Below are 144,179 nucleotides of genomic sequence, written 5' to 3' on the forward strand. Positions count from 1 at the left end.
TGGACTATCTCTGATTTCGTAGCTCTACATTAATTTTCAGCCATATTAGATGATGGACAGCTCCAAAATGCTAAGAAGCAATAGATCTGGCAGTTTCAAACTGGAAACAGGTCTAAATTCATGTTTGAATATATAAGAAGCCTAGAAGCCAAAAAAGCTTTATCTCAGCGAAAGAAGTGAAAAATGGACTATCTCTGATTTCGTAGCTCTACATTAATTTTCAGCCATATTAGATGATGGACAGCTCCAAAATGCTAAGAAGCAATAGATCTGGCAGTTTCAAACTGGAAACAGGTCTAAATCTCATGTTTGAAAATATAAGAAGCCTAGAAGCCAAAAAAGCATTATCTCAGCGAAAGAAGTGAAAAATGGACTATCTCTGATTTCGTAGCTCTACATTAAATTTTCAGCCATATTAGATGATGGACAGCTCCAAAATGCTAAGAAGCAATAGATCTGGCAGTTTCAAACTGGAAACAGGTCTAAATTCATGTTTGAAATATAAGAAGCCTAGAAGCCAAAAAAGCATTATCTCAGCGAAAGAAGTGAAAAATGGACTATCTCTGATTTCGTAGCTCTACATTTAATTTTCAGCCATATTAGATGATGGACAGCTCCAAAATGCTAAGAAGCAATAGATCTGGCAGTTTCAAACTGGAAACAGGTCTAAATCTCATGTTTGAAAATATAAGAAGCCTAGAAGCCAAAAAAGCTTTATCTCAGCGAAAGAAGTGAAAAATGGACTATCTCTGATTTCGTAGCTCTACATTAAATTTTCAGCCATATTAGATGATGGACAGCTCCAAAATGCTAAGAAGCAATAGATCTGGCAGTTTCAAACTGGAAACAGGTCTAAATATAAGAAGCCTAGAAGCCAAAAAAGCTTTATCTCAGCGAAAGAAGTGAAAAATGGACTATCTCTGATTTCGTAGCTCTACATTAAATTTTCAGCCATATTAGATGATGGACAGCTCCAAAATGCTAAGAAGCAATAGATCTGGCAGTTTCAAACTGGAAACAGGTCTAAATCTCATGTTTGAAAATATAAGAAGCCTAGAAGCCAAAAAAGCTTTATCTCAGCGAAAGAAGTGAAAAATGGACTATCTCTGATTTCGTAGCTCTACATTAATTTTCAGCCATATTAGATGATGGACAGCTCCAAAATGCTAAGAAGCAATAGATCTGGCAGTTTCAAACTGGAAACAGGTCTAAATCTCATGTTTGAAAATATAAGAAGCCTAGAAGCCAAAAAAGCTTATCTCAGCGAAAGAAGTGAAAAATGGACTATCTCTGATTTCGTAGCTCTACATTAAATTTTCAGCCATATTAGATGATGGACAGCTCCAAAATGCTAAGAAGCAATAGATCTGGCAGTTTCAAACTGGAAACAGGTCTAAATATCATGTTTTAAAATATAAGAAGCCTAGAAGCCAAAAAAGCTTTATCTCAGCGAAAGAAGTGAAAAATGGACTATCTCTGATTTCGTAGCTCTACATTAATTTTCAGCCATATTAGATGATGGACAGCTCCAAAATGCTAAGAAGCAATAGATCTGGCAGTTTCAAACTGGAAACAGGTCTAAATTCATGTTTGAAATATAAGTAGCCTAGAAGCCAAAAAAGCTTTATCTCAGCGAAAGAAGTGAAAAATGGACTATCTCTGATTTCGTAGCTCTACATTAATTTTTCAGCCATATTAGATGATGGACAGCTCCAAAATGCTAAGAAGCAATAGATCTGGCAGTTTCAAACTGGAAACAGGTCTAAATCTCATGTTTGAAATATAAGAAGCCTAGAAGCCAAAAAAGCTTATCTCAGCGAAAGAAGTGAAAAATGGACTATCTCTGATTTCGTAGCTCTACATTAATTTTCAGCCATATTAGATGATGGACAGCTCCAAAATGCTAAGAAGCAATAGATCTGGCAGTTTCAAACTGGAAACAGGTCTAAATTCATGTTTGAAATATAAGAAGCCTAGAAGCCAAAAAAGCTTTATCTCAGCGAAAGAAGTGAAAAATGGACTATCTCTGATTTCGTAGCTCTATTTTCAGCCATATTAGATGATGGACAGCTCCAAAATGCTAAGAAGCAATAGATCTGGCAGTTTCAAACTGGAAACAGGTCTAAATTCATGTTTGAAATATAAGAAGCCTAGAAGCCAAAAAAGCTTTATCTCAGCGAAAGAAGTGAAAAATGGACTATCTCTGATTTCGTAGCTCTACATTAAATTTTCAGCCATATTAGATGATGGACAGCTCCAAAATGCTAAGAAGCAATAGATCTGGCAGTTTCAAACTGGAAACAGGTTTTGACATATAAGAAGCCTAGAAGCCAAAAAAGCTTTATCTCAGCGAAAGAAGTGAAAAATGGACTATCTCTGATTTCGTAGCTCTACATTAATTTTCAGCCATATTAGATGATGGACAGCTCCAAAATGCTAAGAAGCAATAGATCTGGCAGTTTCAAACTGGAAACAGGTCTAAATTCATGTTTGAAATATAAGAAGTCTAGAAGCCAAAAAAGCTTTATCTCAGCGAAAGAAGTGAAAAATGGACTATCTCTGATTTCGTAGCTCTACATTAATTTTTCAGCCATATTAGATGCTGGACAGCTCCAACATGCTAAAAAGCAATAAATCTGGCAGTTTCAAACTGGAAACAGGTCTAAATCTCATGTTTGAAATATAAGAAGCCTAGAAGCCAAAAAAGCTTATCTCAGCGAAAGAAGTGAAAAATGGACTATCTCTGATTTCGTAGCTCTACATTAATTTTCAGCCATATTAGATGATGGACAGCTCCAAAATGCTAAGAAGCAATAGATCTGGCAGTTTCAAACTGGAAACAGGTCTAAATTCATGTTTGAAATATAAGAAGCCTAGAAGCCAAAAAAGCTTTATCTCAGCGAAAGAAGTGAAAAATGGACTATCTCTGATTTCGTAGCTCTACATTAATTTTCAGCCATATTAGATGATGGACAGCTCCAAAATGCTAAGAAGCAATAGATCTGGCAGTTTCAAACTGGAAACAGGTCTAAATTCATGTTTGAAATATAAGAAGCCTAGAAGCCAAAAAAGCTTTATCTCAGCGAAAGAAGTGAAAAATGGACTATCTCTGATTTCGTAGCTCTACATTAATTTTCAGCCATATTAGATGATGGACAGCTCCAAAATGCTAAGAAGCAATAGATCTGGCAGTTTCAAACTGGAAACAGGTCTAAATTCATGTTTGAAATATAAGAAGCCTAGAAGCCAAAAAAGCTTATCTCAGCGAAAGAAGTGAAAAATGGACTATCTCTGATTTCGTAGCACTACATAAATTTTCATCCATATTAGATGATGGACAGCTCCAAAATGCTAAGAAGCAATAGATCTGGCAGTTTCAAATGGGAAAAGGGCTAAATTTTCTGGTTGGAAAAATAAGAAGCCTAGAAGCCAAAAAAGCTTTATCTCAGCGAAAGAAGTGAAAAATGGACTATCTCTGATTTCGTAGCTCTACATTAATTTTCAGCCATATTAGATGATGGACAGCTCCAAAATGCTAAGAAGCAATAGATCTGGCAGTTTCAAACTGGAAACAGGTCTAAATCTCATGTTTGAAAATATAAGAAGCCTAGAAGCCAAAAAGCTTTATCTCAGTGAAAGAAGTGAAAAATGGACTATCTCTGATTTCGTAGCTCTACATTCAATTTTCAGCCATATTAGATGATGGACAGCTCCAAAATGCTAAGAAGCAATAGATCTGGCAGTTTCAAACTGGAAACAGGTCTAAATTTCATGTTTGAAAATATAAGAAGCCTAGAAGCCAAAAAAGCTTTATCTCAGCGAAAGAAGTGAAAAATGGACTATCTCTGATTTCGTAGCTCTACATTCAATTTTCAGCCATATTAGATGATGGACAGCTCCAAAATGCTAAGAAGCAATAGATCTGGCAGTTTCAAACTGGAAACAGGTCTAAATCTCATGTTTGAAAATATAAGAAGCCTAGAAGCCAAAAAAGCATTATCTCAGCGAAAGAAGTGAAAAATGGACTATCTCTGATTTCGTAGCTCTACATTCAATTTTCAGCCATATTAGATGATGGACAGCTCCAAAATGCTAAGAAGCAATAGATCTGGCAGTTTCAAACTGGAAACAGGTCTAAATCTCATGTTTTAATATATAAGAAGCCTAGAAGCCAAAAAAGCTTTATCTCAGCGAAAGAAGTGAAAAATTGACTATCTCTGATTTCGTAGCTCTACATTCAATTTTCAGCCATATTAGATGATGGACAGCTCCAAAATGCTAAGAAGCAATAGATCTGGCAGTTTCAAACTGGAAACAGGTCTAAATTTCATGTTTGAAGATATAAGAAGCCAAGAAGCCAAAAAAGCTTTATCTCAGCGAAATAAGTGAAAATTGGACTATTGCCGATTAAACCTAAATATTCATCAGTAAAATCTCATTCTTCATGGTGGCTGAAAAATTGTTATTTTGCTTGAATGGTGTGCAACGCTTCATCGTGTCCACTAGATGGCTCCTTTTCTCTGCACATCCATGGAGCGACGTCGAGTACACACTCCAACCGCTAAGGGGCAACGTAGGTCGTTACACCTTTTCCTCTCCCCAGAGCAAGATGAGCTTGCTGCGGCTTTTTTGGTTCAGTCTGTAGGCTAAAGAGTGAGAGCTCAACCAGGAGGTGGAGTAACGTTGCTTTTCTTCTCAGCGGGGCCAGACATCAGCTGCAATGTTGCGATTGAGCTGAAATAACACTATCTGTTGACTGTAATACATGACAGGTAACTTTTATTCATATTTTTGTTATAAACATGGTCTTGTTTTAGCAGTATATGTTAACCTAGCTGAAACTACAGTTGCTCCTCTTGCTAACGTTCGTGGTTAGCTACACGTCATCTGTGGCTAATATACATCTTAACAAAATGCAGCATGTCGACGCCGTGATAAACTTATAAAGAAAAGACTAGAGGATAATTGTTTAGGGCTTAAGTCTAACAAAGGTGTTCTTTTCGTATGAAGATATTTTGTATTTTCCTCGTAGCCTGAGTTGTTGAGCTAGCTAGCCTGCCGTTGCCTTGACAGACACCCAGCCAAAAGAAGCAGAAGGTGCAGGCTGCTGTCACTTTTCAGCCTTATTTCCCTCTTGAAGTAACATATTTTGAAAGACAGCGCTTCACGGCAGGAAAAGTCCACTGCAGATAAAGTGTTAAGTAACTTCCTGATTGAAAGCCAAGCTAACTGCACTTCAGTGACTCTGAAGAAATGTGTAGGTGCACCACAAAACTCGTAAAAATTCATTTTACCTTTAGAGATTCATTTTTGTGCTGGTTTTAGATAAACTGGCATCAGTTACATTGAGTACAAACTTTGGTCAGATACGTTTTAGTATAGATCTCAGTGTTGCATAACAGTTTGATTACCTTATTATATAGAGACCACACTTACTTCTAGAGAATTCCTTCCTGTTGGTTTAGTTGTTGACTTCATTATAACATACAAATCGATATTTCATTGAAATTTGGAACCATTATATTAAAGCTTCATTTAGTCCAACTCTCTCAAAAGTTGTCTTCAAACTGGAACTAATTACAACTGTTCTGTTTTGGAATACATATTTTTAAATGTCAAATGCATATATATTTATTTCTGTTTGGTTTATTTTCTTTATACAGCCCCTTGTATCTACTTCTTTTAGTGAGCAATGCCGTATGATTACCTGTTTTTTCTCTCTTTTTAATCTAACAATTGTGAGAGTTACTTGAAACCCCTAATAGCTTGTATTTTTATGTCTGATCAATTAACCTTTTTTTGCTCCCATTTTGTGGAGATCTTACATGCCATTAAATTAATTTGCATCCAGTAAATAGAAACTTTGTATTACACCTTATTCTCTTTATTTTATTATATTCACCACTTTGGCCATTTGACAAATTAGAACATCTTATCCCACCGAAAGAATTTGAGTAGAACTTCTGCTGTGTATAAAAATATATTGGAGACATATTGCCACATTTCCATGCAGCTGGTTATAAAACATGCTTTACATTCTGGTTGTCAAAATAGGCACAAAATACCTTGTCATTTCAAAATGTCTTGTGGTAAATTACATCATTTTGTACCAAAAAAAAAAAAAAAAAGTCAAGTACAACAAGACCAAAACTGCTAAGGTGTGAAGAGGAAAAATAAACCCTGATAACATGTTTGAGTTGCTTAGTATATGCTGAAACGTATTTTTAACTCTACTATTGTCACGATTTACACAAGACTCTCCTTTTTCCGACAGCTCTCAGCAAACATGGAGCTTCACAAATCTGTGACCTTTTGGATATTTTGTTTGTGCCTAATTGGAGAGAGTGCTTCTGAAAAGCAAAGTTTATTTTCACCAGAGACTCAAAATGGTGAAAATGGCCTGTCAGGTGAGTGTGTATTCATCACGTTTTAATCTTTTGTAGCATTGGGAACAATACACTAGGCTGACACTCGCACACTATAGAGTGCTAGAGCATTACAGTTTGTGCTACATCTTTGTGATTGTGCAGGCACTAAATGTGGCTATGCTGAGAATAGTACAGCTGGCATTTGCCATTAAGCCCTGTCCTCCAGTGTAGAGCAAGGCACCAAGTCAAACCCAACAGAATTAAGCTCATGTAGACAAGATAAAACGGCATCAAAGCCATGCAAACTGATAGTGTAGCACAGTTTTTTACTCTGTAACCCAGGTTTATCTTTTATCTCTGAATGTGCCTGAGTCCATGAAGAAACTTTGTTTAAACAACAGAAACTCTTGATCTGTCAGCTGTAAAATATGATCTTTGTGTTGATTTGGGTTTTTAATGTGCTGACTTGTGCCTCTGGTACCCATTAGGATTTTGTACTACTTGTTTGCACACATGGCTAACTCCTTTTGTTGTGGTCTTTTTCACTGTTGCTGAGCAGACGGTTAGAGTGAGAAATGCTCTGACTTTTCATTCACATCACTTGCACACCAGCTGAAGCATATCTAAAGACATGTTACTGATTGTCTCACCAGGCTTATTGTGAGAAAATTTGTTCTTGATTTGAAAAGGTTAAAGCATCCTAAATGTATCTTGAGTGCCTGTTGTCGACGGTAGCTGTCGCCATTATTAGGTGGCAAACAGTGTGCTGTTCGCCATGCAGGCACACTGAATAGTTTACGCAACTTGAGCTCTTACAAAAAAAAGCTGGCCAACTGGTATGTAAATACCTTATCTAGTGTCTCTGGATGTTTGCAAGCCAAATGAGAAGAAAGACCTGGTTACGTGTGTGAGACTTTTGCAGGTGGTGGCCTTTTTTTATATTTGTGCTTTCAGTCTCTGTTAAACACGGAGAGAGAGAGAATGTCTTTTCCTCTGCGGTATGTGGCTTTGCAGGTTTACTGAGGCTGAAAAGCTTGCATGCGGTGGCTCAAAAATTCACTTTTCACTACACAGAAGTTCACTTCTTTGTTCTGGTTTAGCGGTTTCACTTAAGGCACAATTTAACGATAAGAACATGTAGTTGGTCCTGTTTCCCAGCGTGTTCTTAGTGGAATAGTCACATTTTAGACTGTTTGCTCTCTGTTCAGATTTTGTCAAAACATGTTGATTCCAAAGACATAAAACTTTGTTTTACATAATTTGACCAGTGTTTATTCAAATCAGAAGCTTTTTATGCAGAATTATGAGAAACAAAAACTTACAAACAACCAGGATTAGGGACTTTTTGGAACTCTTGTCTCAGGCAAATTTAAACATAAGGGGAAGTTTGTTTTATTTTGAGCAAGGTGACGACATAATGTTGCAAGGTTCTTTCAAAAGATTTTAAAAGTGACTATTATCAGGGAAGATTTTGTGTTCAAACCCAAACAATAGCATAGACGACCCCAAATTGTACAAAAGAAGAATTATGTAATATCATAAAACTGCAGTATTGCAATTAAGAAATCTAAAATGTTTTTTGCAGAAGCGTGTGGTCATGGCTGAAGCTGAATCTGTGCTGTGTGTGTATCTAAACCATCATTTCTCACTGACAAGACCGCTCTCCTCATTGGCCCTAACCTTCCCATCCTAGTTAACGGTTGTTTGGGAAATGCCGCCAACATTCTTCTTAAAAGTACAAATAAACATCCACTGAAGAATCAAACCTGAAAGCAGTCATTAGACATGACAAACCTGTATCATTATGTAAACTATATATAGTGTTATGAAAACGTTTTTGCTCGCTTACAGATTTTTAAGGTTTTCAGAATTCTCATCCCACTTAAATGTGTTGATCATCAAACTAATTTTAATGTACAGTGGTTTATTATATTTACAGTTTATTCACTTACTTTTTTTCAAGAGTCACCTGTTCACAAAGGGAAACCTTTATAAGTAACAGACTAACCTGGTTCTAAATGAAAAAGCATTTTCCCCCTTGACCAATAGAGGTGTGCCGATCGATTGGTCACCGATCATAATCGGCCGATTTTCGTGAAAAAGTGCATGATCGGTGATCATTGGCTCTTGTTGCCGATACCGATCACCTGCATCTCATTTCGCAGCCTGCCTGTGCAGCTGGTCTCCTTTCCTTCACACTGCGCAAACGCGCAGCAACAAATCCTAAGCGATGTGGAACTATAACGCACTGAGTGAAAGGGGACGTTTGCGTGTTACGGTGGAACATTGAAGCACGTCAAAATGCATCAACACGACGAAGCTAATACGACATAAAAACAATGCCATACTTGACGGAGTTTGGCTACATCGAGGCTCACTGCAGTAAAAAAGACATACGGAGGATCAGATAGCAGGTAAAGCAGCGCACAGCTATAAACACTCACCCGGATTAGCATGACGGTCAGAAAGCTAAACAAATAACCCGCAAAATTAAGTCTTCGAGCTGCGATGTAAGACGATGGTTCTGCTCTCGCTGTTACCCGCTGCTACGCGCTACAGATAGTAATATTTCACAGATGGAGCGCCACTTCTGCTCCACCTGGTAGTAAACTCTCAAACCGAACCTGTTTAAAGCTGCAGCAACTAACCAAAAAAATACATTTTACATGCGTATTAAAACTTTCGCTGTCCTAACATGAGACAGATAATCTCTAAAAAAAAAAAAAATCGATCTCCTCCCTGCTCTGCATAATTACTCGGCTCAGTCAGAAACAGCCACTCAGAACTAGCAGTAATCAGCTAGCCGCCATGCTATCAGGAAGTTTTCATTCAGTAACTCAGGATTGTTTATTGTAATGGATCCTGTATTTGCCTTTGAATGTTAAGTTTTATACTTTAATTTTTTTGGCAATGTTGAGAGGTTTTATTTTGGCTCTTTGCATTATTTAGCCTCTTCAGAGCCTTCATATGTTATCAGTCTGTTAAAGATAGTATTACTGATAGCAGTACAATTTGCAGAATGCCTGTTTTGTTTAGTTTTCTTCTTGGAAAAAGTTATTAAAAACAGGTTTTTGTCTAAATTAAGGTGAATTCATGGTTCCTTTTTCCACATAATGTAACCGGTAGTGTTTATGATAAAAAAAATAAAATAAATTATGTCATCGGTATCGGTGATCTGAGATTGATTCAAAACCTTCCACGATCGACGTATTATTGGACCTCTGCTCTAGCAAAGCACGAACAGTTCAGAAACAATATGAAATGAGGAAACAAAGCTATTTATTAACTGATTAAGTCGTGTTTTAGATTGTTCTTGAAAAACTAATCAGTCACTGCTGATTAGTGGGTGAACTCACAGCTGCACAGTGAACCTGTAGATTTTTTTTTTACAGCAGACAACCGCTCCCCTCTTGAGGGTACTGCGTACCCCCGCTAAATCTTTTAGGGGTACGCAGTACCCTGCCGTACCCCCTTACTTTCATCCCTGATTACTGATGGCAGTACAATTTGCACAATGCCTGTTTTGTTTAGTTTTCTTCTTGGAAAAAGTGATTAAAAACAATTTTTTGTCTAAAATAAGGTGAATTCATGGTTCCTTTTTCCACATAATGTAACCTGTAGTGTTTATGATAAAATAATAATAATGTGATCGGTATCGGTGATCAGTATCGGTGATTGGCCCTCATGGGTGATCGGTATCGGCAGGAAAAAACTTGATTGACACATCTCTAAAATTATTTTTGTTAATGTCTGTTTCTCTAAGCCAGGGTTGTCAAACTCCAGTCCTCAAGGGCCACTGTCCTGCAGTTTTTAGATGTGCCACAGGAACAAAACACTGGAATAAAATGGCTTAATTACCTCCTTCTTGTGTAGATATGTTCTCCAGAGCCTTGCTAATGACCTAATTATTCAGGTGTGGTGTAGCAGAGGCACATCTAAAAGTTGCAGGGCAGTAGCCCTCCAGGACTGGAATTTGACACCTGCGCTCTAAGCATACCCAGGCCTGATTCCTACCAGATGAGACCTTTAGACTCAATACATCTCTGAGATGGAATGTGTCTGTCAACATAAAGTTGGAAAAAATATCTCAAAAGTAGAACATCCTCTCCTGATCAAAACAAATTCAGCAACAGGTGAAAAACTACTATTGATAAATTGATCTCCAGTTAACCACAGTGAGAAAAAAAGTAAAGAAAATATGCAATAGTGGTGAACTTTTCCAAGTGTGGCCAGCCATGGACCTTACCACAGGGGCCGCGTTTCATTGGCTAATGCCCATTTTAGGTCACAGCGCAGCTACCACGTGCGTGACCGTCTCACAAACACAAGCTACAGTAGTAAACCGGCAGAAAGTTTTTGCGTCAGGACTCGAAAAAGAATGGTTCTCCACTGTCAGTGGGGTATCTGCACAGGCGATGTCAGGTATCCTGATCATATTTGTGGAACTGAAATTCACAGATTTCCAAAATCTGAAACGGATTGCCTTGCTTGGATCAAAGCTTGTGCACGACCGCATTTGCAGCTCAACCGTCGTAGGATCAATAAGAACAAAGGAGTGTCTGCTGGTGTAAGTATTATTGCTTTGCTTTCTTTGTATTTAGTGAATGAAAAACAGAGAGTCAATAATAAACACATCCATTATGAAAACCTTTTAGCCAAGTACAGCATAATGGCAGTACCGATACAACTTCTACACCTTGAAACCTGTCTGTTACAGTCTTACGTTAGCTGAACAGATCAATATGCAATGTGTACCGTATCTGACATACATTAAAGATTTTATTTTACCTGAAAAGGCTTTTTACTACACTGTAATCGTGTTAGCCATGCTAATCGTGTTAGCCTCCGAGTACCGTGTATCAGGCCTAGGTACATACGTACATTTGCCAACAGAAATCACCCTCAAAACCATGAATGCCCGACTTACCCAGCCTTGCATAAACAATAGGCATCAGTGATCTTGTCCACAGCTATATTTATGCTGAGGATCTGCTGTGTTCCTCATCGACCGGTAGCATTTAGCTGTGATGCGCACAATCTTGGAGGCATCGCGTGCCTCAAACACCTTGATGTCGTCCAAAAAAGATGACATGAACTTGTTGGTTCCCCTGGCCATTGTCGTGGCTGATATTTTTTGAAAATCCAGCAGAAATGCTACACTAATCGACTCAGAAATACTCTGCAGAGAGTCAGTCGAAATGAAATTACACATAGAAACTAAGCACCGCGAGGCTTTGTTTGTGAGACATGCAGTCACGTGAGACTTTCGAGGGGCGTTTCTGGGCGGAGTTTGGTAAGGTCCATTGCGAAACAGTTCCCCCTTAAGGAGAGAAAAACATATAAAATAATGCAGATTAGTGCTGCAGAGTTAGCATTGGCGCAGTAATACTGACTTTGCATCAACGTTAACAGAATAGATTGTAATGCAGTATAAACCAGCAATGCTATACACTCAGTCTAAGGATGCACGACGTGGCATAATATTTGTATCTCGATGTCTATTGTGATAGGTGGTTGTACCAGGGTGTGTGTGTGCATGTGCACGCTCACGCACATGAGTGTTTCACAGAACAACTCAGTGATAAGTGTCAATTAAAAAATATAGTGAGGGAGAAAGAAGTAGGTCAGCTATGCTAGCTTGACTTTGATAATCTTAACATGTAGGTGTGCTGTAGAACTCTTTCATGTCAGTAAAAAAAAAAAGGTGACCCACACACTAACTCTTGACAGATCATTAGTAGCACAGGTGTTTAAATTAGCTTATCAACCACTGTGTTCAGACAACCACTTATTAATAATCGTAAAATAAACATCAAGCTTGAGAACATAGCACTGTAACGGACTGAATGTTCTGTTTTTTGTGAGGGAAATGTTTGTGTGTTTTTGCTGCTGAATTCTAATATATAAGTGGAGCTGTTGTCAGTCAGTTTCTATAGCAACAGGTTTGAGAGTCAAAGGAAAAATGTTCAACAGTTTTTCTGCATTATTTTTCCCTTTGCTGCACTAAATTAATAATACCTACATGTCCAGGTTTCATTTTGTTAATTAAATTGTTCTGCCGCAGCAGTGTGGTTATGGATGCTGTGTAAAAGAACAGTCTCCTTATTAGTTTCCTTATGTAAACAATAACATGCAACGTGTCCACAGGGTCAGGTTAGTTTGGATAACTGTTATTTTCCTTCAGTAAATAAAATCACTATTTGGAAACAGCATTTTTGTATTTACTTAGGTTTTCTTTCACTAATGTTAAAAATTATTTGGTAACACTTTATTTGATAGGGTGTGCATAAGAGTGACATTACACTGTCATAAACATGACATAACATCTGTAATGAATATGAAGAAGACTTTATGAATGTTTATGACAGTTGTCATGAAGTGTCATTTGGTAAATAATGGATTGAATAATGGAGTTGGATTAAAAGTCCATTAAAAGTGCCAACTTTGCATGATTTTTTAAATAATGACAATTTAATGCAAAGTTTTAATGTTTTAATGGACTTTCAATGCAACTTTTAGAGCAACTTTGCATTAAAGGTTTCATTTTTTACAGAATGACACTTCATGACAACTGTCATAAATATTCATAAAGACTTTTTTATGTTTGTGACAGGTGTTATGTCGTGTTTTTGACAGTGTCGTGTCAGTCTTATGCACACCCCGTCAAATAAAGTGTTACCAATTATTTCATGTGAAGCATTTAAATAATCAAAAAATGTAAGAACAAAAGAAATCTCGAAGTGCTCTGCACTCTATAATGACGTTATGATAATGCAAAAATGTTATCCATAATTGAACACTTTGTAATATGCATTGCCATAATAACGACTCCCGAGAGTCTGTGGAAAGAGACAAAAATTTTTTTTTTTCTTTTCTTTCCTTCTCAGATCGATGGTTCAAGATTTCTAATAACACAGGAAGAACAACAAGGACTCAGAGGGTAGTGGGGCTAATAATAAAAGTCAACTATTTGAGAATTATCCAGCGATAATTCAAAACCCTCTGCCCACAGAAGCTTCACTTGATGCCTTTAACCTCTATTTTTATGGATAAACTTGATTATTAAAGTCCCAAACTTTCAAACAGCTATTTTAGATCTGACAGTGATTCGTTTGCAGCTATTTCTGGCCGATGCATTCAGACAATACTTGGGTTCTTTGTAACACAGAGACTTTGATTGAAATGCCTTGTATAAACAACACTTTCTCTGCAGCCAAAGAATTTAGTCCTTAGTTATTTTAACAGAACAGAGCCTCTTTGGGGAAGCTTCTGGCATTTTTCCAAAGTTAAAAGAAAATTAAAACTGGGAATTATGTATTGTTTTAAAACAACAAGCTGGGATACACTACAAATGGTGTTCAAAACTTGTTTTTATTTTCGGCTTGTCTGGATACTAATCTATAATTTAGAACAGTGTTTTTCAACCACTGTGCCGCGGCACACTAGTGTACCGTGACTGATCGTCAGGTGTGCCGTGGAAATTATCCAATTTCACCTTTCACCGGACTATAAGCTGCTACTTTTTTCCTGAGCTTTGAACCATGCTGCTTATAGCCCGGTGCGGCTTTTCTGTGGATTTTTCTTCAACCACTCTTTTGCAGGAAGTGAATCATTGGAAGTCAAAATTGGAAATCGAAGAACGCGCTAATTTTCATTTTGAACAAGCACATGCTAGCAGCAGGCATGACAGAGAAATGTTTTCAAACTCATATGATGCAGCTTCTAAGTTGAGTATCAATCTGGCAGTACAGGAGGGAAATGGAGCCGCTGCACATAAACTCTGTGTGAACAAAACCGGATTTGGAGACAGAGAACTGTGTCCTTAATATATCCAGCAGTTATTAGGACGCAGCCCTCTGCTTCCCTCTGCTGGGTCCTTATGGGAAACCAAGAGCGGCAGAGATACCAGCGGCCTGTAGCCCGGTGCGGCTGATATATGTTACGTTTCGGGGGGGGGGTTTCAAAAAATTTTAACGTGCGGTTTATAGTATGGTGCGCTCATAGTCCGGAAAATACGGTAATTGGTCTTAAAAGATTTTTTGAAAACAAATTATCTGCAAATAATGCCATCTTTGAGTGTCTCTGCTGTAGTAGTGACTAGCAGTGTAATCATGTAATTTTATTATCACTAGATGGCAGTAGGTACAGAGCATTTTACATTAAAACGAGAATTAGTGATGCATGAATGTTTCTACATTCATGCATCACACACGACAGTGTTGTGGCACTGTTCAGGTGTATTTTTGAAGTGAACATGTTAAGTGCAATTTGAAATAAGAAATGTAAAATATGATAAAAATAATTTTTTGTGTTTATTTGATTCCTATTCAAGACACTTTGATAAGAATGACTATATATATATAATATAGGTGGTTACAGAGTATCTTTGTTTACATTTTTGGTTGGTGGTGTGCCTCGAGATTTTTTCAATTAAAACAATGTACCTTGGCTCAAAAAAGGTTGAAAAACACTGATTTAGAATGTAATTTAAAATTCATTTATTTCATTACTTCTAGTCAGTGCCAAAAGTAAGTAAGAAAAAGTACATATGGATTCATCGCACATATTATTTGTTAATTTTGAGCTAATGGAAAGTTAATTGTTAGAAAAAACTGTGGAGAAAATAAAAGGTGCGCATGTAAATGAGATAACTAAAACCGTTTGAGGGTTTATAAAGAAAACCTGTTTAAGAGCCTTAAATGTTTTTTCTTTACCACTGTGGATGATGGCTGTTTCTGCAGAGCCTCTGCATGCAAGTGTGTATGGAACATGGAGTATTACTGTCACATTGCTTGCGTTAAGCTACTTCTGAACCAGATGCTCTACACACACCTGGCTGGCTGGATTGCTCCTCAGGGGTCAAATGTTCTCTTTTCAGATGAACGTATAGACCTCAGAGCCTGGAGGAAAAGTGCAACCCATTGTCCAGTGAGTCCAATGTTGAATCTTCTTTGTCTTTCAGATTTTTGTCGTATCGATGAACCACTATGCAAAGATAACAATGCCGTTCTCACCTATGAGGCCATCCGTAGTATCCATAAGCAGATGGATGATGATGCAAACGGCAACGTAGACGTAGTAGAGACTGATGGCGTAAGTACTTGATACACTGCAAAATCTTACCACTTTTTTTTTTTTTTTTGTCTAGCTTCTAGTGCAAATATCTTAGCACACTTAGAGTAAGTTAAATCTAACTTAGAATTAACTTTTCAGCAAGATTGTTTTTATTTGTAACAAGGGGGAAGATGTCTTATTTCACTTACAGTAAGTGAAATAAGCTCACTTATAATAATTGAGCTTATTATTAGTGAGTTTGAGCCTGGCTTGAACCTGGACTAGGCTCAAGCTCACTTATTATAAGTGAAATAATCTGCAAATGGAACCAATATTTTTTTTTAATCAATATTAAGGAAGCTGGATTTTAACAACAGGTTGTAGATCTTGATCATATTGCTCGAAGTTAATTTATTTTCTGTTGCACAATGATCTTACACAGTCACCACACAGTCATGAAATCTTCCTACCTCATTTTATCAAGAAGGAACAGCATCAGGGCTTATTACTGTCTTTCACCTCTGTTGACTTCACTGCAGTGGGAGTGCTATATGGGGCTCATTTTAAAAAGAGTGTCGGTGGTTCAGTGGGTGTACAGTCTAGTGAATGTTCATTAGTGAGGCTGTGGAGCCAGTCAGGTGGTAACTACCATTCTAGTGGGTTTTAAAGTGGTTGTGTTTATAAGTTGGTGAAATAAAATAATCAGTTTTAGATCCAATTTTCTTTGCAGAAAAACAATTTTTTGGGGTAAAATTGAAGTTATAGTAAAATGAACCTGAACATTAGATGACAGGATCAAAGTAAATCAAATAATGCTTTGAATTTTGTTTCTATATAAAGTAAAAACATATTAGCAGTAAATAAGTAACATACACTTTCTAGGCATCTTATTTAGTGCATTTTTCTTGTATTGAGTTTCTAACCGCATCAGAACGTGTTGGAAACATTCCTGAAATATTTTGGTCCACATTGTCATGATGGCACCATGCAGTTGCTGCAGATTTGTTTCCAGTGCCGTTATGATGGCAGCTTCCTGCTTCTCTGCATCCCCAAGAGTCTATGTTACATTGGTATCTGGTGGCTGCAGATACACTGGAGTACAGTCATCTTCAACAGTTAGTTTGAGATGATTGAGCAGTGTGACATTATGCATTCTAGTGAAATGTGTATCAGAAAACTGGAACACATTTGCAAGAAAACGGATGGACAGGAGAATGTCCCATACCATTACTCTAAGATTTCAGTTGTATTACATTTAAATGGTGCTTCAGAAAAAAAAACAACTGACTTACTTCTCTTCCGTTACCTAAAACTCACGACAATTGTGTTCATGGAGATTGTAATGCTAAATAGGAAATTATGGTTGGTAGTGCAAACTGCATGGCTGTCCTGCACGCATGTCGGTGCAATATGCAGAGAAGAAGAAAAAGGGAAACTTCTCTGATCAGTGCAGGATGCCATGAGACTGCAAGAAGAATGGTGTTGTTTTGTACAGAGGAAGACTAGGCTCAAGCTTCTTATTGTAGGCATGTATGATTGTTTTAGTCGTTGGGAAAAAGGTCGGGTGACAATAATAGAGATGCAGTAATAGAGGATTGTGGGGGTAATTTTCTCACATTTTTATATTGGTGCGACCCTGACTCTAATGCTTTTATTTCACTCAGTCTTAAGAGTGTGTTTACGTTGTGCTGTTTTACACTGTAAAATATCTTTTTGTAATGGCTACAAGAATCCTTGTCATCCTGCAGTTCCTTCGAGAAGATCTTAACTACCACGACCCCAAAGCCAAGCATAACAGTTTCCATGGCGATGACCAGTTCATCAGCGTGGAAGACTTGTGGAATGCCTGGAAAGGTTCTGAAGGTACTGCTTTAAGGCTGTGCTTCAAATGTTTTTTTTTTTTTTTTTTTAATGTTTTTGTTTTTGTTGCTGTTGTTCTTTGGAATTGCACTAAACTAAGAACCAAAACCATTCTTTAAGGCCTTGTTTACACGACAACGATTTCGGGGGAAAACGGAAGAGTTTTGTTGCGTTTGTAGTGTGCATTTACACGAAACCACCGAATGTTTTCTCTAACAACGGCACAGATTGAAAACGGGTTCCAGAGTGCGATGTTTCTGAAACGTACCGTTTTCAGTTGTCGTGTAAACCTAGAAAACGGATCTTTTCTTCCAGAGAATCCCCAGCTCATGCATAGTATGACGCAAAACATAGCTGCTTCCTACAATCCACAGAAGAAGAAGAAACTACTCACAATGCTGGTGTTACAGTTTCCCCATCAGATACGGTTCCCTCAGTGTCTCTTCACCGCTCCGCACCGCCCAGGTGGCAAAATACACGGCTGCTTGTTCAGCGCTCTTATCTAGAGAACTACGGACCAGCCCCAGCTCCAGATGAGTTTAACAGGGGGGTATCGACTTATTTTGGGGGGACAAAATGAATCTATGTAGCTGAACATACACAACAACATCAGTACCCTACAGGCTACTTGTTAACAAGCTTAACGTGCTGTATTGATATTAGCTAGTCATCTTTTAGCTATCATCACCTGCATCCAACAGCTTTACTCAACTCAGCAGCAGCAGGTCTCCTTCGCTGCCTCACAGGTATAAACCCAGCGCAAGCGTCTCAGCTTTCATGTTGCGTTTGAAGGCTGCTCGGAAAAACAAGTTACGACTTGTTAGCAACAGATTAAACTGTTTTAACTGCTGAAAAAGGTAACAGAGGACACGGATATGGGACGTGCGGGAACTCCTATTTTATCAAATTGGTATAGGAATAACAGACTGTTGGCCATTCCAAGGTAAAAACAATAAACAGCTTCCAGTCCGGGGCTCGCTACAGACACCGTGAAAGCTCAAACAAGGCGTTTCAGCAAAATTATCCCACTTTTTCCAACTGCATGAACCCTAATCAGACGCACACAATGCGTGTTTTCTCACGCAAATCCACATGCCTTCAAGTACAACTTTTTTTTAAACACATGCGCACTTTCAAAGTTTCAAAGAACCTAGCACCAACTAGGCGCAGCGAGAGCATTACACGTTTTCGATGTGTACTGTTACTGTGTAAACACAGATTGTAATTAGAACGTTATCGTGTAAACGATCCAACAAAAACTGAACAAAAGTGCCGTTTTTGTTGGATCGTTGTCGCGTAAACGCCCCCTAAGTGTTGTGTTCTTTTCCTCCTAGAATGCTCGCCGTTCACTTAGAATAATCCTCAGGACCAGCTGTCCTTAGATGAAACTTGTGTTTCATGATTCAGGATGGGGTCAGTGTATGGAAGAGAGACTGGGGGAAAAAAATCTGTTTTATTTATTATTGTTCTATGTGACCCTTAATACAGTTTTTTATTGGTACTTATGTTTCCATTGACCATAAAATTTCACAAATTTTAATTATGAAAATAAATTCACTTACCTGCCAATTTTCAGAAAGTTAGTATGGGGTAGAATATTTTAGCTTTATCAAAATTGGTGTGTTTTGCAAAACTGCCAAGGAAAGACTTTTTTCACATCACACTAATCAAACCAGTTTGTATCCAGAGCTCCACAGCTTTACACAATTTATCAAAAGTTGGGTTTGTCATTCGAAAGTTTTGAATCAATAGTTCATCTGTAAAATGCCTCACTACAATTTAATAAAAACGCCACTCCCAAGTATAAGGTACTTGTCACTACGTCTCACTAAGACACCTACATCTCTTCTGATGGCGCCATGGCTGGAATATGATTATATCTCATGTAATACTTTACATCCGTCACTACCATGATTTTTAATGAACAAACTTATTGATGTGTAATTTAATTGCATGTCTTATTTAATAGAAATACCGCAATTGCAAAATTGTGTTTCTTCAACATTAGCAGAGTATCGACTAAGTTTTGCATACATTTGTTGTAGAAACGCAGCTAAAGAAATTACATTTAGGAACGTTCCTTAACAACCTAACAGATTCAGAGCTAAGCTCACATACCCTGGTGAAGCATCTCACTCTCCTAATGAAGCAGCAGAGCAGTTGATTAGATTCATGTGGGCTAAGGAACGGTGGTCTTATCAGCTGCAGATAATGGCAGAGTGGACATCATTGACTCTGTCAGCACAAAATCCACTTCCGCTCTCTCCTCTTTGAAATGATCAGATTGGCTTCTCTGTCTGGTACAGAGAGCTCTGCTGTATCTTGTACTCATGTAGCTCAGAGCCCCATTTTTTTTGCTTGTTGTGCTCACTTAGATAGTGCTCTGGAGCTTTTGGGTTGGGTTTATTTTTTTTCCTTTAAATGTAATGTGTCAGCCTAGACAGCTGTGTTTTTGATTCTGTGTAGAAGTTGCAAGGGAAATTTGCCCTTTTTAAATTAGGTTATATTATCCTTATCATACATAATCATCCATAATATGTCTTTTTTTTCTTTGTTATCATAGTACTGCAAGGCTTCCATCTCAGACATCAATAAATATTTTCTTAGCTGAAGATTCTCTGTATGTCTTTTCAATTCTTGGTTGCAGGAATGTCTTTTGTCTTCACACTCTAATTTTGTAAAAGACAGGACCAGTTGAACAACTTCATCTGACTCACTGTTTTTCTTTTCAGTGTATAATTGGACAGTTGATGAAGTGGTGGAATGGCTCATCACCTATGTAGAATTACCTCAGTATGTGGATGCATTTCGCAAGCTGACTTTCAATGGAAGTGTTATGCCAAGGTAAGACTAGAGGAGGCCAGCTGAATCGAGCTTAAGTCACAAAGATTAGATTTCAGACTCAACACAGATTTGTGTCCTAAAGACTTGAAACTTGTCTTAGTCCCAGAAGTTCAACACTTTTATTTATTGATGGCTTGCCCTGGTCATTGTGATTTCATTTATACCTGAAATTTTAACATCTTAATTTTTTTAGAATCAACAACAAAGGTCTTATAATGTGAATTAAGAAAACGGTTTCAGTTACTGAAGTTTCTCAAGCTTAGAGTGAAGAGAAGAAAAGCTTCCAAACCATATTAAGTGCAACATATATATAATTGAGTGGAAATTATAAAGAATTTTTTTCTACTTTTTTTTTTTTTTGTCCCTATAGTGACTGTTTGGTTGATTCATTCAGAAATGAAACATTACCAAGTTTTAGCCTATTTCTACTGATTTTCTTTGAGGATAAATGCCTATTTATATTTCCAATTGGGTAAATATAACATTTTATCAGTTTTCAAAATATTAGAACAGAGCCTTTAGACGTTTTGGTGTTCATGTAGTTTTAGAAACCAAATGTACAGGTTTGGAATCTTAATTTGGAGCGATATGAGGTTAGAGGCACAGCAGTTGTTATGAATTTGATCCAAAAATGTTCATTTCAAATGTTAGCAACTCAAGACCAGACTTGTAAAAAATGACTTGTAAACCACTAATTACTTAACAATCATTGCTTTAAAAAAGGATGAGCTTGGAAGTAGTGTAGAATCACTTGACGCAGCTGAAAATGGATAACGACTTTTGCTTCCTTCTTCCTATTTCCTGTACAGTGAAGATGTGTCTGCTCTCTCTCAGGCTGGCTGTGAAGAACACCACTCTGACAGTCTCCATTCTGAAGATTCTGGACCGCAGCCATGTGCAGAAACTTCAGCTCAAAGCTTTGGACACGGTGCTTTTTGGACCACCCCTCAGTATGTAGTTGTTTTCTCATTGTCATTTGTTGTAATATTTTATCTACCGTACTTTTCGGACTATAAGCCGCTACATTTTCCCCACACTTTGAACCATGAGGCTTATAGCCCAGTGCAGCTTTTCTGTAGCTTTTTCTTCAACTGCCAGGGGCCTCTTTAGCAGGAAGTGAATCATTGGAAGTCAACATTGGAAATCAAAGAGGAAAGAGCTGATTTTCATTTAGAACAAGCACATGCTAGCAGCAGGCACGACGGAGAAATTTCTTCAAACTCATACCCCCTTATCATGGAAACCACACGAAGAAAAAGATAGCACTTTTAAGTTGAGGGCTATTGATCTGACAGTACATGGAGCCGATGCACGTAAGCTTGTCGTGAACAAGTCCATGGTTTTTCTTTGTAGACGGAGGGCTGCGTCCTTTATTCTTTTTCTTTTCAGATTTATTAAGTGTGAAAACTGAGAGCAGCGGAGATGCATGCGACTTATAACCCAGAGTGTGGATTCCGTTTCCAGTTTTTTATTTTTTTTATTTGTAGGTGCGACTTATGGTGAGGTGAGCTCTATAGTCTGGAAAATACGATAGTCAAAGATAATTTTTCAAATACTTTATTTGCTTCAACCATGTATTCATAAGCCATCCTTATCATTTATTCTCTTGCACCACCCATCTTTTAATATGTGATACCCTTTGTAGGAGTGTCAGGGTGTGATGAACCACACTGTGTCTGTGCTCCAGATGACTCTCATTGACAAACACAATTCTCATTCCCTTTCTCTTCCTCTCTGGTGTCACTCTGCTTCTGCATTCACAAACTAAAACAGTTCAGGTTGCTATTCCTTTTGAACAGGGCATGCTTCGAGCTATTATAGCTTAAAGCTATTATAGCTTAAAGCTATTATATGTATTATAATATAATAAAGACGGTAGATTTCCAGTGCAAGTTGGAAAATTATGTTTAACATCAGCAAAAAAATTATTTTTATAATGTTAAATGATTAAGCTAAGAAAAAGAAAGTGAAATATTATTTAGGACAGTATCTTTGGATTATATTATATGATTAGGGATTTAGATGAGCTCCAACAGGAGTTCATCTAATCCCTAATGAACTTTAAGAAGATTTAATGAGCCTTCCAAGAAAGCAAGCATCAGCCCTAGACAAAGCTTGAACAGGAACTCTGTGTGTAATGGTCTGTTTCTGGCATTTGTTATTGTGGTTGTGTTCCCACCCCCCTCCTACTCGCCTAACGCCTTAAGGAAGACATTAGCAAGGACTGTCTATCTTTGACAGCTAGTCAAAGCAAGTAACTTCCACAAATAGTCCATCTGACAGACTAACTATAGCGAGCAGCAGCATTATAAGACCTATTTTACAAAAGGTTGTGGCTAAAGGGGTGGACTGTTATGCAACTGTTAGGTAATGATTAATCCAAACAAATCTGGGGCTGGTTGTTTTCACTCGTGTTGCCAGTTAAGTATGATTTGTGCATTAATGGCCTTTTAGATGGGGTTTACATGTGTTGTCGATTGCATGTAAAGGCAGATTACTTAGATTAGACAGAGCAGTATGAACATCTGTCAAGGACATGTACCAGCTGAGAAACTGATTCAAGTCAGCCACAATGCTCCACCTCTGTACAGAATATCATCATTTAGTACTTACTCTTTTCCTCTCTGATGTGAGCAGGTTTGAGATTCATGTTGGGTACAGAAAGGGGGCAGGGAGGCATGGTTGTTGAAAGATGCTAGTTGATTAAAGTATCCAGCCCCTGTTACAGTTCATAAACGGACGATTTCTGTGGTGACTTTACCAGTGACATGAAGGAAGTCAAAGGGAGTGTTGCCTGACAAGCAGTAATGGTTGTCTTAGGTTACATTCACACAGCAGGTCTTCATGCTTAATTGTAATTTTTTTTTCTTTTTGCTGAAATCCGATGTTTTTTTGTTTTTTTTTTTTGCTTTTTTGTGATCATTCAGAGTACTAATTAAATGCAATCAGACTTCTGTGTGAAAGGTCTACGACTACGTGTTTGGTTATGGTTCTGGGGATAGAGCAGACCAAAACCAGAATACCTGATGGTCTAGAACAGTGTTTCTCAACTTTTTTTGGGCCAGCGCCCCCCTAACCTTTATCCAGGTCCCTCACTGCCCCCCACCAAAGAATTTGCAGGCTACTTTGCACTGACTATTATTTTATTATTAATATTACTATCACTATTATAGATGTTTTGATTTTTATGCTTGTTTCTGTATTTATCATCAAAAATAATTTCCCAGAGAACAAAAAAGCCATGGGAATAGAAATTATTTTCACAGGCGTCTACGAAAAATGCAACTAACATTCAAGTTAAAATTTGTAGGTCTAACAGCAGCCAATCAGAGTGGAAAAAATATTCTTATTCTTTGCCATTTTCTAGTTGTTAAATATTACACAAATTAGCAGATAAAAGATGTACAACATGCCAGTTTAAACTTTGAACTATTTGCAAACGACTGAGATCTGCAACATTAAAACATGGATAGAACTGTAACTACATTAATCATAGCTCTTCTTCTCTTCAGTGTTTGTCGGTTTCTGGTGGTGCAGCTCTGTGCTGCCTTCAGGAGAATGGGACATCAGAGTATCATCCATAAAATTTCAACCTCATGGCATTTATTGTGCAAACCAGAGCTTTCAGTGGAAAAACAAAAGTTCCAGGTCCTTTTAATGCCATACAAATATGAGACAGAAGCATGAATTATATCTTTATATAGACCTGTCTATTGATTTATAGATTAAAAGTTTTACTGGACAGAAATTACAAAGAACAAATCTGGTTCTTAATCAAATCCTAATGAGTCAAATTGAAAGTGCCATGGAGTCATCAGCCTCATGACATTAACACTGACATGAAAAATAATATTGAAGAAATAAATATATCAAATCTAATTAAAAACAAAAATAAGTGATCAGTTCTTTACTGTAATGGTCTGTAAGATATATCTATTCTCAGTACTAGATGTGGTCTCAACAAACCCATGGCACTTCAACAATATATTATTTTACCTTTTATCTGGAAATAGTGTCTGTTTATTCTTGCCATAGAGTCTCTGTATTAATTATTGCTCTAAAGGTCTTGCCTTATTATTCCTCTGTATTTACTTTAGTTTCTTAGTTTATTCTTGCATTTTGGTCTTTATTCATTTCCATTTAGTTTTATTTGATTAATATCCTCTCTTGGTTTATTGCTATGTCCACTTTAGTTTCTTTCCTGTTGCTAGATTTATTTTATAGTTTATTGACGCTCATCCTCAGTAATCTCATCACCTGCTGCGCCGCCTAATCGTCATGTGTTTCACATCATGTGTTGATTTTTCACTGTTCAGCGTTGGGTTCTCTGTTTTTATGCCATAATTCACATCTAGTTCGTCGCTCCGTTTTATGTCCCGCTACTCCTGTTTCAGAGTTTTGCGCAATGTGCGCGTCGTTTTTTTTAACCCCCCTGGTGCAGGGCGGTCAGGAAGCGTATCGATGGGGAAAAGGCAGACTGACATAAACCTTATAAAACAACGGAAACGATTTCTGCATTCTGATTATTGAAATTTAAAAGTGCTGTGTTGTTCTATCACCCCAGTTTCATACCGGACCACTTACAGCACTGTGTTAACGCTATAAAATGAACGCTCTCTATATCGTGGTATCACCCATGGAGGGATTTCTTTATTTAAATAGGTTCATTTTTCAGAGGGATACACAGTGAGGGTATCGTGATTTTAGCTACCAGTAGTAGAAGAACGGAGCTGCGCCAAGAAGCTAACAGAAGCTACAAACACTGAATAGAAGAAGAGCTGCCATCGATACAGTTGCAGCCAAGCATGATTTAATGTTACACAATACAGTTTTACCAAGTCGCTCAAAGTCTAAACTGGCCATTGTTGTGCATTTAAGGTGTAAAGTTTACCTTCGACCAAACGCCCCCCAAAGGCATCCCAGCGCCCCCCTTTTGTAAAAATGTCCGCCAGTGCCCCCTGTCGTCCTCTGAAAGCCCCCTGGGGGGCGGTAACGCCCACATTGAGAACCGCTAGTCTAGAGGGTTGATAAAACAACAACAGATCTTTATGTATTTTGGTGCTAAGCTATTCAGAGATTTATAAATGGACACATTTTAAAGTTCTCTGAGCTCCAGGGAGCAAGTGTAAATATTTTAGAACTTGGGTGATGTGCTCCATCTTCCTGGTTTTAGTCATAACGAGAGCAACAGCGTCCTGGATCAGATGGAGCTGCCTTATTGAGAATTTATTTAGGCAGACCTGTGAAGACATCGCTACAGTAATCAGTGTGATTAAATATAAACGTGTGGACGGGTTTTTCTCAATCTTGCTGGAACTTCAGTCCTGGGAAAGCTCTTTAGGTGATAGAAGGCTGACTTTATACTTATTGTATGCGTCTTTGAAGGTTCAGATCTGAGTCCATCACTACACCCAGATTTCAGGCCTGTTCACTAGTTTCCAGCTATAACAACTGAAGCTGCATGCTGACTCTCCATGGAAGGGAAATACAAGTAGTGATCCTATCTGACTGCGATTGCAGTTAAATATTATCTCCTTCATTTGGCTCAGACAGAGGAAATAAACAGTGGCAGCTGGACCTAATTACCGTGACTAAACATGCAGGAGATTCACTTGAAGAGGGCAGTTATTGATTCAACATTGTCTGGTGACATCTACAGATGCATTGTATTGGCAGTGGACTCATAAAAGGTAAAATCTATGTTTTGCACCATATATTGCAAATTAATGCTGCAATGGTGTACACAATATTTATATAATGAAGAACTACTTAGACTGCAGTCAGTGTTGGCTAATGATTTAAGTATTAGTATGTGTCCAGGCTTTTTGTTCCTGTTGTAATGATATTGTGGTGATGCTTAGGAGATGTTCTCTTAGAAATAAAAAACACTGCCAAATAAGCGTTTTCTTATGACATTACACATTTGTGCTCATGACACATATTAATGCATCGTAATCTATTTGTTCACTTCTTGCTGACGCTTTCTGTGGTAGCCTTGTCTTTAACTGTTGTCCTAATTCCTTGGGTTTAGGTTATGACTTTCCTTAATCTCAGATTGTAATTGATTCATAAACCTATACCTAAAGTGTCCCCAATGCAGTGACTCTTTTCATTGGATGAGATAAAAAGTCATCTTATTCACATGAGCTTGGTTGAGCTTCCACATTCTCTAACGATGATGATCCTGGCTGCATTTTGTACCTGGTACCTGGTGTTACCTGTACTTGGTAAGGTCAGTCATGTGCAATATCTTCCTGTTTTCTCTACCTGTTTGTTCGTAGAGAAATCAATCCACTTTTTGTTCAAAGACATAACAGGCTTTAAGATGATATAGTAGCACAAGCCCCATTGTCAAAAGGGGAAAGTCTGTACCTAGTTTAAGGCTATTAGATGTGAGGAATTTTATATCATTTTAAATTCATAAGCTTCTACCCTGGCCATTGCCTTCCTATGCAGTTCTGCTCAATTCTCATTTCCCTTCACTGCTCCATCTGGGATTTAACCCATTGACTTGGATTGCTCTGGTAGAATTTCAATCAGGCCAATCAGCAAACAGAAGACGTTGTGAATGATGAGGAAGATTTTTTTGCACTGTTTTATAACTGTAGTCTGCCTGCATTTGGGCAAAGGCAGTGGAGGAAGTGAACATTCAGCCAGTGTTTGATGTTGTTCCAAATATTGAAACGACATCAAACATTCAGCTCGGCACTTCTTCCTTCGCAATGGGGGATGATTGTTATCAGTGCACACAATTTTCATTAAGACTCATACCGTGGTCTAGCATAACGTTTGGCATCACACCCAAACGTTAGCGATTGGTTCAAGTTTTAAACTTCAACAGTGTCCATGCCTCCAGGAAGCAATCCTTTCTGAAGAGCAGAGACTCCAGACCCTTTTATGAAGTTTTTTACCAGGCTAATAAGCTCCTGCTCTCAGTTGCAGTGCACATTGTTATCTAGTCTCTAGAATTACAAGCAGGTAGAGATGTGCCAATCAGGTTTTTTCCTGCCAATACCGATTCCGATCACCCATGAGGGCCGATCACCGATACCGATCACATAATTATTATTATTATTATTTTTTAATCATAAACACTACCAGTTACATTATGTGGAAAAAGGAACCATGAATTCACCTTAATTTAGACAAAAAGAGATTATCTGTCTCATGTTAGGACAGCAAAAGTTTTAATACGTATGTAAAATGTATTTTTTTAAGTTAGATGCTGCAGCTTTAAGCTGAGGTTCGGTGTGAAAGTCACTACCAGGTGGAGCAGAAGCAGCGCTCAGTCTGTCAAATATTACTACCTGTTGCGCATAGCAGCGGTTCAACAGCTAGAACAGAACCACATCGTAGCTCAAAGACTTAAATAATTTTGCTGGTTATTTGTTTAGCTTTCTGACCGTCATGCTTATCCGGGTGAGTGTTTGTAGCTGTGCACTGCTTTACCTGCTATCTGATCGCTCTGTATGTCTTTTTTAATGCAGGGAGCTTCGATGTAGCCAAACTCAGTCAAGTATGGCATTGTTTTTATGCCATATTGTGCATTGTGACGTGCTTCAATTTTTCGCAGCAACACACAAACTTCCCCATTCACTCAGTGCGTTATAGTTCCACATCGCTTAGGATTTGTTGCTGCGCATTTGCGCAGTGTGAAGGAAAGAGGAAAGAGGCAGGCTGCGAAATGAGAAGCAGGTGATCGGTTTGTGTGATCGGCAACAAGAGACCGTGATCGGCGATCACCGATCATACACTTTTTCACGGAAATCGGCCAATTATGATCGGTGGCCGATCGATCGGCACACCTCTACAAGCAGGTATAAAAACATTGAGTCTCAGTTTCAAAGGTTTTGTTGCTTCATGTGGGACTTTAATGGACATTGATAGATTAACCTCCTAAACACTTTTGAGGAAGGGTCTTCTTTTTTAATTCACACGCAATACGATGTATATATTCACCTAAAACTATATGTTTCCTTGAGAGATCAAGCAAAAGTATGTTTCTCAATATCTCTTTTTATTCCGGCATTTACTTGTGGACTTTTCAAGTCTTTTGTGTTACTCCAGGAAGTAAAAATCATAATTTTGATGTACTTGCATGCCCTTAATCAGGTTTTACCAGGGGGGGAAGCTTGCCTCAACTTGTAACATTCAATAGACATTGTTTTTGTGGATGACTTTGTGACTGTTGCATTGGTGGGGATCTAACCAGGCACTTGCGTGTCCGGTAGAAGATTGATCTAAACTTAATTTGAAGCTTTTCACAAAAAGCAGCATTAATTTTTTAACCTGGCATTGGTTCTGATGGCTTTGGCTCTTTATATTAGCAGGATTATTACACTTTTCATTGATTAAATTAATTGTAGCTTTGACCCATAGCTCATTAAATATACCAACATAAGTTTTCTGTTGAATGCAAGCGTTGATTCCTGGACTTAAGTAGCCTGTGTTATCTGCATTTCACACTGCTGGATTTTTGTTTTTCTTTTTAATTTAGCCCCCGTCACCGCAACCTAAATGTGACGCTGACCCCATTTGTGTCAATCCACAACACTTGTTGCACTTTGACTTTGAAATGTTCTTTACACCACATCCTTGTGAAGCTTGCACATTGTTCAAAAACCTTAACTTGTGATACAGATTTTGTTTGCACTTCAGCAGCTGTATCTCAATTAAAATATGACTGAAAAAGTTTCTTTTGTTTTATACAATATAACACATAATGATTCATTCGTCTTTACAGTTTGATTACAACTAATAAAAAATCAAAATGTGTTTATTTTTTTTGTTGACATTAAATTATTTTCATAAAGAAATGTGGGCCTACTGAAAAGTATGTTCATATCAGAGGTCGCTTTAATGGAATATTTTCCGCATTTGACTGGTTATTTTTTTTAAACGACAGGAAAATTTAAAGCCCGTCTGTCATTTGACAGATTATAATTAACACCCTTAACTGGCGCACATGCACACACATTACAGACTTTACTCTAAGAGTTAATCGCAGAGGCAACTAAACCCAATTAATAAAAATCCTTTCTGAATATCATCTCATGGACATTGAACTAAATGGATCTTTCTGACCGGGAGCTGAGAGCTTGTTGAAGAGTTATGGACCGGAGGCCTTGGAGTGCATCTGGTTCAGAAGCGCATTACAAACCTTTGATAGAAATGGCACGTTTAATTTCAGTCTCCATTACATACAGAACAGAAAACTAAAGAGAATGCAATGTTGTATTAATCCATTTATAGTCTAAACAGAGGAGTGGGCAGTTTATCTTGAGGAAATAAATACAAGTGCAGAAATTAATTAGACTGTAACATGCGCAGTCCGCTGCACAACCAATGCGGACACGTCTCCGCCGCTGCAAAGAATTAAACTTAACTCATCCTGCGGTTTTAACAAATGGAGCTGAAGACGTTACCCTCCCGTGCCCAGAAAGAGAGTGGAGCTCAGAAGCGCGGCAGACGTAACATCTGTCCATTTCGGGAAAGTGAAACCACGTAAAAAAAAAAAAATCCTCATAAAAGGGCACATCTGGACCGCACCGGGTAAAAAAAAAAAAAAAAAGTTCAACTAATCGGTTTGGATGAGACAGATCTGACTGACCGATGAACTAGCGCAAATTTCTCCGCAGATGCGAACCAGGAGGAATTTTTTGAGGCTGAGTTCAGACCTCAGCAGGTGAAGTGATGTAATTTAAGTGGAGTCGTTTAATTTATTATAAGTTATTGGGGCCATAGTCAGTGGTTTTTGTCACTACGGAGAAAAAGTTAGATCCGTTCATCTGCTTTATGTGTGATGGGATCTGGATTCACGGTTCAACTAGCTGAATATTAACTAAACCGCATAAAATGCGGTTAAATAGTCGATGTTAATGTGATTATAATTTGACGGATAAAAATAGTACATGACCGATTTATTTTATTATTTTTTTAATCCTGTTGGTCAAAATGACGGAGAACAATAAAGTTTAGCGCGACCTCTGGTTGATATATGCAGTTCATACCTGATGAAGCTTTCTTACAGGAATTACTACATAAAATTTGCATAGTGACTATTCATAGTGACTATTCATGATTTTTCTTCCATTTAACTTTCTATTAATATAGCAATAACCTATTGTGACTTAACCTCTTGATAGTGTTATGTCAGCAGCCATGACGAAACATAACATGCATAAAACAAATTAAAAACGACAATTTTTCATGTAATTAGATTTTCTGACCAAATAAATTTAGTTTTGTAGCCATAATTAACAAAATAACGTAAATCAGAACTTTAAATCTGTCAATGTATTTTGCAATGAAGACTTTTTGTGTTTTTATTTCCTGTCCTGATAAAATAATTTAATAACATACAAATATATTGAAGTGAACTTTAATATTGAAAACGGCAGTGTTATTTAAGTCTGTCGCAATAAGCAATTAAGAAATTAACCGCATGATAAATTAAGTCGAGTTTGATAACTTCCATTCCGATTATTAATATTTTTTAAGGTCAATATTGTTTACAGAGACTTCATAATCCATTTTATTTGCAATTTTGGTTGTGTTTAGTTTTTATTTCTGTTCTATTTATTGTTTTTGGTTGTGTTTTATTCTGAAATTTTAAAATATCTTCCAGTTTAAATGTTCTTTATAAAATTTAAGTTTTTTGATCTTGGAAAGACCAAAATACTTAAATTTGAAAGAGCGAATGTACAATATTATGCCATTTTCAAATTATTACTTGAAAATTGTTCCAAAACAACAACGTTATAACTCATCAGGCTAATTACTGGGACAATTTATTGTCCAGCAAAATTAGTTATAGTGATAGGCTACGACTAAAATGAATCTTGTTTTGTTCTATTTCCCTCAGAGAATCGACACAACCACCTGAAAGATTTCATGCTGGTGGTGTCGATAGTGATCGGAATGGGTGGCTGCTGGTTTGCCTACATCCAGAATCGTTACTCAAAGGACCACATGAAGAAAATGATGAAGGACTTGGAGGGTCTCCAGCGGGCTGAGCAGAGTTTGCATGACCTACAGCAGAAGTAAGGGCTCTTCCCACCACCCTCACTGCAAACTGTTCAATGATGCAAGGACTTTGCCCTCTATGGCTGGAGGTTTATATTGTTTTAGAATAGAGGGCAGTATTAATTACCGTATTTTCCGCACTATAAGACACACCTAAAAACCTTCAATTTCCTCAAAAGCCGCCAGTGCGCCTTATAATCCGGTGCGCCTTATATATGGACCAATATTGAGCCACAACAGGTCTAACAACTACGGTAAGCAGCCGCCGACTTCATTTTCGCCCGTAGAAGAAGAAGCCCGCGGTGCATGCTGAGAGTTGTCAGAACGCTGGTTTGTTCATAAAGTTTGACTGACCTATCTACCTACTGACCTGATAATCAGGTCATCTGCAGGTCATTTAGGACCACGTTCTCCACGAACATGCTGTGCGCGAACGGAGAAGGGTGACCATCGTCCGGCCACGCCCCGGCCCAGTCGCGGAAGGTTCTCCTCGCCGACCGGAGTCGGACTGTTTTGTTGACATTCTTTATGTCAACAAAGTGGCTTTAGATATTCATCCGGGGTGCTTCGACTTTGGTAACCCAAGTGCTTACCAAAGCCTGGGGGGTCGGGTGAAGAGAGACAGAGACTGCGGCGGAAGCGTGTCGGTTGGTCTGTGTTACCCAGAAAGCAGTTGGGCACAATATCGCAACACCAACACCGTGAGTGAAACAATGACTGGGGAAGCCTACTATATAAAGTACTCGGGGACCACTTCTTTATTATTACACATCCACATTTGTAAAGTACGGAACAAATTGCGTCCGGTATAGGTTCAATACGGGACGGGTGGCAACCCTAACTGTACCGTCTATTCTATGCGCCTTATAATACGGTGCGCCTTATATGTGAAAAAAGGGTAACACTTTATTTGAAGGGGGGTGAATAAGACTGTCATGACACTTTCATAAACATGACATAACGCCTGTCATGAACATGAATAAGCCTTCATGAATATTTATGACTGTTGTCACAAAGCATCATTCTGTAAATTATGACATTTTTAATACAAAGTTGACATTATTCAAAATGTCTTTGTTATGACAACTTGACATTAACCAAGAAATCATTAATGTTTAAACTTTACCTTTAATAACATAAAGTTACCTAATCTTTAAAGTGCAATCAGTAATACTTTTATAACAAATTTATATCAGTAATGATTTCTTGGTTAATGTCAAGTTGTCATAACACAGACATTCTGAATAATGTCAACTTTGTATTAAAAGTGTCATAATTTACCGAATGACGCTTTATGACAACAGTCATAAATATTCATGAAGGCTTATTCATGTTCATGACAGGTGTTTATGACAGTGTCATGTCAGTCTTATTTACCCCCCTTCAAATAAAGTGTTACAGAAAAAAGTTTTAAAATAGGCCATTCATTGAAGGTGCACCTTATAAGCCGGTGCGCCTTATAGTGCTGAAAATACGGTATATATCTGTTGTCATGGTCGACTGTTAAGCACATAAGATATTAGGAAATAATGAAACATAACCTGCTCTTTAAATTGGGTAAATAAAATGAACAACCGCACCATGTGGATTATAAATGCATGGAAAAACTAGGTCAAAGTGCAGTCCACATTACTGGAAATAACTACCCACATACTGGTTCTATTGAGCTTTGAGGTGAAATGGTAACTCTTGAGGTTGTGATTAAAAATAATTATAACCTGATGGTCAGAATCCTTCTGGTTTCTGGTAAGAAAAAGCAGGTAAAGAAAACATCTACTTTCTTCTTGGAGTAACATCTGCTGCTGTTAATCAATCTGAGGGACAAAATCTTTAAAGCTGCAGTATATAACTTGTATAAAAAATAAAATTGTTACATATTAGTTAACTACCACCAGGCCATGAGAGTATGAGACAGATAATGTGTCTTCCCTGAGCTACTGCTGCCTTCTTAAGAAAGGAACCGCTTCTGGTCAGAAACAGTCAATCAAAGCCAGGACGAGTGCTTTAGTGCTGTCAATCAACCTTGTGAACACGCTGCTAAATGTGCTAATGGCAGAAAAACAGCTCGGGCACAGGCTGATTGACAGCACTAAGACCCGCCTCATGGCTCTGATTGGTTGTTAAGTTAGCACTGGGAGAAAGCAGAGGAGCTCGATTTGTTTATTTATTTCTTTTTTTTTATTTCACAGTTTATCTGTTTCACACTATACTGTCACAACATATAAAGGTTACATACTGTACCTTTAAAGCAGGACCAGAGTTATTGTCTACCAGAAAATCAGAAATCTAAACAGATATTTGCTTCTTTGTCACAAGGTCTCTTAAATACAAGGCTGCAGATATTTATAGCACACTCAGATAATAGGATATTTTTTAAACACAGTGTGAAAATCTATACAAGGACGCTGGCCTTGTCCAAATTTTTCTTTTGAGGTAAACATAGTTGCCTTGTTTCCATCTCAAATTCAGCTTTTCTTGGGTCTCTTGCTCTAAACCTTTGTACATGTGATCTGAAGAAGGCATGAGGTTGGCACATGACTCTGATTCTTTTATGTTGTGTTTTAGTTCATTCCAGGATAAAGTTACTAATTTGAGCAAAATAGCACTTGGCTAATTAGCAAGAGCCACTTGCGGTTTCATGACCTACCCAAGATGTTATAAAACATATCCATCTTTTTGGACCTGGTAATGCTCTGAATTGCCTGGAGGAATTCTGAGAATGTGCTTCAAAGCTTGCGGTTGATCTTCCTATACCTTAAAAGGATACGTGGTCATTTCCTACACACGTCAGGCCTTTTTTGTTGTTTTCCTAGATTTTCCATCTCTAAATTTAGATGCCTAATATTTGACATGGCTGTCGGTGCAATAGTAGTCGAAGGTTTATGAAAAAGAATGAAGTCTTAGATTAATATTTTGCTATGTTTCTCTTAATACAAATGCTTTGAAACTTTAAAAGAAGAGACAAAAAGGTTTGGCCAAATATTTGGTCTGTCTGCTTTCAGAAAGAGTGGCGGAAAAAGATACTTTAGAGAAAGTCAGATGACGTTTGATCTGCGGTTTGCTGTAAAGCAAGTAAAAGACAGCAAACACGTGACAGAGGATGGTCCGGTCAGACGAGACATAAATCAAACATTTGGGCCTATAAAAGTAGTGCTACATGTTGCAGAACACACTTTACATAAAGCATGGTGGGGGCAGCATCATGTGGTCATCAGAATGTTTTTTTATTTGTTTTTTTTAGCATTGAAATGAAAGGTTGTAGTTGAGTACAATTAGGAATCTGTGTCAAGATTTGAGTATTGTTCAGATGCATTTTCATCTAATCTGTGCTGGATTCATTATTCGGCACATAGATGTGCAAATCTGATAGAAACACACCTACAATACTTGCAGCTGTAACTGCAGCAGAACATGCTGCTTTAAAATGAGAAAGAAGACACTGAGGACACACAATCCACTGTTTTCCTACATTTTTGGCTTCTATTTATTTATGTGTAATTTATTTTATCTATTTTATCCATTATAATTGCTTGTTCTTTTAGACTACTGCAGCCCTTTGAGATTATAAAATACAAAGGATATTAAAAATGAAATCTATTATTGCTTCTTAGAGGAGCTGATGACAAATGTTTTTTTTTTATTTTAAGAAATGCAGCACCAATCTACTATCTTCCATGCATACTTTGTATTGGTCTATTACACCAAACATTTGCAAACTTAAGGCACACGACTTGATATTTTGTTGAAACAAAATATCAAGTCACATTTTTGCATAAATTGTTGCATAAATGTGCAACAATTTATGCGTTTATTGTGGCGTTTAAGTGGTTAAATGTTAAAAAAATCATTAAAAGGCATTAGATTTGATTAGCTGATTTCAGTAGAAACCTTCATTTAACTCTGCTTATGGTAATCAAAAGGAAAATGAACAAATGTTGGTAAATTAGCCTGCCATCAATCCGCCAATAGAGCCACATGCTTCTGCTAGGAGGGCAGGTCAGCTGTGCTCCTCTAATAGAACAGTTTGAGCACTGCTAATGCTGTTTTCTCCTTTTAGTTTAACACTTCTTCCTCAGGCAGATTGTAAATCATGCTGTCATGCTAACTAGCCAAATGATCAATTTTAGCTACTGATCAAAAAAAGGGAAATGCCTTCCACCTAGGGGTGTAGCAATACAATAATTTCACGATATGATACAATATATGATACTCTGGTCACGATATGATCGATATGTATCACGATATTTGGCAAGCGACATGATTCAGTGCATTTTTACGATTTTTTGGAAGATTTTAGAAGAACAGTGATTTTAGTGATATTTTTTGTTCCATAGACTTGAATTTAGTTAGCTGAAAACTGATTAAAAGCAGCAGCGACACAATACCTGACTCTGATTGGACAGAGTCTAACAGTCTACAGCTGGACAAAATGAATCAAAGATGCAGTGAGAGAATTAGTTTCTGTCATTTAATTCAAGTGGATTTGACATAAAACTCAAAAGTTTAAAAGATGATCCAGGAGCAGAGTGGGGAGATTATCAGCCTATGTAGACTCTCAGTCTGCAAATTATTGCACTTATGTTGCAGTCTCTGATACTCTTCATCAGTTGCTAATAAGAATGATCGTTCAGCCATCGTTAACATGGAAATCCTCACTGCGCTGCGGATTCCGGCTGCGGTTTTCCCCTCTTCGTCTTCCTGCTCAAAACACAGCGCCACTGCATGCTGCACACCCTCTTCGGATGCTATCAACCCCTGTGCTGCGTGTTCATTCTTCAGGTAATCCTTTATATACAGAACAGAAACCGCTAAGCTAAAAACAAATTACGAAGTGGATGCCACCAGTCGAACTTTGCATTCATTTCGCCATCTCACTGCTTTTGCAGCTGCTCCGTTCGCGTCGCTACTCCATTCCGCTTCTCTTTCACGGTTGCTTGCGCAACTTTACTTCGTCTCTCAGCAACAAAATACAGCCCATCGTTATTTATTGAAGATTTTAGATTTCCAAAAACACAGGAATCCAATGTTGCGTTTCGTTTTTTACGTTTGGAAGCTCATTCCCTTTCACATAAAGGGAAAAGCCGGGGAATGGCGGCGCTTTTGACATTTCTCTGACATTAGGAAAAATATGGTTTACTAATTTTAGCATAACTCCGGTTATACTTGACCTATTAACACTATTTAAAAACTGGTGTGTAGTTTATAATTTGCACTTTAAGCTCAAGTTGAAAGTGAGACTGAGGGAGGCGGAGTCTTGCTGCTACACTGTAACAAACTAGACGTTAAAAAGACGCTATAAGGCTATGGACCCCTATGGCTTAACGGATCGCGGATGAAAAATCGATACATTGTGAGGGCGGAAAATATCGATATATATTGCAGAATCAATATAATTATACACCCCTACTTCCACCCAGGCAGTGTACTCTTGGCTGATTTTCCTACTTTTAAAAAAAAATCATTTTTTAATCATTTTGCTTCCCAGCAGCAAAAGTATTTGCATTTGGTTGATATCAGTTGAGGTTTGACTGTGGCGAAGTTGTGACGGTATTTGAATCTTACAGTGTGTGTGTGTGTGTGTGGACATGCAGATGTTGACAAACTTCTAATTGCTGAAAGCTTGAAATGTGTCTTCATTATGTTGCAGTTTTGGACAAAACAATTCAAGTAACTTTATGTGTTGCAACCTTTACAGTTTTGCTGAAAGAATTAATTGGCTTAATCGTAATTAATCAATTATTGAAATGATCGTCAACTGCTTTGGTAATCAATTAATGGACATATAGACTCAAAAAAAAGGCAAACTAGTGAAACCAACACACTCAGAGGGGTATTTAAGCAAAAACAGTACAGATAATAGAAATACATTTTGCATTTAAGATAAAAACAACTCTGTCTGTAAATATGTTTTAGCCAAAACTCCTCAAATTTGGCACAGTTTCCTCAAATTTGCTGTAATACAGGGAGCAACAGGATATCTTCTCCGTCTACAAAAGCTCTTTGAATAATTTTGAATTATAATGAGTTATAACATTTAATTTCCTTCTGAGATCAACAAAGTACTTTTGAATTTGAATTGTTTTAGCTTCACCCGTTTCAGATTCACTAAAGGAAAACTTTTGTTTTTGCATTTTGGCAATAAAATTATTTTCTGAATTAAAAAAATAAATTGGGCCATTTATTTGCATCTTTCAACTTGTTTCTTGTACTAAAAAGGTTTAAGTGATTAAGTATAAAAGCTGTAGAATTTGGCATTTGTTCTATCCGATTAATCGTGAGAATAACTGATTAATCCATTACTAAAATAATCATTGGTCGCAGCCCTACTTTACAGCAGAGTATTTTGGCCATGAGCAAATAATAATTCACTCTTCATAACTTGTAGACTTCTGAGAAGCATCTCTTGCTGAGTGTTTTTCTGTCCGCGAAGAATGGAGGTATGTCCTCTGTGTGTAGTTGATCCCGGCTGCCAGCTGCTCTCTTTCCATACTTTGTAGCAGATCCTCTGGCAGTATCAAGTAGCCAGACTCAGACATGACTTCCCTGTGAGGAAACTGGCAGCATCGGCAAGAGCAGGATTTCCTGTGTGTCTTAAAGCTCCTCTTCTCTGGTGGGAGATGGCAATAATCGTAGTGCTAATTCACCCACATTTGGATATGAATCAGAATTTGGTTGTGGTGTTGCAGACTTGTATCCTGAATGGAGACGAGGACTGCGTTAGCTGTGAGGGATGTTCATAAGCCAGTTGGCAGGCACACTTATGTAAGATGTAAATATTTTCATATATGCTACCATTTCCTGGTAAGATGAAAAAAACAAAATCCAGCTTTGCCTCGTTAGCTCGGCTCTAACTACCGGTAGGTACAGTTAGGACCGGTGCACAGTAGCAGGAGATTTTCTCTGTATGTTGAAGGTTATTTGAATAATTGCTGAAGTGTGGTTAAGATTAGGGTTGAGTTTATTAGCTGGTCTGCCAACCAGCCACATTTTCCATAGCTGGTGGTCTGGATCAGCTTTCATTTGTCTGCCCTTCTCTGCTTACTCTGTTGTTCTGTTTTAATGTGACCGGGCAAGACTGCTGCTCCCTAGTGACCAAAAGAAAAAATTACACCACTATTACAAAGAAGATTGAAATAATACATTTTTTAAGACATTACCTTCCGTAATTATTACATCTATCAAATCTTTAATTTTGCAGACCAATTGTGATCAGTATTTTGTCAAATTTTTAAAATGATGGCATAAGTCACTTTTTTTTTTTACCAAAAGCGGTTTTTATTTATCTATTTTTAGTTTTTTGCCTACATCATCTGATAATAAAAAGGAGATGCTTTTTACATTTTTTTTTTACAAAATCACTTTTGGCATAAAAATGGTGATGATTTGCAACTTACTTAAATATTTTTGAAAGCAAAACTTTATGCACAAGTTTTGTTTGTGTTTTTTTTTAAGTACTTGCTTAGAGAATATAATAGACATAAAACCTAACTCATGAATCAAAGAGCATAGGCGTATTTGGAATCACACTGTGCTATTCTGAGGCTACTTACTGACAGCTGCTGCCATTTCTGGCTCTCCTCTTTCTGATGTCACTTTATTGTGAGCAGCTTAGCAGCTGAGTGCGCTGCTCTACTTTTCCACGTAAGCCATTGTTTCCGGTGATGCAGGGCTGATTCACTGCTCACATTCCACACCAAGGTGGCACTCACATGCCACCTGGATGTATACAATTACACCAGCCCTCAAGGTTTTTTTTTTTTTTTTTTTTTTTTGAAAACTTCCATCATTAACTTGGTTTTTAAGAAGAGTTCAATGGAAGTTAACTTTTTTCCCGTTTGCCCCGATCCTGCGTTAAGGCTGCAGATTGCCCAGGAGGAGCATCGGACAGTTGAAGTGGAGAAGGTGAACCTGGAGCAGAAGCTGAGAGACGAGATAAACGCTGCAAAGCAAGAAGCTCAGCGACTGAGAGAGCTGCGAGAAGGCTCAGAGAACGAACTGAGTCGGCAGAAGTATGCAGAAGAAGAGCTGGAACAGGTACCGTCACTCTCATCCATGACGCTCAGGTTAGGTTTAGTTTTTCCATATTACAGGTCCAATGCAAGGGACTAACAAAACAAGTGTTTTTTAATCACTTGTATTCAGGACAGGTGTTAGTTTCTGGTTCCTGTAGTGTAAACATGTTTTATATTCCCTTTTCATTCTTCAGCTTATTTTTTTAAATGCATAGCAATGATTAAGTAATTTCACATTTCTACTCCACAACAGTAAAGGTGATACATAAAGAGGAAAAATAAACAGTTCAAGAAGAGGCAAAAGCTCCCTTATAAAAAACCTAAATATTATAGGAAAATATCCAAAACTACAATCCTTCATCAGTTGATCATAAATCTATGAAATATAACCATTAAAAATAAAAATAAAAACATATTTAAAAATGAGTGGGAAATTGAATAAAATCTGTAACAATAACTAATAATAATTACAACTCTTTAAGTACAATTTTAAATAATTTACAGAAGGCCAGGCTTTCACTGAGTCGTTCCAATGTTTGAAAAAACTGCTGGTCAGATGAATGAAACTGCAAATTTGATTTAAAATAATGAATGAAATGCATTGGTATTTTGTTTTGGAAATGAAACCGCAAATTAGAAAAATGGTAATATTCTAAATGAAAAGAATCTGTAGTTCCTTAAACAGAGGAGCAGAAGGACAATTAGAATCTGAAGTAAAAGAGGTAAACCCAGCAGTTCTGGCCTGTTGTACATTTAAAATGTAGTTAAAATGCATCAATGCAGTTCAAAGTGCTTTATACTATAAAAACAATACAGTTACCAATTATGAAACAAGCAACAAATATTATCATCAAGTAAATATATGTCAAATATAATAATTAGTGCTCCAGTTATAACATCACCTACACAAATTGATATAATTGGTTTGATAGACGTGTTTTGGCTGTTATGTAGTTTTCTGAACATTTGTTCCAGATTAGTGGAGTATTACAACTAAATGCTGCTTCTCCATGTTTGGTTCTCAATCTGAAAGTGTGTGATGACATTTTGATCAGTGCAGTTCTGCAGAGCGTTGCACAAGACAGTGTGGTTTATTGTCCTTCAGCGTGATGAAACAGGACCTCATTCAGCACTTCTGTTAGTTTAATTCTGATCTTTGGCCAAGTGTGCAGTTCAGGCTCCAAGATGTTACACAACATTAAAAGAGACTTTGTGAGAGAACCCAGGATTCAGATTTTTGTGTCTTTTACTAATCCTCTGTTGTAATATTGGCTTTTTGGAAACTGACAGATGCTTTCTTTTCCATGCACTATTTCTCTGTTTGTCAAATTGTTTGTGCAAGGTCATCAAACCCATGAATAAATGCAGACCTGGCTACTGACATATTCCCCAAAAACCAGACTGGGAGAGGCTAACGTTTGGTTTAATGAGACACATACCAAACTTGTCACTCAACTATTCTTAGCACGTTCATTTTAATGTAATAAAATCTTATATTTATTAAAAACATCTGTTTAATTTTGCAGAAATTAGAAAATTGTACAACAGTAAACATTAGTTGTTTCCAGATTGTTGTTGTTATTGTATCGTTCTATATTTTTGTCTTAACCTTGTTGTAGGTGCGCATGGCTCTAAAGAAAGCTGAGAAGGAACTGGAGTCTCGAAGCGGCTGGTCTCCTCCAGAACCTCTTCAGAAGTGGTTGCAGCTCACCCACGAGGTCGAGGTGCAGTACTACAACATCAAGAAGCAAAATGCCGAACGGCAGCTCCTGGTGGCCAAAGAAGGGGTGAGCACAACAACAGCATCAGTAGAATTTATTGCATTTGTTTTTTAAATGATGATACACCAGGTGAATTCTACAGATTAGTGCCTCTAAAAAAATAAAAGAATTCAAGCTTTATTCTCAGATTTTTTACCTTTTTTTTCAGAATTCTGACTTCTGATTATTTGTTAATTGTGTTAGCAAAATAATCACAAACATTTCTTTATTATAGGATTTCTAAACCGCACATTATACACACTGAAGGCCAACCAAAATTTATTTGGTAGATTTGAGTTTTAAGACCAGATTTGCCGGAATTGTTTTAACTGTTCAACAAATCTTATTCGGAGGAAAAAACCCAAAATTATTTTTATTTTTTTCCATTGGCTCTAATCCTCTTCCATACAACTGAGACCCATTATCCTAATGGGACCAGAACGAGCAAAAATTATTTGCTGGTTCTGTGTCTTCAGTACAAATATAAGAGATAAATTTCATCTTAACATATATGAGTGAAAATAGAAACTAAGCACTAAGTTTTGCTTTTTGCTTCACAGGCTGAAAAGATCAAGAAAAAGAGAAACACTCTCTTTGGGACATTCCATGTGGCTCACAGCTCCTCACTGGATGATGTGGACCATAAAATCTTGGCTGCAAAGTAAGTCAGAGTAAACAACAGTACAGAAAAATTATAGAAAATATCTTGGAGGTTGTTATGCATCATTATTTATGTGTTTTTTTGTAATATTTCCTCAGACAAGCGCTTGGTGAGGTGACCGCCGCTCTAAGGGAAAGGCTGCACCGCTGGGAGAAGATTGAGATCCTCACAGGTTTTACTATCGTCAACAACCCGGGCCTTCCCTCGCTGGTTTCCACCCTCAATCTCGACGCCAGCTTCATGGGCGGCAGAGCCACACCGCAGCACTTCGTCATGTCTGACGACATGGACGACTTGGACGAAGGCGTGATGTCTACTGGAATCCTGCAATGTAAGGGTTCATTCGAATCTGTTCCCCAAGGTTCGGGGATTAGCAAACGACTCCCTAAACAGCCAAAGACTGTGGTGGGAAAATGAAAAGAGAAAACAAAATCAACCCACATGACAATTGGAGAAATTGCCTTTTTGCCTCAATCTCCTACTGGTGATGGAGGTGGTATAGTAATTGTTTGTAAATAATTGTTTTCAAGACCGTTGGATTTGTTCATGTACTTTAACTGTCTTGTTTTTAAAACAGTTGCAGTTTACATGATTTTTGTACCTTTCAGAATTTTTGGGCTAATATCCTGTCTATAGTGGCATATTAGGGTCAATGTAGATAGAGGAAATAAAATTAAATTTCTGCCAAAAAAAAAAAAATCTGAATAATGTCCGGATTTTAGAATAATGTTAGAAATGTTCCACAAAAATAAAAGTTGTTTTAAAAGTTGTACTTTTAAAACAGCCAGAAATTTTTAGATTAATCTCAGGAATTTTCTTGAAATAATTTGAACATTTCTGAGTTTCAAAAGTCAAAAATTTAACTCTTTAAGCTGAAACTTGTCCTTTTTTCTAGAGAATTTTTGAGATCTAAAAATTCCTAGGTTTTTTGGTGGAAATATTCTCTATTTCTATCTACAGTGGCCCTAACACGCTGTTGTAGATTTCCGGGCACATGTTTTATTAACCTTTTTTCCGGGCGGTACTGATTTTCAGCAATTCCGATTTCTCTTTAGAAATTGTAATATAGGAAGAGTAGCCATAAAATGTTTTTTTTTTTTTTTTGTTCACCGTTTTTTTTTTTTTTTTCTTTTATTATTGCTATTACTGTTGACATTAGAAGCAGAGACAATGTCTCTAAGGGATGTTACCACAGCCTGGAAGCTCTCAGGTACATAGACAGGGATGTACACTGTCCAGAAAAAACATCTGATTGTTTTTTGTTTTTTTTTTTGTTTCCTGGCCACTCAGAGGTCAGGGCCACTTTCAAATCGTGCATCTCTATTTTTGTTTTTGTTTTGCAAAATATCTTAATGTTCTAAGTGTTTACTTAAACTCCAGGCTATTATTAACACTGAGGCCTTCTGTGACTTTTTTTTTATTGAAAACTGAACTGTTCAGAAAAATATACTTCTTCATAAGAACATGTTTTTGTGTTGATATTTTAATGTATCATGCAGCAGTATTCAGTCTGCCTTTGTGGCAGATCCCAGTTTAGTCATCACTCACATCCTGCTTTCCATCATATTTCCATCTATTCCTCTAACTTGGATTTTCTGTGTGATATTAGATTCTTTTAGAACACTCCTCTTACATTTCAGCCTCCCAAACCACTTCACTGTTTTGTCATGTTATTGAAACTTTTCTAGTTACTAATTAGACAAAACATTAAGCATTACATCATGTGTTTTAACACATGCAAGTCTTTTTATCAATATTAATTGCACTCCCTTTCTGACTCCCCTCTTTTTTTTCTTTTTTTTTTTACACACCACTTTTGTTTCTGTTTTGCTCCCAACACTTTCCCATTGGCCTCACTTTAGATGGCACACTGCAGCTGAGGTGGTGAGTCAGTGACCTGCTGCTCAGTGCTTCAGATTGCCAGTCCATAAGGAAGTATTCTGGTTGGCAGTTATTCGTTCCCAAACTCAGTCTTCAAACTGCCTTTCCCTTTGACCCGTCTGTAATTCTTTTTACCTGTATGTTCTGGGCCACAGCTGAATGAACAGCCAATGCTGTTCATCAGAGAACTCTACTAATACTTCCTTAGTTACTGCTCACCACATAAAGTCCCATCTCCATATGTGGCTTTTACCCGATTCACTTCTGTAGTTTTGTCTCAATAACATTCAAAAAGTTTCAGTTTTACTTATTTAATATTTTTTCTTGTTTGGAAAGCACCATAAATACATTCTGTAATTTTCCTCTGGTGCATTAATAAGGCATTTATAAAGTTGATGCAAAGTTTGAATTGGTCTTCTTTAGGGATGAAGCAGTTTATGGGACTAATTGTGATTAATTCAAATAAAAAAAAGTTATTGATTAAAAAACTATTTAATTATTGACATAGTTGTAAACTAATTTAGTAAATTGTACTACTAAGTTGGTAATAAAATGTACTAATTACAAAATTTACTAATTTTGAGTAAATTTGTAATTAAGAAATTTTATTTTTTTAGTATAAAAACTCAAAAAGGTTATTTACTGAAAAATATAGCATTTTTATTTACACTCAGAGCAGTGGTTAAGCCAAAACTCAATAAACAATACATCCAGTTTGCATTTTAGATTAACAAAAAAAACCTTTGTCTCGACATAAGTTCTAACAAAAACTCAAGTTGTTTAGTTTTAGCTTCACCTGGTTCAAATTTTGTTTAAAAAAATGTCTCCTATTAGGCACCTTTTCTACCCAATTATTAATCGATTAATACAAAAAATAGATTTTTTTCTCTTTTTGCATTTTTTTTGTTCTTTAAATGCATCAAAACTACAAACTTACTATTTTCTGTAAATGCATCAAATACAATCATGCTTTTTTTTGCCAGTTTAATAAAAAATCTGATAAATGTAAAGGATTTATTCCCTCCCTCACTCTTTATTTCAATCCATTCGCCAGCATCCCTCCAGAAATATCTTCCAGCCCTAATAAACCTTTAAATTAAACAAAAGTCTAAACATAATAAATCTTTAGAATTTATTTATTAATCTTGTTTGGAATACAAACTTTTTGCTTCCATCAAAGAACCTGCAGAACCGTCTTCTCTCTATTTTCTGTTTTATTTGATGAATCTGCAGGTTGGACCTAAAACAAAAAAGAAGAAATATTTATATCGGCCAATAATGGCCTTATTGGTGCATCTCTGAGTAACATCCCAACAATCTCTTCCTCTGTTAATTTTTTCTCTTCTTCCCTTCTTCACCAAAATCTATCCTGTCAGTGTTTGCTACTAATGCTGTGGCTTTTCCCTGCAGCTCCCAGTATGATGTCCCTGCGCCAACGCCACATTGACCCCCTGCTGGCTTTGGGTTCCCAGAGGTTGGTAGAGAGTTCCCTGCTTGCGGAGCAGCAGGGAGAGGGCAACCCTTACCCGTCTAAGCCTAGGCCTGCCTTCAGACAGTCTCGAAGTCATTCGTTCGGGCAACTCGAATGTCTGCCTCTGCAAACTCTCTCCTCAGCTGTGTCTCACCCATCAGTCATCTGCTCTTTCAACCCGATCCCTCAGTCTGTGCAGTCCTTTTCCTCTTCCTCCTCCTGCTTGCCCAGCACCGTTGCTGGCGGTGTCGCCCTTCATTCTTCCCATGTACATCATGCTACTTTCCAGCCCATGGACCCAATTCCTGATTATATCTCCAAAGTTCGCTCCTCATGCAGCGACAGTCTCGGGTACCTGTCTCACTCTACACTACGCATGTGTGTGGTCCTTTTTATTCTTTTATTTTTCTAACCATCTTTGTTTTTTTTAACACATTTTTTTAACACATTTTCAGTGTTGGGTTTTGTCACGCAGTAGTTGAAGTCATTGTGTTTACCTCTTAAAGCAGTTACTCTCTCCTTTTTCAACCTTTTTGCAGTGCTCCTGACATTCATTGCCTTCCACAAGCGTGAAGTTCCACTACACAGGCTTCGCTCAGCATGCTGCTTTGCAGACATAGTGCAGATGAACCTAAGCATGAAATTAGGGCTGGGCGATAGATCGGTTTTTATCGATTATTCTATTAAAATAGGCTTTTGAAGATTAGATTTTTGGAAAATCTTTTATTTTTTTCACCAATGGGCTCGTTGTGTTTCCAAAGTTCAGAGTGATGTCAGCACAGCCAAGTCCACAATCTTGTTTGACAAACTTACTTCTATTAATTTTTTCTTTAGGACCTATAAGGACCAGGCTACTTTTTTCTCCTTAATTACAAGAATAAAGTCATATTATTAAAAGAACACAGTCGTAATATATTGAAAATGGAGCAGTAATTTTATGAGAACCCAACATTAAAAATAAAAAATTCAAATGACAATTTGGTATTAGATTTACAGATAATGAAATGCTTCTTCTTTTAACACATCGGCGTCAGATTATTGTCATGCAAACGAGCCTAAAGATCTACACAAACTGATCAGATCTTGCTTACAGAATGAATTTTTCTCATTAAAATGACTTCTTTTTGTCATGGTAAAATTGCACCTTTATTCTGCTAATATTGAGGCTATTCTTGTAAATACACCACAATTCTCAAAGCCTGGGCCTAATGCGCTGTTGTAGGGATGATTTACATAAAAATCACCTTTTGAAAATATTTTGTCAATTGTAATTATTTTCTTTGAAAATACAATCTGGTACGAAAAAATAAAGATACCTGCACCGATTGCAGTTTTCTGGCCAATCACCGGTCTTGTTTGAAATGTTGCTAGAAATAGCCTCAACCCTCTCTCATAGTAGAGCAATAGAGGATAGTGGCTAATTTTTAAGACCTGCTTTATGATCAGCTTCACATTTAAGTATCGACCAATCACCGATCTCCCAAAATTAAGAAAATCAAGGCCAATTTATCAGTGCATCTCTAAAAAAGATTTTACTTTTAAGCCATTTCGCCCAGCCCTATCTGGAATACATGCATACATTATGAAACCTATGCATATTTCAAATCCTCCCCCCCCTCCCATCTAATTTTTGTATTTTACGTTGGGCCCCCCTGCAGGGAATTGAACCGCTCCGACTCCGACTCCTCTTTGTCCGTCTCACAAGTCGGCGATCGGCTCTCGGCCTACAGCTCCAAAAGCCACCTGATCAAGCCCACCTCTCTGATGTACGGCCTCTCCGGCCGGGCGGATGACACCGTCTCCCTGCACTCCAACGGAGGGAACCGGATTTATGACGGTGGCGCCACGGAGAACGTCTCCGGAAGCCCCATCCTCATGAAGGAGATCCACCACATGGAGAAGTCGCCCAGTCTGGGAGAGATCAGCAGCTTCTCTGAGTCTTCCCGATCTTTCAGTCCCAACTCAACCGAGCCGGATACGCCGTCCCCGACGGGTGGCCAGGCGGGGGCGGCGGCAGTGGGGGTTAAGGGCAGCACTTGCATCCCACAGCTGTCCTCCAAGAAGAGTCCTCTGGAGGAGGACAGCTGCTCTACGGGAGAAGATACAGATTCCGCGGTCATCCGCAAGAAACATCCCTTCAAAATCTTCAAGAAGCAGAAGAAATGAGCAACATGAACCAAAAGGCTGTCAAAGCTGCTTGACTGTATTCCTCTATTTGTCTTTTTTTTCTTCTTCTTTTTGTAATGTCTTGGGTTTAATTACAGTCAAAAAGATGGCACAATTTGCCGACGTTGCATTTTACCTGTAGGTTCCGACGCCTGCGTTGAACTGTGTGAGCAACCCGCCGACTGGCTTCCTCTGCTCAATGGTCCAGCGTTTGAAGCGGAGCGCGGTGGGGCAGGTCTGTACAGTGGAATGTAAAGTATTATTTATTCCTGCAGGAAGTTGTGCCAGTTCAAAAAGGAAGCGTTTCTCCCTCTTTATTTCTTCCTTTTTTCTTTTTTTCCCCCCCTCGTTCTACAATCTGACATTTTGCATGTCTTCACTTTTGTTTGACTGATATGCTCTTAGTGTTTGCTTGGTTCGTGTTGTTATCCAGCGTAGAAAACACTCGATGTTACTTTGATTACTACCTAGCTGTCTAACCTACAAATTCAAATGAATGCACACTGTTTATTGCGTTTCGTTACTCTTTTAAAAAAAAAAAATTTTAAACTGGCAAGTACAGATTTTTCTGTCATTTGTTGTCAAAGAAGGGTGAATATATATACATTTAGTGGAACTTAAAACACAATAGAGTGAAATGATAGTAGTTTGGCTACACCAAAATGTTACTATTTAGACACAGTGTAACAGTAAAGACTTGTAGATGGAATTCACAAGAAGAACATCTGCTAATGTTATAAAATGACAATCACATTTTAGGATAAGGGCATTTCTTTTTTGTTCAATCTGTACGTTGAATTTGTTCAATCTGTACATTATTGGAATGGTGCAGGATCTTTGTTCTTTTTCTTGCTTTAAAGTCCAGCTTTATTAAACAATAACCACAGATTTAAAAAAAAAGTGTTAAATTAATTGAAACCTACATATGCATCTCATTTAAATTAAATTAATATTGAAAAGTAAATCCAAAACATTTAGTGCAAGAAGTGATGAGAGCTAAACGGGGACAATTTTGAACAATTTATTTCTGTTAATTTCAGCATTGTTTCCAGCTAATGAAAATCCTAAATTCTGTATTTGAGATCATAATGTCTGCATATTACATTTGATAAATGTAACAATCAAAACAGAAGTGTTACATCATGGCCAACACGATTAAGAGGAAGTATGTTCAAGATACGTTTTTTTTTTTTTTCTCCACCATTCTGTCATTGACACCAAATGTAGGATGGAGCCACAAAAGCTAATTGCTGGCTGCTCTCAGTGCTTTATCAAAGCCCGGCTTTGATAAATCAATAAATAAATCAATCACATCCAATTTAGGGACTTTATAAAACTTTAATGCAACTGATCTTTTTACATACAAGGGAACCTTTGTGTTCTTGTGTTTCTGGTACAGCCGTAAATCTGAAGCACAGCCGACATCTGCAGTCAGCAACGGACGACAAAGCCACTTCTCTTGGCTTTCTCTGGGCTAACATTTGCTTTGAAAAAATGATCTGATGGAACGAGAAGAGACTGTTGTGCTAAAAGGAGTAAACAGTGAAGTTGTTCAAGCCAAAAATAGCATCTCTGTGCTAAACATGTAGCAACAGCGCAGACGTCACCAGTACCAACGTCAATGACCACAGTCCACATTTGTAAAGAAATTCCACGAGTGAAACACTGGAAAGTAGAACACTTTGCACTAGTTCAGATTAAAAACAATTGTTATTGAGCTGTCTATTTATTTATTCAATAATTACAATAATTAATTCATTACAGACTCTGCATTTAACTATTGAAAATTTGAATCGAGTCCCACCACTAATTGGGACTTGAGTTGCATATCGCACTCTGAAGCATATCGTTCAGAGTGTAATATGCTTGGATATCACACTCTGAACAACCAGCTTTTGTAAGTAACGATACTTTACTAACATCTCCTACACAACCGACATTCCTGTGAGTTTTCAGGCCATAACATTTGTTGTGCTATAAAAAATACTTGCAGTCAAATTTCTTGAGAAGCTGGATTTAGGGTTTTCATCAGCTATGATAATTATTAAAAAAAAATGTAAGAACCAATTGAAATATAGCAGTGTGTGGATGAATTTAATGAACCGATTCGCCTCTGCTTTGCAACAGATGGATGAAGGTGATCAGATCAGATCTCACATTTTTGATCAGTTCTATTAGGCAAAACTTTAAATTGCTTCTGCTCTTTTCTGTCTTACTGGTCCCCCCTTTTTCCCACTTCAGTTCAATGCAACAAAAAAGTAAGTAGTAATCGTTGTTGGTAAGGGCTACAATTACAATATGTATTTGCTTAGCTGAAGAAATTTTTTTTTTACCATTTAAGATGACTTTTTATAAAAGACTACAAGGTGGGGAAGCAAAACAACCAATCGTGTAAAAGTGCCAAATCTCTGATTTTGTCAGAGGCCTTCAAATTTGTGTTGTGTTTGATCCCTTCGGCCCCTTTTACCCAGAATCCAGAGCTCCAGGATGTGCGCCGTGCTCGTACGTCCCGACTTTAGATGCTGAATGTCCCAGGGTATCGTTACTGTAACAGTACCATAGGTACATGTTTACATTTGTTACAGATGAGTTCAATTCTCAGATTATTTACAACACAGAATGTTGTGCCAGTTTTTAATGCAAGTCGCTTGGTTTTAAGCACAGAGCTATGCATCAGTAGTTGTAGTTGATTTCTGACGAAATGAGGGCACCGGTCAACTTCAGGGCGCTCCTGTTAAATGATCAACCAAAAAGTGCTGCAGAAGACGGTTCGTCCCTCGCCTCGGCCTCGTAGCCGGTGGTTTGAATGCAGAAGACGTGTTTCAATTATTTATTTCAGAGACCAGATTAAAAAATACTTACTGGTACTTCTTAGTTTTTTCTACCTTTCTCCTTTTTGTTTTGTTTAGTTTTTTTCCATCTGCACGACGGCTGTAAATTGAAAATGCCAACTGTGCGCGCGGGTGTGTGTCTGGGTGTCTGTCTCCTCCCAGTATATTGCACTGTAATGTTGATGCATGTCAACTACCATAACAAAACCTATATTGGGTTAAAAGAATGGATTAGCTTCAGCTCTAACCTTGCTACCCGACTTTTCTTCTCATTTTTGAGCTTATATTTATGAATACATGCAGTATATTTGTACAGAGAAAAATGATAATTTTGCATCTGTGGTGATCTAGACTTTGATGGCACTCTTGCATGACAGCAATAAAATATTTTGAATGAAAACAAACTGGGTTTTACTCGTTTGTAATCTGAACTCGCAGATTTTTTTCCATTTTTCTTCTCAGTCTTCTCAACTTCTCAGTCCAACGTTGCTAAGAACCGTTGTAAACAGCCTAATATGAAGCACTGTGACGACGTGTTGAAAGCAGAATGTCTTTTTAAATAGACAGAGGCCACTTTCTTTTAGGTCACGTTTGATATATACAAGGTGTAAGTGTATATCAAACATACATATATACACCTTCAGTATTTTTTCAGATCTTACGCCTGAAAAATACTATCACCCCTTTAATAAGAATTATCATTTTAACTTGTAGAAAACTTGAGCGAATTGCATTTCAAACATAGTGACTTACAAAAATCTTTTATATTTCTTGAGAATTTTTGTCATGTTTATAGACACAAATTAAAATTTTTTTCAGTTAAATGTTTTTATTTTTGATTTTCACACAACACGAAAACAGAAAGGGATTGTAATAATTAATAATAAACAACCAACAAATGACAAAAAATGCAGATGCCATAGTGAAGTATGTGGACAGCCAAAACAGAAAATTGACAAACTAAATTTAAAAAGTGTACAAAAAAGACAATCTAAATAAATAATATATTAATACTATTTAGTTATTTAGATTGTCTTTTTCTAAATAACTAAATATATTAATACTATTTATTTAGTTATTTGTCTTTTTTGTAAGATTACAAAATGATCATGCCACATGGATATGTTAATATGTTAAACATGATGTCTGTACAGCTTTCCCTCAGCAGTGGGATTCTTGAGCTTCATGCAGAACTATCTGTTCGGTTTGATTTTCTCACCAGAGCTCCTCCACGGTTACCTCAAGTCGTCCATTTCCATTTCTCTGATCAGTGCTCCGCTTCAGTGACCTGTCAGTTGAGGCAGGCATCCATATTTTGGTAGGTCTGTGGCGTAGAGGTTGAAACAACTGGATTCATTTTATCAGATATTAAGTCACCAAAATAATCCAAATCTTTCCAGTAGATATGAGTGAAACATCTGTGCATCCAGATCATGAGGAAGGACAAATATCACAGTTATCAGGTCTTTACTTGTAAAATACTCAAAATGTAATTTGCTTCCAGTTCATAAGCACTCATTGCTTTGTCTTGGTCTGTCATGTAAAAGGCCTGCAGCTGTAAGCTAAATGTGGTGTGAATACTTTTGTGGAGAAGCTTTAGTTGTATCTTCTTCAGATACAACTCCTCTCTACTCACCCACACGGTTTAGGTAGTAATTGGGTGGGACCGTATGCTGTTAAATATTTACCTGTGTTTTAGAGCAGCCAATGTGGAACAGGACTAGATCCGGCTTTTTAGTTTCTCTGCAGCAGAAGGTTACTGCCGGCGCTGTGAAACATGGCCTTTCATTCATTGTGCAAATGCATCTGCCAGTTTTTCCTCGGCATGCAGGTAGGAGCACGTTTATCTCAAGCATCTCTGTCTTCTCCCCTTTCGTCAGGTGTGTAACTGTGTATGTGCCGTTCTTCAGATTGTTTGCGGTCTGGACCAGGTGAAGCTCCTGAATCCTCCAGAGGAAGCTCTCCCTGACCATCTCCTGAGAGTTTTCTACTCTTGCGATGGGGCAGCTACCGTACAGCTGGACTGTGTCGTGTTGTTTGAAACTGGCTTAATCTCCACAGTCCATATCAGACGGTGGAATTGTGTCCCCGGCGAACCTGTAATAAGGACCGTGAAGCTGAATCTGCCAGACTGGTTGGTTTACCAAGCAGACAGAATTGTTCTGGAGTCCCACAGGGTGCTGAGTTGTTTTCTCCGAGCCTCTGTCAGATACAGTGGTTCTGATGATACTAAAAGGTTCAAGAGTTCTCAGGATGTGGCGTTCTTTCTGCCCAAGCCCTTCTTCAGTCGCCGTATCAAGCAGCATTGTCTCTGCACTGCGTGGAGTAAAGAGATGTTACAATTAACTCAGCGGTTTTTACAGAAAAAGTGTCCTTTAGAGCAAGGTAAGGTTGACCAGTGAAACTATATTAGATGTTAACTTCTTTATTCAAAGGGAGCGTATTATGTATTGATAGTGGCATTTTATAGCACTATCAAGTTAACTCAAGTTTTAAAAAAATTACATCATGACTTAAAAAAATTGACTTCACAATATGACGCTTTGAAATTGAGCCTTTGTCTCTTTAAGAAACTCTTACTCTTTCTGACACTCCATCTTCAGGAAGTCATAACAACATGGGTCCTCGTGTTGTTTACAACTGCTCTTAGGAGCGTTGGACTTAGAAGTAGTTTGCATGATGAGCCCAGCAGACCTGCAGCTCCACCAGCTGTTAGCTAATTGCTGCCGCTGCTAGTCTAGAGGAGCTGAGTGTGGAGGGGGTGTTTTGTGAGCTGAGAGGTTGGTCTGACTTTCTCAAACATGCATGAAAGAATCAAAGCAATACTCCATCTATGCTTCTGATGAGGGGATAACATAATATAAAGCTAAATTAATAATGAAATTAATACTGACAGCACTGTGGAAGTTACTTGAAACATTAGCCTGTTTTAAATGGCAACTGTTGCATATAAAAACTAATTTTTATCCAACTAAAACTTCTTGTTACCCTTAGAAACCATCCATCTTCTGTCTGCAATCTATGCTTCAACTGGAGAAAGTTTTGGAATAACAAAGGCCCTGAATCCGTACAGGAACGAGCTGCTGGAGCACCTCCGCGTTAAAGCCATCTCTTTACCTTGGTATGACAGTAAAGTTACTGCCCAATTAATTATTCGGTGGATGGAATATGTTACTATGGTTATCTTTGCACTGATCACTATTGTTTTTTTTCTTCCTAGGTGTGAACTTTCTGTGTGGGTATTTGTTAGCAGGTATTGCAAGCAGAGATTGTGTGGACTGTTTCATCACATTGATTCCCATAACAATTATGCCACACCAGCACTTTTTCTAACAAAATCAGGTATCAATAACTTTTCTACATTCTCATATATTCTCAAAAAGCTACAATTTGATGTTGAAAGAGACATCTTTACCGATGTCACACCCTTCCTCATGACCATGTTTGGAATCGCCTTTTGCAGCTTTTCAGTTGAATTTGTACCCCTTTTCCTGAACACAAGATTCCAAAAGTTTAAAGCATACTTTAATGCTCAAATATTAAAATATTTTAACATTTAATATTAAAATATTAAATGTCCTTAATTGTCTCCAATAAAGGACATTACCTTGATGGAGATATTTATTTAAAAATTCAGTATTTATGCCAAATCATTTATTTTATTGACTGGAATGAACACACCACTTGCAGCCTCTTGGTTGATCTCTGAAGTAAATGTTGAACTCTGAAATCTAATCTTACAATCATACTTATATTTTGATGAAATCGTAGATTGTTTTCTGAAGTTTTTATTGCTACTTTCCAGGGATTTTTGATTATGATCCCCAATTTTTTAACCTGTTTGGTTGCCCTATCAGGAATGATTGTCATCCAAACAGGTTGCCAATCAGGTTGACGATTTCTGGAGTGCTATGCTATGACACAACATAGCACTCCAGAAATCATGAACACAAAAATATTTTTCCACCTTGCATCATATAGTTTTATTTTTATATTTTAAGTCTTGCCACTTTCTCAAAGTAAGAAAAAATAAACAAAATTAAAGCTGCATGCAACCTCGAACGGCCCTCGCAGCTCAGTGCCGCTCCGGCCTATTGGCCACCGCGGGGGTTCCAGCACCACTGCCCACCAGCCGCCGCTGACGCACAGCTCCCGCACCCGTCCGCTGTATCGATGCATAGGCGATATGCATCGATACAGTTGCAGCGTTCCCTGATGCACAAAAAATCAGGTGCAGATTGGGCGATGTAACGAGGAGATACAGCTGTTTGATTAACCTAGGGGTAGCAGTGGAGTCAAATTACAATTCAATGGTATTGGGTTGTTTAGCGGTAAATAAAGGTCATGTGTATCCAGTTTGGTGCCAATCGGATGTTCCATGTGTGATTTAGAGACAGTGGTATGCATATGGCGAGGGACTGCAACTCACCATTTGGCCACGCCCACATAGTTCAGCCAGCATTAAGAGAGTTCATCATCATGTCATTTTATGTCAGTTTGCACAGCATTCAACCCATTTGAATCATAGAGTAAAAGTAAGACATCCAGCAGAAACAAACGGGTAACTTCCTGTTGGAGGGGGGCGGGGCTAAGGTGATGTCATCAATTGAACATGTGAATGTGATCAGGACTGGTCTATAATGAGACATGGAAAGTCTGATGCAGCTCTGACCTGGCCCGTGGAACTTATTGCACCTTCATGTTTCATGGAGAAAAGTAAAAGTTTGACATTTAGCCACGCCCACATGCTTTGATGTACGAGACTTCTTTTGATAACTTTTCACCTTCAATGTCTCAAGAGTGTGCTGAGTGAGTTTGAAGTTTGTATCTCAAAAGCTGTAGGAGGAGTTCGATCAGATGCAACGTCTATAAAAAAGAAAAAATAGCGGCTTTGATCTAAAATGACTTCCTGTTGCGTTTGGACCATGGCTCCAAGAGACTTTTTTTTGTACGTCGTGACAAGATACACATCTGTACCAAGTTTCATAATTCTGAGATCAAGCATGGCTTGGGGCTGATCATTTAAATATTCTAGGGCGCGCTGTTGAGACATTAGGCCACGCCCACCAAATATTGCACTGGATTCCTGTCCGGGGTTGGATCATGATCAATCCTAGTGAGTTTGGTGCAGCTGGACTCAAAATTGTGGCATTCAGCGCCAAACGTATGACAACGGCGTTACAGGTCACTTTGTCACAGCGCCACGCCCACTCGCTGCATTGTAACCAGCTGGGGTTGGAATCCACTACACACCAAGATGTCTTCTGTCTGTGTACACAGTTTAATGTTGATTAGGTCAAAGGGGTCAGATAGCGTTGACAGTAAAACCTGAGAACACTTCCTGTTCTCAGGGTGCGTGACTTACGTGACGTCAAAATTTGACCATTGCGTCTTGTAGGGCACCTAATGGTAATCAATCACTGAAAGTTTGGTGCCTCTCTGAGTTTTTGTTTAGGAAATATAACAGTTTCATGTTTCTTGTCAAGTAGGTGAACTTTGACCCCAGGTATCACCCCTTCAGCATACACGAAAAGTCCCCGTTTTGATAACTTTTAATTGGCCATGCCTTATGAACAATCTGACCAAGTTTGAAGCTGATCGATGAAAATCCCTAGGAGGAGTTCGATCAAATGTGAAGGCTGTAAACGGCCAAATGGGGTCAAAATTGGAACTTCAATCCAAAATGACCGAATTCCTGTTTGACTTGCACTGTGACATTAACTGTATTTTCTGTGCGTCTTGGGGAGGTCTACAAGTGTACAAAGTTTCATGTCTCTATGACAAACTAAGGTCAATGGGGAGGGTGTTTTGAAATTTTCTAGGGGGCGCCTCTGAGCCGTTTCTTTTGCGATTTTTGCGTCAACCATAAAATACGTAAATTTTACACAGGATGTATGTGTCTGCCAAGTTTGGTGAGTTTTTGAATATGATAAAGCCCCTAAGAAGCCAATTCATTTGCTCCAAGAAAAATAAAAAATAAGAAACATTTGAAAAACAATAGGCCTTCGCAGCGCTTTCGCTGCTCGGGCCTAATAAAAATGTATGTGTCTTTGCAATGCTAACATTTTTAGATGAAATCATATAGGGCCACCTGTGATTTCAACTTTGACCCTTTTCCTCTGAGATTTTTTTTTGTACTGTAAATATTTACTTTCCTAAATTATTTCTGACTTTGGGAGTTTTAAATTATTTATTTAAATCAGTATTTTAAACAAATAATGATTCTGGTTCTAGTTTGGAACCATTTACACCCAACAAACGTTTATGTACTGATAAAACCTTCCAATAATTTGACACTCGTATTTAGCATCTGTAAACATTTTTTACTTTTTTCATAGTTTTTAGTCCAGCTCTTTTGATTGAAAATTTGAAATGTGTTTGGAATATTTTGCTAGAAATTCAACACATAAAGATCCACTCTCTTTTATTACTAGTCTCTGTTAAAGAAAGGTCCAGGTAGAGGAATAAATAACAGTTTTAATTGAAATAATTTGAACCAACATTCCAACTGGGTCTCATTCTGATGACAGGTCGGCTGCACATTCAGATAAGTGGAGCATCTGAGGAATCCTCTGCGTTTCTCTCCTCGTTCACAGTGCCTTTAAACAAGTGGTGCCAACTCATGTTGATCTTACAGGGAAGAACTGTGAGTGATGTCATGTTGACGCAGCATATTCTTCAATATTTGCATAAGGATAACAATGGAACTAAGGCTGCCATTGTCTTTAGGTCACCGTCTCCATGGCGTTTATGGACAACAAGGAAAGAACAGTTAAATCTTCAGAGTACTTGTAGGTCTACTTTATAATTTAATGACAAATTTATTAAGTGATTCTGCTCATCTTTAACTTTTTTTTAATACACAGGTTGAGACATTCTGCCATGTTTGATGACACAGAGGGATATTTTGTGATTGGTGGAGGGAAATTCATCCGAGGCCTGGAAGGTTATTTTGGACCAGTGGTGTACTACCGCAACAGAGTTCCTCACAGCTTGGTAAATATGCTCTTACAAATTTGTCTCATAAACAAAATGTTCTTTACATATTTGTTAAAAGTGTCACTATGTTGTGACAGTATAATATGAGACAGATAATCTGTGATAAAATCAGGCTCTTGCTCTTCCTCCTCGGTCGGAAACAACCAATCAGAGTCGAGAGGAGGAGGGTCTTAGTGCTGTCAATCACGCTCATGATTGATAGCGGTACACAGAATTACATAATTACACTTGCTGACATGATACAAGTTAACTTTTCAGTTATATTGTTATACAATAGCTTTAATTTAACAGTGAAAGTTTTAAACCTATGCTCTTCTCCCTTATTTTTTACATCCACAGTCTACAGTAGCTGCTCCAGATGTTATAAAAAACATAAACCTGACTGGATGGCTGCAGAGCTGCCAAGAATTCCTTTTTGACATCACCCTCAAGATCAGTGGTTTCACCCTCAAAGCCAAACACCAGAGAAAAGGTGGTAGTGTGTCTTTTTGTCCACCAGATGGCGGTAAACTCTCAATGGAAGAAAACCTGTGAAATCACAGGTTGTAAAATATTGACTGTTTTCATAGGGACTTGTTTGGATGTTTTCCACGACCAGATGGGAAGGGAACCTTCAAATTCCCGGTGTGAGCTTTGGGAGGAGGCAGCAGCTCACAGAAAACTGGCCACAAAACTAGCCAAGTTTCTGGTTTTCAAACATGGTAATAAATGAATTACATAATGCAAATCTGTCTTGACTAGACAGCTTGAGAGCTGTGATGATCTCTTGATTCACTGATTGATATTGATGGGCTATCAAACACCTGCAGGAGGAATAGCAGTCAGCCCATCTGCTGTGGGAAGAGCTCTGTACTCCTTCTCTGTTCAGAAGATGAGTCAAATGGGCAGCAGTGCAGCGGTCAGCAAAGTCTTACCTCTGCTGCTCCAAGCTGGCTGCCTTTCTGATAACCACGCTCTGCACATGTCATCTGTGCTCTACAGCTCTGGTTTGGGAGTCCCCAAAAACCCCATTAAGGTGATTTATTCATTTCTTTTATTCTAGCAGAGGTTGTTTTTCTCTACCAGGGATTAACATGTTCAGTTTATTGCCATGTTTCTGTGTTGGTCACAGGCCTGGCTGCTTGTCCTGCTGGCTGCACAAAGGGATGATCGGCTGGCGCTTCTCCATCTCGGTCATGTTCATCAGCGGGGGCTACATGGTCTGCCCAAAGACCCAGATCTGGCTTATGCCTATTATGCAAATATTGCAAGACAGACCACTTTAGACCGTCATAATCCCACACCACAGCAGGTAATGGATGTTGGAAAGTAGAAACTGAAGGAAAACTCTTATCTCTGTTCTTATATACTGTGCAGTGGTGTCCAAAGTCGGTCCTCAATGGCCGGCATCCTGCATGTTTTAGTTCTCTTAATGCACCTGGATAAAATGATGGCTCAGTAGAAGGTGAGGTCAAGAAGAACATTGACTTGCTGAAAAGGTTGTTACAACCACCAGGGAGAGAACTAAAACATGCAGGATGCCGGCCCTTGAGGACCGACTTTGAGCACCACTGATATAGTGCAAAAGTTTTTTTTTATATTAACCACGGACTGCATTCTTAATGTACTCTCAGGATTATTTTTAGTCATTTATTATGAAATCGTTCTTCTTTTATTTGAGTAAATTTCTGGATTTTCTGCCCACTGAATGAAAAACAAACATGTTTTAACCAAAAATCCACCAGACTCACACCTGCAGTTTTTATTAAGATTTTATAAGTTTTTTTTGTTTTTTTTTTAATTCTTTATTTTTGAGGTATTGAGAAGATTACAAAAGCACAGTTTCAGTCTGTGATCCGATACATTTCTTCTCCTTACATTTTCATTTATGAAAGCAATACCAAACAAACAAAAAACAACAGAAAGCAAACAAAGCAAAAAAAAAAAAGGGGGGGAGAGAACAAGGGGGTATTGTTTTGGAGAGACATTCTTTTATGTATATAACTAAGTGTATTATATTGAGAATAGACACTTCCTGAAGTATTAAGCCTTTCTTTTTAATTTCTAATCAATTTACTGCATATTGTGTTTGGTTGACATATGACATCCATTTGGACCACAAGATGATAAATTTATTCATTTGATAACGAATTAGAAATGTTAACCTTTCCATCTGATAGATTTCGTTAACACATTCCATCCATTCTTCTACAGTAGGAGGCTCAGGAAGAAGCCAGCGTCTGGTGACAGTTTTTTTACATGCTGTGATTAATATTTGAAACAGATATTTTGCATTGTTAGGTAGGTATTCTGTGTCACCTAGAACAAGAATATTAAATTTAAAAGGTATTTTTATATTCAAGATATTTTCCAGATTTTTGTGTATTTCTACCCAATAATGTCTTATAATTGTACAGTCCCAGAATATATGCCAGTGGTTGGGTTCTGCGTCTCCGCATTGCCTCCAGCACTTAGGCTCCCCCCTGGTATGAGAGATTTTCTGTTTCGGTGTTTTAAAAAATCTAAGTAAGCATTTCCAGTTAAATTCTCTCCATGAGTACGAATTGGTACATCTCCAAACTGTCATGCAGTAACTATGCCACTTTTCTTCTGATATTTCTATTTTACTTTCCTTTTCCCATTTTGTTTTCACATATAGAGAAGAATGTGTTTTTTTACTCATAAGCCCCTTATATAACCGTGAGATAATACCTTTTTTGGATTTGGCCTGATAAGTCGTTAGTATTTCTTTAAGCACTGGTTCCTGTTCATCTATATGTCTAATAACTTCCTGATTAAGATAATGGCGTATTTGTAAATATTTATAAAAATCCTGTTTCCCCAGGTTATAACTAGTTTTAAGTGTTTGAAAGTCTTTTACTTGTCCTTTATCCATTAATGAGAAATGTGTTGTTATGCCTTTAGATGTCCAACTACGGAATCCTGTGTCTGTTTGATTTGGTTTAAAGTCAGGATCGTAAGCACACCATCTTATAATTCTTAGCGCATCATGTAGTTTATATTCCTGTTTAACATCTGTCCAGATTTTTAATTGGGATCTTATCCAAGGATTTTCATTTTGGAGTTTAATCTGTCCTACATCTTTATTCCCCAAGACTGCCTGTAACGGGGTGTCTGGGGACAGAGCCAATTCGATATCCTTCCATCGGGCCTTATAGTTTTTATTACATAGGTTTATCAGTGGTTTAATTTGAGCCGAATAGAAGTAGTTCTTTAAATGTGGTACATTCATGCCCCCTTTTTCTTTTGAAAGCTGTAGTGTTTTAAATCTAATTCTCGGCTTTTTTCCATGCCATATGAATCTGGAAAGCATTGTGTCCCACTCTACAAATTGCTTTTTAGTAATTTCTACTGGTAGGGCTTGAAACAAGAAAATAAATCTTGGTAGTAGGTTCATTTTGATAGCTTCAATTCTTTGGGTTAAACTCATGAAAGGGGTGACAGTCCATCGCTGAATATCTGATTTAACTTTGGTCAGAAGATCCTCATAATTACACTTGGCTATAGTGGTTGTATCTCTGGGGATAAGAACCCCGAGGTATTTCAATACCGTTTGGTCCCATTTAAGTTTTCCAGTACGCAAATAATTTGGTGGATTATAAGTAAATGTCAATATCTGTGTTTTTTTCACATTCAGTTTATATCCTGCAAATTCACCAAAGCTGCTCAAACTCTGAAATAATGTAGGCAGTGAAGTGTTTGGTTCGCTTATGTATACCAACACGTCATCTGCATATAGCGCCACTTTGTGTGCATCACCAGAAATGTTTATACCTTTGATATTTTCAGTTTGTCGTATTAGTTGGGCTAACGGTTCTATATAGAGGGCAAATAGTAAAGGAGAGAGTCCACATCCTTGTCTCGTTCCACGCTCTAATTCAAAGGTATTTGACAGATATCCATTGATTTTTATCCGTGCCAGTGGTTTTGTGTATAGTGACCTGATTATGTCAATAAAATTGGAGTGGAAACCAAACTTCTCAAGTACTTTATATAGAAAATCCCAGCTTACTGTATCGAAAGCTTTTTCAGCGTCAAGGCTGATCACTGCAGCCGGTGTTTGGCATTTTTGAATGTGGTTCAGGATATGCAGTGTACGACGTATATTATCATGGGTTTGTCTCTGTGGGATAAAACCGGTCTGATCTGTATGGATAAGTTCTGGGAGTATATCTTGTATTCTCCTTGAGAGAATTGATGTAAATAGCTTATAATCAATATTAAGAACAGAGATAGGTCTGTAAGAACTGCAGCTGAGATGGTCCTTTCCTTCTTTTGGAATGACCGATATTGTAGCCTGTTTCCATGTTGGTGGCATTTTACCCTCTTTCAGAGCGATATTAAAAATTTGAAGGAGGAACGGTGATAACTCTAACTTAAATTGCTTGTACCATTCGGATGGAAATCCGTCTGGACCGGGAGATTTGTTTGTTTTAAGCTTTGTAATGGCGCAAGAGAGCTCAAGCTCTGTAATGTCAGCCATTAACCTTTGATTTTGATCATCTGACAGAACAGGTAGGTTAAGTTGTTCAAGAAATTGTTTAATTTGCTGCCCATCTTTTAAGTTTGGTTGTGTGTATAATTGTTTATAGTAAGTTTGGAAAGCTTGTTGGATTTCATTTTGTTTATACACACACCTCTCAGAATTTGGGTCCCTTATTTTGTATATCGTGTTATCTGCTTGTTGTTTTTGCAATTTTCTCCCCAAGAGTTTAGCAAATTTGGCGCCTGATTCATAATATCTTTGTTTAGTATAGATCATCTTTTTTTGTATTTCTTGGAGATACATTGCATTAAGTTTATTTCTTAATATTTTAAGCTTTATACTATGTTCTGGTTTTAATTCTTTCTTATGTTTTGTCTCAACCTCTTTTATTTCATTATTTAATTCTGATAGTTTTAATTGGTTTGCTCTCTTTTTTTGGACACAAAAAGATATAATTTTACCCCTCATAACTGCTTTTAGTGCATCCCAAACTATTTCTGGACTAACCTCTCCGTTATTGTTTTCTTTTAAAAATGTATTTATGTCAAATTTGATTAGTTTCGTAAATTGGAGGTCATTCAGTACACTCGTATTTAATCTCCATTGTGAATTTTTAGGGTCCTCGTCTAATTTTAAAGTTAATAATAAGGGGGCATGATCAGAGAGGTCAATGTTGCCTATCTCACAGTTACAAATCCTATGACAATCTCTTTTAAAAGTAAAGAAATAATCTATTCTAGAGTATACCGTATGTGCATGAGAGAAATGAGTGTAGTCTCGGCTAGTTGGATATAAACTCCTCCAGATATCTATAACGCCGTATTCTGACATTAGAATTTTAATCTTTTTTTGTAAAGCTGTTTGGGGAATTTGTTTTGAAGAGTCCAGCCATGGATTAAGTCTTATATTCCAGTCTCCTCCGCAAATAAGTATACCCGTTGATTGTCCCATTAAATCAAATAGTTTTCTATAAAATGAAAAGTCACTGGCAGGTGGAACGTATACATTACATAGCGATATATTGATTCCATCTATTCTACCTGTAATTAATGAATATCTCCCTTCTTTGTCATTTGTTTCAGAAATGAGTTCAAATGAAACTCTCTGTGATATTAATGTGGCTACGCCCCGTCTATGACCAGATTTATACGATGAGTAATATATTTTGGTGAAGCCCATCCTTTTTAATTTTTCATGTTCCCCAGATGTAAGATGTGTCTCTTGCAACATAACTATCTGTACATTTTCTTTCTTCATTTTAGCTAATATCTTATTTCTCTTCATGGGGTTAAGAACCCCATTTACGTTAAATGATGCTAATTTTAAGGTTTGCCTATCCGTCATGGTTGCCTATATTTCCTTCAGAAAGTGTCTCATCATTGAACAAAACCATATATCTTTTTCCAATACTAAAAAATAAGATGTACCCCCACAACAATAACAGTGAAACATGAACGTAACAAAAATATAATAAAGTCTTTAACAGAAGGTTTGCTTCCAGAACAGAGGTTCTAAAGAACTGAACCTTAAAGGAGCTGAAGATGTTAGTGCTCCAGTCGGGGCAAAGCCCACTCATTATATATGGTGGGGCCCCCTGAGGTGAGTGCAAAAGTTTTTATATTAAATTATACTGTAAAGCAGTGGTTCTTAACCTGGGTTCGATCGAACCCCAGGGGTTCGATGAGTTGGTCTCAGGGTTTTGGTGGAGCCTCTGCCGTGGAGGTAAAGACACACTTGTGTAAAGTCGTGATGACGCACCCCGCTTTGCCATCACTTGCTGCAGAGGATCACGTTACATTGCTTAGCCAATCAGTGCTGCGGAGGAGCAAGGAGTTCCACTCTCAGCATGGATTTGAACTTGTGTCTTTAATTACTTCAGCAAAGCTCACAGTTTTTACCAAATTCTGTAGCTTTAGGTGTATTTCTAAATCTGCTCCTTAGTCGCATCTTTTCGGGGTTGTCTATAGTGCCATGGGGGTGGTAACACAACTAATATAATTACATTACTAAGTCAGAATACCGCAAAGTCTTTATTATTTATTATTAATTTTTCATTCTCTTAAGAATGTAGAGCTAATTAAATAATCTAAACAAGACCTTAAAGTGCTTCCAGTTTCTCTCGATGGCCAAACTGCTGAAACTGTGGCAAATTTTAAATACCTTGGGTCGTTCCTAGACAGTCAGCTCAACTTTGCTGAAAACACTGACTATATTTTGAAGAACTGTTCTCAGAGACTCTACTGTTTAAGAAGGCTTAGTGATCATGGAGTGACCCGACTCTAGTTGGGTCACCCCTATGTCTTGAATTTGGGTTAAAAAAATCATATTGTTTTTATCACTACAGAAGGGTTCAGTGAATGCGCATATGAAACTGGTGGGTTCGGTACCTCAAAAAAGGTTAAGAACTACTGCTGTAAAGTATTTTTGGTATGTCTCTCTCAGATTTGGTGGTTCTTGTGGGAAAGACGGTGAGACTTTGCATAGACAAGCCTCACCGTCTTTCACCCTTCAACTAATTCAATTTCAAGCAGTTATCAAAAGCAGGTAACTTAGTCACCTAGTCCTCAGCAGCCCAAGCCCTCACTTTAATAAAATAATGAACTACGTAATTTTTTCCAAACATGATTTTTTTTAAAAACCTAAATCATCTTTTGGCAAAAGATGACCCATAGGCCATTATTTTAAGAAGGCGACTGAAACACCTCCACTGCACATGCATACAAGCAGAAGTATGCAGATACTTGACCAATACCTGCATACTGTCCCCTGACCGATATCTTATCAGTCAGGGGAAAACTGACAGATAAGCAGTGGTGGAGAAAGTACTAAAAAAATTTACTTAAGTTAAAGTACAAATACACAGACAAAAATGTACTCAAAGTAATAGTACCACATTAAAATTTTACTTAAGTAAAAGTAAATAAGTACTGGCTTTTAAAAATACTAAAGTATTAAAAGTAATCCAACCTAATCGCTAATATCATTAAGTGTACCGATCGTATTTAATTTTAATACATCAGAAATGTGCCATTTTAATGAACAATTAAACTGTTGTTCATTAACATGAACAACAGTTTAATTGTTGAACCAAGGAGTCACGTAGCAGAGTTGTAGTCTAGAGCAGTGGTCCTCAACCTTTGTAGTACCGCGGACCGTCAAGACTCGGACATTTTGCTGCGGCCCGGGGGCAGGGCGGGGCGTGAACCATCAGATAAGGCTTCTGCATGTTGATGTTCCCGCTAAATCCTGAATATACCCAATTTGGTTGTCTTGGCCCTTTTATCGCAGCTTGTGGGGTTTTCCCTGATTTTAAACGAGAATACAACCTGCTGAATGTGACAGGTAGCCAATCAGAAAGCGCAGTGACGTAAGAACAGAGGGGAATCCCAAACAGCTGACATATCGCTCAACTGTGAGTCCGATGGATATCGGAGATATGTGGAAATATTTATTATTATATGTAAAGGTCATTATTATATATGTTTATTATGTTTATTCAGTTAAAAATGTTAACTATGGAAAAACATATTCACCTCCAAATCATAGTGCAGCAAATAGAGCAGCGGCTCCCGTCGTCTTTTATCCACCCTATTTTCTTTTTGTTACATCTTTTATCTCTTAAAATGACTCCACAAACTATCACTATTGCTTCTATATCGTCATCTGTGTTTGGTTATTCTAAATTCCCATATGCTATGTTGGGAGTTTTGTGGATTTTCTTCTGGAATCAGGATGTTTGTGACTGGAATTGGTTCGTGTTGCTCCTGCCGTGTGGCTGGAGATACGAACCAATCGAACCTGTTGTACTTTTATCAGCTCTGTGGTCACAGAGATTTGGAGAATCGACCGACAATTCTTAAATCTTGCCGTCTAAACCAGACTTAAAACTCACAAGCTCTACTCATCTCCTCTCGACCACTGCCCAAACGCTCTCTGACTCTCGTTGCTATGGTAACATTTACATACCTCTTCAAAATAATATACAGATGCGCCACAAAAACGAACATTTTACTTTCGTGAAAACTTTAACTCACGATAATGATTAACGGGAGCCCTGAGCTTGTTTCTCTGCAACGAGACATCTGGGAATTATGAGAGAGAATAACACCCTTAGTGTTGCTTATATGCACAGCCTGCTTGGTCTCTAAGTGGCAAAGCAGGTTGAAGCTTCATTGCCTCATTAGCAGCTGGTCGCCGCATGTTACTCAGAGCGGGTTTGTTATGTGAGACTCACCTACCGGTCCGGGATAAATCCATTCTCCTGTCTCTTCTCTGGGCCTTTTCCCCTTTGCAAAGAAACTTTCCAAAGACATCTGATCTGTTTCTTACTCATTTTGCTGCTTGTGGGCTCAGTGTTGGCGCGCAAGTAACCGAGAGAATCTGGTTAAAGGTTTTTCAAAATAAAAGATCCTCCAGACTCAAATAATACATAAAATGGAAATATTTAATTATTTCTTGCGCGACCCGGTACCAATTGGTCCACGGACCGGTACCGGTCCACGGACCGGGGGTTGGGGACCACTGGTCTAGACCACCGAACCCGAGACCAAATCAAGACCAAGACCAGCACCCCGTGCTACTTGACACAATAAAATTAAGTGCACCTATCAAAATTGCTTCTCAAATTGATCTGAAAGATCCACATTCCCATAAAAACACCTAGATATTAGACAGTTAGAGCTGAAATAAATTTTACTAGTATCAATTCAAACTCTTCTTCATTCTGTTTTGCTTTCATCTCTGTGCCACAATCCGCAGAGGTCTCCTGCCATCCCTAAAAAAAATCACACCCCGGGCGGTTGCCTATATTGCCAATGTCAGAAACCACAACTGTGGGCACCGTTAAACATAGCAATTAACGGTAAACAACGCTCAACTATGAACACTGTCCAAGGTGCAATAAGCAAAAAGTAACCAAGCAGAAGGAGCACCGTGACTGTTTTCATCCTCCCTCCTGCTGCCAACGTCTGCCACCATGACAGGTGACGAAAACAAAGAGCAATGAGCATGCTCTGCGTTCTTACGTTCTTGTTTTATTTATTCGCCAATTAAATATATATATATATATATATATTTTTTTTTATGAAATAAAATGGCTACTGCAGTGTACGCAGAGCATAACAGGAACAAAGAACGGCTCTCAGTGAGGCTTCAGTCCTATCCGAAGAATAAGCAGTTCCTGAATATCATATTACTATATTGCACTTTGGTCTCTGCGTTGTCCCATATATGCGACACCTCAGTCAACACCTCCACACAATAATTCAGCACATGAGTGACAACTTTTTTTCATCGCAGATGCAACATGTGTCTTTGTACAGCTAGCTTTGCTAGCATCGCGTCCACGGAGCTTACCTTTCTTTAAGCTTTCCTTCCAAGTGACACTAAAAGTTGGACAAAGTCCCCACCGTCTGTGAAAGCGAAGCGCTGCTGAATTTACATGTCGTCATATCTTATGATTTTTGCAACGCTATTATATTACTGACGATTAGACAGACATCTTCTCCCGGTCAGAGAAAACCATTGCACATTTCTTGGAGCTCCGTGTGCGAGTAAAGGGGGAGGCGATGGGTGACAATAGACACGGAAGTCATTTATTGCTCGGATTTTACGGCGCTACCTTAAGTTATGTCTTGGACACTCGGGTGAAGAGAGGTGCGGAGCTGTCCACTGACCACTACCTGGTGGTGAGTTGGCTCCCGTGCTGGGGGAGGAAGCCGGTCAGACCTGGCAGGTCCAAACGTGTAGTGAGGGTCAGTGCAGCACCAACACTGTTTATAGTGCGGATGGTGTGCTACTGACCTCAACTCGGGATGTTGTGGGCCGGTGGGCGGAATACTTCGAAGACCTCCTCAATCCCACCAACATGCCTTCTGTTGAGGAAGCTGAGCCTGGGGACTCTGGGTTGGGCTCTCCAATCTCTGGGGACGAGGTCGCCAAGGTGGTCAAAAAGCTCCTCGGTGGCAGGGCCCCGGGGGTGGATGAGATCCGCCCGGAGTTCCTTAAGGCTCTGCATGTTGTAGGGTTGTGTTGGCTCATGCGACTCTGCAATATTGCATGGACATCGTGGGCAGTTCCCCTGAATTGGCAGACTGGGGTGGTGGTCCCCTTGTTCAAAAAGGAGGACCGGACGGTATGCTCCATTTACAGAGGGGTCACACTCTTAAGCTTCCCTGGTAGGTTTATTCAGGGGTCCTGGAGAGGAGGGTCCGTCAGATAGTCGAACCTCGGATTCAGGAAGAGCAGTGTGGTTTTCGTCCTGGTCGTGGAACACTGGACCAGCTCTACACCCTCAGCAGGGTCCTGGAGGGTGCATGGGAGTTTGCCCAACCAGTCTACATGTGTTTTGTGGACTTGGAGAAGGCGTTCGACCGTGTCCCCAGGGGGTGCCTATGGGGGGTTCTTCAGGAGTATGGGGTACCGGGCCCTTTGATACGCGCTGTCAGGTCCCTGTATGACCGGTGTCAGAGTCTGGTCCGCATTGCCCGCACTAAGTTGGGCTCGTTTCCAGTGAGAGATGGACTATGCCAAGGCTGCCCTTTGTCACCGATTCTGTTCATTACTTTCATGGACAGAATTTCTAGGCGCAGCCGAGGTGTTGAGGGGATCCGTTTTGGTGGCCTTAGGATTGCATCTCTGCTTTTTGCAGATGATGTGGTCCTGTTGGTTTCATCAGATCGTGATCTGCAGCTCTCGCTGGAGCGGTTCGCAGCCGAGTGTGAAGCGGCAGGGATGGGGCTCAGTGCCTCCAAATCCGAGGCCATGGTCTTGAGCCGGAAAAGGGTAGAGTGCCTTCTCCGGGTCAGGGGGTCGTCCTACCTCAAGTGGACGACCCCCCTAAAAAAACTTTTTAGATTTGTACTTGTAAAGTATTTTTAAAAGAGCAGATCAAACTTTTATTATTAAAAGAGCAGATCAAACTATAAAAAAAGTTTGCTGTTTTATTGTGGCTGAAAACATGGAGAAGTCCAAGTGGCGTGAACACTTGCAGGGTTCTGCGTCTCATTGTTCTGACATGTGAGCTGAGGCAGAATATGCTTCTAAAAATTTCCTTTCACTGAGAGATCAGCATCCAGTTTAATGTCATCAATATGATTCCTGCACTGTGCTCTGTAATATAGGAGAGATTGCTGTTTGATAAAGAGGGTGTTTGGAACAGTTCTTCATGTTTAATTAATTAGAATTGCCCATATTGCAGCGTTTTGTGGAAGAAACTGTTGAAAAGAAAATCAAAGTGTTTCACCTTAACAGGTCTTCTGCTTTTCATTTCCTTTTGAGACGTTTGTGGAGGCTGTATATCTGAACGACGAAGAGGCTTTGAACCGTCAGACCAGTGAGGACCATCACATCTTTCAGTGGCTGAAGCTTCAAGCCCGCAGAGGGGCAGCTGACGCTGAGGTACATGGCTTTTACCTGGCCCTGTTCTTTTAGGCATCGGAGGGAGTTCATTTAGATTTTTGTGAGGATGTAGGCAATCTGCGAGGCTTTGATCTTTTCAGTGATATGGAGATCAGGGGTGGACTGTGCCCACCACCATCATTTGCACACGATTCCCCACTTTCTTCTTGCTGCTGCTGAATCTTTTATTCATCTAGCTGCATGTGTGAGATTTCTGTCATGCTCCAGAAATAACCAAAAGTTACGACAGCAAATCAGGGCTATTGTAGATAGAAAAAATGTGGGAGTTGAGGGGAGAAAATTTTCACCAAAAATATCAAAAATCTTCTAGAAAACAATTTATGAGTTTCAAAAGTCACAAATTTGATAGAAAATCTCAGAAATTTAGAGATTAATTACAAAAACTTTCTGGGAAGATATATATTTATGTTTTTATTTTGGTATTTCAAAAGTCGAAAATTTGATAGAAAAATCTGAGAAATTTTGAGATTAGTCTCAGAAATTTCCTAGAAAAAACAAAGAATGTTCAAGTTTCAAAAGTCAACAATTTGATTAAAAAACCTTACCAATTATCCAACTTTTGAAACTCAGAAAATGTCCAAAAGGCTAACATATTTCATTTTTGAAAGTTTTTGAAAATGTCCACGTTTTTTTCTAGAAAATTTCTGAGATTAATCTAAACATTTCTCTAAATTCCTTTGGCTGAAATGTACTATTTTTTCTATCAATTTCATCATAAATTCAAGCAGAAGTACTGCCATCTGTATTTCTACAGTTAGCAGCAGGATGACTGGGAGGAATCAGAGGGGCTCGATTTTATTATTTAAATTTTTTTTTTTCAAATTATCTATCTTATATTGTACTTCCGGAACATAGTGACAGTTTTAACAAACATGAAAAACATATTCTTGCAAAAGTTATCAACTACAGCTTCGAAGACGGAGTCAAACATTTACAAAAAATAACCGTTGTCCTGCAGCAAGCTCTCGCCCGGATGCTCTTCTGGGGTCAGCAAGGATTGTCTCCAAACATTGAAGAGGCTGTGAAGCATTACAGAAGAGGAGCCGTTCAGCTGGAGGACCCAGTGTCAATGTATGACTATGCAATAGTACTACTGCTGGTAAGATTTAAATATGTATACATTAAAAATGCTGGCTTTTTTGTTTTAAAGAATAGTGATCTTCTTATAGCAGGTTGTTTTTCTTTGTAGGGTCAAGGAGTTGAGAAGGACATTCCAAAAGGTGTCACATTCCTCAAGAAAGCAATGGAGCAGGTTTTATATAATTATGTTTTAATTACCCATTTTTAATGGCAATGTAGTGATTAGCATGTTAATAGCTATAAATCTATTCAATGTTCACACTCACCATGTTTTATTTTACAATGCTTCCATCAGGGTTTTGTTCCTGCAGTCAACGCCCTGGCCTGGTACTATGAGCAGTTTGAGAAGGATTACCAGCAGGCGGTGGCGTTGTGGGAAAAGGCTGATCTCCTTGGTTCTCCAGACGCCCCGTTGAACCTCGGTATCTTGTACTCACAGGGCCTGTATCCAGGAAAACCTTTTGACCAGGTTCGCAAATATGCCAAGGGATACTTTCCTTGTACTCTAATATAAAAGCTTCAGATCATTCAGTGGGGAATAATTTATATGTCCATCAGCATGTGGCCTACAAGTACTACCTGAAGTCTGCAGAACGAGGACAGTTGCGCGCAGCGGTTTTCCTAGCTGACGTCTGGGCCACAGGGATTCCCGGATACGTCGAGAGACGTCCATCAGATGCCGTTTCGTTAGCTACTTCCACTTTTTTTTAATCACACTTCATGCACGCCTCTGTGCATCACCACTGTTTACGTTTGCACATGTTTGACTTGCTGACGGTGTTCTCCAACAACTTGTAGCTGGGTGAAGTGGATAGCTGAGCAGAACGGTTACTTGGGCAGTGTCCTACGCAAAGCGCTGGACTCCTACCTGAAGAGCGACACGTACGTTCTCCTCTTTTCAAACTCGACACGTCAAACATGTATTTAAACCAAAATAACATTTTGTTTATCAAACAGGTTCATATCTCTGGTATTTTATATGATGGCAGCTGAATCGGGGTATTCTCCTGCACAGTTCAATGTGGCGTACCTTTGTGACCAAAATGCGGTGAGTTGTATCTCTTATATGTATAATGTAGATTTTAAAATTGAGTCATGATTGAAATTTTTTTCTGTTCTAGGCTGGTTTCCTGGATCCCGCTTATGCTACACATTGCATGTGGCGATATTACAATCTCACAATCCAGAGTCAGAAACCAAACTCTTATGGTGCGTCACCACCTTTATGTTCAATCGTTTCTAGACCATTTCCTGTAACTGACCTGCATTCTTGTTCTTCCTCCAGCCTTTATAAGGATGGGTGACCTGTTGTATGAAGGGTCAGACAGCAAGGAGAAAGACCTCTCCTCTGCTGCACACATGTATTCACTGGCGGCCTTAAGGAACAACCCACAGGTCTTGTTTTTGACTGTTTTTTTTTTTTTTCATTTTGTGTTTTTTTTCTTTAAACTTGTGAATATTTCCGTTTTAAGTTGTACTTTTAATCTCTTTTAAGGGTTGGTACAACCTTGGCTTGCTTGCTGAGGACAGGCTGCCGCTTCCCGTACTGATTGAGCTTGGCCTGTCTGAGCTGTACCTGGCAGACAAGAATTTGCTTCTCAGCACATTGTACAAAAGGTTAGCAAAAGCTAATAAACATGTATTTGTCACATTAAAGTTATTTTAAAAGTGTATTTTTCCTCCTTTCAGATGCAGAGACTCAGACAATGCAGATCCGTATTTACCTTGCAGCCTCGCTCTGTTCAAAGTGTTTTTGCGATCATTTGAAAAGCGCTACGTTGCTGCAGTCGTTAAGGTTGGTTCAATCTGCTAATGACATGAAACTTGATCCGTTTACAGCAAGTTGCCATGTTGCATTTTAAAATGAAAATGTTATAATAAAAATGTCAAACACAGAAGTACATTTGAACAATATATTTTGGGTAACTGTAACTGCACTGTAGTATTGATTATGTTGATGCTATTTTTCCAGGTCGCCATTGCTGTTGCTGTGGTTGCGACTCCAACGTTGTTTGTGATTGTCCTCGGTGTGTTGAGGAGACGCAGGGACGACCAAGTGTCTTGACCCAAATCTGACAGAATGCACAAAAAGCAAATGAATTCTTTTGTGTTTAAATGCAGATTACCCCATGGTCAACATGAATTTGATGTCTTTTAGATTATTTTATTTTATTGAAGTAAGTCATGTAAAAAAACTATAAAGAAACTGAAAGGGTCTCAATTATATTTTGTCTTCAGTCGTTGTGACTCTACAGAGTCTCGTGTACGATTGCAATAATATTTTAGTGTGTTTTAAATAATTTCTGTTATTTGGATATTGGATTTTGCTTTGCTTTCCTATACTGTAACATAATTTCTTCAACAAACTCTTGAGGGGTTTTTGTTCTTGTCATGACATACATCCATCCATTTTCTGCACACCCTTCGGGAGGGTTGCTGGTGCCTATCTCCAGCTAACGTTCCGGGTGAGAGGCGGGGTCCCCCTGGACAGGACCTTCTTCCTGCAAGGCAACAGCTCTACCAACTGCGCCACTGTGCAGCCCCTTGTCATGATATTTTAATCATATTTATTTTGCCTGTAGATTAGTACGCCTAAAGCATATTTTGTGAAACTACAAATCCTGTCATGAATATGAATTATATTTGTCATTGCCAGACCATCTGGGGGTCATCTTCTAAACACAGTGTATGAGGGTCTACAAAATCACTATGAGATTAAATAATCTGCAGACAGCTCCAGCTGTCTGTTATTTCAGACAGTCCGAGCATTTAGACTGGGTAAGTGAATTTTCATGACAGCATGACATGTAAATAAAAAGCATCTTGTAGCACTTCTGTGCGTTCAGCTCCTTATGCTGAAGTAATATATGGCCTTATAAATATTTAAATTTATTTTAATTTTAAATGTTCCTAAAATGAACTAATACGGCTATATTAGTTTCATATTAGTTTCATAACTATTTCTAAATGTACTAGTGACATGATGGATTTTAACATTTGTGGAACATCAGAGACATTGTAATGCCAACAAACATTAAATCATGCAATGTTCTGCAGCAGCAAAACAATACACCTCAAATGATATGCTGTAGTGGCTGCTCACCAGGCGTTATGCAAGGTTGTTTCCATGGCGTTGTTTACTAATTGCAGTTGCAGGAAGTCAGTTTTATTTCTTTGCTCGATAATGAAGCGGTGCCAAGCAGATAATCTCTCTTAGGTGTCAAGATGTGAATTTAAATAAGAGCATAAACATGTTGCATTGTTGATTTTCTTCTCTAGCTTTGGTGTTGGAGGGGGTGAAGGATTGCACTTAGTAAACTGTCACAATGACGAATTAAAGTGGCAGAATGAAGCGTTGCCCATATTGAACACCAGCTGCTGTTTCTGTGAAGACAGTACAACAGACATGACTTCTTAAGGGCACATTTTTCAAACCAAGGATGGATAATTAGTTTTCAGCTTTGTTTCAGTATTTAGTGAGTGTGTAGGGCTTTATACTAGCAAAATGAAGATGTGTAGTAGCCATGTTGAAGAATTGAGGTTCTTTACACCAACATATATATTTAACAGCTTCATAGTTTGACAAGGCTCAATTCTTTTGTTCCAAACAGAGGACAAAGCTATGCAGCAAAAACATTTTTTGGATTTCTTTTTTTTTTTGTCACTGTGTTAAATGCAGTGCTTTGTAAAAGCATTCCCCTTTTCTTCTATCACTGTAACATGCTGTAAACCTGGTCACATAAGATCAACATACAAAACCCAGTAGTTAGAGGAACCTTGTATGTCAGCTTGAACAAACCACCCCACTTTGAAACTCGGTGGTGGCAGCTTCATGATACATACGAGGTAATCCTGAAAGAAAAATTGTTAGAGGCTGGATATCCACCTTCCAGCAGAACGGCCACCCCAAACATGCAGCCAATGGACTGGCCCGGTTGGTCGTCAAAGTCCACACCTAAATGTTGACCTGCAGAAAGCTTACAGTTTTGTAAAATATGTAAGCACTCAAACAAAAGTAAAAAATAAATAAATACAACAAGGTCTGACTTTAAAAGACTTTCTACACAGAAAATGAAACGGCTGACTCGTGATCCAGTACACAAGATATGCATCAAAGTGTCAGAATGAGCAGATTTAATTCCTGCATCCTGGTGAGGCAAGGCCACCATGCCCTCTGCTGTCTGCGCTCTCTGCTGACTCCCATCCCTCCCTGTGACGGCCTTTATTTATAGCATGGCAGGAGCTGCAACACTAACAAGTGAAAAGAGCTAAAATATCCACAACACAGTTTCAGGAGCAAATTTTCAGGAGTGGCGAATGCAACGGCATATGGAGAGCCATTTCAGCCAAAATTTAATAAATAAATGGGTGAAATAAAAAATGAGTAAAATAATCTTTTTCATTTATCTATTTTAATTTATCCCTTTATACATTTAACCATTTTTCATCAATCTTTTTCATTTAACCACTTTTCAATTTCCCTTTTTCATTAACCCAGTTATTCTTTTATTTATTTTTCATATTATCAATGAAAAATAAATGAAAAAGGGAAATAGAGAAATTGATTATATGAAAAATAAATGAAAAATTGGATTAATAAAAAAGGGAAATTGAAAAATGGGTAGATAGATAAAGGGATAAATAAAAAATGGATAAATGAAAAAGAGAAATTGATAATCTGAAAAATAAATGAAAAATTGGGTTAATGAAAAAGGGAAATTGAAAAGTGGTTAAATGAAAAATAGATTAATGAAAAATGATTAAATGTATAAAGGGATGAATGAAAATAAACAGATTATTTTAGTAATTTTTTTTATTTATTTCACCCATTTATTTAGTTTTGGCTGAAATGGCTCTCCATGGGCTTCAGGTTTAAGTGTGTGGGGTGACAGAAGAGGACAATCATATTGAGATTAAGTTAACAGTTCTTATATTTATCCAAGAGAGAGAATATTAAATATTAAGAAATGTGACTTCTAACTCTTTTATTTGATCAACAGATTCTTCCACCTTCCATTAGAGTTTCAGCTGACTCTCTGACTAACGTTCCCCTGTCAGCGTTAGTCAGAGGTGGGCAGTCACGTCAGCTCTCCACTGTTTCCATTTTCAGATGATGAACTGAACGGTGCGTCAGAGAATGTTCAGATTTGGGGGAGAATGTTTTAAAACTTTAGCCACGCTTTAAGCCGCTCCAGGAATTGGTGGTGTTCTTCGGGTTATCGCAACGATGTTCGTGCTACACAACATCCTTTTTAGTTGGCATTTAATTCCCTTTTTATGTTGGCTGGTGTAGTGGAAAAATGATTATTTTTAGTGTTTAATACAGTTTAATCTTTTTTGAACAAATTTCCTAATTTTGAACAGGTTTCTGTTAGTGATTTCAAACTAAACTATTGCTGGGTAAGTATTGAAATAATGGAAAAGGAAAGTAGAGATCTGCAGGAGACCTTCCACTGGGACCCCTGTGGAGTTAGAGAGGACAGGAAGCCATAAAATTAGTATATGCAGGAAGGCAGTATCACTTGAATCACTCTGGGAAAGAGAAGTTTGGTCAGTTCACTCAAGCAGGATCAGAAGTCTTCCAAAACTAACATCTGAGCAGTGGTGGGAAGTAACGAAGTTGCTGTACTTAAGTACAGTTTTCGTGTATCTGTACTTAAGTAGATTTAATAATGGATACTTTCTACTTTTACTCCACTACATTTTACAGTAAGTATCTGTACTTTCTACTTCACTACATTTCTACAAAACTGTTGCGTTACTCGTTACATCCAAGTCGCGTTGCTCTTTATTTCCGTTAAAATGTGAAGTTCAGGGATTTATGGTGGCGCCGTAAAATCAGAGCAATAACGTGACTTACGTGTCTGCTGTCACCCATCGGCTCCACCTTTACTCGCACGCGGAGCTCCAGACATGCGCAGTAGTTTCCTCTGAGCGGGAGATGTCTGTCTGATCGTCAGTAATATAATAGCGCTGCATAAATCATAGATATGGCAACATGTAAAATCAGCAGCGCTTCGCTTTCACAGACGGTGGCGACTTCGTCCAACTTTTAGCGTCACTTGGAAGAAAAGCTTAAAGAAAGGTAAGCGCTGTGGACGTCCACAGAGACACATGTTGCATCTGCGATGAAAAAAAGTTGTCACTCATGCGCTGAATTAATGTGTGTTGACTGAGGTGGGACAACGCTGTGACCAAAGTCTGCAATATAGTGATATGACATTCAGGAACGATCCGATTCTTCTGGACGGATCTTTACTAAGTCCTAAGGACTGAAGCTTCACTTAGAGCCGTTCTTTGTTCTTGTGTACACTGCAGTAGATAAAATTCCATTCTCACCCTCCACGGGTGGTCTGTTTCATCCTCTGAGCTCGGGTCCTCTACCAGAGGCCTGGGAGCTTGAGGGTTCTGCACAGTATCTTGGCTGTGCCTAGAACTGCACATTTCTGGACTGAGATGTCTGATGTTGTTCCTGGGATCTGTTTGAGCCACTGCTCCAGTTTGGGGGTGACTGCCCCGAGGGCCCCGATGACCACAGGCACCACTGTGGTCTTCACCTTCCAGGTCTTTTCCAGTTCCTCCCTGAGGCCCTGGTATTTCTCCAATTTCTCATGCTCCTTTTTCCTGATGTTGTAGTCACTTGGTATTGCTACATCCACCACAACGGCTTTCCTCTGGTCTTTATCCACCACCACAATGTCCGGTTGGTTCGCCATTACCATCTTGTCTGTCTGGATCTGGAAGTCCCACAGGATCTTAGCTCGGTCATTCTCCACCACTTTTGGGGGTGTTCCCCACTTTGATCTCGGAGCTTCCAGTCAATATTCTGCACAGATGTTCCTGTACACTATGCCCGCCACTTGGTTATGTCGTTCCATGTACGCTTTCCCTGCCAGCATCTTACACCCTGCTATTATGTGCTGGACTGTCTCAGGGGCCTCCTTGCACAACCTACACCTTGGGTCTTGTCTGGTGTGGTAGATCTGAGCCTCTATTGCTCTGGTGTTTAGGGCCTGTTCCTGGGCGGCCAGGATGAGAGCCTCTGTGCTGTCCTTGAGTCCAGCTTTCTCCAGCCATCGGTAGGTTTTCCTGACATCAGCCACTTCAGTTATTTGTCGGTGGTACATCCCATGTAGGGGCTTGTCCTCCCATGATGGTACTTCCAGCACCTTGTCTTCTGCTCCCCATTGCCTGAGACATTCGCTCAGCACATCGTCCATTAAGGCTTTGTCCTTGATGTATTAATGGATCTTGGATGTTTCATCCTGGACAGTGGCTCTCACACTCACTAGTCCTCTGCCTCCTTCCTTACGGCTCGTGTACAGTCTCAGGGTGCTGGATTTGGGGTGGAATCCTCCATGCATGGTTAGTAGCTTCCTAGTCTTAACATCCGTGGCCTTCATCTCTTCCATTGGCCAGCTAATTATTCCGGCAGGGTATCTGATTACTGGTAAGGCATAGCTGTTTATTGCACGGATCTTGTTCTTGCCATTGAGCTGGCTTCTCAGGACTTGCCTTATTCGTTGGAGGTATTTGTGCTGTGGCTCCTTTCCTTGTGACCTCATCGAGGTTGCCATTTGCTTGTGGTATTCCCAGGTACTTGTAGCTGTGCTCTATGTCTGCTATTGTTCCTTCTGGGACTGAGACCCCTTCTGTGTGGGCGACCTTTCCTCTCTTTGTAACCATCCGACCACACTTCTCTAGTCCGAATGACATCCCAATGTCAGTGCTGTAGATCCTGGTGGTGTGGATCAGTGAGTCGGTGTCTCGCTCGCTCTTGGCGTACAGCTTGATGTCATCCATGTAGAGGAGGTGACTGATCGTGGCCCCATTCTTGAGTCGGTATCTGTAGCCAGTCTTGTTGGTGATTTGGCTGAGAGGGTTCAGGCCTATGCAGAACAGCAGTGGGGACAGAGCATCTCCTTGGTATATGCCACATTTGATGGACACTTGTGCAAGTGGTTTGCAGTTGGCTTCAAGGGTGGTTTTCCACAGCCCCATCGAGTTTGCAATGAAGGCTCTTAGAGTCCTATTGATGTTGTACATCTCTAAGCATTCAATGATCTGAGTGTGTAGCATTGAGTCATAGACTTTCTTGTACTCAATCCAAGCGGTACACAGGTTGGTGTGTCGGGTTTTGCAGTCTCGGGCGACTGTGTGGTCTACAAGGAGTTGGTGTTTGGCTCCTCTGCTATTTATGCCTATGCCCTTCTGTGCCTTGCTCATGTATTTATCCATGTGCCCACTTATCTTAGCCGCTATGATGCCTGACATGAGCTTCCATGTTGTAGAGAGACAGGTTATTGGCCGATAGTTGGATGGGACTGAACCCTTTGAGGGTTCCTTCTGTATCAGGATTGTGCGCCCTTCAGTTAACCATTCAGGGTGAGTCCCATTTTGTAGCAGCTGGTTCAGTTGAGCTGCCAGTCGCTCATGGAGGGCAGTGAGTTTCTTAAGCCAGTAGGCATGGATCATGTCAGGTCCTGGTGCTGTCCAGTTTTTCAAGTCTGCAATATATGACATATATGACATTCAGGAACGATCCGATTCTTCTGGACGGATCTTTACTAAGTCCTATGGACTGAAGCTTCACTTAGAGCCGTTCTTTGTTCTTGTGTACACTGCAGTAGATATATATATATATCTATATTTATAGATATATATATATCTACTGCAGTAGATATATGTACTATATATATATATATATATATATATATATACACACACACAAACAAATTTATTTAATCGCTGAATGAGTAAAAGTTGAACGTATGAACACAGAGCATGCTCATTGCTCATTGATTGATTTCGTCTCCTGTCATGGTGGCAAACATCGCAGTGGGAGGGAGGGTGAGAACAGTCACGGTGCTCATTCTGCTTAGTTACTTGTTGCGCCATTGGACAGTGTTCATAGTTGAACGATATTTACCGTTAATTGCAATGTTTCAGTTGTGGTTTCTGACATGTGCAATATGGGCAACCGCCCAGGGCGTTATTTTTCTAGGGATGGCAGGAGACCTCTGCGGATTGTAGCACAGCGATGAAAGCAAAACAGAATGAAGTTAGTTTTAATTGATACTGGTTAAATATATTTCAGCTCTAAGTATTTAATATCTAGGTGTTTTTATGGGAATGTGGATTTTTCAGATCAATCTGAGAACCAATTTTGATAGGTAAACTTAATTTTATTGTGTAATTTAGCGCGGGGCGCTGGTCTTGGTCTCGGGTTCGGTGGTCTTGACTACAACTCTGCTACATGGCTCCTTGGTTGCCTCTCCTCACCTTCTTTCCATCCCCTTTCAGTTGGATTTCTTTCTAAATAAATGTCACTAATGAAGTTCATGCTATGTTAGGACAGGAGACAAGATGTTTCCATCCCTGAAATAATGATCCATAGAATCACATATCTAAGTCTAAACTATGTTACAGAGAGTAAACACAATAAAATATGCTTTATCTGTGGCATTGTTCATTAAAATGGCACATTTCTGATGTATTAAAATTAAATACGATCGGTACACTTAATGATATTAGCGATTAGGTAATGCATTCAACAAGTACTTTTACTTTTAATATTTAAGTATTTTTAAAAGCCAGTACTTTTTTACTTTTACTTAAGTAAAATGTTAATGTGGTACTTTGACTTTTACTTGAGTACATTTTTGACTGTGTATTTGTACTTTTACTTAAGTACATTTTTTGAGTACTTTCTCCACCACTGCATCTGAGATGGTGCAAAAAAACTGAATATAACATAAAATGTTTTAAACCACTAACATTTAATTTGTAAGATATTTTTCTTAGTTATTAATAGTATGCTCTGTAGTATCTAGTTTTAGAAATACTAATTTAGTCAATGATGAATGTATTTGAAAATTGTATTATCTGTATTATCAAATGGAAATTGTGTGATATGAAAATGTTTTGTTTAGTATTAGAAAATTGATGGTGAATGGGAATTTGGAAAATGATTGTGTTAACTTATATTTAGGATTGAATATTATAGTAGGTTAAAAAAAAGGGAATTTTACTCCATTCTATTCTGTTGATTGTATGTGTTGCTTTTTGGTTTTATAGCAGGACTCTTTGAGGTTGCTGACTGCAGAAGAAGAAAACTGGGTTCCTGGAGATAAACTTTTCCTTGAATTAAATACAGAATTAAAGGTTTGTTCCTGAGAGAGTGGGAGATATGTCAGAATTTCACAGCTTTCTGTGAAATTGTTTCCTCTGTTTCTCTTTGCCCAGATAGTTTTAGAACCGCAGGAGGCCCGGACAAACTCCTTCCTTTTGTTTAACACGAAAGGGCAAATGGCTTTTGATCTTGGCAGTAAATTCTAAGTTTCTCAGTGTCCAAGATAGCTTCCAGTTGGTCAAGCAGAGGTACGCCTTATTTGAATATATTAAAGAGGAAAATACGCCCACAAGTATAAAAGTTTGTGCGCAGGAGTACCAATTCAGATTGCTGGTTTATTTCCTTCTGCATTCAGCATTCTCCAAAGACGCGTCTTTGCTTTTTTCTATCTTCTTTGTCTCAGGTAATGAATGTATGTCTGTTGTTTTGGAAGTTTTCTGTTGTAATTTCATACTTTGTCTCCTATTGGATTAAATTCTGCAATTCTGTGACGTCTTCACGCATTGTTGTGCTTCTTGTGCCCACACGCGGTCGCCAAGAGGACCCCGGGATTTCAACAGGAAGAGAGAGCCAGATTTTTTTTCCAAATTTAACCAATTCAGAGAAACTCTTCCTTTAACATTTGAGGGCTCGTGCCGGTTCCGAAATCTCGGCGGGCGGCTGTGGGGCCCAGATTGATTCGTTTCGGCCCGACGCTGCGGTTTGGTGAGACGATATTTTATTACTTTTCGATTGTCTACAGCGCCGTTTCGTTTGGCTCTGGCGAATTGATTTTGCTGTGTGGCGTCACAGAAAAATGGAGGCTGCTGCCGGTGTACTGAAATTCCTCCCGAAAAGAGTACATAGTTAGCTATTTTTTAATAAATACACACTACAGGGAACCAGTGTCGGGTTCAAGCAGAGATGGGCGCAGTCTCTGTCATAAGCTACGTTTTTGATTCGTGACCTAGAGGAATTTTACTGTGCCTCAAAATAACGAATTTTAATTGGATTTATATTGTGCATTTTAGGTAGCATTGGCTTGTATGAGCCAGGAAATTTAAAACTCGTTTCCGCTGGACTTATAATACAACGGGTTAATTGGATCAAGACTTGTAGTTTATGCGATTTCAAAGACTCTACGTAATTTTTTTTATTTGGTATTACCTTCGCTCTGCGACGTCTAAAATGGTCTCGTTAGTCAGACGACGGAATCAAAATTGGCTAATTGCCTTGAGTTTATGACCCGACTCTGAAAATTTAGAAGTTGTTGGGAATTTCTTATATTGCAGTACACATTTTTGTGAGCCGGCGCCTCAAAATTTTTCCTCTCCTTCCGTTTTTTGTGTGGCCTTTGGCTGTTTGTTTTCTCTGCATCTGTTGTGATTTTTGGGCCCGGGTGCTGTCTGTGTCGGTTGAGCTCTGTGTGTATGTGGCTGCTGTCTGTGAGCGGATTTGTATGAATGAGACGCTGCGTTTGGAAGCCGCTGTTTCTATTGATTTGAATTTGCATTTTGTGCTGCGGATCTAGTGTAACGTCAATATGGATATTGATTTGCAAAATGACATGATTGTGGGTTGTTGTCCAGGCCCCTGGAAATCTTTGAATGAACAGATCACAGATTTACTTAGTATTCTGATTCAACAGCTGGGGTGGGACACAGTTAAAGTGACGGCAGATAATTTGAAACTTATGTTGGAAAATGCAGTACTACAACAGCATAAAGTTTTAAACACCGAAATGCCTTTGGGCCTTTAAATCACGCTTTGAAACGGGCAGTCGCTGATGAGACTGCAGCCCGGGCAGACATTCATAAAGCTGGTTTGTTCACTAAGGGTGCCGCTTTGAAAACACTGGGGAAGACAGAGCAGATCAGGCACAGATGGGCTCAATGTTTGGTTTCATGGCAGGGCACAGTACATCTCCATAAACGGCTCAGCTGCAGGAATTTTGGTCTTACTTGGCGATAAGCTTATGGATGAAACGGAGGTATGTACTCGGCAGACTGGACATGTAACTAATTTGCCTGATGTCTCGCTTCCTCCTCCATATACTTTTGATGATCAGTCTTGTGCACAACTCTATTCTGTATCTAGTGTCGACATTAACGCTGCAAGACTGGCCGGAGGGGTGATGTTAATGTCTCCTTCCCTCCCTGCAGCATGTGTGGCTCGAATTACGCACAGCCCGTCTAGATCCGCCTCCTCCTCCTCCCAACGAGAACAGGAGGAGATACAACTGCATTTGGATGAGAATTTTGTGGGACGTCTCGTTACTGGGGAACCCTTTCTCATACTGCAGGGTGGTTTGGAAAATGTGAAAACGCGTTTGTCTATTTTATCAGGTTCTCTGAATGCTTCACTTGGTGGTTCTGGTGGTCCTTGGTCCTTCTAACCTTGCTATGCTTTTGTTGCCTGCAGAGCAGGGATAAGAATATAAACAGCTTTCCTTTGGTGATGTCCAGACTTTAATTCGGAGGCTCCCTTCTTTAGCGGAGGGGCTCTTCCTTGGTTGGATGAATTAGATTCCTTAACTAACACATTAGCTTTGGGGGATTTTAGGACACTTTTGGGACGTTCAACAACGACTATAAAATGTCATGAGGTTGAAACGACTGCTGGCACTGATATTTTGCCCGATCACACACCACTGTTAAATCACCTGACTGCTCTCGGTGCTGCTATGAGGGATCTTTTTCCCCTCCCGGTTCCTTTGTTTATTCAACAGTTTTTTTGGGACCATATAGATAGTCCCAGACTCCATTTGGACAGGGCCATTGAGATCTGGATGAGACACACAGGACTACATTTGGCTTATCATTCAGATTTGAGGGCACAATTTCGCCAGGCCATCTTAGCTGGTGTCCCTTCTTCTGTAGCTGAAAAGATGACCCAAAATCGGGAGCAAAATCTGTTACATCATTTGTTTCAGGATGCAGAGGATTGAAGTGAATGAGCAGGAGCGGTTAAAGACAATTGCTTAAGCTCCAGATAAAGGAGGCTAGCCTCTTGTTTCTCATGTTCCTGTACACTTGTTTCTCATGTTCCTGTACTTTGTATCTAGATACAAAGTACAGGAACATGAGAAACAAGTGCGGGTGGGGGTTGATATGATTGCAGCAACTTTTCCACCTGTTCTGGCTCAGGCTCCAGTTCCAGCAGCACATTCTGGCCCCCGCATGTATGCAGCTCCATTTTGGCAGAATATAGCTCCAAGCTGGAGTGGCAAAAGGAAAAACGCACCCGGTTTCTCAGGTGTGAGGGGAAGGGGTCGACGAGGCGTGAACGGCAGGGACATGTGTTTTATTGTGGCGAACAGGGCCACTGGGTTGGACAATGCCCACACAAGCCCCAGATCCCTGCTGGAGACGGTCAGTCTCACATACAACTGCCATGAGAAGCCCCAGATCCTGCGTTGGTCCCGTGGTGTGGTGGACAGTATGAACAGGCTGGATGATATTGGCATACACGCAACACCTTTTGATCAGGGATCACTGCCAGATCTCCTGATCAACGTGAAAGTTGATGCACAATTGTTTCCATTTTTGGTGGATGCAGGAGTTGCCTACTCCACAATGAAAACTAACCTCTCTGACTGAATAATATCAGTGGTTCTTTTCTCTGCAGTGCTCTGGACTCTGCCTGTCGCCACATTTTTGCACACGATTGTGCATGGTTTTCACATGGAAATTTTCTGCTGAAGTTATCAGTGGAGCACCTGGCTGAGAGCTGGACATAACTGAACACACTAAGATTTTATCCTGCTTCTCGCTTTAGAAACCCTAGATCCGAACACTTGTGTCCTCTAGGTTGATTTTTTACCTTTTCCCATGCCACCCTGTTATAATGATTTTATTAGACTGAATGGTTCCAGGAGTAGTTAGCTGTAACTGTAGTAGGTAGTGACTGGAACATCTTTTACGTTTATGTGGCTCCAGTGGGTGTTGCTGCTGCATGTGTCTGACTCAGGATCGCTTAGCTTGGTGTAGTGTGCTAGAAGTGGCAGTGCCAAATGATTTTTTGGCTCTGCACCCTGGCCCACAGGCTAGTATATTCGGAGGTGTAATTTCATACTCCTTGTAGATTTTCGACTGACTGTATACTGCTGCTCCTCACTTTTTCTTCTCCCTGTCCATGGAACATATAAAATACAGTGTTCAGCCGTGGACACTGTAGTTTTAGACTATATTAAGACTATATCAGGGCAGTCTACTAACTGCCCGTCTCACACTCTTGCTGAGAGACCGTGGGCCACACGTTCCACTGACTTGGAGCACGCTGACATCACACCTGTCACTTTTGATTTACAACTGGGTCTTAACATTTGGTGGTTTACGCAAGTCTGCTGCAGAGGAAGGAACGACAGCAGCTAGCGAAGTGTTGCTTATTAGACATCTGGCCTTGATTCAGTAGAGACAGGGATAACATTTTGTTAGATGCACATATTGCACTTTCTTTGTATGAATAGGAATAGTAGGAATTATGCTCCTAAATTAGATTGATAATGCTTTAGCTGCTGCATGATTGTCTCGACCTCGTTGCGATTTGCAATTTAGTTTGGATGTTTCTGTGGCAGAACTGACAGTGCACGCAGTTCTGTCTCAGAAACTGGGGGAGAGCACATCTGACTACTGATATGAAAAGATGTGAGAAGTCTGTACACAGATGGTTCCTGCTGCAATTATGAAACAAAAGCTTCAGCATATGCAGTACTAAAAAATTTAAAAGAAAATTGGCAGAAGCATTTCTCCTGTTTTAATTGGTTACTGTGATTAAAAACAGGGGGTGTGAGGAAAGCAGGACCAGAGTGACAGTAGAAGGCACTGCCACAGACAACGCAGCTAAGAAGGCTGCTGGAAACTTGTCATCCCTTTAAATGGTAAGTACTGAAACTGAAGCAGGTGGAATAGAACCATCTGTAGAAGATCTTTTAACACCAAAAGGGGGTGTCATCACTAGAGCTGTGTGTCAAGCAATAAGGAGCCAGCTAATGACCGACTCTGACAAGGACTGAATGGTAAGGTGATTGTTTCTCCTAATATGAGACTCCAGGTTCTTCAAGAAATACATGGACTTGGGCATGAAAGGATTTCACAGGTGATAAAAACCTGGAGCATTGGTGGCATCTTTTTCTGAAAGACATGGTTAAAGAACAGATATGCTAACACACATCAGAGGACACAGGTGGGTATTAAAGTCTGTGGGTGCATACTCAGGCTGGCTGGAGGCCTGAGTAAGCCTCCAGCCAGCCTGTCCTCCTTTGCCAATGCAAAGGAGGACAGCAAAGCTTTTATATGCTGCTTGATCAATCATTACGTTCCACATTATGGATTTCGAAAGAAGATCAGGTGAGAAAAACGGCACTCATTTTAGGAATCAAGATCTGCAGAAAGTGGAGCAGATGTTTGGATTGAAACATTCATTCGGTACAGTACATCATCCCCAATCACAAGGCAAAGTTGAGAGACCAAGCAAAACAAAATTGGCTACAAACTGTGCACAGTCTAAATTTAAATTGGGTAAATGCATTGCCTATTGTTTGATGTTTGTTTGAATGTCCATTAATAACAAATCAACAGGGTTCTCTCCATATGAGCTCCAGACGGGAAGGATGTTTACAGGACCTGCAATCTGATTCCAGGATGGACAGGTGAACCTGCACATTTATCTCATAATGATGTTTTTAATGAGTCACAGGTTCTGGCAGCAGAATTTGCAAACTACCAGACGTCACAGGAAGGTCCAGGCTCAAGACCGGTTCCAGGAATCAACTGGGTGCGGCTAAAGGTCATCAAAAGAAAGTGGTCTGAACCTCACTTCACCGGACCATACCAAGTCGTGGAGAGGACGTCTCATGCATCCTCTCCATTCCCTTCCGTCTGCAAGGGAATGGAGACACTTGTTTTCATTGGAGTCGGTGTACAGCAGCTGAGGAGCCACAACGCACGCTCTAAGACATACAGGAGGATCTACAGTCTCAACCTGGGGTCAAGGAGCGTCTGCAGCCACATCCCAAAACGGAGGAGAATCTGCAAGTTCAAGGCAGGAGTGTAGCAGGAATTCCTGCCATGACCACTTCAATTTCCTGGAATTCAAGGCTTAAAAGGCCCGGACAGGCACAATAACCCTGTTCCGGTGTCCTTGCATTGAGAAAAGGAGATTGCACCCTCTCCTTGAAACTCACTGTTATATTGGCATAATAAATCCAATTTTCAGTGAGCAATGGACACTCAGGTGGGAACCTGAGGTTTATACCCAACGAGGAAAACGGATACACGAAGGATCAAGCTACAAGAGGATCACCATTAACATATCTTCTCTCTTTTGCGTATTTTCGTCTTTTCTTGCGAACTTTTAAAAGAACTTTCGTTAATTTTTTGCGCGTATTTTTGGATCATTTTCTGACGAAGAACTCATATTTTGTTTTTGAGGAATATCAAAGAAAAGACACGAACTCTAAGATTATTTAATTCTGTATCAAAAAAAACATTTGTAATTAATTTTTATGTGTTTATGACTTCTTTTTCTTCACAGCATTGCTTTTATATTGTTGAAGGATTGTAATTTTTATGATCATTATTGCTTTTGTAATTAGTGGCCATCTTTAGTAAGTTTTATGTACCTCAGTTATTTTTCCATATTATTCTTTTTGGGTGATGGTTTGTCTATGTTTAATTCATTTGATATGTCTGTTTAATTTTATGACTTTTGAACTCATAGTCTTATTTTAGCTCTTTTAAGGACAAGAAAGCGTTTGTAAGTTTTTAAAGGAAAATGTCTCTGCTAAGCAAACTGTCCCTCTTGCTTTCCACTTTACCTGAGTGATTTGTGGAAATCTTTGCAAATTTGGTGCGATGTGGGAAAAATGAGCTCATCTTACTACATTCATTCCTAATTGCTCTGGTTTAGAGCGTCGTGAAACTGTCCAAACCGGGAAAATTTGCTGTTTGTTGCTCTTGTGCAATTGCATAAAACTGCCATGTAACTCTTGACTCATTTGTTTATGGGTAAATCTGCCAAGTGACAATCTCTGATTAAACAATCAGCGTGAACGATAAGCGAGTCATTTCTTCGCAGGCTCGTCTCGAGACTAAGTCCTGCTCATCGTAATGAGCCAAAACACAACTCTGCCTTATCAGCAGCTGTGGAAGGCAGCCAGCCATCTCAGATAGATTTTTTTTATTATTATTTTATTACCAAGAATAAATGGATATTGAATCTGTAAGTAACGCTGCAACCTCGCAGCAACGACAGTAATAAGTTGAGTGTGGAAAAGTAGACTTTGACAGCCAAGTTGATTCTTTAAGGTTTAATGTTTTACATTTAAACTATAAAAAGAGTTGGGAGAAGCAGGATAAGGGCATTGACAGAAACGGCTCAGATTTAGCTGCTTCTGCAGTTTGTCGTTCGATTTAGATGCAGTGTCTTGCCAAAAATGTTTCTTCATATCTCTTGAATTTTTACACATATTTTGTCGTTGCAAGCGTTTTATTAAGATCTTAAACCAAACCAAGTTGGCGCATAATTTTCGATCGGACGGTACATAATCTATGGTTTTTAAATTGGTTTACAAGGAAAAATCTGTGAAGTGTAGCGTGCATGTGTAACAAGGCCCCTGACATAAAAACCCATTCATGTAGTTGTATATAAGCTAAAGGTGAAGCAGAAAATAAGCAGTTATTTATCCACAGTGCAAATATGTGATGTTAAAGAAAAACTTGGGTTTTCAAACATTTCATTTGACTAAAACGGACTGAAACCTTTTTGAGGTGAAAATATTTTTTTTTTGTATTTTTGCATTTCACGACCTTGATTGAAAAGCTTACTCGAAGACACAAACCCGCTTGAAATGGCGTTCCAGTACTGGCCTTCTACAAGCCAGAAAAACTGATCTATGGTCACTTATTTATTTTATTTTTTTTTACAAATCGTACTATGTTAAGAAAGAGTATGCTATTGTTCTAAAAATACATTCATGCTGACTTATGAGTCAGCATGAACCTGGACAGTAGAACCTGTCCTACTGTCCTGTTCCACTAGATGACAGTATTGCGTTGTATGTGATTGTTTACCTTTTTTAATCAAGGTGGATCTGTTTATTTACCTAATGCTTTTTGAATTTAGTTTTATAACTTATTGAAAACATAACATAATTTAGCAATTATAATTCTTTATTTTTTGAAAACCATTTTTATTAATATGCTTTTCAATTACATTTGTTTAGTCAGATTTTAGATAAAGATATAAAACACAAGTGCAAGGACAATAAATATTCCTTATCAATAAATCCATCTCTTACTTTTCATTCTGTATGTAATGTGGATCAAGAGGATAGACTCTCACACAGTTTCAGTTGGAGGTGTTGGGCTGCCACGCCTGTTGGTAATAAGCTGATTACTTGCTGGAAATATAAGGAGCGGATAATAATCCGTCAGATTATTTTAGCTCTTTTAAGGACAAGAAAGCTTAAAGTTTAAAGGAAAGTTTAAAGGAAAATGTCTCTGCTAAGCAAACTGTCCCCTCTTGCTGAGTGGTTTGTGGAAATCTTTGCAAATGTTTGCGATGTGGGAAAATTGAGCTCATCTTACTACATTCATTCCTAATTGCTCTGGTTTAGAGCGTCGTGAAACTGTCCAAACCGGGAAAATTTAATATAACATTCTCGGACAAAATCTGTCAGATTATTATCCGCTTATTATCCCTGCCTTCAACAACCCATGAAGCAAAGCAGGTCATCACACTTTTACTTTGAAAACCCACAGGCAAAATTAAACTGTGTCCAACGTGTTGACATATGACTAAAAAGATGATATTGCGCTGAAGTGCAATGTTTCCTGCCAGTCATCTCAGAAAGTGTAATTGTCATCTCATAGAGATTAATTACAGAGTAAAAATATTTCAAGATTTTAATTTAGCCAATTTTATGATTATGGTTTATTCTGTGTCACATAGTAAACTTCTCGGCAGGAAACAGAAATCACATCAAACGGCTTTGCATACACTAATAACACTGTCGAGATTTTTTGTCATGTTGTTTTGTACTAACAACACACTAATGTGTATCATGAGTTCCATGATTCCAGTCTTGTTTCTAGAGCAGGTGACTAAAGTATGATTTCAATGTACAAGCACAATAAATGATTGATAAATTATAGTTTTTTTATGTGTAAATGATTTTAAAGCAACAATATCTGCAATGTAGCAACAAAACTTTTATTTAGAACATTTTGTTTTTCCAGACCAGCACACTTGCAGTGTCTTCCTTTTTAATGAAAGCGGGGAGCACAAAGTCATCTAAGATTCATTAGCCCAAACAAGGCTGATGTAGTCAACTGAAAAAAGTCCACAACACAGCAGGCCGCAGCTCCATTACAGCACAAACGACATCAGAAAACTATCTCATAAAGAAAAAAAAAAACATTTAGGGCCTGGTTGCACTTGCTTTGCCTTTTTTGATTACCTTAATGTCCGCAAACCGAGAGACGTGACACTAAAAAGGGGGTTATTGTGACATAACCAGTTTGTATTAGAAGACTCTTCTGCGTTTGGTTCTCTCTGATTTACCAACGTATAAATGAAGTACATCATGAAGTATTTCAGATGGCCATAAAATCCACCACCCTGCTCAGAGCAGTCTTAGCGGACTACATCACAGTCACACCCGCTGACTCCTTACACATAGCCCATTAAGTCCAGCTACCTGGTTTTATGTTTTCTGCTAGCTGTCCTCGTTTTATGACAAAAAGTGCTTTGATGGTGTTATGTATTTTAGAGGGAAAAAGGAGGACATGTTTTGTGTCTGGATGCTATTAGCAAAGAGGGACGAGAAAGCTGCAAACGGAAATGAAACAATGCAAATCTCATTAAATTAGCTCCCAAACTCCACAGGAAAACACAATCTGAAGTGAGAGGGACAAGTAAATACATCTTTGCTGGAGGATCTTCTGTGTGATTAAATCTCAACAGTGTCATTTTTCTTTTAACAAACCTTGTAAAGTGAGATACACAAAGTCCCTCTTTTGATTCTCGGACAAAAACAAAGAAAACCGTCACTTATTAGTGAGTTATCAACTTTAATTCATTTAAGAAGGTTATAAAAGAGAAAAGTCTGGTTTATAGGATGCAGCAGAATGTTTCTGTAATTTGTTTCTGTTTACATTTCAACAAGGAAATGGCTGCTCTGCATTTCCCTCCAAACCATCTCCAAACCAGATGGTTTGGAGACTGATTTTTTGGGTTTGGGTAAAATGGGACTGGTGCAGATTTGTACCAGTAAAAACAAAAGATGTCTTTCACCAATGTTTTCTGTAGCCTGTTTGATTCTTGTACCTCTTGTGATGTCATAAACACAAGGCACAGATAGTGATGTTTTTTTCCTCTGTATGTTTGAACATGTTTGTATTTTGTAAAGACTTCCATTGGAGATCCATACTCGAATGTATGGAGTTCTTTGTACATTTGTTAGTACAAAGAAAAGTCACACCATTTGATAGTTAGGGCTGTCACAATAACAAATTTTGCTGGTCAATAAATTGTTCCTGAAGTTATTGTGATAAACAACCATTTTTAAACAATGTAATGGTAATGGCAAAATAATAATTCAAGAGCACATTCGAAAAGATCAGTAAACTAAATGTTAATGAACATTTGACACTGGAACTGGAAGACATTTGAAATATCCAAAATAAATAAGTAAAATAAGTAAATAAGTAAAATAAATACTGTCAATAGACAAGTCTATTGACAGTATCTTTAATGGATATGCTTTTCTGTTTAGAAAAGTCATATAACAGTCCCTATTTAACTACCCTAGAGAGTATAAGTGTCAGGCATACTGTCAATTTTTCTAGCACAAAAGAACAAATACTAGAAATCTGATTGTACTATTTCACAAGGGAAGTTTATGCTTTTAAACTTAGCCGATCAGGCACCAATGCTACAATTTGAATCAAGCCCAAAGTACAGTTATTGCCCAGTTAGGCACGTTTTCATTAGTTTCATATTTCATAAGTGGTTTTATGGATCTTATTTAAACTGCATTCTAGTAAATGCAGTCCCTTATGTTTTTTTTTGTTTGACCCATTTCAGGAAGTGAAATATGTGTTACCGCTGACACTCTCTTCTTAAAGCAGCATATCTACTTATAGTACTGTGTAGTAATTTGCAGTTAGACTTTTAAAAAAACAGTGCTGTTTGTGTTTCCATTGAGTTTAAAATTTTTTTACAAAATTATTAAACAGTTTCACAACAACAATTTCATCTCTTTACCTTGAAGTTCCACAGTGATATTAATTCTATACAAAATATGATAGAAATTCTTAGTGCATGCAAGCGCAAATGCACATTTCTATAAAATACCAACATAGTGGTATTTTATTAAAATGTCATAGTTTCCAATAAGAGGTTATTGTCACAGTCAACAAGAGGAAAACAAAAACAAATACCAACACCTGCAAACGTGACTTCACTCTGCCTGCCTTCAGGGTGGAAATGAACTCTACAAAGAGAAGGTCTAGTGCACTTTGTCATCCCATGCAGTGATCCCTTTGATCTCTGCTGTTGTTTTCCGGACCTATATTTAATGCTTTAAGTCTGATCACGGAGCTGCAATAGTTCGAGAATTAAATATATTGATGCATACCAGGGCAACCCAGGTGAAAAAAAGTATACTTTAGTATACTTCAAACATACTTAAATTTGTGAAAGTACACTTTAATTATACTAAATATTAAGTGTACTACCTATAAGGACCCAAAGTATTTAAAATTTGCCACAGTTTCAACAGGTTGGCCATTGAGAGAAACTGGAACCACTTTAAGGTCTTGTTTAGATCATTTAATTAGTTCTACATTCTTAAGAGAATGAAAAGTTAATAATAAATAATAAAGACTTTGCGGTATTCTGATTTAGTAATGTCATTATATTAGTTGTGTTACCACCCCCACGTCACTAGAGGCAGTAGCAACCCCGAAAGGTGCGACTAAAGGGCAGATTTTGAAGTACACCGAAATCTACAGAATTTGGTAAAAACCGTAGACATAATATAAGAATAGACGCCTCATGGACCTCTCTCGGCTATTGTCGCTGACGAGATTTAGGGCGGCCATCTTGGACTGGTCCACCATTCCACTCAGCGTTATGTTACGCTGAGTGGAATGGTTACAACTAGATATTAAATACTTAGAGCTGAAATAAATTTAACCAGTATCAATTCAAACTCTTCATTCTGTTTTGCTTTCCTCTCTGTGCCACAATCCGCAGAAGTCTCCTGCCATCCCTAAAAAAAATAACGCCCTGTGAGGTTGCCTATATTGCCCATGTCAGAAATAACAACTGTCTGCACCATTAAACACAGCAATTAACAACGCTCAACTATGAACATTGTCCAAGGCCCAATAAGCAAGAAGTAACCAAGCAGAAGGAGCATTGTTACTGTTCTCATCCTCCCTCCTGCTGCAATGTCTGCCACCATGACAGGTGACGAAAACAAAGAGCAATGAGCATGCTCTGTATTCTTACGTTCTTGTTTTATTTATTCACCAATTAAATAAATATAAATATATTTTAATGAAATAAAATAGCTACTGCAGTGTACGCAGAGCATTACAAGAACAAAAAACGGCTCTCAGTGAGGCTTCAGTCCTATAGGACTTAGTCAAGATCTGTCCAGAAGAATCGGATCGTTCCTGAATGTCATATTACCAGGGGTGAAAGTAAGGGGGTACGGCAGGGTACGCAGTACCCCTAAAAGATTTAGCGGGGGTACGCAGTACCTGCAAGACAGAGGAGCGGCAATGGGTTCACTGTGCAGCCGTGAGTTCACCCACTAATCAGCTGTGACTGATTTGTTTTTCAAGAACAATTTAAAACACGACTTAATCAGTTAATAAATAACTTTTTTCCCATTTCATATTGTTTCTGAACTGTTCTTTACTAGAGCAGGGCTGCAATACGTCAATCGCGGAAGGTTTTGAGTCGATCTGGGCATTAGGTGACAAACTGAACGCTGCCAGGACGCTGAGACCAGCATGTTCTCCTCTGACTCCTTATCAAAACGTTTGTAACTTTATTAAAGAACAACAACAAAAAAAATCAACGTGTTCAAATTAATGACCCAACAGAAATAATAATCTCAGTAACTAGAAAATTCCTGCAGAAATTTTAAAGGGGCATGCCAAAGTGTGCCCGTCGGCTTTGACCCAGCGTTATGATGCTAAAAATTAGCATTAATGCAAAAGAAAGCTGCAATGTAGTCAATAACCTGTGGAGAGAGTATAATAGTAACACATAGCAAAACAAATAGTATAGATTACCAAAAGCAGAAATCGGTATAAAACATGAAATAGTTGAAAAGTGAAAGATAGGAAAATAGCATAAATAAGCATAAGAAGAAATTAGTACAAAACCAGAAATTGTTGAAAAGAAAACATAACAAAAAGCACAAAATAGCACAGAAAGGTGATAATTTTGATATATGAATTGTTAAAATTGATTAAAGTTTGCAGAAGACCTTTGTAGGAAGTTACTGTCTTTGTAGCAAACAAAGAGAGATTTAGCAAAGATACACCTTTGCTAATGAAATTTAGCAAAAGTATAGCAGAAGAAGCAGAAGTTTGTGTGCAACCTAAATTATTTGAAAAAGTCAAAAAGTGAAACAGAGCTTAAGAAATAGCATAATTAGCACAATAAGCGGGTTATTAGTACAAACCAGAAATAGTTGAAACAGTTGAACAGTGAAACATATTAGAAAGTATAAATTTGCAGAAGCAGAAATTAGTACAAAACCAGAAATATTTGAAGTGAAACATAGCAAAACAAATTGCATAAACGAGCAAAAGAAGCATAGATGACTGATATATGAATTGCTAAACTTGTTTAAAGTTTGCAGAAGATCTTTGAAAACAGCAACACCAGTAAAAGCAGAAGGCACATACAGAAAGGTAGACAAGCAGAATGCTGAGACACAGATAGAAACAGAGCACAAGAGAAAAATGCATTGAAGGAATAGGAGAAAGTGTGACATGACTATACTTCAGAAGAGTTTGACAGAAAACAGTAAGACTTGTAGCAATGATAGTAATAGTTCTTTAAAGTAAACTTATGTGGCTACAATTTAATGCACAAATTATTTCTCTACAGTGAAATATGTGTGAACAGCATCATTTTGTTTGTCAAAAAGCATAAAAAGTGTTAAGGAAGAATTTTTATATTACTGGTAAATTTAGCAAAAACTCTGGCTCTGATACTTCCTTTTGATCCCGGGTTCTCTCGCGTGGCCACGTGCGGGGACAAAAACACAACAATGCGTGTTGACGTCACAGAATTACAGAATTTAATCCAATCCGAAGAAAATATAAGATAGTACAGGAAACTGAAGAAACACAGATACAAACATTGTTACCTGAGACAAGAAGACAAAAAAAATATCAAGGACGTCCTTGGAGAAAGAGCTGGTGCAGAAGTAAAATAAATCAGCTTTTTCTGAATTGGTTCCCTTGTGCACAAACTTTTATACCTGTAGGTGTGTTTTCCTCTTTAATGTATTCAAATAAGGCGTATCTCTACTTGACCAATTGGAAGACATCTCTGGCCCTTTTAAATTTAGAAAAAGTCCCGCAGTTTGGTCGCAAGATCAAACACCTTTTGTTAAATAAGGTGTAAGCAGACTCTCCGAATTCATGGTGGTTTATGCCTTTCACAAATCAGTGTGAAAAGCTAGAACTTCCTACTGATTGTTTTCCCCGACAGACAAAGAGCAGATCAGAAGATCTTGGCAAACAATCTGCTTTAACTACAGTAAAATATATCAATAGGTCAGAATATGTTATAAATTTTAAAACTATAATTATGGTATTTCAATCAAGTCATGATAAATTCTAAAACTAACTTATTTTAAATTTATTTTCTTAACACTATCCGGCCTCCTGTGGCTCTACAGCCATCTGGGCAAAGAGAAACAAATGCAGAAACCTCACAGGTAGCTGTGAAATTCTGGTTTCTCTTCTGCTCTGCCAGGAACAAACCTTTAATTCTGTACTTTTAATTCAATGAAAAGTTCTCCAAAAACCCAATTTGTTCTTCTGCACTCAGCATCTCCAAAGTTTAGTCCTGATATCAAACCAAAAGCAATAGATAATAAACAGAAAATAATGAAGTACAATTCCTGTTTCTAATTAGGAATTAGAAACAAATAAGAATTAAGACATTCATTCACCATAAACCTAAGTATTTTCTAATACTAAACAAAACATTTTCATGTGATTCTAATATAGTCAGAAATAATACAATTTCAAATACATTCATCATTAACTAAATTAATTCTAAAACAAGCTAATAGAATTTTTAGTCAAAACATGTTATTAATAACTAAGAAAAATGTCTTACAAATTAAATGTTAGTGATTTAAAACATTTTATGTTATATTCAGTTTTTTGCACCATGTCAGATGTTAGTTTTGGAAGACTTCTCATCCTGGTTACGTGAACCGACCAAAGTTCCCTTTCTCAGAGTAATTCAAGTGATAATGTCCTCCACCTTCCTGCATATGTTAATTTATGACCTCCTGTCTTTAATGATAAGACTCCAGGGGTCTGAGCCGAAATTCTCTTGCAGATCCTCTATTCTCCTGTGTACTTTAAACACTTAACCCAGCAATAGTTCTTTGGGTTTTAAATCACTCACACAAAACTGTTCAAACTTAAGAAATTCATTCTAAAATGTTTAAACTGTGTTAAACACTCAAAATAATAATTTTTCTCAACAAAAGTAAAAAAAGACAGTTACTAGAGTGTACACTCTAGCAACTGACTACAGTTACAGAATTCCACAATGTATTTCAATGGGGCAAAAAATGTGCACAAAAAGGCAATTATTTCAAAAAGTACAATAGTGAATTTTAGCAAAAGACATAGCACAAATTTCCAGAAGAAGCAGAACATTTTGATATATGAATTAGCACAATTAGTTGAAGTTAGTAGTTAACGACCGAAAAATCTGAGCAGGATCTTAATAAGTGAGAATGCGGTAATGCATTCTCACTGATAAAGGGAAACAGAAGCACTAGTAGCAGGGCTTAAAGTTAAAAAAAATCCTGAGCCTGAAACTTATAGTTATGATAGAAATGTACTAACCATTGCTATTGCCACAGTTTAATAAAAAGTGTCTTTCAATAGTGCAACAATTGCTTTTAACAAGCTTAACACTCCAACTTAATTAAATAAGACTTCAGTACATTTCAACTCAAAACAAAATGTAAAATGTCTGTGCCCTTAAGGTTTGACTTACAGGCAAAAGTCCCTCAACATTAAATACGAGTCCTTTCAGTCAATGTTTTAGAACATGTAACATTACCAACTAAACCAGTGTTTCGCAATCTTTTTTGGCCCAGCCAATGGGAATGGAAATTATTTTTACAGGCGTCTACGAAAAATGCAATAAACATTCAAGTTAAAATCAGTAGGTCTAACAGCAGCCAATCAGAATGGAAAAAAATATTCTTATTCTTTGCCATTTTCTAGTTGTTAAATATTCCACAAAATGACCAGATAAAAGATGTTCAACATGCCAGTTTAAACTTTGATCTATTTGCAAACGACTGAGCTCTGCAACATTAAAACATGGATAGAACTGTAACTACATTAATCATAGCTCTTCTTCTCTTCAGTGTTTCTGTGGGTTTCTGGTGGTACAGCTCTGTGCTGCCTTCAGGAGAATGGGACATCCATAAAATTTCACCCACATGGCATTTATTGTGCAAACCAAAGCTTTCAGTGGAAAAACAACAGTTCCAGATCCTTTTAATGCCATACAAATATGAGATAGAAACATGGATTATATCTTTATATAGACCTGTCCATTGATTTATAGATTAATAGTTTTATTGGACAGAAATTACAAAGAACAAATTTGGTTCTTAATCATATCCTAATGAGTCAAATTGAAAGTGTCATGGAGTCATCAGCCTCATGACATTAAAACTGACATGAAAAATAATATTGAAGAAATAAATATATAAAATCTAATTAAAAACAAAAATAAGTGATCAGTTCTTTACTGTAATGGTCTGTAAGATATATCTATTCTCAGTACTAGATGTGGTCTCAACAAACCCATGACATTTCAACAATATTATTTTACCTTTTATCTGGAAATAGTGTCTGTTTATTCTTGCCATACAGTCTCTGTATTAATTATTGCTCTAAAGGTCTGGCCTTATTATTCCTCTGTATTTACTTTAGTTTCTTAGTTTATTCTTGCATTTTGTTCTTCATTCATTTCCATTTAGTTTCCTTTGTATTATCCTCTCTTGGTTTATTGCTATGTCCACTTTAGTTTCTTTCCTGTTGCTAGATCGTTTATTGACCATCAGTAATCTTCATTCATCACCTGCTGCGAAGCCTAATCATCATGCGTTTCACATCATGTGTTGACTTTTCACTGTTCAGCGTCGGATTCTCTGTTTTTATGCCATAATTCACATCTAGTTCGTTGCTCCGTTTTATGTCCCGCTTCTCCTGTTTCAGAGTTTTGCGCAATGTGAACGTCTTTTTTTTTAAGCCCCTAAGGTGCAAGGCGGTCGGTAAAAGTATTGATGGGGAAAAGGCAGACTGACATAAACCTTTTAAAAGAATGGAAACAACTTCTGCATTCTGATTATTGAAATTTAAAAGTGCTGTGTTGTTCTATCACACCCGTTTCATACCGGACAGCACCGGTGTTAACGCTATAAAATGAACGCTCTCTATTGTGGTATCACCCATGGAGGGATTTCTTTATTTAAATTGGTTCATTTTCAGAGTGATACAAAGTCAGGGTATTTTGATTTTTTTACAATTACATGTTTATTAGAGCAATTTTCTGTTGTCCTTCCATGGAAGCGGGCAGCATCCAGACGGACAATAAAACACTTTTTAATATAAGTTGCTGCTTTGACATGATCACAGAACTGTCAAAACATATGTACAAAAATCGTCAATAAAACATAAAATATTAGAAAATCAGACACCAGACGAAGTGAAGTGTCATCAACCGGTGAAACGCTGACCTGATGCGGTCAAGCTACTACTAGCAGGAGGAGCTGCACCAAAAGCTACAAACACTTAATAGAAGGAGAGCTGCCATCGATACAGTTGCAGCCAAGCATGATTTAATGTTACACAATACAGTTTTACCAAGTTGCTCAAAGTCTAAAATTCGACCAAACGCCCCCCAAAGGAATCCCAGCGCCCCCCTTTTGTAAAAATGTCCGCCAACTTTCCGTCTTGTCCCCTTTCCTCTAGCCATGCCCAGCGCCACTTGTTTTTAATTCCTTTCTCAACTAAACGTGTTTCTTTACCAGGTGAGACAAACTCCATCTTCTTTCATATCGCATTTGATTTAACCGCCGAACCGAACGCATGCGGTTCTTTTCTACAAACCGTTTTACAGTCACTGGTCAAGAACACGGGAGCTAGAATTCTGATTGGCAGACATCTTTGTCTATTATCTACAGTTTAGTTGAGGCGGACCGTTGGGTCCAATGCTTGCTTTGCTTGAAAGTCTGGCCCCCAGACGGAGCTCATTATGCCCAAGTTTCAAACATCTGACTAAATAAATCTTTCTAATTTTAATTGTAAGTAGTTTTTTTAATGTCCTGTGAGATGATATACTTACCCATGTATCGATAACAACCGGAACTTTCAATATCGAGCAAGTTATTTTCGCAATTTACCGTCTATTAAACGAGTGCCCTCCGGATTAATTATACTCTCTGCAGCTGCAGCTGTGAAGTTACCGTATTAACCCGATATTTGCTGGAAAGTGCAACGTTTCCCCTTTCAGAAACCGTTGGAATTTTTCAGATAGCGCTATGTGTGGCAGAATTACGGTATTGCAAATGTAGATGTGTCGCCGCCGACATGTTCCGGTCTAGAAGGGTCCAGGAAACTACAGTTTGGTCAAAAGCAGGAAATCCGGCCCCCGGCCGGAGCTCTTAAAGCCCTGTATATACACACACACATATATATATATATATATAAAATTCCCTTCTCACCCTCCGCGGGTGGTCTGTTTCATCCTCTGAGCTCGGGTCCTCTACCAGAGGCCTGGGAGCTTGAGGGTTCTGCGCAGTATCTTGGCTGTGCCTAGAACTGCACATTTCTGGGCTGAGATGTCTGATGTTGTTCCTGGGATCTGTTTGAGCCACTGCTCCAGTTTGGGGGTGACTGCCCCGAGGGCCCCGATGACCACAGGCACCACTGTGGTCTTCACCTTCCAGGTCTTTTCCAGTTCCTCCCTGAGGCCCTGGTATTTCTCCAATTTCTCATGCTCCTTTTTCCTGATGTTGTAGTCACTTGGTATTGCTACATCCACCACAACGGCTTTCCTCTGGTCTTTATCCACCACCACAATGTCCGGTTGGTTCGCCATTACCATCTTGTCTGTCTGGATCTGGAAGTCCCACAGGATTTTAGCTCGGTCATTCTCCACCACCTTTGGGGGTGTTCCCCACTTTGATCTCGGGGCTTCCAGTCCATATTCTGCACAGATGTTCCTGTACACTATGCCCGCCACTTGGTTATGTCGTTCCATGTATGCTTTCCCTGCCAGCATCTTGCACCCTGCTATTATGTGCTGGACTGTCTCAGGGGCCTCCTTGCACAACCTACACCTTGAGTCTCTTCTGGTGTGGTAGATCTGAGCCTCTATTGCTCTGGTGTTTAGGGCCTGTTCCTGTGCTGCCAGGATGAGAGCCTCTGTGCTGTCCTTGAGTCCAGCTTTCTCCAGCCATTGGTAGGTTTTCCTGACATCAGCCACTTCAGTTATTTGTCAGTGGTACATCCCATGTAGGGGCTTGTCCTCCCATGATGGTACTTCCAGCACCTTGTCTTCTGTTCCCCATTGCCTGAGACATTCGCTCAGCACATCGTTCGTTGAGGCTTTGTCCTTGATGTATTTATGGATCTTGGATGTTTCATCCTGGACAGTGGCTCTCACACTCACTAGTCCTCTGCCTCCTTCCTTACGGCTCGTGTACAGTCTCAGGGTGCTGGATTTGGGGTGGAATCCTCCATGCATGGTTAGTAGCTTCCTAGTCTTAACATCCGTGGCCTTCATCTCTTCCATTGGCCAGCTAATTATTCCGGCAGGGTATCTGATTACTGGTAAGGCATAGCTGTTTATTGCACGGATCTTGTTCTTGCCATTGAGCTGGCTTCTCAGGACTTGCCTTATTCGTTGGAGGTATTTGGCTGTGGCACCTTTCCTTGTGACCTCATCGAGGTTGCCAGTTGCTTGTGGTATTCCCAGGTACTTGTAGCTGTGCTCTATGTCTGCTATTGTTCCTTCTGGGACTGAGACCCCTTCTGTGTGGGCGACCTTCCCTCTCTTTGTAACCATCCGACCACACTTCTCTAGTCCGAATGACATCCCAATGTCAGTGCTGTAGATCCTGGTGGTGTGGATCTGTGAGTCGATGTCTCGCTCGCTCTTGGCGTACAGCTTGATGTCATCCATGTAGAGGAGGTGACTGATCGTGGCCCCATTCTTGAGTCGGTATCCGTAGCCAGTCTTGTTGGTGATTTGGCTGAGAGGGTTCAGGCCTATGCAGAACAGCAGTGGGGACAGAGCATCTCCTTGGTATATGCCACATTTGATGGACACTTGTGCAAGTGGTTTGCAGTTGGCTTCAAGGGTGGTTTTCCACAGCCCCATCAAGTTTGCAATGAAGGGTCTTAGAGTCCTATTGATGTTGTACATCTCTAAGCATTCAATGATCCAAGTGTGTGGCATTGAGTCATAGGCTTTCTTGTAATCAATCCAAGCGGTACACAGGTTGGTGTGTCGGGTTTTGCAGTCTCGGGTGACTGTGTGGTCTACAAGGAGTTGCTATTTATGCCTATGCCCTTCTGTGCCTTGCTCATGTATTTATCCATGTTTTCCATTTATCCATGCCCGCTTATCTTAGCCGCTAAGATGCCTGACATGAGCTTCCATGTTCCATGTTTAGACTGGTTATTGGCCGATAGTTGGATGGGACTGAACCCTTTGAGGGGTCCTTCTGTATCATGATTGTGCGCCTTTCAGTTAACCATTCAGGGTGAGTCCCATTTTGTAGCAGCTGGTTCAGTTGAGCTGCCAGTCGCTCATGGAGGGCAGTGAGTTTCTTAAGCCAGTAGGCATGGATCATGTCAGGTCCTGGTGCTGTCCAGTTTTTCATACCCGAGACTCTTTCATGCCCGAGACCACAGCAACCTCCCTTGTTCAGAGAGGTTGCTGTGGTCCTCTCGTAGAGAGGTTAGCCACTGTGCATTGCTGTTGTGGGATGCCTCCCTTGCTCTGTGGCGAAGAGCCGGTTAATCCTCCTGGCTTCATTCTCTCTCGTGTATCTCTTTAGGCGGTTGGCCTGATCTGGCTGTACTTCTTGGGTACTGATCTTTTCATTGCACCCCTTTGGAGCTCTGACAGTTGACTCACTTGACAGCTGTTATCTTGATCTTAGCCTCTAACCGTCTTTTCCATGGTGGGTAAAGACGGTTCCATGGTGTCTCATGGTTGCTCTTATAACCAAGCATCTCAAGGATCACTGATGCTGAGTTGTATATCAGCTCATTGGTTTCTGTTATGGTGTTGGTAGGGATCGTTCTCAATGCTGCATTCACATCTTCAATGAGACTTTCTGATGGTACTTCACTCAGCCGTTGTAATTGGCGTCGGGGTCGTCTGGTGTTCATTCGGGCCATGATTCTCTCTCTCTCAGGTCAGTTGCTGCCTCGTTCAGCTCAGATGGTTCGTTCATTACTGGGGCTACATACCCAGTCTCTGGGCGGGGAGTTGTAGTTGACTCCCTTCTGACCTGGCATCCTGGCTCCTTCCCCTTGCCGTAGCACTTGTGTTGTATCTCGTCAATCTCAAGTTGTGACAGCAGTTGCCGTTTGCGGATGTTGGAACACTGAGCTACTAGTTGTTTGGTAGTTAGTGTTGACTGGGGATGTCGAGCTAACCATTCCTCCCACAGTCATCAAGGTGCTCTGGTTCCCCAGCACCTGACGCAGAACTTGTTTGGCCGGGCGACGTCTGAGCCGGCATGTCGTGCTTATTTGTGTCTCTCATGGTATGAGGTAGGCTATATAGCTCCAAGGGTCTTGGAGCTATATCCAAGACCCTTGGAGCTATATAGCCATACATATATATGTATGTATATATATATACATACATATATATATGTATGTATATATATATATATATATATATATATATATATATATATATATATATATATATATATATATATATATATATATACATACAAATAAGGACCACTGTCACGGGTACAAGTGGCCGAAATGAGCTTCCTCCGCAGGGTGGCTGGGCTCTCCCTTAGAGATAGGGTGAGAAGCTCGGTCATCCAGGAGGGACTCAGAGTAGAGCCGCTGCTCCTCCACGTCGAGAGGAGCCAGTTGAGGTGGCTCGGGCATCTGGTAAGGATGCCTCCTGGACACCTCCCTGGTGAGGTGTTCCGGGCACGTCCCACCGGGAGGAGGCCTCGGGGAAGACCCAGGACACTCTGGAGGGATTACATCTCTCGGCTGGCCTGGGAACACCTTGGGATTCCCCCGGATGAGCTGGAAGAAGTGGCTGGGGAGAGGGAAGTCTGGGCCTCCCTTCGGAAGCTGCTGCCCCCGCGACCCGACCCCGGATAAGCGGAAGAAAATGGATGGATGGATGGAAGGACCACTGTCCTTATTTGGAATTGGGACCATTGCAATTCGGAAGTGAAGGGGGCGCTATTTCCTATACTTCTGTTTTTATTTTCTTTTTAAATCTGTGATATATTTTCACCTTTAGGAAAGAGTTTAACTCAGAATGTATTTGAACTTATTTATTTTATTTACTTTAGCGCAGCTCACAGTTTTTAGCAAATTCTGTAGCTTTGGGTGTACTTCTAAATCTGCTCCTTAGTTGCATCTTTTCGGGCTTGCGACTGCCTTTAGAGGCGTGGGGGTGATAACACAACTAATCTAATTACATTACTAAATCAGAATACCACAACGTCTTTATTATTTACGATTAATTCTAGCATTACTGGCATTATAAAACAGTGCCAGTTAAAAGACACACAATAATTTTGTACATTATAAACAGGATTAAATTCTTGGGGGTACTATTAAAAAAAAAAAAATATATATATATATATATATATATATATATATATATATATATATATATATAGCTTCTTTGTGTGCTTTGGAGTTCTGTGCTGATTAAATTTTTGCAAAGCGATAACAGCTGGGTAGCTCTTGAATTGCTACAAAATGAAGCTGTATTTCCTTCAGCCCACTGGCTGCAATGTTGACACCTTGAGATGCCATGAGACCTAAATTCTGAACATCATGGCATGGATGCATCCCATTTTTCCATGTCTGGTTTATAACCGTTCATTTTAGCTTTTAAACTGGTTATATTGATCCTGTGTCCAGACAGAGGGATAATCAGTAGCCTATTATCATGACCTGTTAGTTCTGAAGATCCTGCAGCTTCTACTTTGTCTTCCTAACATGGCACCTCCTCACCCTGACTCTCATACTGATAGGAGGAACAGAGCTCTGTTAAGTTAAAAGCTCATCTTCTGAAGTTGGGATATTTTTCTTCCAACAGGTTCCAGAGGAATCACCTGAAACCAGATGGATTTTATTTCACTGTCATTTGTGAATATTAGCTTCTCATTTTCAACAGTGAAGCTATAAAGGTTGAAAAAGGTTATCATTTTGGAGAAAGTCTCGTCAACATCAATATTTCCACTAAATAAGAGGCAAAAAATGTGTTTGATAAAGGAAAAGCCTCTCAGACTCTGAGCCCGACAACACCAAACTATTTTTTTATATTAGACAATTAATTTAATTTCACATAATTATCACGGTAGAAGCCATTTGTTTAAATACCTAATTTACCGTGTTTGATGTTTGTTGTAAATGACTTATACTCACAAAGAACGAGGTAATTAGTCCAAGTTTGTCTTATTGAACGTTCAGAAACTACAGCGGCTGTGATGCGCCAAAGCAAAATTAAACAGTTAAAACAACCCGAACAGATGATCAACTCGAAACCACTGGCACATCTTTATTCTCTCTCTCCCTATCATTTAAGCACACCCGTTGCCGTGGCAACCGCCTGCGCTCCACAAGCCGACCAGAGATTAAAAACAAAACATTCAGTCCGTTACGACATCAGGTTTGCGGGCTTGATATTTATTAATAAGCCTCCCTGAACACAGCGGTGGTTGATTAGTTCATTTTAAAGTCCTGCTCTGCTCGTTATTTTGGTAAGGGAACCGAAACGCACAGAATTGCGCAACACCTTGTTGAAACAATAATCATTGAGTTTATTGTTGTTGGGTCATTAATTTGAACACGTTTTATTTGTTGTTGTTGTTCTTTAATGAAGTTACAAACGTTTTAAGCCAGTCAGAGTGCTGATCTCAGTTCAGTTTGTCACCTTATGCCAAGATCGACTCAAAACCTTCCGCGATCGACGTATTGCACCGCTGCTCTAGCAAAGCACGAACAGTTCAGAAACAATATGAAATGGGAAAAAAGCGATTTATTAACTGATTAAGTCGTGTTTTAGATTGTTTTTGAAAAACTAATCAGTCACGGCTGATTAGTGGGTGAACTCACAGCTGCACAGTGAACCCATTCATTTTTTATAGCAGACAGCCGCTCCTCTGTCTTGCAGGTACTGCGTACCCCCACTAAATCTTTTAGGGGTACTGCGTACCCTGCCGTACCCCCTTACAGACATAAGCAAAAATTATTTTTTTTGTTTTTACAGTGCGATGTATTTTATTGAGAGACTTTTTGTTGTAGAGTCTTGTGTGGCGGGAGCAGTGTGATAAGATTTGGGAACTTAAATTTAAAAGCACACAATAAAGATAAAATTGGTTGTGTGGCGATACTAGACGGAAACTCAGATTTGGTGAACTTTTAGTTTTAATAGGTTGCACAACAACCCCACCCTGGGAATTTCACCCCCCAGAGAATATTTCTTTTGGTTTAAGGCACACAGGTTCAGTTATGCATGAAGTTAACACATCTGAGACAGTTTCAAATTTATAAAACAACCATTTATTAAGCTCTTTTTAAAACCCGTTTCTTTTTTAAGAATGGGACACAAAGGAAAACAAAGAAAATCAAAGTGAGTGCAGTAGCTGAAGTTACCGGCCAGAAGGGGCGCTATAGGGACGGCATCCACCAAACACAGCAAACCAAAAAAAACCTTTGACACACCAGACGCAGTGAGACAACCCAAACTCAAGAATCACAGCACGCAGAAAGGGAAGACACCGTCACCACACCAGCACCGCCACCGGACCTCAGCAACTGCAAAACAACAAAAGAAAAACAGTTAACCAAGATCACAATCTTAGACCTAATTAGAGAAAAGCAATATCAGCCCAACTAAATAAAAGACAAAAAGGGCCGTAAACAAAATAAGTAAAGGAATAGAAATTAACAATAGCCAATACAAGTTAAAACATCAGGACCATGCGTGGCCCGCTTGTCATGCCACAGCGGGGGGTGAAATGGGTGCGCCGATGCCACACCCCAAACACCGCTTCGATGGAGGCGGATAATGCCGCCGCAGTCCAACTTTAAAAACGACTGATTATGTGAAATTTAAAAACGATGTTTATAGAAGTCCGGGAAAACGAACGCCGACTGACAGATCCGGGAAACTGTTCCTCATATGTCTTGTGCAGGTAATGGTAGTTGTAGCGTAAACATATAGGTCAGGCACACGGCTTGTTTCAGTCACAGAAAAAAGAAAAAACAACCAAATATTAAAATAGTTTTCCATAAACTAATATTAAATAAGAGACTCTTCTTTTTTGTGTGTTTAAGCCTGACATGGATGAACAAGAAGATTTTTTTAAAGCTGGTTCATTTTGGTTTACGATGAAATGCACAAAGCTAATCTTTAATTATGCATTTATTTTAATATGGGATCAGGTTTGACTAGAGGTCAAGCTATCAAACTTCCCCTCGGTCCTGTCATTCTTGTGCTCTGTCCTATGACAGAACAATCTCTATGAAAAAGTTTGTTCTGTAATCGTGTGCTATGGTGTTTTTTTTTCTTTTGGTTTCTCTAGATAGGAGAGAAGTTTAAAATGATAAATAGAAAACTACCTGAGAGAAGAAAAACAAAACTAAAGACATGGTAAGCAATTCTAACTTAATTTAAAATGATTAACATGTACTAATATTAATAATTTTGTACATGTTGATGGCTTAGTAAATACTTGTTGAGTTAGGGAACAGTAGAACCAGATTTCCTTGACTTTTTTTAAAAAATGAGCAACATCTTAAAGTGTCTGTTGGAGACAGGCTGCTGAGTTATCTGATACAAGCTGAGAGCAGCACAGAGAAAGAAACAGCAAATATTTGTATATAGGATTAAACTATTGTAATAATTGTAACAGTATGCTTATCTTATTATTATTCTAAAATGTATTGATGGTTCCACATATCCTTGACTTTTACTATTTTCCATCCCTAGCTGGGTAAAGTGACCGTTGCAGAGGGGCTGTTGGTTTGTCTGATGCAGGCTGAGCTCAGCAGCTGGTGCAGCAGAGAGAAAGAAAAGCTCTCAAAGTTAAAAATATGGATCAGTTGTCCACAAAATGAATCCATTCTCTTTTTATTTAAATTGTAATTTTTAAAAAATTTACTATAAAAACAAAATATTAGTCAATAAAATACTTGGAAATTTAGTAGATAGTGACTCAAAATTAGTTGGACCTTTATTCACCCGAAGGCAAGTTGGTTGGTTGAAGTGACAGAGTGGAGGATGGTTTATCAGATACCAGCTGAGAGCAGCACAGAGAAAGAAACGGTGAGGAATTTAAACACAGATACATTTTTGTTTATGAAACAAACTATTCTTTTTTTTATTATGATTTGAAATTAATATAACAATTAACATGATTTATTAAATGCTTAACTATTGAGTACATAGCGACTATAATTTCCTTGACCTTAATTTCTTCATCAGCCTTGACTGGGATGAAGTGGATCCAGGCTTGGAGGTGGAGATAAAAGTTCATTATTGGATTAAATTTATATGAACAAAAATAGAGAGGAAACTTTGTCCAACTGTAATGATTTACTTCTTGGAGTGATGCATGGAGCTGGTCTGGTGGTGGGATTCCCATCTGATGTTTGTCTGCTGGGGAGCAGGAAGATAAGAGCAGTTGGGGGTGGAGTCTATCCATGTGAGGAGGAGTTGCATCAGAAAATTTGCATAGGTATAAAACTTTCAACTTAGGGGGAGGGGAATAACTGGGTCAAAAGTCACATTTACAGAATTCTCTCTTTGTCTTTTTATAAAAACTACATTTTATATGATGAAAGAGACATGCTCCTTGTTTACCATTTGATTCAAGATTCCTGTCAGTTTTTTTTTTCATCCATTTTGGGTCACCATTTGATTTAAGAGAAAGTTCCAGAGTCATCTCTGTTTTTATATGATAAGGACTAATATTTTACATGATGCAAGAGAGAGGAGAGGGCTGCCCTGACTTGTTTCTTATTAAGAGAAAGTTCCGGAATGTTTTATATGATGCAACAGAGAGAAGGTTCCAGAATCCTGTCTGTTTAATTTTATATGATGCAAGAGAGCAGAAAGTTCCAGAATGTTTATATGATGCAATAGAGAGAAAGTTGCAGAATGTTTATATGATGCAAGAGAGCAGAAAGCTCCAGAATTTGTTATATGATGCAACAGAGAAAGTTCCAGAATCCTGTCTATTTAATTTTATATGATGCAACAGAGAAGGTTCCAGAATCCTGTTTGTTTTATTTTATATGATGCAATAGAGAGAAAGTTCCAGAATGTTTATATGGTGCAATAGAGAGAAAGTTCCAGAATGTTTATATGATGCAATAGAGGAGAAAGTTCCAGAATCCTGTCTGTTTTATTTTGATAAGAACTTAATTTAAATCAAAACATATGTTTTTATATAAGGACTTTATAAAGCCTTATTAAAACAGATGTCTTATACGATAAGCAATATATGACGCAGATTTAACAGATGTTTTATACGATAAGCGTTTTATGACGTAGATTTAACAGATGTTCATGTGCGATAGTATCGATTTATCGATTTTGATTTGGGCATGGCATTTTAATCCATCAAACTCGATTAATTAAAATTTGACATAAGTTTGTATCCTTATTTTTCATGCGTCACTGAACTCCACAGATCCTGAGTCCACAGATCCTTTACTCCCCAAATTTCGGATCAACACGCACTGGCCCTCCTTAAGAGGAGCTTCTCTCATGTTTTTATCATGATTAGCTTTTCTACGTCCTGCAGAAGTCCTCAGTTTTTCTCTAGCACCCTCAAATGCTATTTGCAAGCGAGTCTGATGTTCTTTGACCCACTCATGAACAGTTTTTGTAACTGGGTTTTGAACTCTTCCCAACAAAAAGTCAACTGGAAGACGTGGTTCTTGACCAAATATTAGAAAAAATGGTGACTCACCAGTTGATTGATGAGGGGTGGTGTTATATGCATAAAGCAACTGGGGCAAACAGACACTCCAGTCTCGTTTCCGGGACGTGGGCAAAGTTCTCAACAAGTTGTGAAGCGTCCTATTAAAAAGTTCACATTGCCCGTTACCAGCTGGATGATAAGGCGTGGTACGAGATTTAATGATACCATACAGACTACAAAGATGCTGGATCAGAGTGCTTTCAAAGTTGCGGCCCTGGTCTGAATGGATGCGTGCTGGTACTCCAAATTTTGCAAACCATTCAGTGACCAGGACCTGCGCTACAGTGGAGGCGCGCTGATCCCTGGTTGGGACCGCCAATGTATATTTGGAAAACACATCAGTCATCACCAATAAATTTTCTAGCCCAGATGGAGTTGGCTCTAACAAAGTAAAATCAATTGCCAAAATTTCATTTGGTTTTGACGCAAGCAAATTGCCCATGAAGCCACGAGCAGGTGGTTGGCTATCCTTAGCAACCTGGCACCACTTGCAGGTTTTACACCAATCTGCTACTTCTTGTGACATACCTGACCAATAGCAGAGAGATCGTAGCAACGCCAAGGTCCTTTCCACCCCCTGGTGCCCATGCTCCTGATGGACCTGAGTCATGATGGACCTTGGTCAGGGACTTTGGCAGGAAAAGTTGGTGCACTTTGTTATTGCGCAACACCTCCCTCCCCTTCTCTCTCACTCTACTTCCCCTTCTCAGAGGAGAGCTGATGAGAGAAGTGCGATTTGAAGCCACATGTTGTGGGGCTAACGGGTTGGTCCCCATGTGCAGAACAGTCTTTGGCTCTGTGGCCCCGGCTCTTCTTCAGCTGCAGAGTTCTTTGTCCATCTTGATCTTGGCTCGAAGCTGCCTGAAGGATCCAACCAAAGATTCCTCTTTTGCACCCACCTTATAAAGGGTTTATCCACCTTTTTGGTGTGTTTGCATTGGCTAGCTTTGTTGCTGTGCCTGTTTCATTGGCTGACTACTTGGACAGATGATCTCATATCCATCATCTTGGAGACCTCATGACCTGATGTCTGTTCTAATGTCCCCGAGTTGCTCAACAGTCCTCCTACCTCTGTTGCTTGCCCAACCTTTTCTTAGGAAAGTTGAAGTTTAGCAATAAGGCCTTGGTCATCTCTGCTCTCCTATCAGTTCCTCCTTTCCGCTGTCTTTTCACCTACCATCTACCTTCAACACAACATCAGTGACCTTTAATTACAGTTACAACATTTTACACCTTTTCAAGTTCAATGTCAAAATCACATTTATAACCTTTTAGTTTCTCTGATTTAACATTCATTTATAATGTTATAATAACCATAACTTATTAGTTACTCTTATTATAATCATAATGTGAGTTATTACAGACATTTCTGAAAAGAAACCAAGAATATCCATTATTCTAATTATCTGATACCATGTTACAGTCACTTGTTTAACCTTTAAGTACTTCCACAAGTGTAAGAGTAAGTGTAAATATTCTTATAATCAAACCAACATCAACCACTGGTTAAACCAATATTAATTATTGGCCCATTATAAGTCATTACTTTAAGTATTTCACTCCGAGTTTTATCCAATTACTCAAAATGTCTAGATTTTATTCTTTAAAAACCTTTAATGCTTTAAAATAAGGAATGGTCTGAACTATTTTTAGACTGATGCAAGATAGAAACTTCCCCTTTCTTCAGGAAACCAGCTCTTCCTGTTTCATGACTCTCTTTCTGCCTGACTATGATATTTTATGATTAAATAGAAAAAAGTAGAATTAAAGCAAAGTTTGCAGGACACAATAACAACACACACAACCAGATTAATTTTATTACCGTCTGACTCTACTGTTGGGTCTTGATGTCACCTGTGTAATTAATTTTAAGGTAATTTTATTTATTATTACTATTAAACTAAAATCTCCAGCATGGGGAAGTGGGATGAGCTTGACTTTTCTCGACAACTTCCCCACCACCATCGGGGCGAAATACTCGGCGATACATTAGACCATCCAACTCAGTCAGGCGATCCCACTGGTTGAGCAATGCAAGAGCAGATTGTGAAAGCCCTTGCTGCTAAGTACGATTTGGCTGCTCTTTTCTCTGCCAAAAGACAAGAACTTCCTGAAGGACTGGATCAGCCTGCTGGAGAACGTGGAGATCAGCAGGTTCTCCAGGCAAGAGAGGGAAAGACCATTACAGAGGACTGGGTGGTCCATTTGTGCTCACTCTGCACAGCTAGCTGTAATGGCTGAGGCACAAGAGTACCTGAAACCAAAGAAGTCACTTCCAGTGGAGCCGGCCAAGGTCAGCGAGACAAATCATCAGTGTTTTGATTGGACTTAGCCGGTCGATACTTTAACTCAAAGTTAAAGGAAGCAAGCTGGGCTGCCCAGCGCTGTTCCACTGCTCCAAGCTTAGCTGAATCCAAGTGGCTCAGAGAATTATTGTCTGTATAAATGTGGCCCAAAAGGTAATCTCTAAATTTTTCTGTCATTGCCCATTTCATGCCCAACAGCTCCAGTTTCATCGAGCTGTAATTTGACATGTTCCGCTCGCTAGGTGTTAACTCGCGGCTAGCAAAAGCAATGGGTCTTACCTTTCCCTCTTGTTCTTGTGACAAGACCACTCCCAAACCACTATGGCTTGCATCCACCTCTAGAATGAAAGGGAGGGAAAAGTCTGCATACGCAAGGACTGGAGCAGAAGTGAGCTTGGTTTTAATAGCCTCAAAGCTCTGTTGACACTCCTCAGTCCAGGCTCCAACAATACTCTGGGCAGCCTTCTTTTTAGATTCTTTACTTAGCTCAGCTGCTCTACGATGCAAGCGGGCAGCCATCTTAGCAAAACCTTCAACAAACCTACGGTAGTAGCTAGCAAAGCCCAAAAAGGAACGCAACTCAGTGGCCGTTGTGGGTACAGGCCAATTTGCTACCACCTCAATTTTAGCGGGGTCAGTGGCTACTCCCTGGTCAGCAATCACATGGCTCCGGTAGTGCACCTTCTGCTGGAAAAAGCGGCATTTACTGAGCTTAGCTTTAAGGCCCTCCTTCTGAACCCGTCCTAACACCACATCCAACCTCTCAAGATGTTGCTACACAGAGGGTGAAAACACAACAATGTCATCTAAATACAGTAAAAGGGATTGGCATTGCTGGTCACCAAAGATGCGCTGCATCAAGCGTTGGAATGTGCTCGGAGCATTGCATAGGCCGAAAGGCATGTGATTCCACTCAAAAAGCCCAAATGGTGTACAAAAAGCGGTTTTATCGCGATCGCTTGCTGTGACAGGAACCTGATTATACCCACTGGCCAAGTCCATAGTGGAAAACCACCGGGCCCCTGTCAAAGCATCAAGGGACTCCTCAATGCGAGGGAGTGGAAAAGCGTCCTTCCGTATCTTGATGTTAATTTGACGATAATCAACACAGAGCCTAATGCTACCATCCTTTTTGCGAACAATCACAATTGGTGACGCATAGGTTCTGGAGCTTTCCCTAATGACATTTGCTGCCAAGAGCTGATTTATGTGCTCCTTCACAAGTTCATACTCTGATGGAGGAATTCGACGCTAACGCTGCCGAACGGGAGCGTCATCAAGAATGTCATGGTTGATCAGGTTGGTACAACCCAAGTCCTGATCATTAGTGGCAAACACGGAAGTGTATTTACCCAACAGGGCTCGCACCAGACCCTGTTCCTCCTCTGACAAAGATGATAAATCAAATGTCTCGATCCCATCTGAGGCGGGAGCAGCAGCTGTTTGGGAAGACACATTTACAAAGAATGGGACTTCAGTTACACCCGCGGGGAGACTCACCACGCCAACACTATTTAAAGTTCCCACAGTGGTACGAGGGAACACATCAGTGTTGCCCACATTTACCACTGGAACATAAGCAGTTCCCCGAACAACCTGAACTAGAGCAGGAGATGCTAACAAACCAGCTAGTAAGCCAGACTCTGATGGTTCAAACAAGACAGTGGTGCCTGAGTATTGCTCACAGCAGGTGGTAGGCACAATCTTCATTACACCTCCTGGAATACGGCAGGCCCTCCTGCCTCGCACCCTAACCTGCTTAGGAGTGTGCTGCATTTCAGCTGCATGACATTTCTGTAAGGCATTAACCAAGGGTTTGGGAAATGACACCACAGGGGTAGTGTTAAACAGAGCATTGCCATGCTGTCCAAATAGTTCTTGGTAACACTTATTTATGACGTTCATCCCTAACACACCAGGTACTGAAGCTGAACCACTATCGGGGGGATTTCTCACCACCAACACTCTACAGTGGGGCATCAACTTGCCAATAGATACTTCCAAATAACCAATGTAAGGAATAGGGAGACCATTGGCTGCTTTCAGCTGTAGCCAGTGGCAAGCTCTCAAACGCTCTTCGCCCCAGGGCTCAAAGAATTCAATAAAGAAGCTCTCTGTAATAGTAGACACCATTGAACCAGTATCAACCAAACAAGGCACTTTCACTCCAGCCATGTTCACTTCAATATGTGGACGAGAAGCAATTAATTTAGGTACATTTAATTTTCTTTATGAACCTTCTCAAAACTAATTTTCTTTGAATTGACATGTCTGTTATATATTGTTTCTGTTTTATATTACTTTTATTTTTTTACTCCTAGTGTGTAAAAATCCATCCTCATCTATGAACATTTGTTTTCCTCTGTTATTTAATTGTATTTTATTTTGGTGGGGAAGCTTTTATTTTCTTATTTCCTGTTTTTACGTTATATCCTGTGTGTTCCCGCTGCCCTCCTCAGTTCGCGCCAAGCTGCGCTGAGGAGAGGTAAGCGTTTTTCTGGTTGCATGTTAAAATATAGAAAATGTTCTAACGTATGTTATAAACTCATAAGTTTTTATATATATTATTGGTAATTGTTTTATTTTTAGAGCAGCACCTCCCTGGGCATTTAATTCCCACGTTTGTAACGTCCATTACGTTTTCCTTGCCAAAGTGATTATTTTGTGTTTTTTTTGGTTGGTTAAGGTGTGTGTGAGGAAGCTGAAGCCCAGGAGCTGCTGGAATAAAAATTTTCTTGTTTTGAACAGGTATGTGTGTTGTTTAAAATTTTATTTAGATGTTAAATTAATGTATTTTGTATATTTCTATGTTATGGTGGAAATTTGTAATTATAGGATAGATTATTTCTGTTTAGGTTTTATTTTAATGGTTTTGTATGACTATAGATTTATTTTAATGTTGATGAACCTCAGAATTTTGGTTTTGTTTAATGTATTTCTGTGTCAGTTCGCGCCAAGCTGCGCTGAGGAGAGGTGTGTGTGAGGAGGCTGAAGCCCAGGAGCTGCTGGAATAAAAATGTTCTTGTTTTGAACAGGAATAAACCGATCCTGATTCCTGACTCCGGTGTGATTCTTCCGCCATTTTATCAACCGCCACATATGGTGCCGTGACCCGGATTGCCTAGATCAGCCGCTGCCGATCACCGACGTTCTGCTGTGTGCCTGGAACATCAAGTGCTCAAGTTGGTGGACTAGTGGGTTTTGTCGGACTCCATCTTGGTTGCTATTCTGCAACTGTATATAACTGTTTCTAAGCACAAAACTTTATCACAAGGTTTCAGGTTAATAACCTAAAACAAAAAAAAGAAAAAAACATGTCTGCTGCCTCCTGCATATTTACTTTTTGTTAAGGGAAGTTTTTATAGCAAGATTGTTTTCTGTGTTTTGTTTTATATACAATGGCAGAGAAAAATCAAAAAACATATAATGTATTTTCATCCCCTGTTGGACGAGGGAGAGGTTTACTTAGCCCAGAGAAAACCTTTGTTAATGACACTCCAGGAGCTACCTCTAAAATGCAGTTTGCATTGGATGATGGTAGAGACAGACATGAACTATTGCATTCGACACCCACTGATTCAAGTGAGCGCTCCACTACACATCAGTTACGTGAACTTATTGGAGAATTAGTAAGTCAAATCGGTGAATCCATAGCTAGCCGTCTCCTAGCCTGCCAGCCAGCTCTTAGCTCACAGGCTCCTCCCAATAAATCATCTAGAGCTGAATCATTCACAGCAACTGCTGACACCTCCAAAATAAGTCTGATAGTCAGACCTGATATTAAAGACCCATCCATGTTTTGTGGTGATGGCACAGACAAGTACTCTATTCATGAGTGGATAGACACAGTTGAAGTGTACTTACAGAAACAAGACATCCCACCATGTGAACAAGCAGAGGAAGTTTTAAACCATCTCTGTGGCAAAGCTAAAAGTATTGTCAAAGTGGGCCTAAAGAGTAGCTCGACCGGCAACACCCCAGTAGCACCAGAGACAATATGTATATTGTCTCAGAATATTGTAATATTCTGAGGCGCTACTTCAGTGATACTCCTGGCTCGTGTCTACCTTTGGCCGATTTCTATGCCACCCAGCCGAAAGCTAAAGAAACGACTGTTGACTATTGGATCAGATTAAACACTGCTGCAGAAGTGGCAGACAGGCATCTAAAGTGCCAGGGGGGTAAAATGGACAACATGGACTCAGAAGTAGCCATGATGTTTGTCAGAAATTGCCCAGACCCCAACCTTGCTAGTGTCTTTAAATGCAAGCCCACAAGCAAATGGTCCCTGGCTGATGTGCAAGAAGCTATTGACGAGCATCAGAGGGAGTACCAAGCTAAAAAAACAACCACAACCTTGCCCAATACACATGCTCTTCGTGTAGCTGCCGCTGTAACAGCCAGTTAACCCCTAGAAAATAACGCAGAGTACACCAATGTAAACACAGCCAAGCTATCTGACCCTGCTAAACCAAGTACAGCTGTTGTTTCAGAGTCAAATGCTTTGGTGAAAGTATTTAGCATCCTAGTGTAACACGGGGGAAAGAACCCGGATTGTGACTGAGGACGTGACTCTAAAGCCAACTGGTAGACCACTGAAATATCAAGTGGTCTAGAGTTGCCCTATTAATAATACCCAGGTAGGTCTGGCTGAGAATGATAAAACAGAAATAGTATACAAAATATATTTTTATTTATACATTCTCTTACAATATTAAAAGTAGACTTTATTATTCTAATTAAAAACTCAATAAAGCTCAAACCCAGGACAAGACTAGAATCAATTGGAATCAAAAACAAATGCAAACCAAATTAGTAGAAACACAAAATAATGTTAGACAAAAGAATAACAAATCCCACATTGCCCCAACCCAGTCCTAAGGCTGTGCCCAATAAGCAAATTTGTAAAAATAAGAAGCTATAAACTGTTCTGGTTCTGCATTGTTAGTGCTACAACTCCATCTCTAAAAGATGACCTATTCATTGAGAGCATCCAACTACAAGACAAATGCACTTTTTGTGGGAGCATAATAGGCAACAGCAGCAATCTGCAATACCAAAAGAAAACAATAACGTATCTGCTGACAATAATAGACAGGTAGGGTAGTGACATCAAAAATCCATGTATCTTACCAGTATCAAATGTCCACGATCCGAACACTCTCCAGCAACCCGATGAGCACGGGGCCAGCACTCATCTGACAGAGCCAACTGCAACACAACGGACCCGACAAACACACTCAGATTGGCGTGCACACCCGGTGCCTATATACGCTAATGAGCCCGACAAGGCTGCGAACGGAAGTGAAGGTGGGGAACGGGGCCTAGATGTGTTCAAGGGCCCAAAACGGGTGGGAATTTACAACCACTGGACGTAAACTATGTTTTCCAGTAAAACCACCCAGTTACACTAGAAAGAGTACTAGAGCGTACAAATCAGCCTGGTCCTTCTGCTGTTCGACCAGAGGCTGCTCCATTCAGCCATGGTTCCCCCTGCAGGGTCTGCAGACAGACTTCGCATTCCACACGTACACATTGTATGAGAGAGAAAAGATGTCTGGAGTGCTTAGAGACTGGGCATCAAAGAAAGGACTGTCCTAAGGGGTCTCCAAATCGACCAGGCAACTCTTTACCGCATCAGGGAAATTAAAACACTCACACGAGGGAGGGGATAGTGTGAGTGATAGAGACAAAACCCTCAAACTTGAAGATGATGCACAGACCGTATTCTCTGAGTGTGTAACTTCCTCTCCATCTAACACTGCTGTTCTATTCCAGAACATAAATAGGCTTGACAAAGCTGATAGTCTGTTCTATACAGATGCTGAGGAGGAGGATGAAGTGTCGTTGAAAGCCCTGCTTGACACTGGCTCAATGACATGTACCATCAGTGAAGAAGCTGAACGAATGTTAATTTGTACAGATTCAGTCTCCATGTCTAAAGACATTTGCCCTGACATCACACTTGTTGGTTGTGGCGGGATGAAAGTTAAGCCTAACTGCATTTATGACCTAAAGATGAAAGTGTATGGCTGCACCTTCAGAGTCCCTGCACTGGTTGTTCCTGGGCAGCAAGATGAAATGATTCTAGGAACAAACGTTATCAAGTACCTTCTTAAGCAGTTTAAACAATCTAAACAGTTTTGGCAGGTTCTTAGTAAGCCTGATTCAGGAGAAGCACCTGAAGTAATGCAATTCCTCAACATGCTGTCTGACATTAAGAGATGGAATGGAGAAACTATCCCTGATGTTATTGGGACAGCCAAGTTAATGCAGGCTGTTACTCTTCTGCCCAGGCAGGAACATTTAGTCTGGAGCAAGTTGCCGGCAGCCTCATCCTGTTCTGAAGGCAGTGCTGTCTTGATAGAACCAGCCAAAGCAATGATCCACAAGAATGACATAATGGTTTGTAGATCCATTGCCACTATGAACGGTGAGAGATTGATTCCAGTCAGAGTCCTAAATACTTCAAGTAAGCCAGTAACTCTGAGACGCAATACAAAGGTGGCACAGATGTCGACTTGCATTGCTGTGGAGGATCTGGACGAGACTTCTGAGCTGACTGAAGCTAACTCATTTGAGGCAAAAAACCAGGCAATGCACAGTGAACTGACTGATGACGCAAAGACTTTGACTCATCGGACTACCAAGAGTCCTTAGTCAGACTTGGACTCGAGAGTTTGGACATTAAATCCTGTGAGGTGTCAGACTATTGGAAGGGCCAGCTGTTGCAACTCGTCCGAAAGTATGAGGCTGTCTTCTCAAAAACTAAGCTTGACTGCGGCTCAGCAAAGAATGCTGTTCACAGGATCCATCTGTCCGACACTCAACCCTTCAGGCTCCCATACCGCCGTGTGCCACCTGGCCATTACCATAAACTCAGACAGGTGCTCTCAGAGATGGAAGAACTTGAGATAATCCGCAAGTCAAAGAGTGAATGGGCATCACCGCTGGTCCTTGTGTGGAAAAAGAATGGGGACCTTAGGATCTGTGTAGATTATCAGTGATTAAATGCCCGCACAGTAAAGGACGCCCATCCTTTGCCACACCAAGCAGACTGTCTCGCAGCTTTGGGTGGTAGCACTATATTCAGTGCTATGGATCTCACCTCCGGCTTCTATAATATCACTGTGGTAGAAGAGGACAGGAGGTTGACGGCATTCACAACACCCATGGGTCTTTATGAGTTCAACCACCTTCCCCAGGGATTGTGCAATAGTCCAGCCAGATTTATGCGACTAATGATGAGTATATTTGGAGATCAAAACTTCCTGACTCTTCTTTGCTACTTGGATGATGTGCTAGTCTATGCATCCAATGAGGCTGAGGCCCTGAGAAGGTCTTCAGCAGACTGAGAGACCATGGATTAAAGTTAGCCCCTAAAAAATGTCAGTTTCTTAGAAGGAGCGTAAAGTTCCTCGGACACATTGTGGACAGTAATGGTGTCTCGACTGATCCAGACAAGGTCAAGGCTATAACATCAATGACAGTTGCGGACCTTATGATGGAGGACGGAGTGACACCCTCTCAAAGGAAAGTCAAATCATTCTTGGGCATGATAATATACTATCAACAGTTCATTCAGGACTGTTCCAAGCTAGCCAAACCCCTTTTTGCTCTTACAGCTGCCCCGAGAGGGAGGAAAGGCAACCCATTTGGTGTCGCTTCATTCAAAAAACTGCATGCAAGTTTGTGTTTTTTTTTGGTTGGCTAAGGTGTGTGTGAGGAAGCTGAAGCCCAGGAGCTGCTGGAATAAAAATGTTCTTGTTTTGAACAGGTATGTGTTGTTGTTTAAAATTCTACTGCCCTCCTCAGTTCGCGCCAAGCTGCGCTGAGGAGAGGTAAGCGTCTTTCTGGTTGCATGTTAAAATATAGAAAATGTTCTAACGTATGTTATAAACTCATAAGTTTTTATATATATTATTGGTAATTGTTTTATTTTTAGAGCAGCACCTCCCTGGGCATTTAATTCCCACGTTTGTAACGTCCATTACGTTTTCCTTGCCAAAGTGATTATTTTGTGTTTTTTTTGGTTGGTTAAGGTGTGTGTGAGGAAGCTGAAGCCCAGGAGCTGCTGGAATAAAAATGTTCTTGTTTTGAACAGGTATGTGTGTTGTTTAAAATTTTATTTAGATGTTAAATTAATGTATTTTGTATATTTCTATGTTATGGTGGGAATTTGTAATTATAGGATAGATTATTTCTGTTTAGGTTTTATTTTAATAGTTTTGTATGACTATAGATTTATTTTAATGTTAATGAACCTCAGAATTTTGGTTTTGTTTAATGTATTTCTGTGTCAGTTCGCGCTGAGGAGAGGTGTGTGTGAGGAAGCTGAAGCCCAGGAGCTGCTGGAATAAAAATGTTCTTGTTTTGAACAGGAATAAACCGATCCTGATTCCTGACTCCAGTGTGATTCTTCCGCCATTTTATCAACCGCTACACTAGTTTCCCAGAGGCTGGCTACGCTGACGTGACTCTGACAAAGATGGCTGACGGAAGGCAACATGTGGCCCACCACACTCCCTAGTAATATGTCCGGGCTGTTGGCACCGTCAACATATAATAGGACCTCGACGTGGAGAGCGGTTTGGAGGAGGGTAATGCTTTGAGTAAGCTGATTAAGCTGCTCCTGTTGCCGTTTTAAGAGCTCTTTTAACTCATTAACCTCAGTTTGAGTGGGGCTAGCAATAGCTGGTGACCCACCACGCACAGCAAACTGAAAACTGGGCGCTGAAGGCAGAGAATTACTCCGGCCCCGCATACTAGCTGGCAAACCCTCCAATTCCCACCTCATTGCCTCACCTCTGACATCAAACAGTGTTGTTGCCGGTTTCAGATGGACGTACTGTTTTAGCGCACGATGAAGTGCACCATCAAGAACATATTCTATGAACTGGTCACGCAAGAGCACTTCAGCGTTAGGCATGTCCCTAGGGGCCTGTGCTTTTACTTTCTCCATAAGGCTCATCAAAGCAAGGGAGAACTCTTGCAATGTTTCCCCCTCTAATTGCTTTCTGGAGAAAAAGGCCTCCTGTAATGCAACATGTGACTCATTACATCCATAAAGCTCCTTGAGGATAGCAATGATTTTAGCCAGATCCCATCACAGCTTCTCATTGTCAGCCTTTAATTGAGCAACCAGGGTCTTCAATTCCAGTAGCTCTTCCTACATTACTACAAATGACCAGCTCAAAAAAACAAATGAACCGCTGCTGTTTGTCCTTAACACACCAAAAAAATAATAATTTACTACTTGAACACAAATGTCACAAAATGCAATAAAATAGTGAAAGAGTCTCAGCCTCAAAACTGTACAAAATCCTGCCAACAACAACGCCAAAATGTGGCAGGAGCAGTGTGATAAGAATTGGGAACTTAAATTTGAAAGCACTATTTTAATAAAGATAAAATTGGTTGCAATGACTACCAAAAAGTTACCTTTAAGGCACACAGACCCGCTACAGACAATCTCACAATTCAACAATTTTATTTATTACACATTGTTTTTGTTCAAGCAAAAAATACTAATTTAAAAATCACACATTAAAAGTCAGTTCTAGCATAGCTCAGAGATAGGAGTGAAATTCGGGGTAGTGTCCTAAAAGAAAAGAAACACAGCAAACGAAACACAGCAAACGAAACAAAGCAAAACAAAAGAACATCGTGCACCAAACCAAAAGTAGTACCACCACCCGGAAAGTCCACCACCAACACCATGAGCTGGCCGTTCCTGTTAAAATAGAAGAAACATTCAAATTACAAATACAATTATACAGTTCAGTCCACAACAACTCAAGCAGCGATAGTTCGAATTAAGAGTCTGTCCTGGGAGGAACTGATCTGCTGTAGCAGACGCCACTCAGAGCGGCACTAGAATAGTCCGAGTTGGTCACCAATCAGCCCAAATCAGCCACACTGGACGAGTGATAGGAGCCAGCTTTACACCGACCAGGACGGCAGGCTTGAAGCCAGCAAACAGGACGACAGGTAGGCAGCCGAAAGACTATCCAGTTCAGGTGAACCGCCAGTCGGGGACAACCAGAACAGCAGGCAAACAGTCGGCCAAGGACAAACAGCCAGCCAAGGACAAACAGCAGTGGCACTGAGCTCTTTATGTAGTGCCTCTAACAGGAGGGAGGAAACGTGGAGCTTGTATAGGCGGCCAGAGAGATGATTGATCGGCGATCAGAGTGTCGTTAAGCGCATTGTTTGAGCACGCATTAATTTGCAGCTAGCATGCAGCACCAACAAACGCAGAGGTCTCAACCGGTAGGAAAACAATGTCATGTCAACCAAGTGAGGGAAGGCCCTTTATATACAGGCAGCCAGCGAGCGCCACAACCACTTAGATTCAGGTGCTTGTGTGGTGCGTTCAAAGCCTACAGGGCATACTGCCACACTGGTATATAGAAAAAAATAAGATGAAACTATTTAATCTATCAACAAGGAAATTTTTCTTTGACTCTAGAACGATAAATCATATTCAAGAATCACATTATTACACGTGTTAAGTTTTAACATTTTAACTCAACAACCTCAAGTTGGGTAACCCCAAGATCTTCTTAAAAGATAGCGTCTCTGAGAACAGTTCTTAAAAATATAGTCAGTGTTTTCAGCAAAGTTGAGCTGACTGTCCAGGAACGACCCAAGGTATTTAAAATTTGCCACAGTTTCAACAGGTTGGCCATCAAGTGAAACTGGAATCACTTTCAGTTCTTGTTTATTACATTTAATTAGCTCTACTTCCTTAAGAAAATGAAAAGGCATGTTCTTTTGTGAGGGAATTTATCTTTTACTGTTCCAGTAATGCCAGAATTAATAAGTAATAAAGACTTTGTGGTATTCTGATTTAGTAATGTAATTAGATTAGTTGTGTTACCTCCCCCACGCCACTAGAGGTAGTAGCAAGCCCGAAAATATGCGACTTATGGAGCAGATTTAGAAGTACACCGAAAGCTACAGAATTTGCTATAAATTGTGAGCTGCCGTGAAGTAAATAAAATAAATAAGTTCAAATACATTCTGAGCGTGAAACTCCTTCCTAAAAGTGAAAATATATCACAGATTTAAAAAGAAAATAAAAACGGAAGTATAGGAAACAGCGCCCCCTTCACTTCCGGATTGCAATGGTCCCATTTCCAAATAAAGTATGAGATTGACAGTGGTCCGTCCCCGCCCCTTTCTGTTTGCTGTAGCAAGGTCCTTCTCATTGTGTTCGTCAGGGCATTGTGTTACAGGGCTGCTTTCAGTGCCGTTCCATCTTAGCCTTAACAGACATAAACATGCAGTAAATAAATCGATATTCAATCAGTTTTTTGCACCAAAGCGTTAATAATAATAAACACGTTTTATTATTATAAAACACAGCAAACTAATGGTGGTAGAGTGGCCCCACTGGGGGGGAGACGCCATCTTTTAACTCGGGGAATCTCATCTGTCCGTGTATCAATCAACATCAAATCTCTTCTTTGTTCTGTCACAATCATCGATTTATTTAATTTTGATTATCATGCTCCAAACTTTGCGAGGACTAACCCCGCTCACCCGCTTTCTCATACACACAAAGCCAGCAGCCAGTAACCTTCCCATTCATACTTCATGACAGTCATCGACACACCCACCACCAGGTGTCAAATCCGCTGCTCTAGTCATATGAATGATTACTTATTTCATTCATATGGCTCTTACAGAGCCTCAGTGAAAATGTTTAACACTTTGGTGCAGAAAACTGATTGAAAATCGATTTATTTACTGCATGTTTATGTCTGTTAAGGCTAAGATGGAACGGCTCTGAAAGTAGCCCTTTAAACCATTCAGACTACGAACACAGTAGAGACACAATCAGATGACTTATTACCCCGCGATAATAACTCCGAAATAGTCCATGGAAAAACCTTACATAAGTTTGTATTAAAGCAGAAAGTACGGCGGCCACCGTAAGAAAGGTTTACAGTATTCAATTATGCCGCATAAACTGATCAGTAGATTGTTGCGAGGGAACGCAAAACCTTTTGCGAGGGAACGCAAAAGAAAAAAATCCCCATGTCCCCTGTGTGGTGTGTTATGGTCTTCTGGGCATTCCGTACTAGAGGCGGGTTATGTACATGTATGGTATCCGGTGAAGGTCGCTTCAGAATAATAAAAGATGCCGGCCGGCTAAAGATTAGCTGTTGTCAGAGTCCTCAATTAATGGTCTACAAATTACTACATGGTGTCAGAAGCGGTAACACTTCAACATTATGCTGCATTCCTGATGCACTCGCAGCTAACATCAAGATAACTGAGTCATATTTGAGATGTCCAATACTGAGAGGGAAAGCGCTAACTCTGCTGCAGCAAGCAACCCTGCTGTAGCTAGCGACGTCGGAGAGGGATTTCGCCTAAGCCCGCCAGAAAAGTTTGACTGCAGAGATGTCCAAAACTGCTTTGATGAACATTTTATTGGAGAACACAATATAATTTTTGAAAGGGCAAAGTTTAACATGCGTAAACATGAACCGGGAGAAACGGCCGAGAGCTTTATCAACGCGGTTCACAAACAGGCGGATTATTGCAAATTCGGGGCTCTCAGAGATGAACTGATCCGTGATCGCATTGTTGTCGGCATAAGAGATGCCACGCTCTCCGAGAAGTTGCAGATGGATGCAAAACTGACCCTAACTACAGATCCACGTCTTGTGGAGCGAATGGAGAAAATTGACACACTGGAGGAAATGGGGGACCTGGCGAGAAAATTAAAAAAGAAATTTCCAAAGGTGTTTACAGGATTAGGGAAACTGGAAGGTGGCTATCGTATCCGTATCCTGAGAGACGATGCTGTCCCCTATTCCCTTACAACCCCTCGCCATGTGCCAATACCCTTAACTGAAAAAGTCAAGGAGGAACTAAAGAGAATGGAAGAAATGGGGGTCATCTCCAGGATAGAGAAGCCTACTGAGTGGTGTGCGGGGATAGTGGTAGTCCTAAAACCCAATGGCAAACTTAGACTTTGTGTCGACCTTACCAAGCTTAATGAAAGTGTGTGCAGAGAAAGACATATCTTGCCCTCAGTGGACCAGTCATTAGCACAGCTGAATGGTGCAAAATATTTCACAAAATTGGATGCACGGAGTGGCTTTTGGCAGATTCCATTAGCACAAGAAAGTAGGGAACTAACAACATTCATTACTCCGTTTGGCCACTTCTGCTTCAATGTGCTACCATTTGGGATAAATTCAGGCCCAGAACATTTTCAAAGACGCATGTCCCAGCTCTTGGCCAGCCTTGACGGCGTTATATGCCATGCAGATGATGTCCTTGTGTCAGGAAAGAATGAAGCAAGCATGATGAACAGCTCACAGCTGTCCTGACGCAACTCCAAGAGGCAGGACTAACACTAAATGAGAAATGCACCTTTGCACAGTCGGAAGTTCTGTTTGTAGGACATAAAGTCAGTGCAGCAGGCATTGAACCAGACCCTGAGAAAATCAGAGCGATTACAGACATGCCGGTCCCACAGAACGCAGCAGACGTTAGGCGGTTTTTGGGGATGCTGACGTATGTTGCAAAATTCCTCCCTCACTTTTCAGATTATACCAAACTACTCAGAGATCTGCTGGCAAAAGACAATGATTGGACCTGGAGTCACATGCAGCAGAAAAGCTCAAGAATGAGCTGGCATCACCAACAGTCTTGGCTCAATACAGACCACAAGCCAAGACAAAGGTGTCTCGTCTTTTGGCGTTGGGGCAGTCTTAATGCAGAGAGAGGAAAATATGCAGTGGCGTCCAGTTGCCTACATTTCCCGAAGTCTCTCTGAAACAGAGCAACGATATGCCCAGGTTGAAAAAGAGGCACTAGCCGTCACCTGGGCCTGCGAGAGGCTGAGTTCATACCTCATCGGAGTACAGTTCACAACAGAAACTGACCACAAACCCCTCCTCGCACTCTTAGGGACAAAAGCACTGGATGACTTACCTCCCAGGATTCAGCGATTTCGGCTGTGACTGTTTAGATTTATATACAACATAGTACATGTACCTGGAAAGGTCCTCATCACAGCAGATGCACTGTCCACGGCCCCAATAAGGCGTCCACTGAGAGCAGAAGAAACACAGATGGAAGGAGAAGTACATATTTTCATTAACACATTAACCTACCTGCATCTCAGTCCAAACTCCAGCAGATAGCTGACCATCAGCGGCAGGACGCCATCTGCAGTCAGCTGATCCGCCAATGCCAAAGAGGCTGGCCACGACAAGAGGAGCTGTCCCAGCAGCTGAAGCCTTATTGGATTCACCAAGGCGAGTTACACATAAATGGTGATCTTCTGATGATTTCTGCAATGTCTCTGTCATTCCAGAGACATTGCAAAATGAAATGCTTACCCGGCTGCACGAGGGACATATCGGGATATCCAAATGCAAGCTGAGGGCTCAGCAATCTGTGTGGTGGTAAGGCCTGAGTGCCCAAATCACAAAAGTTGTGGGCCAGTACGAGACATGTATTAAGTACCAACAGCTACACCCAGAGCCAATGATACCCTCAGAGCTGCCTAAGCGGCCTTGGCAGAAAGTTGGGGCAGATATGTTTTACTGGGAAAATGACTCTTATTTACTGGTAGTAGACTACTATTCAAGATACATTGAAATAATGAAGACATCTATAACTACATCAGCAGGAATTATTACTGGCTTGAAATCTATTTTTGCTAGACATGGGGTGCCTGAAATACTGATAACAGATAATGGACCTCAGTTTTCCTCTAGCTCTTTCTCCTCTTTTGCAACAGACTATGACTTCAGACATGTCACCAGTAGTCCATACTTCGCTCAGAGTAACGGGGAGGCAGAGAGGGCAGTGAAAACGGTGAAAAGCCTCTTGAAGAAGAACACTGACCCATACAAGGCCCTGTTGGCATACCGGGTCACGCCGCTGAATCTAGGCCCTTCACCGGCTGAGCTCCTGATGGGCAGAAGGCTGCACTCACCCTTGCCACTCTCATCCAGTCAACTTAAACCACAGTGGCCAAACCAAAAGAAAGTTGCAGACAAGGACAAAGAGTTAAAACAGGCACAGACACTGGCCTACAACAAAAGACATAGAGCGGGGATCAGGCCAGAGCTAACAGCAGGTCAGCGCGTCTGGATTACAAACACCCAGGAGACGGCCACGGTGCTGAGAGAAGCAGACACTCCTCGTTCCTATGTCGTGGAGACCGATTCAGAGGTGGTGAGGAGAAACAAGGCACATCTCAGACCCTTACCAGACATTAATAGCCCTACAGAGAATGTGGGGGGCACAAAACAGACAGCAGCACCAGACATTCAAAGCCCTACAGAGAATGTGGGGGACACAGAAAAGACAGCTACACCAGAAGTGAGAGTGGGGGAGAATGTGAGAAGGGTTCATCCAAGGAGGGAGGTGAAGACACCAGCGTGGCTCAAAGATTATGTCCAATAATGCAGAACATTTAAAACCTGTTTCAAATGTTATTGTTATTATGTATGTCATTTTAAGTATTCAGTATTTTCAGTGATCTGTAAGTGTCAGACAGACTGTATGCTGTTAGTTAGGTAGTCCATGTTTTGTTTAAAATTTTATCACTACTTTGGGTAAGGGGAGATGTGGTGTGTTATGGTCCTCTGGGCGTTCCATGGTAGATGGTATCCGGTGAAGGAAACTTCAGAATAATAAAAGATGCCAGCCGGCTAAAGATTAGCTGTTATCAGAGTCCTCAATTAATGGTCTACAAATTACTACACCCTGGAGGGGCTCCGTAAAGCAGAAAGTACGGCGGACACCGTAAAAAAGGCTTACAGTATTCAATTATTAACTGATCAGTAGATTATTGCGAGGGAAAGCAAAAGTTTTGCGAGGGAACGCAAAAGAAAAAAAAATCCCCATGTCCCCTGGAGGGCTCCGTAACTCTTATACTATGTATATGGTAAAAACGGTGACCTTTGCTGAAGTAATTAAAGACACAAGTTCAAATCCATGGTGAGAGTGGAACTCCTTCAAACAGTGCTCCTCCGCAGCACTGATTGGCTAAGCAATGTAACGTGATTCTGTGCAGCAAGTGATGGCAAAGCGGGGCGCGTCATCACAACTTTACACAAGTTATTTAATGAGGCTTTACCTCCGCGGCAGAGGCTCCGCCGAACCCCTGAGACCAACTCATCGAACCCCTGGGTTCGATCGAACCCAGGTTATGAACCACTGCCTTAACATCAATGTCAGCGTCCACAAGCCACACTTCTAAAGAAGTTCCATGAATAATCCGGGCTTCCTGAATGGACTAAGATGAATGGATTATGGACATCATATCACTTTGCTCCAATTTGATGATTCAATAACAAATTTAAAGACATTTAAAGATTAATTTTAACTTCATTGTTGACCTCATGTTGTATGTCTATTTACTCAATATTTTACCAGAAAAAAGGGTTTTGGTTTGAGAATGAAGGTTATTTTGTTAATATATGGTTCTGATTGAAATATGATTAATTGTGACTAATTGCAAACTCTGCAATAAACTCAATTAAAATGTTTAAGGGAGTGCCACTACTACGTCAAATAAAACAAACATAATGAAAAACTAAACATTTATGAAATTAGAAAAAGGAAATATTTTTAATGGCACTGCCTTATTTGCTAATTTTTCTTTGATTTCAGGCAACCTTTATCTCAAGAATTTAGTACTATGTAATAAGAAAATTTAATAAACTAATTTTTAAACTCCAGAGGCATTAAATGTTGAGAAATTAGTTGTAGGTTCAGCCACTGTGAGGGATAGATTCATCTTCCCCAAAACATTATTTAACATCTTCTTTTGCTGAACAGCAGCCAGTAGATTATATCTGTCACTATGGTTATATGTAGCTGATCTTCCTAATATAGGAATGACCAAAGAAAGCATCACATGACTGAACATGACATGTCTGGATGTAAAGAAAAAAAAGTCAATCTGGTTAGAAAGTGATTCAAGAGATGGATGGAGGTGTTTGGAGCAGGACATGTAGAGATAAACATGAACATCACTGTGAACATCACAGTAAATTTCTGCTACTTCTGTAAGCACTGCGCTTTAACCAAAATGTGCATTAGTTTGTGCTTCTACATAACGGGGCTGGTTAACAACTAGATGCCTGATGACATACTGCTCTGCTTGCAATTCAGAGCTGCAACAACTTTAGCTAAAAATAACCTTTAGATGTGCCAGAATCCCAATTTTTACTTTTATTTAATCTCTTCTTCATAGATGCAGCATAATGGAACAGTTTGCTTTTACCATACGTGGTTGACTGTGCAAATGTTTCAATTTCAAATGAGATCTGTATTTTGATTTTGTCATGTTTCTTGCTCAGTGCTTTCCAAGGTACAATACTCTACAGTTATCAGTATTAACCAATAAACTGACACCTACTACTTAATCTGCAGAGCCTTGATGTTTGTTGTGTCATGGAAGATTAACTCTGGCTAAAGGTAGGTAGATATGTTTACGGTATGTTGCCTATGCCAACAGATTGGTATGAAAATGAAATGTTAAACTGCTGGCACCAAGTAGAGCTAAAACTCTAAATGTGAATTTTGACTATGACAATTATTTCACATCTAAAAATATGGACAAAAAATGCATTTTGCATAGTAACTAAGGATGCACCAATTTGAAAATTTGAGCCAATATTGATATCCGATTTTACATATTTCAGATTAAACATTATGAGGGTTCTTGCATAAACCAGCCAGAGAGACGTTGAATGGAATCCAAAAATAATCTTAATTTATAACAAAAAAGTTCAAAAATAATTAAACAATGAAGTACTGGGCCCAAAAACTGAGGTCAACATAACAAACTCCAACTCAGGTAGTAACACAAAGTACTCAAGCAACTGACCTAACAAACAAGACATGAGGGGAACTTAAATAGTGACTGATCTGCTGACACACAAGGGGTAATTAAATATACAAAAACTTAAACAAATACTAATCAATATAATACCAAATCTTTAAATTAAACAAACACTAGAATGAAACTACCAAATAGAAGACACATTAAAGAAATGGTCAAATTAAGTTAAAGAAAACCAAATTTCCCGTCACCTGGCACACAAATGGGACTACCCGCTGAAGAGGTTTGCCAGCCATATAAGGACATCAATTAGCTGGAACTCTTCTGTGACCCTCCAGCAGCAGCTCCAAAGGAAACTGGCAACTCAAAACAAATAAATTAATTTGTTGCATTTAACAAAAATATAACAAATCTGACAAATAAAGTTAACTAAATGTGTGCACTTCAAATAGTTAACTAAAAAGTCAGGCTAATGAAAATAATTTTCAAAAATAAAAATCTAAACTATTCACTAATTAATATCTAAATTAATGTTAAGGATGAACAAAACAAACAGTTACTATTCAGGTCTGTGTGACAGTAGGGTCAGCTGTCACAAACATATTTCACTCCCCTTTCGACACCTTGAAAAAAAAGACCACACTGCTGACTTCACAATTGCCTCTCTGCTTTTGTTAAACTTTTACTGCATCACTATCACTGTCACATGATCAAACAAATGACAACCTCTCTCCTTCCAGAAACAAATGCAACAAGATATATGCAAATATCAGTCGTTAATATCGGCCCATTTAAATTTATTGAACCATTAAGTTAAAACATGATGAATATCGGCCGATACCAATGTTAGGGCAGACATATTATGGAAGTAACTATAACAAACATTGACATATTTAACTGGGGTTTTATGTTAGACTAATATAAAAAAGGGCATAGTTGCAAAAAACATATATTTTTAGATTTTATGATATAAAGAAAAAAAATTACATATCAGACCACTTTAAACTTTTTTTTAATTTTTTATTTTTTTTTACAAAAAGATGCCTGAAGAGTGTGGTGTGTCCACTCCTACTTTAAAAAAATCCAGTATAACCAGCTCCTTTGACAAGATAAGCCTAATAAGCTGTGCAGGGCTCAGATGAGAGAATCTGTTGCCAGGGCAACTGTTACTTGTGCACTCCATGTGACTTCTATAGAATTGTTGAAAGGAAGGCAAATTTATTTGTAGCACCATACACAGAGTAATTCACTGTGCTTTACAGAAAGAACAAAGGGGGGAAAAGCACCATCTGGTGCATCAAAAAGAGAAAATTCATGTCACATAAAAAGCATAACTATAGAAAAAAAATCACACCAAAGAAACTTGAAGAAACATAGAAATGTCACAATTTGAGCAAGTAAAAGACTAAAGCTTGATGGGTAAACTGCTGTAAAGCATGAAAAATTTCCCCTCTGAATCTCGCAGCACACAATGGTTGTGTGAGCACACACCTCACACAACAAGTATGTAAGAATGATACAAATGTAACCCTCCAGCAAATCGCACTGATGCAGATGAACACAGTTTAAATATTTTTAAGATGAGATCTTAAAAATATTTAAACAGTAGAAGTAGAAAATGTTAAGTACAACATAATGTCTTTTTTCTTTTCTTAGCCACGTTTTTTTACTTAGATTTTTATATTATTGAAGTCGGGCCAGAAACATCCAGCAACCAGCAAAAAACTTGGGCAGTTATTAAACTTGGCTAAAGACAGCAGGGATTTAGCCTGCTGACTGATATTATACCAAAAAAAGCATTTTCTAAACCAACAAAATAGAAAACATTCAACTAGAGAAGTTACTCACCTGCCTTATATTAAATTAGGAAAGGAAAATGGGGAACGTTTTCAGGATCTAAGATAGTAGGGTTGTTTTGTACTTTGTTTCATGAAAATATGCATTAAAAGAAAATATAAGAATTTTTTTTTAGCATTTTTAATTTGAAAAAAATGTGGCCTGAGTGCTTTCAATTTGGTGATTCTGATCCATGTTTCAAAAAGTTGAGACACCTAGATCAAGACAAGGGACATGACAGACATTTTCCATTCAATCTAGCAGAGCTAGAGCTTACTGAAAATAAATATTCTCAGTTATTAAATATGCAAAGCTTAAAAAGACCGCCGTCGGCATTCTTCATTATGTAAGATGCCAGATGTAGTTTCACTGAGTTACAGTATGACCTCTTTGACATACAAAAATTATTTCCCGTTTGGCCAGTAGGGGGAGCCCTGCACACTTGATTTCTGCCCCAGCCCAGCATCACCTCATGCATCTTTATCCATGTCTACCCAGATAGCCCTTTTACAGTCTTTGTTTTACCCTCCACCTTAAAAGGTCACCCTGTGTATTTCCATTGCTTTTGTTTGTGAGTTGTGGTTGTTTGTCAGAACACAAATAGCAAGGATTAGTTGCTTCATTCAGGAGTCAGAGAAAATACCATATATAAATATATCTCTGTATGTTTTCCTGCTGAACAAGGCCGTCTCACGCAAGTTGTCAGTCGAATTTCCCCCTCGTCTCCCACTTCACCGTTACTCGCGTTGTTCTCGTCTCCTTGTTTTCACTCAGTCACGTCTCCCTCGTTACTCACTTCCTGCGCCACCCCCGCCTTAGACCCCGGCTTTGCTCGTGCAGCTTCATCCCCGGAGTGAAGAGCGGAGTCCTATAATTACCCAAGTGTCTGTGAAATGAATCATTGGGTGGCTGATTGAACTGCATGATGGAAAACATTCATTGTGAGCAGTTCAACAGCGTGTTCTTGGCCCTCTGTCGATGACGTTTTTTTTTTTTTGCCATGCGTGCGCGCTCCGTGTCACTGCTAGGACAGACTGGGTGTGGTCTGCAACCTCTGAGCGCGGTGGCAGACTCCCACACTGTAGAAATACTTTCTGTTTTCATGAATAAAAGCCAAACGACATTTAGATTGCTATTTTATAACATTGTGAGATTGCGAATGAGATTGTGAATTTAGCTAAGTAGGTGGATGACCCAAAAAATGAGCTGAATGTGCTTTTTAATGTGGGTTTGATTTCAAACTGGGAAGACTGCTCCAGGTCTTACGGATTTGTGCAGATGCTATGTATAATACAGAGATTATATGTTCTGAGAACAGCGTAGTGAGAATTTCAGAATTTTACATTTGCACATTTTTATTCAGGGAAGTGCAGGAAACTGATATGAAGCAGAAAAACCTACAATATGTAGAATTGTACAGATAGCAAAATTCTTTATTTAGGCTCTATTTAGGAGCATGTGTGAGAAATAAAATGTGTGTGACGTTTTGTTTTCTCTTTGGTTATTTTGTGTGTCTTAATTTTCTGTTTTTATGCAAATGGATTGTTTCACATAAAAACTCTGATTAGATTCACTGTTTGGCCTTCCCTCCACTTCATGCTGTTCTCTTCTCACTCAGGCATCTTCTGTGCTCTTTGTGTGATTTTTTGTTAATCAATACATAGTAATGAAAAGCTTAAAACCAGGTAGGAAATAACAGGTATTCACATATTGTGCCACTGAGTCAGAACAAGCTTGTGGGCTTCCAACGTTACTGGCATGACCAGGAAATCTGACCGTTGATATGGAGGATGTTACATCATAATCTTGTATTTTTTCCTCTGATGGAGGCTAAGGGTTTTTTCACACCTTATAGTTCAGTGAATTTGGTTACAACATTTGTTACATTTTCAGCTGCTACGTTTCGTTTTCTCTCTGCACGAACCAAACCCTGTTCCCTTCTTTTGCCTGTGGTGGCGCTGCAACACAGCCACTTAAGGCAACGAGGGGAAAACCTCTGAAGAAAAACTGAGTGCAATGTCCTCCTTTGCAAAATGTAAACAAAAATGGAGTGGTGTCAGACTTTAGCAGCTGTAGAATTTCTCTTTGGTCTTTGGCTAAAGACATTTCTTTCTAGACTTGTATTTTTGCTTTGGTTGTATTTACCCAGAATGACCTGTGCTATAGTTCATTTCCTGTTTTTGGAGCGTTCTCAGGTCCATTTGAGCATAGACATCAATAGGTAGATGCCTCATCGTCCGCCATCTTCTATGTGGCAGCAGGGCGATCTGAGCTCCTTAAGTTCTGTGCTATGTGGACCTGTTTCAACCGTTTTACGAAACAAGCTGGATTCATTAGGATTACCTTCCCCAGATAAGGATGAAAGATCAGAATTACTTCACTTTGCAGCCAGAAATTTGCTTCTAAACAACCAGAAAATATTTCCTATGTAGCTAAATTGGCCCGAAATAACCGCTGATTGTTAGCGTAGCAGCTAATGCTTTCATACTGTTTTCTAATGAGAGAGAGCTGATGAGAAACCGCTGTTAGAGGAGAAGTTAATTACAAACCAGAGGATTTTGTTAGGAAAGATCAGTCAGGATCAGAGCTGAAGCTGCTGTTCTTCAGTCTGTTTCCAGCTCAGCTTCACCATGTCGGTATTTAGCTATAAAGATGCTACGAGTCAGAGCCCACCCAATATGCTGAAAATGTCTTTTTCTGAATGCGAAAGAAACATATACAAAACATATATCGTATGTATTTTCTATTGCACTTTTGGATAATTTCTCTTTTATTCTTGGCTTTAGCCTGTGAACCAGGACGTCTCAGAAGTCACTGAAGTTCTCCCAGTGTGACCAGCTGACTGAAGCCCTGCCTGTGACCAGTGTTCCCAGTGTTGCGGAAAGTGCCTCCACTGTATGTGATGATTAGCTCAGTGAGTTGTGTGTATGCTGTGTGTGGGTGAATGAGATGTGTGGCAGTCGTCCTCCGGTCTAAAGAGGGTGCTGCGTACTAAGAAAACCCCCCATTCTTCAGGAGCGAGAGAGAGACGGTGTGTGTGGCGGAGTTAGTGTAGACGACGACCGGAGTAACGGCTGTAAGAAAAGTCTGCGCAGCTTTCACTTGTTGGCTAGAGTTATTAAAAAGTTAACCTTCAACCATCTCCGTGCCACCGCGTGGTTCATGTTCAAGGCGTGTGAGGGAGTTAACCCCGAAGTAGAGACTTCACTTCCGCCCTGGAGAAAGATCTCCCCTGTGTCTTCAGACCACGGTCAGCAGACTGAGCAGGAACGGTTAACACTGGCGACCACGAAGGGACCTCTTCGCCTTGCTGGACGAGTGGTGAGCTTTGAGTAAGAGAGTGTCGGTTACTACCCAATAGTAAGTCCCGCCTACCCCTCACAACTCTTCGGACTCACTACTGCCCAGTTCTCTGTCTAACAGGTCCGGAAAATCCCCAAAACTTGGGTTTTATCCTAGAGATAGTTTGTGGAGAATTATCTGTTTAAACTGGGGTCGGAAAGGACTCGTCTAGCTCTGACTACCTTCGATCCAGAAGTTATGACCCTTTACAGTTGAGGAACAATCAGCTGAGTAGCCCTCACAGCTGCATAACCCCTACAACCACTCCTGTTAACGGTAGCTCCTCTCCTAAAATAACGGCACTTGTTAACGGCTAGATTAAGTTCAGTGACTTAGATTTAAGTCCCAGGGTCATTATTTTAACACTCACCAGAGGAAAACACAAAGCCACCCTATCTCTAGTATCATGTACGTTAACTTTACCATATTTAGGAGAACCAACAATAATTAAACACAATTAAACTCACTGTTCACAATTCTCATTGGAATTTCAGAATATAATTTTATTAAGCAAGCTTTAGCAGGGGCATATGACAAGCAGGTTAATTTCCCAAAGGTTATGAAATAGGTAAAAATATAATAAAATCAAATTAAAATCTATCATATCCTATCCTTATTCTTATCCCTAACCTGTGTCACTAGGTTCACTGAGCGAGGCTTTGGGGGAAGCAGGTCAACTCATACCCGATGGTTCTTGGTCTCGGCAGCTGTAATCTTTAGATGTCCTTGGTCAGAGTCCTTGTTCAGCCGGAGCAAAGTCCTCTTTTCTGAAGAGAAGCGGAGCAAAACTGTACGTTGTCCTTCTAACGTGCAGAATCTTTGTCATTAAATGACCTCCGTCTCTTCTCCAAGTCGGCTGCGACAGAGTTGAGAGCGTTGGGTAGAAGCAGAGGAGTTGGTCGGATCTGGAACCAGGGTCGGTGGCTGGTGGAACTCGTCCCTTCTCGGCGGCGTGAAGTCTTTGAGCTTCCCTTGGTCCCGGGGTGTAGTCCTCTGCTGGTCTTTAGCCTGCTTCCTCTTGTTGGCTCCTCTTCTGCGCCGCGGACGAATAACCCCTTTCCTCCCCTGTGCTCCAGTTTTTAAGCCTTCTCAACTCAGGGCGGTCTGCGGGGCAGGGCTGCGTTACTTTTAGAACCTTCCCACTGCGTCTCACTGTCTGTGGAAAGTGCCAACCTTCCCCAACTCTCTTATGACTCATTCATACCTCATTACCACTTTTACGGTACTTTCCTTGTTTTCCGTTGACCATCTGTTTCTGATTCTGCCGCGCCCTCGCCCCCGCTCAGTAATGACTCATTCCACACAGTTTCTCCTTCTAAGTCTCCCTTGTCTTACAACACATAATCAATGTTTTACTTTGTTGACATATTACTTCAGTATGTTTCTCCCTCACTCATTATCTTTAATCTTTAATAATCAATGATTAGTATACAACAATCAAGTTGTTCAAACCTCAATTTCCATAATGTATTATAACATTCAGCTGATTAAAAGTACAGAACATACATTTTTGATTATACATTACAGACATTCCTTCATTGGCATGTGTATTATCATTTTAAACCTGTTACAAACCATAATCATCATTAAATCATTATGCAAGGTTTACTGTTATTTCTCAGGCCTTTATTCCGTTTTCTGCGTGTACCTTGGACAGATCTCACATGCTTATACCAGGTTTCACGACAAGAGATAATAGCGGCTAGCAATAAAGCCGAGAGACTATTAGCCCGCTGCATTAGCCCGTTGATTAGCAACCGCAAGATGGACGCCGCTGCCCGCCACCCCCGTGGAAACTATGGGCTTGAAACGGATTATTCCAACCCGTTTATGACACTGGATATGTCTTCCGAGGATGCAGAGTGTGGAAAGGCTACCGAAGATGTGACAGTGGGGAAATGTGAACATTACAACCCTTTTCTGTGTGATGAAAGCTGTTTTAGCTCGAATGCTAAAGGAGGGGACATGTTTGCACCGTACCACGGCCCCGCGCAGCCACAGGTCAGCTCTACGAACCCATTCGTTGATACCGAATGTCAAGGTTATGCCCATGTGGGGAATGCAGGCGACGGCATGCATTACTACCCAGCCCCCACGTTTCAAATGAAAGATAATTATACCGACTCCAACCCGTTCGCTCCTGCTCATATAAGAAGCTTTGTACACAGCATGCCGGCCCCATTTAACCCGGTGACATTTCCCGCCGTGCAATGTACTTCTAAACTGGATGGAACTATAAGCTACAAGCAAACCCCTGCACGGCCCCAACCCCGATTAAAAGCAAATAAAACCCGTTTCATGTTGCAGCAGCAGCCCTTGTCCGACAGTGAGGAGGATGGAGATCCTAGAGAGAGGGTCCCCACTTTACGTCCGGGTCAATACGATGATACCACACCATGGAAAGAATTTCTGCACAGGTTTGAGAGCTGCACCGAAGCGAATTACTGGTCTGAAAAGACAATGACAGTACAGCTGAAATTCTGCCTGGTTGGCGCAGCAGGGGCCATTGTCCACAGAAACCCTCGCTCTTCCAAGTGGGACTACCGCCGTCTGGTGGACGAACTGGAAACTGCATACGGTCCATCCTCTGATCACGCCGCTGCTGTTGCAGTGGAACTGAGGCAGCGAGTACGACAACATGGAGAGGCCATGCATGTATTCAGAGATGATATTTATGGGAAAGTGGCGGTGGCTTATGGTGACAGAGCAGAAGTTGAACATGACTCTATTGCTGTCGAAGTTTTCACAAACGGTCTGGGTGATGCAGAAATAGTCCAGAAGCTATTAGAGCAACGACCAGCCACACTCGCCCGAGCATATGAAATAGCTCATGCTCATGAAACCACAAAAAGGGCTGCAGCTTATGTCACCAGTGCCATGCAGCCAGGAGCCCGCAGCATGGTTGAACGACGGCCCAGAGCTGCTGTGGTTAGAGCCCATGACAAACATGAAAGTGTTATCAAAACTACACCTGTAACAAGCTCTTCACCAAATTGGTTTGCCACACACACACCCTCAGCCTTTAATAACAGCAAAAATTCGACAAAAGGGAAAGTCCGCTGCCATAACTGTCAAGGTCATATTCAGAAGCAGTGCTCCTCTCCCCCACAAGAACATCAAAGCTTTGACATCTAGCAGCTCCTCCTGTGAAACCCAAGGACCCTCTGTTCTCCACCTGAAAGGCCAAAGCCAAGAAATGAGTATCCACATGCGAATCTATGAAGTGGAGGTGTGTGCTGTGTTGGACAGTGGGGCACGGAGAAATGTGCTGCCGTTGCGCTACTATGTGCTGCCGTTGCGCTACTATGATAGCATCCACCCTGACATGAGACCTCAGCTGCATCCATCAATTGTTGAGACTTTACTTGGGGTGGGGCCTGTAGATGTGCCAGTGCTGGGAGAGGCCAAGATACCTGTCGACATCAACAACTGTCAGGTGGATGTGGATTTCCTTGTAGCAGATATAGCAGGGTTGGAAGTGCTGCTGGGGAATCCCTTCCTCACACAAGCTAAAGCCCGCCTTGACTTCAGCAGACACCGCATCATCCTGTTTGGTGAAGAAGTGCCCTACTTCCAACCTGAATCTAACCTGAAGTCACATGCAGTGAAAATATCCAGAACTGTGGTGGTGGAACCAGGACAGGAGTATGTTGTGAGGGACAGCATGCATCTAAGTGGGACAGCCCACAGTGACATGATACTTAGCCCCACCAAAGGTTTTATTGAAAAACACAAAGTACTCCTCGCTAGAGTCTTAGTTAATCCCCAGACATCCAAAATGGTCCCCCTTCGCCTCTTTAATCCTGGCAATAAAGCTGTGACCATTAAAGACCATTAAAGCCATGTGTTCATGGCTGGTCTCCTTCAGCCAGCTGAAGCCATGCGGCCTCCCTGTGTCTCACCAGCCACAGACTTGGCGGTCAGCTCTCCTGTGGTTCCTCTGCACCTGGAGGAGCTCTATGCTCAGAACTCTAGAGACCTCAATGATGGCGAACGTCTCCAACTTAAACGTTTGCTTTCTACTTATGGACATGTGTTCTCTACTGGGGCTGCTGATCTGGGCCGGACCAACCTAGTCCAGCAGGATATTGTACTTTGTCCTGGTGCCCCAATCAAACAACCTCCAGGTAAAATGGCGAAGGAGAAGCAGCAATACGCCGACCGGCAGATACATGACAGCCTGCAGAACGGTCTAGCCCAAAGCAGCCACAGCAGCTGGGCCTCGCCCATAATTATGGTACGTAAGAAGGATGGGACATACCGGCTCTGCATTGATTACAGGGCTCTCAATGAGCGAACCATACCTGATGCGTATTCCCTGCCCCGCATCCAGGACACACTGGATACACTGTCTACTGCCAGATGGTTCAGCACGTTGGACCTTACCTCGGGATACTGGCAGGTGGAGCTGACGCCAAGACCATGCAAAGCAGCTGCATTCTGCGTCAGGACAGGTCTCTTCGAGTGGAATGTCATGCCGTTTGGATTATGTAACGCCCCGGCGACGTTCCAGCGATTGATGGACCGCGTCCTAGCTGGCATGCATGCATGCAGTGGGAGACCTGTCTGGTCTACCTGGACGACGACATCGTGCTGGCGAGGGATGTGTCAGAGATGCTGCAGCGGCTTGGCCAGGTGTTTTACAGACTCCAACAACCTAACCTGAAATTAAAACCTGCAAAATGCTGCCTTTTCCACCGTGAGGTGGCCTATCTAGGTCACATAGTGTCCGAACATGGTGTAGCTACGGACCCCAGCAAGGTCCAAAAAGTCCAAATGTGGCCCACACCATCGTCCATCCAGGAGGTCCGACGCTTCATCGGCTTGGCCTCATGTTATCGCAGGTTTGTAAAAGACTTTGCTTCTATTGCTGAACCCCTTCATAACCTAACCAAGAAAAATGCTCGTTTCCAGTGGCATGGCGAGCACTAGGCTGCTTTCGACGAGTTAAAGTGTCGCCTCATATCGGCCCCCATTCTCGGCTATCCCCTGGATTCCGATGAAATGATACTCGACACTGATGCAAGTGACACCGGCATCGGTGCTGTACTGTCGCAAATGCAGGAGGGTGTGGAACGAGTGTTGGCTTATGGCAGTCGCAAGTTGGCAAAGCCTGAACAAAACTACTGTACAACAAGACGTGAACTTCTGGCCATAGTGGACTTCACATCCCATTTTCGTCAGTATCTTCTCGGCCGGCCGTTCAAGGTGCTTACGGACCACAGCAGTCTGCGCTGGCTGACCAAAATGAGAGAGCCAGAAGGACAGTTAGCTCGATGGCTTGAGAAACTGGCTGAATATGACTTTGAGATTATCCACCGTCCGGGTCGACAGCACACCAATGCCGACAGCCTCTCCAGGAGACCCTGCCGCCAGTCCTGCCCATGTAAAGTGCAGGACCTCTCCACATCACCCAAAACCATTAACCACCAGGCTGTCCAGTGTGAGTTGAACTCTGACACCAGCTCCCTGTTGCTGAGTTCAGTGGGGGTGGAGGACCAACCATCCACCACAGAGGTTTGTCCAGTGGGGGTAAGTCAAAACACCCTTGCATCAGATACAGAGACTTTAGACCAAAACATTTCCACTGATACAGACGAAATGCATCACAATGTTCAAACTGATGGATGCACTGTGAAATTGACTGAGAAAATATATGTGGCTAAGACTCTTGACACGGCTTCTTTGTTTCATGGCTGGACCATGGGGGAGCTGAGCCAGGCCCAGGATGCTGATGTGGACATTGCACCCATACGCAGCTGGATGAAGGCCAGTAATAAACGTCCCCCATGGTCTGTTGTCCCGCCATGCAGCCCAGCCACTAAGACATACTGGACTCAATGGAAAAGACTCTACTTCAGAGATGGAGTTCTGGTCTGTCGGTTCTATTGCCTTGATGACACCCAATTCTACCCACAAATTGTGCTGCCACGTAAACTACAACTTGATGTGATGAGACAGATGCATGAGGGGCCAGTGGGTGGACATTTTGGTGTAGAGCGGACTCTGACCAGATTAAGAACCAGATACTACTGGTACCACATGAAGGAGGATGTTGCCCTTTGGTGTAAAACCTGTACCAGCTGTGCATCAAGGGCTCGACCCCAGAAGACACCGCAAGCTCCTATGGGAACAGTCCAGGTAGGAGCTCCTATGGAACGCATTGCACTGGACATTATGGGACCACTAAATGAGACTGAGCGTGGAAACCGCTATGTGCTTGTGATACAAGATTACTTCACAAAGTGGACTGAAGCATTTCCTATTCCAAACGAGCGAGCTGTGACCGTTGCCGGTATCGTTGCTAGTGAGTGGGTGTGCCGCTATGGAATCCCTCAAGTGCTACACAGTGACCAGGGACGCAATTTCGAGTCCGAGGTGTTTCAAGGGATGTGCAGTTTGTTTGGGATAGACAAGACTCACACAACACCATTCAGGCCGCAATCAGACGGTCAGGTTGAGCGTTTCAACGCCACCCTCCAAAAGATCCTGGCTACTACAGCAGCACGCTGTCATTGGGATTGGGACCTGATGATTCCTTATGCTGTTATGGCATACAGGTCAACCAAACATAGCTCTACAGGTTTCTCTCCGAACTTTATGATGTTGGGCCGAGAAGTAAGTGAACCAGTGGACCTTGTTGCAGGTTTGCCTCCTGATCCGGAACACCAACCCACTGCTCCAGATTATGTGCAGCAGATGCGGGAACGGTTGGAGCTGGCCCACCAAATCGCTAGAGAAGCCCTGGCAGACTCAGTCACACGTGCAAAGAGGCAGTACGACAAGAACTGCTGCCACACACAGTATAAAGTTGGAGACCCTGTGTGGTATCTCATTAAAGGGACACATCATGTCAAGAACAAAGTCAAAAAGTTCCTCCCATCATATGAAGGCCCATTCTTCGTCCTAGGTCAACTGGATGACCTAGTTTACCGGATACAAAAGAACCCAAGGTCCAAGGTGAAAGTCGTTCACCATGACCAGCTAAAGCACTACCGTAGCCGGGAGCCTCTGGACAACACATGGGTCCTGGACCATAGTCAACACTGGGAACCTACCGAGGTTCCACCACCAACCTTAGAGGAGGACTCTGCAGACTGTGACCTGAATCTGCAGGGTTTGTTCTCTGATGCAACCAGTGGGGGGCGCTGACTGTTCCCTGCCGTCTACCTCTACTGCAAAGGATCCCAATCCGGGTGTGTTTGTCCCATCCTCCCCTTCCCATGTCAGCCATGAGGATGGTGGGGGTAAGGTGGGATATTCACCTCCTCTGGGCCCACCGGTTTGACGATCTAGGCGCCGGCGTAGAGCACCAGACCGATACGGCACCTGGATAGTTCCAAGTAGGACCATGGACTCAGTTTAAGGTTCCAGCTGTTCCAGTGTCCTGCGGAGTCAGCTAAAACTGTTCAACAAGGCCATATATGTCTGTTTTCTTTATTACTGTTCAGTTGTTCAAACTGCAAAGAAAATTCAACTGAAAAGCAAATGGTTTATCTCGGAGAACATGTTTTTCATACCTGATGGATTTCAGTTAGTGTCCTGCCCGGTCGTCATAGATGCCACTGAGTAATTTCTTACGTCCTCTTGCATGTAAAGCTTAATTTTACACATGTAAGTACACCTTAAATGAGCTAATTATATCACTGGGATATGTGATTTGATGCTATACCTCACCTATATGTAAGGATGATTGACACAGTTATCTCTTGTTCGCTATAGGGATTGTGTATCAGTTTTATGCATTGTAAGGCTGGAGTGGAATTATTGCTTAATTGCCATCCAGAGTGGGGGTAGTGTTGCGGAAAGTGCCTCCGCTGTATGTGATGATTAGCTCAGTGAGTTGTGTGTATGCTGTGTGTGGGTGAATGAGATGTGTGGCAGTCGTCCTCCGGTCTAAAGAGGGTGCTGCGTACTAAGAAAACCCCCCATTCTTCAGGAGCGAGAGAGAGACGGTGTGTGTGGCGGAGTGAGTGTAGACGACGACCGGAGCAGCGGCTGTAAGAAAAGTCTCTGCAGCTTTCACTTGTTAGCTGGAGTTATTAAACAGTTAACCTCCAACCATCTCCGTGCCACCGCGTGGTTCATGTTCAAGGCGTGTGAGGGAGTTAACCCCGAAGTAGAGACTTCACTTCGGCCCTGGAGAAAGATCTCCCCTGTGTCTTCAGACCACGGTCAGCAGACTGAGCAGGAACGGTTAACACCAGTGTAATAAATAAATGTTTTATTCTTTCATTTTTTGTGTATTTTTAAATATCTCAATCTGAAGTATTAGTGTATTAATGTAGCTTATGTAATAAAATAAAAATAATTTACTCTGTTAGAATTATTTTCCCTCTTTGCTGTCAATAACAGAGTTGACATACTGTAATAAATATTTATTCTCTGGAAAAAAGTAAGAAAAATATGTAGTTTAATGTTTGACAATGGCTGATTTATAAATCAAAAGTAATTTCTCAATAACGTATAAAAATAAATACAAGAAAATTATTTGTTTCTTGTTTTGAAATGTTAAATGTACATTAAATTATGTAAATATATTCTTCAATAAAACACTGTAAAACTGTCTGTTCATCAATTTCAATATAAAAAATATCAGAATCATTTCTATCAAATAAAACATTGTTCTCTTTATTCAGAAATGCCCCAAAACAATTAAATAATCACATCAAAAGTTAGAACCTCTGTCTTTAGTAATTTCTTTGATTGCCAAATATATTAATGTGTGTGAGAAAATGTGTCAATGGCAGGTATTAACTTAAAATACTTTGTAGAACGGCACTTTATAAAGTTCGGTCTATTCACTTGCATTAGCTTACTGGCACATATTCCACATTCAATATGGCGGACGCTGTTACGTATCGCAGCAACGGGCCGGCCCGCTCCATGAGGCGTCTACGTATTAAAAGGGGCACATTTAAATTTTTTTTAAAAAGACATCACAAAGAGGGCAAATATTCTTTCTCCCTAGAACTAATAAACAACACTAATTACTCAAAGCTATGATTGCTTAAGTAAAAAATCAAGCTATGAAAGCTAACTGAGCTGCTAATGAAGGTTAGCTAGCTCATAACAATGCTGTAAAATAAGATTAATTGGTTGTTTTAAGACGCCAGCTGTGAGTTCTGCCCTCTTGGTCAGAAAGTCACAGATTGAGGAAAAAAGAGACAGTAGGGAAGTGATTAGGCAATTAATGAGCAATGAAACAAATGCAAGACTATTGAGAAACCTGATAGGCAAGATTGTTTTTTCTATTTTCTTTGGTTACTTATTTACTCAAATATCTATGTGCTATAAGCGCAGATGAAGCTAACATTTGATATCAAACCTGTTTGGAAAAAAAGGTTAATTCAGACACAAACTACAGTTAAACAGCATCACACATCAATGTAGGGTGTCAAATGCAGCAAATAATTCAAATGAGCAATTCAAGATTTTCTTTTTTAAAAAGCAAACATCACAAAACCTAATTCTGGTGGCTAAAGAAAATAACTGTTGTCCATTTGTATCCTTTTCAGAAAGACAGCATTTGAAATTCTGTCAAAGTCCACTGTAGAAGGAAAATAATGAAAGATTAATATCAAGATCGGTCAATTTCCTTAGATAATGCTGCACAAATAAAACATGAAAATGCACCTTTTCTAATTTACACCATATTGAGCCAGTAGATTCTTGTAGACGGTAGTTTGTCTATGAATTGACAAACTACTGTCTGTAAATTCATAGAGCTCAAGGATCTCTGGTGAGACCAGATAACCAGGTGTGTCCATAGTAACCTTTAAACCTCACCTAAAAATAACTTTCCATAGCTGCCACCACATCAAAAATCTACTCTTAGCGTTTTAATTTTACTAATCAACACTACTTCCTTTATGACAGATTTTGGATATTTACATTAGTATTTAAAGCAGGGTATTACTCAGCTCCAGCAGCAGCAATTACACACCTGGTGGAACTGCTAGTCTGCTCAGCTCATTATACAAAGTATTTCCCTGTCTAATGTTCCTAAGAGCAGTTTGTGATTGCATAGTGACAAGCATTGTGATGACTGACTGAAGGCAGAATGTTTGAAAGAGAAAGAGCTTCTTAAAGAGATAGAGACATCAAATAACGTGATTTTTTTTTATGTTAATGTTTGTGTATATAATTTTAAAAAACAACTGAAGGTAACAGTTGATTGTGCTATAAAATGTCACCAAGTCTCTGGAAAATACATAATACCACCCTTTTAAATAAAATACATATTACATTTTAGGATAGCTAAGTTAGGTTGAACAAACTAATTTGGAACTTGGTGCTTGAA

The 144,179-nt window shown here is 39.8% G+C and overlaps 2 protein-coding genes across 6 annotated transcripts; both read left to right on the forward strand.

Moving 5' to 3' along the window:
- The first annotated feature begins 4,596 nt into the window (after positions 1-4,596).
- Positions 4,597-50,337, forward strand: stim1a (stromal interaction molecule 1a). 4 transcript variants are annotated; one of them, XM_008424859.3, is made up of 13 exons: positions 4,597-4,772; positions 6,275-6,407; positions 15,331-15,461; positions 17,171-17,285; positions 20,015-20,126; positions 20,961-21,076; positions 30,991-31,168; positions 39,008-39,185; positions 40,783-40,950; positions 41,484-41,584; positions 41,683-41,915; positions 44,876-45,287; positions 46,595-50,337. In XM_008424859.3, exons 2-13 carry the CDS (start codon positions 6,287-6,289, stop codon positions 47,100-47,102), a joined length of 2,373 nt encoding a protein of 790 aa, XP_008423081.1. In that variant the 5' UTR covers positions 4,597-4,772; positions 6,275-6,286; the 3' UTR covers positions 47,103-50,337. The 4 variants fall into 4 exon arrangements, with proteins under 4 accessions (XP_008423081.1, XP_008423082.1, XP_081471105.1 ...); XM_008424860.3 differs by having other exon boundaries at positions 4,601-4,772; positions 44,876-44,939; XM_081614978.1 differs by lacking the exon at positions 4,597-4,772 and adding an exon at positions 10,827-10,935 and having other exon boundaries at positions 6,333-6,407.
- Positions 50,338-50,760: 423 nt separating this feature from the next.
- LOC103474117 (protein sel-1 homolog 3) lies at positions 50,761-87,086 on the forward strand. 2 transcript variants are annotated; one of them, XM_081614975.1, is made up of 23 exons: positions 50,761-51,764; positions 51,844-52,318; positions 52,928-53,054; positions 53,154-53,275; positions 56,464-56,579; positions 56,663-56,724; positions 56,800-56,929; positions 57,272-57,404; positions 57,502-57,633; positions 57,742-57,947; positions 58,044-58,223; positions 68,670-68,816; positions 69,796-69,936; positions 70,027-70,089; positions 70,213-70,386; positions 70,476-70,603; positions 70,716-70,799; positions 70,875-70,965; positions 71,039-71,126; positions 71,203-71,312; positions 71,413-71,534; positions 71,607-71,712; positions 71,890-87,086. In XM_081614975.1, the coding sequence occupies exons 1-23, from the start codon at positions 51,711-51,713 to the stop codon at positions 71,980-71,982; spliced, it is 3,084 nt and encodes a 1,027-aa protein (XP_081471101.1). In that variant the 5' UTR covers positions 50,761-51,710; the 3' UTR covers positions 71,983-87,086. The 2 variants fall into 2 exon arrangements, with proteins under 2 accessions (XP_081471101.1, XP_081471102.1); XM_081614976.1 differs by having other exon boundaries at positions 50,763-51,764; positions 68,697-68,816.
- Positions 87,087-144,179: the final 57,093 nt, after the last annotated feature.

This window comes from Poecilia reticulata, chromosome 13 (assembly GCF_904066995.2).
Source record: "Poecilia reticulata chromosome 13, P_reticulata-male-v2, whole genome shotgun sequence".
NCBI lineage: Eukaryota > Metazoa > Chordata > Actinopteri > Cyprinodontiformes > Poeciliidae > Poecilia > Poecilia reticulata.

Excerpts from the sequence above, each read along its gene's own strand:
- stim1a (XM_008424859.3), top strand. The coding sequence starts at position 6,287 with ATGGAGCTTCACAAATCTGTGACCTTTTGGATATTTTGTTTGTGCCTA. Across the intron at positions 15,462-17,170 it reads ACGTAGTAGAGACTGATGGC|TTCCTTCGAGAAGATCTTAA; the intron begins GTAAGTACTTGA and ends GTCATCCTGCAG. Across the intron at positions 45,288-46,594 it reads TCATGCAGCGACAGTCTCGG|GGAATTGAACCGCTCCGACT; the intron begins GTACCTGTCTCA and ends GCCCCCCTGCAG.
- LOC103474117 (XM_081614975.1), top strand. The coding sequence starts at position 51,711 with ATGGCCTTTCATTCATTGTGCAAATGCATCTGCCAGTTTTTCCTCGGC. Across the intron at positions 56,725-56,799 it reads GTTAAATCTTCAGAGTACTT|GTTGAGACATTCTGCCATGT; the intron begins GTAGGTCTACTT and ends TTTAATACACAG. Across the intron at positions 70,387-70,475 it reads CAGGAAAACCTTTTGACCAG|CATGTGGCCTACAAGTACTA; the intron begins GTTCGCAAATAT and ends TATGTCCATCAG.